This window comes from Typopeltis vanoorti, chromosome 21, assembly GCF_054136105.1.
Source record: "Typopeltis vanoorti isolate ZY-2024b chromosome 21, IOZ_Tvanoo_1.0, whole genome shotgun sequence".
NCBI lineage: Eukaryota > Metazoa > Arthropoda > Arachnida > Uropygi > Thelyphonidae > Typopeltis > Typopeltis vanoorti.
Window position 1 is genome coordinate 62,189,544 of NC_143569.1, and position 144,179 is coordinate 62,333,722.

Genomic DNA, 144,179 nt, shown 5'->3' on the forward strand with positions numbered 1-144,179 from the left:
CTACTACAGGGTGAAGGCCTCTCCCATTGCGGGAGGGTTGGGTCTACTTCTCCCATGTGACCCACTCCATCTTGGGAGAGTGTTTATTCACTTGTATGAATGAATGTATGAAGACAATCACAAACCTCCATGCCTAGGCGTGATTCGAGCCCTCAGCCTCTTAGCTGGAGAGCTAATACGCTAACCACTCGGTCAACCAGGATGGCATGTGGCGTACATGGAAAAAAAAAACAGTGGGAAAGTTAATAAGAATTGCCACCACTTTCCTTCAAAAACTCAAAAGTAAAGGTAAATTTTACTAGAAAACGGAGCTTTGTCAGAGTGATTAAAATTTGATGATTGTATCTATATATCGGTACTGTTTTGGTCATATGGTGATGTATAAATACTGCTTCACTGCACAAAGGGTTAATCAGCTACCTCTCAGAGGCCAGATTTTCCACTACGCAGATTCAATCATAGTAATCATTCATACTCTCCATGCAACACGACATAATTCTGGACACCAACTTGCTCACTGTAAATTTACCCACCTGAACTCTGACAAGACGTAATCAATGATTTACAGAAACTCACTGAGCCAGCCAATTGACAATAAGTACGTAATATTCAGCTATATAAAAAGACGCACCCACCAAGAAAACTATCACCATAACACAGGTAGAAACGATACTCGTGTTTTAACGCTGTTATGAACAAGAATAGCCACATAAAGAAAACTGGTTAATAGTAAGCAAGCTATTCAGGCCGAAAAACAACTCCTACACACATAAAAGCGCTTAGGCATTATGTGAAAACATCAAGATACGCTATAACAACTTATGCACTCGGTGCAGACTACAAACTAAATAGATTAATATCACTGTGATATAAAATGATAAAGCTGACCTTTTGGGAGCAAAGAAATAATGATATCAATACAGTTAGTTAACTGTATTACATATAAATACAACAATCATTACAAAAACTATATTCCAGGTATGTTAAACATACTACTAAAACTAACGCAGCACGAACAACTGATACATCATCATATTCCAAGGTTTCGTGTATGTGCTTCCCATGCACATACACGTATACAGTATATGAGTATACAGTGGTGTATACTCAACTGTTATGTTGCTATGCCATAGCAACAAACAGGATCAGCAACTGATAAACGTCTTCAAATGTTTAACGCAAGCTTCGAGGACGCATGCAGTTGTATTATAACTCATCGACAAGCGATATTATTAAAATGAACAATATTTTTTACCGTAAATATAACACTGTTAATACGTCTACTAAATGTAAAATACACCATTATTAAGCAATGTAATCCTCTCAGTCTCTATGCAGAAAAAAAAAAAGCTTTTCACATAAATAGTTTACTTGTATTAATCTGATGCATTCCCTCAACCAACTTGTCATCCCTTCTCTTCCTTCTCCTATTCTTTCAATCTGGTTTCATGCCAAACATTCCAGTAGCCTGACATTACTTTAGTCGCCCATCTCTGAACCCGTTTCAAGATCTTGTCATCTCGTAGAAAACTAGGGGACTCAACTGACTGACTGTGGTCCAATATAGCCTTTATTTTACTCTCATCCCTAATCTCTCATCTCTTCCATCTTTTATATATTTTCCCTTTTTTTTTAAGATAAATATTACCAGTGTTATCAGTTATGCATTCTGTGACTAATATAGCTTTCCCTCCTTAAACGTTTTGGCGCAAGTTATTATTTATTTCGTTAAATTTTTTCTTCAGATTTTCAATTCAGCTTTGAAACAGCGTATAATAATTGATTATGTTCATTTGTCCATCCGCTGGATCGTATATTAAGAGTTCCGCTATGGCTGAACGGAGTTGAATATAATTTATTTAAAATCTATTTTTTCCAAAAAAAAATAAAAAATCTATTTATTTAAAATTTATTTAAAATAATAATTTAAAATTTATTATATAAAATCTTCAGCACAATTGTCATCCCTATTTGTGTTTAAATAAACTACATTTACAGTGCATACACAGAGAACTCTATATTAATTGCTGTGATAAATCAGACCACCTATAAGGCTATTTTATTATTGAAAAATAACTGAAATGGCATTAGAGTTTCAAAATAATTGCATCGTGTCATAAATCGTCTGGCATTAACGAAAACACACCGATATATAGCCTTAGCGATAAAGATTGATTATATGCATACTGCACTGTGATTACAACATGGTCATTTATGGTATATACAGTATAAGAGCAGAGACTATGTTTGTGTAGGTTACTTTAGAATATATATATATATATATATATATATATATATATATATATATATTCTATATATATCTATATATATATATATATATATATATATATATATATATATATATATATATATATATCTATATATATATATATATATATATATATATATATATATATCTATATATATATATATATATATCTAACTTTATATATATATAAAGTTATATATATATATATATATATATATATATATATATATATATATATATATATATATATATATATATATATATATAAAATTGTACTAACAGAACAAGATCTTGTTCTGTTAGTACAATTTTAAGTCTCTGTAATTTTTTATATACTTCTTTGATTATGATACCTGAGGATGTTCATGTAAAGAAACTAGTAAACTAGTAGTATCTTGTTAAATATATCTTGTCATCTTTTCTCTCGGTAATAGTCATTAAACCTTTTTTTTTTATAATATTCCAACCGAGTAAAAATGAATTTTGAAAAAAAAAAATATATATATATATATATATTATTATTATTATTATTATTATTATTATTATAAAAACCTCCATGGAGTCAAAGACTTATCGTGGGAGGTCCACTGTTATACACACAGTTTATCATACTGTGCCTTAAATATATTCACTGTCTCTGCACACATCACACTCTCGGGCAAAGCATTCCAATCACTCACCACTCTCCATGCAAAAAACCTGCTCCTCACTCCCTTGCTCACACCCTCTTTATACAGCTTCCAGGAATGACCTCTTGTTCTCCTGCTATCCTCATCCATTCTTTGCAAAACCTCCCCGACGTTAATCTGGTACTAACCACTCAACAGCTTATATGTCTCAATCATATCCCCCCTCCTCCTTCTATCCACCAATTTCTGCAAATTGCATTTTGTCAATCTGTCTTCATACTCTACATTCCAGAAACCACCTTAGTCAATCGCCTCTGAACTTTTTCCAACGCAATTTCATCTTTTTGAAAACCAGGTGACCAGATCTGTGCACAGTAATCCATATGTGGCCTGATCAAAGTCTTATACAAAGGAACCATAACATCCTTACTTCTACAAGTCAATGTCCTCCGCATCATTCCCATTATCCGCTGTGTTGTCTTCACTATTTTAGTAACATATCCCCGAAATTTTAGGTCCTTGTTTACAATCACTCCCAGATCTCTAATTTCCTCTACCTCTTCCAAGATATTCGCACCGATTGTGTACTTTACATCCCATCTCTGCTTTCCAAATTTCAAAACCTTACACTTTGAGACATTGAATTGACATCCCCACTTATTTACCCATTCAGACAGTGTATTCAAGTCCTCTTGCAAAGCTACAGCATCCACACTACTCCTGATAGCTCTGCCCAACTTTGCATCATCCGCAAACAACTGCACATCACCATTCAGACCACTCCAGATATCATTTACATACAAATTAAACAGCAATTGACTCAAAACAGACCCTTGAGGTACACCACTAGTAACTTTCCTCTTCTGGGATATCGCTCCTCCATAGACAACTCGCTGATACCTATCAGACAACCAATCTCCAATCCAGTGAACCAATCTACTGTTCAGCCCCATCCGTTCCAATTTAATTACCAGCTTGTCATGTGGCAATTTATCAAACGCCTTTGCAAAATCTAAATATACCACTGTATATGCAATACCCTTATCCAACGCATTTGTCACTTTATTATAAAAAGTAAGCAGGTTGCTAAAGCATGATTTTCCTTTAGTAAATCCATGCTGGCCACCAAAGAGTATTTTTCTGTTGTCAACCCAATTCTGAACTTTATTCTTAACTAACTTCTCTAATACATTGACCACAACTCCAGACACACAGACTGGTCTATAATTCAAAGCCTTACTCTTATCACCTCCCTTATGAATTGGAACAATTTTACCTTCTTTCCACTCTTTTGGAACTTGACCCAGTGAGAGACTCATGTTGAAAAGATATACAAAAGCTGTTGTTAACTCTCTGGCACATTCCCTCAAGATACGTGGTGAAATAGCATCAAGTCCGACAGCCTTATTTACATCAAGTCTATTCAATTCCTCATATACCTCATATTCAATTCCTCATATATCCAGATATTTTATTCAATGCGTCTAAAGAAATAAACTGTGGAAAATAGTGCAGACCATAAGTATATTTAAGAATATTGAGAATGTTGTTATTTCTTTTTAAAATAGTTAAACTGATCCTATCCGGTTATTTAAATTATTGCAGGATATGCCAAACTATTATTGTAATGGATCTGATTGGCACACACACACACAAATAAGATTTGATAGTAAAGTAGGTTATTATTTTATTATTAATATTATTATTAATTATTATTGTGAATCACAGTTCTTGAACTTGATATTTCTCTTATTTTTTTGTAAATTTTTAACGGAACAGTAAAAAGTGCGCCACCTACCTCCGGTATATCCTAAACTGTTACGTAACTAGCTAGCGTGTGTTGTCTGTTTTCTTGTAAATTTTATTAAATGATAGTAATGTAGTGCAGTTAAGGACTGATTATAAAAATTCTACACCCATATATACTGAACCCTTTCTTAAACCAGTTCCTAACATATTGTTTACTTTGTCGCTTTTATTAAGAGGTATAGTAAAACAGTCGTAGTTTAATAGTAGTAGCCTATGTTTAACATGTGGTTAATTCTGAAATCGTGCTAATTATGTGCAAGCATCTTACATAAAAGGCTATCTTTTTTCTTTTTTTTTTGTCTCAATAAACGTCAAACAATAATTATTTTCTTTTTTTAGCTAACTGGCAATATTTGATAACACTTAAGAAAAAAAAAAGAAGAGATCATGCAGTTATTATTATTAGTTTCCATTTTATGTTTTTATTACTTTCTTTATGTTCAATGATGCTTTTTTTTTTCTAAGTGCCTGATGTGGGTTATGAAAACAAACTGTTTTGATAAGTTTCATGAAATAATGAAAGAAAAATGAAATATATTTGTAGTCTTTGTAATTGCTTTCAAGTAGTCACAGCATGAAAAAAAAAAGAAAAAAAGTAGGTGAGTCTGAAGGTCGCAAAAATGCTTACGTAATTTATTCCATCTCTCTCTCTCTCTCTCTCCTTCAGAATATCATCTAACGTAGTATAGGTAGAATAGAAATAGGTAGAAGCCAATACCAGTCGGTATTGGCATTAATCAACCATGCAATATCTGCATGTTTTGTTATTATTAATTTGGACTATTGTCAGGAAAATCTGTTGATTAGATTGATGTGAAAAGTACAAACATGACGAAAGCGAGTTCTGAACGGAGAGGAAATGTTGTAATTGTGCATAATGACATCGGTGAGATTTTTCAGTTATTATCTAGGTCTGTTTCAAACACCAGGTGGCCAGAATGAGCCTAGTCAATTTCAGACACCAGGTGGCTACAACGAATCAGTGAGAGGGAGAAAATAAATCTCTTGATATATGAAGATGTAACTAGACTTGCTATTCTCCACATAGGAAGAATTCTATCGACATTCAGCTTTACAAGAGGGGGGGAAAAGGCAAACCTAAGATGCTAAAAGTGCTATGGCTAATAGTTACAGTTATCTATTTGTATAATGCTCCAATAGCTGCACTCCCTCCACATATCATTTATATTTATGCAGATGATCTGGTAAGTATCTTTTTGGACTGTTTTTATTGTGTTGTGGCTTTGACCGCCGAGTGGATAAAGTCTTCATTTTGGCTCTGAGTTGTGAGTTCGAGTTTCAATGTGGGGTATGAATGTTTGTAAAAGTATTTTAGACGGTAAGGGATATTCATCGTTTAGTGTGCTCTGCCACGCTACACGGAATTCTCAAGCAGAATAAAAACATGTTCGGACCACAGGTCATAGTCGACAGCTTGCTTAATTAACCTGTAGCTCACTCATACTACTATACACACACAGTTCTTTTTTTTTACTGTGTGTGTATAAGAAAACAGTCTCTCTCTCTCTCAGAGAGAGAGAGAGAGAGAGAATTTGAACATCATTTAAACAATGAGCAAGGCTTCGGCGCTTTCTTTAAATAGACGTTCGAACTTATGGCGACATCGATGGAGTCAGAATCGAAACGACTGCCTCTTACTTTCAAAAATACAGGAAAGTCTTATTCTAATCACACATAATGCAAGTACTTTTTATTTTTTTAAATAATTAATAATAGAATTATGTAATAACTAATAATTTTTTTCCAGTTTTTGCTTTGCGTTGTTTTGTATAATATCACGCGGCTCTTACTCTTTTAATTTTGTCCATTGTTATAGTTCTATCTTATATTCTGTTTCTTAATACCACTGATGATGATTCTGTAATATTCAGATCGAAATATATGACTTTTTAATAAATTTTATTCATCTTGTGTTATCGTGTGAATTGTAAGAAAAGTTATGACACACATATCCTTAAAACAATAAATAAATAAATATATACGTACATATATAGATATATATATAGATGTACTATAAGTAGAATTTTCCCTTTAGAAATAACTTTAAAAATGGGATTTCTTATTGAATGTGTAAAGGATGATCCAAGCAGTCATTAAACATCATTATCCAGCACTTCATTCTTCTGATTCGCTGTTATGATATGTTGCAGCGGCACAATTTGGCCTGCTGCAAACAGCACTTTAAACTAACTTCTTACATTAATTATTATTATTATTATTATTATTATTATTATTATTATTATTATTATTATTATTATTATTATTATTATTATTATTATTATTATTATTAAGAGAGACCTTGAGGGTGTTAAGAATCGAGGGAGGCCATATATCATCCACACCAGATGCAATATCCTTTTATGAATTCATTCACACTACCTGCATCCACAACCTACAAAGGCAATCCATTCCAATTACGCGCCACTCTATGAGAGAAAAATCTACCCATCACCACTTTCTTGACAGCATTCATTCTCAAATTACAAGGATGTCCTTTCCCTGCCCTCCATAAAATGAAAAATTCCATCTCAGAATACCCTTTCAGAAGTTTGTAAATCTTAATCATATCAACCCACTTTTTCTTTTTTTGCTAGCGTATGCAGTCTATAAATTCTCAATCTATCTTCATAATCAGTATTCCGTAATCCTGATATCATTTTTAACACTCACCTTTGCACTCTCTCTCTCTCTCTCTCCAATATATCAGAATCACAACGAAAACCAGGAGACCAGACCTGCGCACAATAGTCAACGAGAGGTCCTATGAGTAAAGAGGCAAAATGACATCTTTATCTTTGAGCTGTATTTGCAATCTCTGCTACATGACCTTGAACTTAACTTCCTATATACTAAAACTCCAAAATCTCTAACCAGATCAATTTTATCTACCATAATCCTCAGTGGAAGTGACGCTTGCATCCTCTGCGCTTGGCCGAACGAAAATAGACTTATAAGTTCGAGTCTAGTCGCCGACTGGCGGAACGTTTTCTAAGCCTTTCTTCGACCGATTCCCGAGTTAGTTGATCTTCGGCACGAGCAAGCGTTTTTTTTTCTCCCGGAAACGCGGGTTTTGGTTTTTCATCTCGTAAATTTAAAAAAATCGACCGTAGAACCCACATTATTTCATACAGTAACATGTACTGTTAGGGTTAGGTACCAAGAGATGGTAGTGCCGCCAATAATTAGTGATAGACATGGGCCAGCTATATCTGTTTGGCTATTGATGGAGATTAAACTGCACACTCAACCTGCAAAAGCTAGATAGGTTTTAAATGCCTTATTTAAAAAAGGTGTTTTTAAATAAAAACACCTTTTATTCCTATAATGGAATAAAAGGTGTAGGCTGATTTCAATTTTTTTCCCTGTCTATTTTGCTAAAAGCTATCAACGTGATGTATGCAACATTATGCACAGTTCTACCTCTTCACTGGATGAAGAAACTCGTGTATGAGGAGAAAGTATTAGAGCTGTTGCACAAACTGAATAAGAATTCACTCTTTGACCTCGAGTTCCCTCTTTCATATGCTGCTGTAGGAAATTTCTCTACTTGGTGATGCATTTTTTCGTCACTAGCAATTGATTCACTAGGTCTGTAACAACACCCCACTGTCTTTGATCTTGGTAGACTGCACCTCACACAAGATGGCTTCAAATTCACTGCTACACGAAAAACTGTTGCTAGTATTGCAGTCATAGGTGAATCTAACTGGATTCAAGTCACCTAATATCATCAACTGAGAAACTCTTCCTCTGCTATCCTTTCTAAAAATACTGCACCCTTTACCCTCAATATGAGGTAGTGTTTGCTTCTGATAGTAGGTACACTAATATCTTCAATATGAGGTCCTAACTTATTAGTCAAGGCAACAAAGTCTACCACTTTTGTTCTAATACTCCTAGCATTCGTGTGCATACGTAATAAGCTACCTGCATGCTTTTTTTTTTTTTTTTTTTGTATGCGCTTGCAGTACAGTAACGAGGGTATGAAGCGCCTGTGGTAAGTGTCTAACTTGCGCTCCCTAACCCAAAAATGACAAAACGTTTGAAAAATTTAAATCTAACAAGTTAAATTTTATTAAATCCAACATGCTAAATACTTACTATTAACCCCATCAAAATTAGTTGCAGTGTGTTGTAGAATTTGTGTGTCTAAAGCGGTGTATTGCCGAAATTTAAAAATGCAATATAAAATAGCGGACTTTTATATCTATTTATTTATTTTTATTTTTTACATTTTTTACACTTTGCGCCCCAAATGTAGTTGCGCCCGTGGCGGGCTAATCTTTCGCCAAGCCCTCGTTACGGCACTGTACGCTTGTCTGTAGTCTGTGTGACACAGTTGAACAACTTGCAGATCTTATCCAATGCCTTACTTATGCAGACATTTTTGCATATGTTTGATAGTTTCGAACCGGAAGAACACAAATTCGTTTCCTCCTCATAATAATCATTTTCATTCTAATGCCCATTCCCACCATTAACACAGTTACATAATATTTTCGCTCTTACACCCAGCTTCTCACCATCTCTCCAATCCTAATTTAGTTTCTCTGACTCTGCGTTAGGTTTCATATCAATTAATCATTTTTCAAGACTCCTGATACCAAATGCATCGAAGTATAGGCCATCCGTCTTAAACAGATCTATTCTTCCCTCAAACGCGCTACACACACATCCAAAAACTCTCATCCATTCCTTCTACACATCCGATGCACCGAGCATGATGACAAACGACTATCGTTTGTCATTATAGCCTTTCTACTTAATTCGTTTATATCATATCTAGGTAATATACTTTGGATTTTTCACTTTCTCACTCTTCCCTCTCGCTTCATCCAAGAACCCTTTTATATCCTCTCTCATACTGAACTTATCCTGAATTATTTTCGGAAAGAAATAGCAGTCCTTTGTTTAACTATCTTTTTTGTAACTGTTTTTTTCCCCTCCCAGTAAATAAAATGCATCTATATGCTGAGATTAATTTCAGAGTGAGTCTTAGATTTTCAATTGTTATTGGATTTGAATTTCTCATTAGATTTTTCCAAAACATTTCTGTAGGTTTATGATGTATTTCCATTTCTGCTGTTTAGGTCTCCAATAGGAACCAGCCTTTGTTTATTCCAGCTTCCCTTAAAAAATTCTCTTAAACATTTCTCTTTTTTTGTTCACTACTGGTGTCTTCATCGAAAGCAAATATTTTGTCCAATTTTCCATTTCGAATTGCTTTCATTCAAAGAAGTTCTTCATTCAAGAATCTTCATTCTTATTATTGATCTTACCGCTACTCTTTTCTTTCTCTTATACCAGTTTTTATCTTCTTAATTTGAATAATACTAATTATATATATACTTTGCTAATTCGTCTATTATCTTCACTTTTTTTCCATCGATGCTTCTTCAAATGATGGTACCTAACTTTAATTATGCTAAGGTTGAAACCAATATTATTTTATCAAAATTGTAATATTAATTTAAACAAATTTTTTTTCCTTGAGTTTCCCCTGTCAAACCGTAATAAATTACGATAAATTTGTTAGTTAGACTCTAGCAAATTGTCGTCTATCCACCAAAATATTAGCCAATTCTTACTATTCATCCAATTCTGCCATATCTTTCAACTCACCTATTACTCAGATCATAACCTTGTCCAGGTTACCTTTTCTGTAGACCGTCCTTCCATTCAGCCATTCTTAGTCTGCTATCTTTTGGTGTCAGTGATGCAAAATGGAATGAGCTCTGTGATTCTTATTCCTCCTTTCCATAAAATATTAGGTATAATTTTTACCTTTCCATGGTTTTAATTTTCTCTCATCCAGATGGCATCATTACACCATCACCCAAAGGAAATAGGAACCTTCTGGCATCATTCTTTTCCTCCAGCTGTTGTGTCGACGACGAAGACAACATTGCATTTGCTTCATCGTATAGTTAATTCTCATGTATTATGGTTTTTCTATTTCTTACACGGCGGGCATCGATTCCTAGCACGAATCAAAGCCTCTGTTCAGCTCTTTCCAAAGAAGAGGGAAAGTAAGCCATGATGTATCGTTTCGTTTTCATTAACCGCGGTTCCCTCAGAAATGGAGGGGATCATCAACAGACAACTTCACTATCTGGAGGTTCGCTTAATTAATGAATGATCACTAATCCTCCACTTCTTTAAGCTTGTAAACATACCTGTGATTTCAAACTTACCGAACCAACTTTTCATCTTCCTCTTTCATTCTGTCCATTTGTATTCTTTGCAAGACCTTGTATTTTCTATTTCCCAAAGGATTACACCTTCTAGCTGTTCGAGAAACATAATCATTCACTGTATTTCTATTTGCGTGCTCTCTCTCTCTCTCTCTGTGTGTGTGTGTGTGTGTGTGTGTGTGTGTGTGTGTGTGTGTGTGTGTGTGTGTGTGTGTGTGTGTGTGTGTGTGTGTGTGTGTGTGTGTGTGTGTGTGTGTGTGTGGAGGAATGCAGTTATATAGAAAGTAAACTTCAATAATATGTAAGCGTTAGATGAATTGAAATACCTTTCAGAAACATAGACTAAACCTATTGTCGTCATGGTAACGAAACTCGTATCTCTTATTCTACAAGGAAATTATGATTCAATTATTTCACATATATATATATATATATTCAATTATTTTATATTATATATATATTCATGTATTTTATATGTAAAGAAACTAATTTTTTTAAAATATTATGGCAGGTATGTAGTAAGTTAACTATGCGATAACTCTTTGTATGTGTACAGTATATGTAATGTAATAACCATGAAAGGAATAATCCACACACACACGCACACGCACGCACGCGCGCACACACACACACATACTGGCAGTGTATGTGTTTCATACATGAACGGAAACATTTTCATTGATTTCGAAATAGTGGGCTCTGCAATATCCTCTAACCCAGTGCTTTTCCAAAGTGTGGTAAAGCGTACCCTTGGGGAATACGTGGCAATTTTCGGCTATGCATAATTAACGCAAGGAATCATTATTAAGAAAAAAAATTATTAAAAAAATTATAAATTATGTATAAATTATAAATTATCTATATAAATTGAATGGTTTGTAAATTCGCCGGCGATCACTCGTGAATCTTCGTTCAACTTCGTATATGAACGTACATTTTGAGTTACAACTACGGGAAGGGTGTACTATAGCGACTGATAAAAAAAAGTCATTATATGAATCATTAATAGATGTAATTAAGACAGTTAAGTAGATATTAATCAATGTGCTTCATTATTTGATCATATTACAAGTTTGTTGTTAGTTAAAATAATGATTAATAGGTTTGTACTACTTTTACAGTGATATAATTGCTTTAATAATTTACGGAAGTTATAATACCTATCATAAATATAATCTTTTTAGCTTTCAAATTCTTAAGTATGGATCACTGGTTAAAGACTGGATTTATATAAACGATTATTATCAAGAAACATATAGTTTCTTGTTTAATTTGCGTATGGAATCTTCGTATTTAATGAGGCAATGCAAAAAGGAGATGCTAATTATTGAAGTGTCACTGGTAAGTCTTTAACTTCTAAAGTTTGGATGAACCCGATGAGGTCTTCAATCTGTGAAGAAGCAATTGTGTAACCTGCTTCTTGTCAACTGTTTTCCAGTTTTTTACATTTGCTTCCCATTACTTCAATTTCATGGCTATCATTTTTGATTTGGAAGCTAGTTATTTTCTTTTCATGTAGATGAATAACTGTATTGAGAAAACTTTGAATCAGTAAACTTTATTATATTTTCTTTAATTCTATCTCTTGCTTTCTCTTTATTAGCATGAGTTGGTTCTTCATAATCCATAAACTCTTCTGAGCCTGAAGAGTTTTCATTCGATGATCCACAGCCTTCTCCATCTTTACATTTTTTATTACTTCTTTTTCTTTTGGTGGAAGTTCTTTTTTATTTTTTTATTTATCTTGATTTTTTTTATTAATCCGTCTTTTCTTTTTGATGATCTTGTCTGCATATTAAGTTCTTTCAGTTGTCTTACTTGCTTTTCTGTTTCTTCTCCAGTTTCTCCTTGTAGAACAGTTGAATTTTTTTGCATTGCATTATGTACGTGCTCAGTTGTTATTTTAGGTTCGTTATTGGTAATTTCAACTGAAGTTTCATCAGTATTTGACTGGAAAAGTTGCTCATGCTGATCTAGAATTTTGGGGCTAATTTCTAACTGATTTGGTCGCGCACATTCTGTGATTTTACGAAGTGTAGTTTGCTTAAAAGCACCGTCTTTACTAGACTGAATTGGAAGATCCGGGAACTCTTCATTATGCCTTTCTGATATATAGGGTGTTCTAATTGGCTCTACAGGAGCTCCCACTCTTTCCGCAAAAGTTCTAAAAGGACAGGTGTTAACACGGTGTTCAGAACTTTTGCATTTCTGACAGGGTTGGAGGCACTGATTAGCGATATGTCCGATCTCCATGAAACATTTAGATTTGGGACAGTTACCACCTAAGGGATCGTATGAATCGCAAAGCAGGCATTGACGTTGTACTCCGGGATAGTTTACCATAACTCGGGTTGTACCGATGTTGACAAAATTTGGTACGGACGTCTTCATATCCATTGTGAAGATGACATCACCAGAAAACTAATTTGGATCTTCACTTGACAAACCCTTTCGTATATTACCAATTTTACCCCATTTCGAAACTGTCTGTATAAGTAACTGTTTTTACGTGGCTCCCGACCATTACAGGAATAACTGTTATGGTCGGACAAACTATTACAGGAATAAACCCTGTAATAGTTTGTCCCTTGTTTCCACATCTTTAACTACAATACAATTAAATATTTCCCTCCGCCTTAAGGGGAGAAAGAATAAATCTTGTTTGCGCCGATTATCTCTTGAAAAACCTTAATTACCCGTTTCGCTTCTTCACATCCGGGAATTTCAATTTCTAGAGTTCGCACCCTTGGAGGAATTGGCACCATTATCTCAAGTGGGAAAAGACTATAACCTCTGAGTTTAATTGGAAGAAAAAAAACTTCCAGTCGTAAGACTGAGAATAAAATAATCCCGTGATATAGAAATAATTCTACACCACCAGCAAATGTTTGTCTGAGCTACTATAAATGGCGCCCGTGATGTGGCTAAAAGTAATCCCGTAATGTAGATACTAACTGCACTACCAGTAATCCTAATATTTATTAAAAGAAACCAGTGCTAGTGGGGACGAAACCACCACTAGCACCAATAAAATAAATTCAAGTGAAAAAAAAACGAAAGAAAACCAAAGTGCTTATCTTGCCGAAAACCGAGATCTCGTCAGTGAGAGCCAGACCCAGAGGTGACCAAGGTTGACTTTTATACTTTTATTGAGGTCTCTTCAGTGGGAGCCAGATCCTGAGATGGATACCAAAGTTGAAGTAATGCAGAACTTATATTTACCTATACGAGTTGTCACAAGGTGCTTTGACCTTATTAAATAAAAATCTCAGGATGAGAGAAAGATGTAGAAAGTTTTCTACCTTGGGTATACTATACGTTAAAGATACCAAGAAATTTTATAAACTTGGCTTAAATCCTATTTTCCCAAGTAAGCAAAGTTTGCACCTGAAGTATTTTCAGGGTTGAGGCAACTCGTGGTAATGGTGGACTAAGCTCTGATCACTTGCCTTAGTATCTCCCATAATGCAAAGCACATCGCCTTGCAGACATGTATGATGCTATGCATTAAGGGAAGGGCCACAACCTAGACCGGTTTCGACCTTTATTGAGGTCTCTTCAGTGGGAGCCAGACCCTGAGATGGATACCAAGGTTGAAGTAATGCAGAACTTATATTTACCTATACGAGTTGCCACAAGGTGCTTTGACCTTATTAAATAAAAATCTCAGGATTTAAAAGCTTTCTACATCTTTCTCTCATCCTGAGATTTTTATTTAATAAGGTCAAAGCATCTTGTGGCAACTCGTATATATATATATATATATATTTATATATATATATGTGTGTGTGTGTGTGTGTGTGTGTGTGTGGGAGAGAGAGAGAGAGAGAGAGTGATTTACCTTTCATTAGAAATTATTGAAAGACTTGGCAAGGGACATGATCTGACGGACTACGAAAAGAGTATGATTGTAGGGTATGGTTGAAAGATCGCAGTATCTAGGAAACTGCCAATATTATAGGCTTTTCGCAGAGCGCTGTAGTTATGGTGTTCCGAGAGTAAAATATACCGGAAAGAACAGCAATCACCTGGTCAATGGTGCCGCCAATTCCTCATTGATGCTCGTGGTAAACGCAGTTGTCCACCTTGTGTAAGCCCCTAGACAAAAAAAACTGTGGAATATAACTAGTGGGGACGACCAATGGTGTTTCTCAGACCACACAATCTTAAATATCGGTAACTTGACTGGGGTCTGCTTCGGAGACCCATAGGGAAGACAGTGTGTAAGATTGTATCGTCTGAGAAACTCATCGATAATTAGACGACTACCTCGACGGCTTGCATCTGAGAGGGCCTAATGGGACCTCCGGAGACCGAAAGTTGCCTTTTCGAATGAATCTGTGCCGTCTGGAAGATAGGTGGATAGGAGGATAGCTAGGCCAGGGGATAGAGGAATCACCCGATATCATGATCCAGCAGAAGGGCAGCTGCATTATGGTGTGGATATGCTTTTCTATTAATCTCTTGAGCTCTGATGCTTATAGACTGTACTGTGAATGAAACGAAGTTCCTGCCTATTGCATCTGTTGTAACTGATCAGGTGCATCCCTTTATGGTGATTGGCTTTCCAGATGTGTTCCAACAGGATAATAACCGATGCCACGTTGCCGGTATCGTTCGTGACTGGTGTGCCGAACGCTACAGCGACTTCTAGAAGTTACCATGACTGCCGGATTTGAATCCGACATTTCTAGAATTACATGGATGGAGAGATCCAGCATTTGAATCTTCAACCCTGAACATTTGCAAATCTATAGAAAGCTGTCCTGACAACTTGGTACAGAATATCTTCTGTACTTTCAAAGATTCTGTAGAGTATGCCACACTATGTAGCAGAAGTTCTGGTAGCAAGAGAGAGCCTACGAATTACCAGAACAGTTATAATATTTAGATTGCGTATATCTCCTAACGTACTCAGTCGGCATAGACGAAATCGTTTTATTGGAAAGACCTGGGTTCGATTCCTGTTTATGATAAGGAACCTTTATCTGGTCTCTTTCGACTAAAAGTGAGTTAACCGGTCTCATACGGAAGTAGAGGATTTTTCCACCTGGAAACTCGGGTTTTTTGTCCCTCAGAACAGACAAACCGGCTCTGTGAAAACACACGGATCTACATGGAGGGAGAAGCAAGGGGGGGGGGAATCCCCATACGAATACTATTATGATCTCCTAACTTAACTAATATTGTTTTGGATATATTTTATGTTCCACAGTCGATCTTTCTGTATTTTCCGGAGTAAAAAACTGAAGTTGCTTTCGAAGAAAAGAAAAGAAAAGAAAAACATAAGACTTGACTTATTTGTACCAGGCATCGATTAACTCGAATACTAGATTTAACAACGCCCTTCTCTAATTTAGGATTAGTATCGAACCTCTTTCTTCTGCTGATTTAGATTCCCGAAGGTACCATGAGTCCAGATTGGTAGAAGAAAAACGTTTTTTCTTTAATCGGATGTATTCCGTCATCAATAGCGGTTATATAGTAGACGGTTACCTTTTTCAATCAAATACGGTTCGATGTATGTAATATTTTATTTATTTATTTTTAGTTTGAACAAAATCTTCAGACTACAAATTAACACGACACTAGAGCAACAGAAGAACTTTAAGGTTCGATTTTACTCACTGACTAGACTTTTTTTTTTTTTTTTTACTAGGTCTTTTATTAGCCTTACCTTATTCAACCTTTGGCTCAGAGAAGTGTTTTTCTCCATAAAAATAATTTAGGTTTTTAACTCATAACCGGGGAAATTGACTGTAAAATTAAGGAGGACAAACAAAAATAGAGGAGTAAGAAATCAAGATGGAAGCAGTCAACTGTATCCTCGTTATCTTCTTGCTGAACATGTTAATTCCCAACGATGGCGGAGGGTGGGAACTGATTGCCTAATTTCCAAAAAATAAAGATAAATAGTGGCGCTTTACCCATTGGGGAATAAAACAGTCATTAAAGGATTAAAAAAAAGTTGTAGATTAGTTTAAAATATGAATATAAAATATGTTTTATATTCCAGTAAGGTTGATATAAAATATACTACGATATTCACGTTTGGTATTGGCGTCTTTGTGAATCGGATGCCAACTTAGATTATTTTGTGCATCAGATGGTGTTACTAGAACAAATATTTCAAAGTAATTTTAATTCTAAATTGATATGAACACGAGGAGTGGTCAAGAAAATAAATTTTTTTTTTGAAATGCTGAGAAAATCTCAATTTATTTTACCCTAAATATAAGCTCTTTGGGTTGGATTGCTGCTATTGTTTCGGAGCACACTTAAATAACATATTTAAATAACTTAAATAATACGTTCGTTATGAGGCAAACGTATTATCAAGACAAAGGACCTTCCCATCATTCTTCAGATTGCGCGACAGGAATTATCTCTTTGGGTTGGGTTCCGTTTTTAGAGATTCTGACATGATTCTTCATACCATGCATTGTACAAACGATACGAACGAAAAAAGCAGATGTTTTCATCTGTCATTTCTTCAACTCTACACTCGCTGTAGTGGTAGCTCATACGAATTAATTTTCTTTGCATCTCTAAGAGAGCAAAAGTAACTTTTCGGGACAAAAAAAAACTTAACAGAAAGTCACTAAAAAACAGCAGATGAATATTATTTATCGAGCCACATTTTCATTTTTTTTATTAATTATTACTTAACAAGTAAGGAGAATATTTTAGTTATATTATCAATATTAATTATAATATACTGTCATCAAAAATATTTTTCGTTTTGTTTAAATATTTCATTAAAATATTTACATAAAAATATAAATCATAAATATTTTTAATTTCGGTATTTGTAACTCACAAATTCAGCTACAGATGTTTGTAAATAAAGTGTAAGAAGAAACATATCGTTCTAGTTCAACACATACGCTGTATGTTATGATGTGCTCTGTCATTAGTTGACTATGTCACTCTTGAAGAGTTGAAAGGAACGCGGAAGGGGCTATCAGATATGCTTATGGACGAGTTAACACAAGTAATTACAGGTATCATATAGAAAAAGCCATAAAGGATATGATGATTAAGACATAGTTAGCCAATCAATACTATTTAGCTCGATGAGCGCCCAGTTTGTTGCTATATCAAAAAGTTCGTAGACTGATATTCCTTCTTCCAATACAAATTTAGTTCCTTCTTCACTACCGATAGTGTAGAAGGGCTATATGTTTTCTTTCTTCTTTATAGCAAGTATACTATACATATTCTAATAGATTATATTGGGATGAAGAACTGAATGAACAATGCAAATCATTCTCTAAGGAGAATGATTTGCAGCTATTGGTTATATTGTTTTCATTTCAAGAGGGCTTATAATTACTAATCTCTTTATATTCTCTAAGGAAGATCATTTGCAACTAATGGTTATATTATTCTCATTTCAAGAGAGCTTAGAATTACTTATCGCTTTATATAAATAATACTTGCTTCATTTCTTTGAGACAGATATGACGTCATAGTGGCATGTTTCTATGCAGCATTAGGTTTTGATTACGTATATAACTCTGACACAAAATTAGTCCATATTGTTCTGCTGCCATAAAGTCATTACTGCTATTGCAAAAGCGTAAATCCTACAAAAACTGAAAAACTGCGTGTCATGCTGTTATTAGGTTTTAACTGCATTCGATTGCATATACTGGCATTACAGGTGCATGTCCATAAATATATACGAATCTTATCTTCAACTAAGGTACCTGTGAGAGGTGATTTTAAAATGAAAATATATTCTAAACGGACTGAGAAATCGCTCATATTAATGTGGTGTGAAGATGACTTGCTCAGTAAAATACATAACAAGGATATTGATATTCTTAACCAATTAGCGTCAAGAATGCAATTTTTTTTTTATTATTATTATTTTTTTTTTAAGAATAGTAAATTCGTGGACTGTTCTCAAGTAATTTTCCTTTGTTAGTTGCCAGTTCGCCTCTGCTGCTGGAACGTCTGGAATCAATTTGAATGAATCAGCAGGGCTTGCAGAGAATTAAATTAACCCACTTTTATCACGTTCAACAAATTGCTAAGATTGGGAATAGTTCCTTCTGATTTGAAGTTTGCAAATCAGGGTTATTCTAATTATAAGGGTGATTTACCAACAAAGCGAAGAATTATAGACCAGTGAGTCTTCTTAGTGTTACAAAGTAATATTGAAAAAATTAGTTAGGAATCGTATTCAGGATATTCAACAAGGATATGGATCCCTTGTTGAGCAAGGTAAACATAGTTTTGTTAAGGGGGAGATTGGCTATGACAATATTCGGCTATTGTCTTACTCCAAGACAGAAATCGTCGATCTCGGTCAGTGAGTGTCGATGGCATCCCAGGGCGTTTTCCTGCTATGGTAATACCATCAACTTTCCATCTACGAGTGACATAAGCAATTGTGGATTTCGGTATAATGAGAAGGGGATAGTAATGTAACAAACAGAAAGATCATTGATGTGACACCCAACTACCATCCCAAGTTGGAAGTCTGTCATTTCAGCTGAACGTGTCATCTTGATATTGAGTACAGTGCAAATCATGCAGTCTTCCCATTTATTACAGGAATTACACAGACACTTCCCAATATTTACATGTGGTAGGATCCGAAATTTGCATGGCACGTAAGATGTTCAAATACTTTTGTCAACATAGTGCATGTGGAATAGCTTTCATCAACGGGTTATAAAAATGATGGATTGCTAAAGGATAATTTAATTAAAATGTATATATAATGACTAATTTGGAAGTTTTGAACATGTTGGCATTGTTATGTATCTGCATATATGTATGAAAAAATTTTTAGAAAAATGAGAATGAAAGAGAAGGTATGCTAAGTAAACATTCACAGGCCCACTCTATGCACGGTTGGCCACAGTAGAGTAACCAGTGTATGATTCGCACCCTGTATGTGTTGTTTTTATTCCAGCATTGAACTAGTCGTGTCAGACTGACGTGTGGGGTTGAGTTTCTCTCGGGTGTTCTAGTTTTCCTCTCGCATACATTAAGATAACTCTAAACTAAACTGGTAGAAGAAGGATCAGAGGAGATATTTATAAAGATAAATATGAATTCGGGGAATTCGTGCAATTAATGTCATTGTCATCTAGGTTGACTTATATCTCCTGATGGAAGGCCGAAAATAATAATTAGTAATTAACATTGTGAGACATAACAAGCTTAAAGTTTTATTCATACCAAACATTTTAAAATCAATAGAAAACTCAAAACAAAACAAAAAAAAGTCATCATCCTCAAGATACATATTTTGAAACCAACCATAATTCCATCAAAAAATCTTCTAGTATCATATAACATAGACCAGCATTTTTGTTATAAATGTAATTATAAACATATCTATATTAATTAAAACATTAAAGAAATTTAAATATTAAAAAGTATGTTAATAAAACTAAAATTTTAATCATAAATTTAATTACAAGAATTCAGAGAACTTCTGTAGTAGATGCAGAGTGAAAAACTTTTCAAATCTATTCTTTAATTCTAATTAAAATAATTTTATCAGGATACTTTTTTTCGTGAAAAGTAGGCTGTTACATTTCTATTATAAATTTAATTATAATAAAAACTCTATATTTATCCTATCCTGTTCCCTCAGCCATACGGCTGATGGGATAGCTATATGCTACCATATAGTTACCCGATTGTAGCTATATGCTACCATACTAGGGAGGTGATTATGTTTCCTGTTGCCTTCCTTGCCATAAGTATTTATGACTGTAGGCGTGTGTGTGTGTGTGTTCACGGGACCGGTTTGCCTGTTTTCAGGGATGAAAAAACCCGAATTACCGATGGAGGGGAAAGTACTTCCTTATACTTCCGCATGAGACCAGTTAACTTGCCTTTAGTCGAAAGAGGCCACTTAAAGGTTCCTCACATCATGGGAATCGAACCCAGGTCTTTCCGACCATAGGCCTTCGTCCATACTGACTGAGCTACGGAGGTTTCTCTATATTTATGTTATGAATAAAATAAATCCCTTACTGCTTTTCATTTTCTGAAGGACTTCGATGAAATTCTTTAGCCTGAACGAACTTTTCTTTCAAGGCTTTTCAGGGGAGAGACGATACAGAAACAAGTGCCGCTATCTATTATTTGAAAGGTTAGCATTTACATTATTATTGTAATTATGAAATTTATATTTATGCTAATGAAACCTTGAAATTTTAATTATAAATATGATATATAAAAATTCGTAGAATTTGTGTATTTGATGGTGGTGTCACTTTGGATGAAAATGGTTTCTCCGATTCAAAAATGCCATTAAAAATTATATACAGTATATATATATAAATCTTTTAACTTTCTCTTATAGTATTATTTTATATAAAATTACACTGTTAAATTATACTATTTTTTATATAGACTAAATTAATCCATCTTCTTTTAATTATTTCTAGTATGTTTACTTGTTTTCTTCAAACACCTTCAATTAATTGTTATCGATTGCAATTATTTATTACTATATTCGTGATTTCCACATTAGATTACCAGGAGAGATCAATCGACCGTGAGATGCGGTGACTGATTCATTCAATCCAATACTCTTGGAGGGTAATGGAGGGCAATGCTGTAGCCAGTGAAGCTCTAACTGAGGCTCGGCTATTGCTGTTACCCTCCTGCCATGATCAGAGCTTTAATTTAATTGCTCAATAACACCTTATCCCTACACTGTCCTCTACAGATAACGGGGAAGATGAAAAGCATCCTTGCTTCGCCCCTTTAAGCCAGTCCTTATAAGGACTATAAGGACTTTCCACATTAGATTACCAGGAGAGATCAATCGACCGTGAGATGCGGTGATTGATTTTATATGAGATGCCCATGTAGGGTAACGGATGGCAATGCTGAACCAATGAAGTTTAACTGAGGTTCGGCTGTTGCTGTTATCCTGGGTAAATGAGTTCGCTCTCTTAGGTTTTGCCCTAAGGGAGCACTTTGAGTTACCGGGGAAAGTGTTCTCCGGCACGGCCCGCTGAGGGGTACTTGCCGGTGAATTATTTTCTTCGGAATGAGCGGTTCTACTCGGTACTCGAGTTTCACTGAGTAGAACCAACGCTGAGATTTGGACGGTCTTTCGGCCACGAATGAGTGGCCTAGAGATCGTCCGATATTTTTGAGATATCACCTTTACTTACACATACGGTGATTGATTCATTAATGCCCTTGGGGGTAACGGATGGCAACAATGCAATGTTGTACCAATGAAGTTTAACTGAGGTTCGGCTGTTGCTGTTACCTCCTTGGGCGATGAGTTTTTGAGTTCGCTCTCTTAAGGTTTTTGCCTTAAGGGAGCACTTTGAGTCTCCGGGGAAGGTGTTCTCCGGCACGGCCCGCTGAGGGGCTTTGTCGGTGAATTATTTTCCTCGGAATTTGAGCGGTTCTGCTCAGTGGTCGGGGAGCCCGTCACTGAGTGGAACCAACGCTGAGATTAGGACGGTCTTTCGCCCACTATGGAGTGGCCTAGAGATCGTCCGTATTTTTGAGATTTCACCTTTACTTACATAGTCGGTGATTGATTCATTCAATCCAATACCCTTGGAGGTTAATGGATGGCAATGCTGTAGCCAATGAAGTTCTAACTGAGGCTCGGTTATTGCTGTTACCCTCCTGCCATGATCAGAGCTTTAATTGCTCAATAACACCTTATCCATACACTGTCCACTACAGATAACGGGGAAGATGAAAAGCATTCTTGCTTCGCCCCTTTAAGCCAGTCCTTATAAGGACTATATTTCCACATTATTATCGTCGTTAGAGGGCATTGTGCACTGTGAATATCTTTCAATTGAAAGAATGCGCAATCAGTAATCGTATTAAGATGTTTTGGAATGTTTAAAGGATAAAATTCTCTTGTAAAGAAATGCTGCATCACAAAAAAGAATTTTTTTTTTTTAATTGTTACAACGTTCCTCTCATTCAGCACAATCAGTGAAGCCTTTTTGGGCCCAGAGCAAATCACATGTGGAAATTGTGATTTCCATCATAACAGAATACTCGGATACACTTCCCAAGATGCAAGGCAAGGATTACCAGACTACGACATTTTAATGCTATTCAATTTTCATGTTTCAAACTGCATACTATTATGTTTTTTATTCTTTGATTCATGTAATTTCACTTTATAAGAGCATGCTGATATGCCATTTCTGTGTAAAAGTTTGTAGTTTCTCCGTTGAGCATGCGGGATTCGAACCTGCGACCAGTTGGGAGAGAGCGGATACACTAACCACTCGGCCAACCAGATCGACATCGAGAAAGTTGCATGGAACATAGTTTCTCCTGGAAATTAATAACCAGTGGAATCTGAGAAATGTAGAAATATTTTTATAAGCAACCAATTACTAATATATTGATATTTTTCTTCTCCTTTTTGTGATTAGGGTTGGAATGATATCAGCTTTCATGGGGAAACAGAGATGCCTACGCCAAATATTGATGCTCTGGCATGTGATGGAATAATGTTGAATAATTTTTATGTAATGCACGTGTGTTCCCCTTCTCGAGGAGCCCTTTTGACTGGAAAATATCCAATTAAGATAGGTAAGTTACCAACCAACAGATTTCGCTAAAGTTTTTTGCTACATAGAGAAGAAAAACATCTTCCTATTTATTAAATAAGATACCAGCTTTTGAGTTGTTTTTTTTTTTTTTAAATTTGATCTGGATCTTAAAAATAATTATCTCAGAATCTTACCATATTCATCATAGTCTGGAAGAGATTTCGTAGCTCAATCGGTAATGACCATGTTCTTGGGATGGAATAAACTTAGTTTCGAGTTCCTTCCACGACGCAAAGTTTATAAAGACTTTTCAACTGAAAGTGAGTTACTCGATCTCATAAAAATGGTTGCCCCTACAAGAAAGAACTGCGTTTTTTAATTACACAAAACAGGCATAACAACATTTTCTCCACAAACTTAACTAGCATACATTCTTAGGTCGTACAAATATCTCGACTCATCGCGTATTCTATTAAACTGGCCAGAATACACAAGCCAATTTACAGAAAAAACACGCACATTACAACCAAGAGCATTGTCATTAATAAGATGATGCCATACTTGATTGCATTGGCCTCATTGCCGTTGTATGTATATGTATATTATCATTATCATATGCTAAATAAATATATATAAATAAATAATTCCTCATTCATTAGGACCGACTATCCCACTTAAGGCACGAAATTAAAATTAATATAATTTCGTGCCTTAAGTGGGATAGTTCGGTCCCAATGAATGAGGAATTATTTATTTATATATAAATATATTATATATTTATATATATTTATATTTTAATTTTAATTTCGTGTCTTAAGGAGAGTCGGTCCTAATAAATGAGGAATTACTTATATATATATATATATATATATACAGGGTGTTCGGGATAAATTTGACAGTTTCGTAAGGAAAAAGAAAATCTTCTTTGTATCTATTAAATTTAATGAATTGACAAAAAAACATTACAGGCAGAGTTAATTACAATACTATCAACAAGATTTACTCAAAATAACCACCATTAGCATCGATCACAGCTTCAATTCTGCTTCGGAACCTCGAACAAGCTGATGCTACAGTCTCCCTGGGAAGGGCCGCAAAAACTGTTTTAATTTTATCCATTAACTGGGCTTTTGTATTACTGGAAGTGCGATTGGTGTCTTTTTCAACTGCGCCCCATACAAAATAATCCATGGGGTTAAGGTCTGGGGAGTTTGGAGGCCAAACATTTGGACTGGTGAAGTCGTAGAAATTTTCAGACAACCATTTTTGACTTTTCCCAGAGGTGTGGCAAGGGGCCGAATCCTGCTGCCATACATACGGCCTACCATTGCCTACCCTTGTTATCCAGGGCTTGACTACAGTTAGCAACTCCACGAACAAAGCCCGAATTCCAATGCCAGGGTTCTTCAACACCTGTTCCTGCAGATTTGCGAGGAATTCTGCTGTACGAACGCAATCAGATCGTCTGCTAGGGATCTTTCTTCTTGCTACATCCTCGTAGTCACCATTGCAAGTCTCTAGTTCATGCCTGATTGTTTTTACTGTACTCAGGGAGCATTGGGCAGCAGTCGTAATATCCTTATTTTGATGGCGGGCACGAATCATCATGATACAAGTTATTCTCTTCCATGATTCAGGTGGGTTCCAGCTATCCATCCTTTCTGACATCTTGTATATGAATGAAGAAGGGTCCAAACTTTTAAATGAAGAGAAGTGTGTGTTAATACATGTAACTTACGGAAAAATATAATTAATTATAAATATGTCAAATTTATCCCGAACACCCTGTATATATATATATATTTTTTTTTTTTAAAGAATTGATTGACTAGAACCGAGATTTAAGTAAAAAGGTTTTAATATTAAAACACTACTAGTTTCGGCTTGTAACAGCCTTCAGCAGCTGACATTATAAAAAAAAAAAATTAAAAAAACACTAAAATACTGAAGCTTAAATAAACTATGAACATCATAGAGAGTCTCTATACATAATTGGCATTAAAACGTTGTGGTTGTATTTAAAGCTGTTCTTTCGTTTGTTGTATTGTTGGGAAAGTACGTGCTAGTAGCATCTCGTGAACGCCAGTACATGATTACAGCTGAATGTCTATCTGGGAGGTTGTAGCTCAAGTTATTATTTAGATGAACAGGATTGAAGATGATTTCCATAGATTCCACGATTTTTCTCTCTAGTTCATTATTGCAACGGAAGATGTTAATAGATTTTCCCCAGCAGACTTTGTGACTTTGGCTTTCATCATTAGGATTAGCCGAGAAAAGGATATGACTTGAAAATTCACTGGCTCGCTGTCTTTTGTAAGTAATGTCCCTCATGTGTTCTTCCATACGCAATTCAACAGATTTGTCTGTCTGCCCAAAATAAGGAATATCACAATCACACAATATTTTATATACACCAGGGTATTTTAGATGATGATGACAAGGTTTTGGGTGGCTTATTAAGAAACGGATTTTAGGAAGTGGAGTGAACAAGGTTCTGATATTGTATTTTCTTAGAACTTTTGCTAATTTATGTGAAACTGTACTTATGTAAGGAATAGATATATTGCCTTTGAATCTATTTGTTCATATGCTAAATAAGTCTAAATAATGTCTAGGAGGATTAAGAAGGAATCTTTCAATGATTCTCTTGGAATATCCATTAACTTTGAAAGAAGTTTTGAGATGGTTTATTTCTGTAAGAATTTCATTTGGGTCATCCAGAAGAGAACGGGCTCTATGTCCCAAGGTGGAAATTATTCCAAGCTTATGAGGAGCTTATGAAAAATTATTCCAAGCTTATGAAAAAAAAAAAAAAAAAAAATATATATATATATATATTTTTTTTTTTTTAAGTTTAATTTCGTGCCTTAAGCCATAAGACCGACTAATGAATTCCTCATTCATTAGTCGGTCCTAATGAATGAGGAATTACTTATTTATATTAAATATATTATATATCTATTCTATATATTTAGCATATGATAATATATATATTATGTATTATATATATATATATATATATATATATATATATATATATATATATATATATATATATATATATATATATATATATATATATATATATATTATATAACAGCATAGATTTCCTAGGAAGTGTGTTTTTACATTATGGAAAATACCAAGGAATACCGATCAGAACTTTACTCACCTTTGCAACGAGTTGCCGGGTATTGTACTACGTACTAGGACTACTTGCATTAGCTCACGCTAGTATTCGCCAATATTTTTATAGTTTACTATATTCGGTATGAAACTCTCTGATTCCAATCTCTGAGTTTCTTATTCTTTTTTAAAACAATGTGATTTAATATCCCCTTAATTGAATTAGTATATATATTATTTTTTTATTCAAAATTAAGTGGATATTGAATACCACATTATTTCTTAGCCGAATAAGAAACTCAAAGATAGAAAATCTAATCTAAATGATGCCACACTTGATAATATACATATACACACCTCATTGCCATTGTGTGTATATGTATATTATCATAATGCTAAATAAATTTCAGTAATTATTTTATTTATTTTTTTATTAAGCATATGATAATATATATAAAAACATAATAAAAAATATTAAATTTTTTTTTTAATTTAGCATATGATAATGTAATATATATTTAATTAATTTAATTTTTTATTTAGCATATTATATATATACATATATATATAATATGTATATATATATATATATATATATATATATTAAGTTTGCGCCTGAAACAAAGTTCAAGTCTAAAGATGGTGCAACACCAGGGCAACTCATTGTAAAGGTGGGTAAAGATCTGATCACTATTCTTAATATTTTCTCATAATGTAAAGCACATCTCACTAGAAGATGCATACTACTGCAATGCATTATGGGTGGGGTCACTACCGAGACTGGTTTCAACCTTTTTTGAGGTCTCCTCAGTGAGTAGCTAGACCCTAAATACCAATACCAAGGTTCTTAAAGTTCTTAAAAGAACTGGGCAATGGACTGAGTCCTTGACTCTTTATCCCGTTATCTGAATGAAGTAAATCTGTGTGGATGGAGTTTATTGAGCTAAAAAGCTCTAGTCATGGCTGGATAATGGCAATAGCTGAGCCTTAGTTAAAACTTCATTGGCTACAGCATTGCCATTTGTTACCCTGGAAGTCCTAAAAAGGACTTTATGTTTCATTATCCCAATCCAATACCAAGGTTATAGTAATACGGAGCCTTATCAACTTTACCTATAGAAGTTGCAACAAGGTGTTTTTATTTTTAATAAAAAAATCTCTGGAGAAGATATAGATGTAATAAATTTTTTAACTTGGGGATATTGTATATTAGGATAACCAAGTTATTTTAGCAAAGTTATGGGTAGTGACCCCACCCATATTGCATTGCAGTATACATCTTCTAGTGAGATGTGCTTTACATTATGGAAAATACTAAGAATAGTGATTGGAGCTTTACCCACCTTTACATTGAGTTACCCTGGTGTTGCACCAGGGTAACTCAATCTTTAGGCTTTATAGACTTGAACGTTGTTTCAGGCACAAACTTAATTGTTTGCATACTTGGGATTAGGAGTTAAAATAACCAAGTTCATAAAATAACTTATTTTATATATATATTTATTATAATAAATATTTATATATATATTTATTTATTTATATATATACGGGGGATCCGCCCCCTGGCGCCTAAAACCCCGAGTTCTGGACTGGTAGGCAGGTTCTCCTTAAATTCTGATGACTCGAATTTGGAAATCTCGAAAGGGATTCCCCCCCCCCCCCCTGGCACCCAACTCCTTGAGTTCTGGACTGGTAGGCCGGTTCTCGTTGAATTCTGATGACTCGAATTTTGAAGACTCGAGTGACAGGGTAGCCCCTGAGTTTCAAAACGTTTTAAATAACTTGACAAAAAACGTGACACATAAACATGACATAAAAATGTTACATGAAAAGGCTTATTTTATATATATAGGGTAGATATTTATTTATTTATTTATATTTATATTTTTTAATTTATATATAAATTATTTTTTAATTTATAAAATATTTAGCTTAGCATATGATAGTGTATTTATTATATATATATATATATATACATTATTACAGAAGATAGTAGGAGAGGAAATAAAGATAGAGTGCATAGTGGTAGAGTAGGTAAAAGAGGCCTCAGCTGACCTGTTTTAGCTGTTTGCCCCCCAGGGGCGCTTCTAAAACGGCCGTTGATTTTTCACTGTAAAAAAAAGGAAAAATCCTAAAAAGGAAACATGTAACACAACAAAGAGAGAATAAATCTGGAGAAGGAATGGAAAGGTAAACTTAGAGGTGGAGGAAGGATCTGGCCCGAGTGATGCAGCTCACAAGGAACTGCACCGCCTCGCTGTAAGCCTTCGCCGCTCGGGTTCTCAGGTCCTCCCCCACCTGTGGGAGCTAAAAACCAGTCAAGCTGAGTACAGAAATCCACAAGGTGGTTACTGTTCCTTTCTTTTGTTGTGGGCTGTTATGATTCTTTTGGCCACCTCACTTCCCTTGGCCATGTCTAGTTTGCAGAGAGCTATGTAGAACGCCGAAGCTGCCTCCTCGTCTATATCCAGGGCTACCTCTATTTGCTCAGGGGTGATTTTGCTGATGTCATCAATGAAGAGGTCACCCGATTTTGCACTGACGATGTCGGGTCCATATTTCCCTGTGAGGAGGAGTTCAGGTTCTCCTACTTTATCTATTGCCTCTTTAAACTTTTCTGCCACCCCGGGCATACCTCTAAGGAGATGTTTTAGAGTCTCCCCTGCTTTTGCATGAGGGACTTCTGGGTGTTCGGTTTCAGATACTTTTGCTGTTTTGAGATTTGTGAGTTCTTCTTCCTGCGGACTTTATGGCCGTTTGGAAGTTTTGGTGTTCGTCTCCATCTCTACTGTATCTGAATTGGCGATGTCTATATTGGCAGTGGTAGCTTCGCTTTCGTCCGTGGAAGTTACCATGATGGTTTCTGCATTGTCAGTCTCTTCTGTTGGGATCGTGTTGCTGGTCTCTGCAATTCTGATAGGTTTCCCTCCCTTACGGGACCTTTTCGTTGTCTTAGACATGGCGGCATGATCAGGAGTGGCCTCAAGAGGCGGAAACTCTTCCTGTGTTGTGACCTTTTCATTACTTGGTTTTGTTGCTGATGATTGCACCACCCATCCTCTCTGCGAGGGTTCTGGATGGGCAGGTGTCGACTTTGTGGTCAGTGACCCCACATTTCAAACAAGCTGCCTCACATTTTTCTTGGTTGTGACCAATTTTTAGGCAGTTCTTGCATTTTATGCGAGGGCAGTCTGCCCCTAGATGATTGAAGGAACCACATCTAAAGCATTGCTTTTTGACGCCTGGGTAATTTACCATTACCTGGGCAGATCCTATGAGGACAAAGTTAGGAACTTCGGTCCCTATTTCAAGAGAGATGGTTACCTTCCCTGACTTCCACTCAGGATTGTCTGCATCATTGTGTACCTGGATTTCCCGTACAACTCACCACTTAAAGAATACGCTATGAATTATATCGTTGTTCTCTGCATATTCTAGGAGAAATCGTGGTATCTTAAGGGTTCTCAGGATGCTCCCAACTATGAAGGGAGATACTTTTACTTTAACACAGTCAAACCTTTGGAGAAGCTTTTCTCTGGTCTCCATATTTTTGGTCACTACCTGGTATCTTCCTCATGAGGAGTAAATCCAAAAATGTTCTCTGCGCCGACGCAGTTTATGATAGCTTTCGCCATCGCCCTTGCCGATATTGTGGCGTCAACCTCAATTCCGAGGGTACGCACACGCGGCAGAATGGAGGGCATGATCAGATGGGGGAGCCTAACTATTCCCACCACCAAGTGTTTGATGTTTCCCCAGTCCGGGGTTTAGGAAGCTCTGTAAATTTCCGGTTAAATATTGTGAAACCCGATGGGATTCACAATATTATCGGTACGATGGGACTCGTACCGATATTAACGGTTAAGAACAGAAACTACACACTTGATCTTAGCCAAAGGGCCGAGAAGCGATCACCAAGATAATCATCCAGAGGTCGATAAGCATTGGACGCTAAACCAATCTTTATATATTTTGTGAGTTCAACAAAAATTCATCATTGGCTTGTAGAGTAAGATAGGCTGAGAGTCAGCAGATAGTAGGAGAGGAAATAAAGCTAGAGTGCATAGTGGTAGAGTAGGTAAAAGAGGCCTCAGTTGACCTGTTTTAGCTGTTTTCCCCCCAGGGGCAATTCTAAAACGGTCGTTGATTTTTCACTTTTTAAGAAAAGGAAAAATCCTAAAAAGGAAACATGTAACAAAAACAAAAACATGAAGTACAGAGAAAACAAAAACTATACATAGGACTAGAAACTGAAAAAGAAAGGTGGAGGGAAGGGTCTGGCCTGAATGATGCAGCTCTCAAGGAGCTACACCGCCTCGTTGTAAACCTTCGCTGCTCAGGTTCTCAGGCCCTCCCCCCACCTGTGGGAATTAGGGAACATTATAGCTCTGGACAGGAAAACCAAGGGATGGTTATTGTGACTGTCGCTTTTTATGGGCAGTCATCATTCTTTTAGCCACTTCGCTTCCCTTGGCCATGTCTAATTTGGAGAGAGCTATGAAGAACGCCGATGTCGCCTCCTCGTCTATGTTCAGGCTACCTGTACTTGCTCATTGGTTATTTTGCTGATGCCTTCAACAAATAGTTCACCCCATTTTGCACTAACTACATTTGGACCATATTTCCCAGTGAGGAGGACTCAGGTTCCCCTATTCTCACTATTGCATTTTTAAATTTTTCTGCCACCCCAGGGATACCTTTAACTAGATGCTTTAGAGTCTCCCCTGCTTTTGCATGAGGAGTCTCTAATTCTTCTATTTCTGCTGGTTTTATTTTTTTCATCTCCTTTTCGTCTGGGCTGAGTGGTCGTTTGAAGGGGGTGCTGTTTGCCTCCATATTTTCTTCTTCTCCTGCGATTTCAGCATGTGTGACAGCTTGCTTTTTGGCTGGTTCTTCATGGATTTCTTGCTTCTTATCTTTCTCGGGTTTGGATTCTATGGCAGCATTTTTTTTTCTTATTGCTCTCCTTAGGTGGTGTGATGGTATGGCGTTCTGCTGCAGCCTTCAAGTTTGGAGAATCTTTCTTTTCTATATTGCTAGTATTGCCTGGCGGTATTGTTGTGATGGCACCTCCCATCCTTTCTGCCAGGGTTCTTAATGGGCAGGTGTCCACTTTGTGGTCTGTGGCACCACATTTTAGGCAGGCTGCCTCGCACTTATCCAGATTGTAGCCTGCCTTGAGGCAGTTTTTACACTTCGTTTTCAAGCAGTCGGCCCCAAGGTGGGTGAAGGCTCCACAACGGAAACATTGTTTCTTTACGCCAGGGTAATTAATCATTACTCTGGCAGATCCAATGACAATAAAGTTGGGAACTGGCGTTTTCATGTCTAGGGAGATGGTTACTTCGCCTGACTTCCATATGGGATTTTCTGCATCATTTAACACTTCCACATTGCGTACTACGCCCCATTTCCCGAATATGTCGTGGATAATCTTAAGATCAGTTTCAACATATTCCAAAGGGAATCTGGGGATTCTAAGTAACTTGGTGATACTTCCCACCAAAAATGGGACTATTTTTTCCCCATTACACTCAAAACCTCCGAGTAGTTTATCTCGGGTTTGTATACTTCTGACGACTACTTGGAAGCGGCCACTGCCGAAGTGAGTAAATCCGAAAATCTGGTCGGCACCGACTGTTTCGATGAGGGATTTGGCTAAACATCGGGGATGCAGGTCGGCATCCACTTCTATTCCGAGTGTCCGCGTACGCGGCAAAGCCATAGCTGGTTAGGGGGGGGGGGCTAAGCTATTCTCACCACTGCCAAGTGTTTAATATGTCCCCATTTGTTTAATATTTCCAAAGGACTAGACATACATCTTTGGGAAGATCTGTAAATTTCCGGTTAAATATCGTGAACCCCGATGGGACTCGTACCGATATTAACATTAAGAACAGATACTACGAAATGCTAGTAGCCTGTTAAGCTGATATGCACAGACACTATACACTTTATCTAAGCCAAACGGCCGAGAAGCGATCTTTTATAATAATAATTTGTGAGTTCAACGTATCTCATCATTGGCCTGTGGAGTAAGATAGGCTGAGATTCAGCAGATAGTAGGAGAGGAAATAAAGATAGAGTGCATAGTAGTAGAGTAGATGAAAGAGGCCTCAGCTAACCTGTTTTAGCTGTTGACCCCCCAGGGGGGTGCTTCTAAAACGGTCGTTGATTTTTCACTTTTAAAAGGAAAAATCCTGAAAAGGAAAAAAAAAAGGAGAGACTAAGCAAATTTAACAAGTGTAAATAAATCTAAAGACTATGTGGAAGACAATTCTATAGAGGAATGAGTTTGTCGAGCAAACCCAGAACAGTATAACCAGGAAAAGAAGGGAGATGACCTGGCCCGGAAGGCCCCGCCCTGAAAAGGGCTTGGGACCACCTCGATGTTGGCCTTCGCAGTCCGGGTTTCAGGTCAACCCCAACCTGGGGACAGAAAAACTTTCAACTGCGAAAGGACTAGACATACCTGTGGGTTAAACGCTGATTGGGAAGGAAGATCGAGATAGCGTCAACACCTACATCTTGAAGGTGTTATAGGTGTAGACACAACCGGATTCCCCCCCCCCCCCGTATGATCTGGCAGATGGTTGGTGGATCGCACCATCTCCTAAGGAACCGCTCTTCTCCCCGTAAGTACCTTTCCTGCTCCAGGAAGCGGCGGAGGTAGGCTGAGAGACAGTTCTTAACACAGAGATAGATGCGATCCTTCTCGTTAAGAAGGTGTTTTTTCCTGATTTTCCAAATGTGGTGTTTGATCACATTTATTAGGAAAATCAGGTGTTTCTTGTTTTTGGTTACTGGGGGAGGAAACTGTAGCAAAACTACTTCGGCGAATGCGAACGCTGGGATCGCAAGCACCTCAGCCAGTCTGTGCCAAACACGCTGTGCTGGCGGGCAGTGAAAGAAGAGATGCCCAACGGTTTCTATCACGCCGCAGAAGGGGGTTGCACCGTCGCGGGTTGTAGGCTGATTTTACTAGTTTCACGGGAGTCTGCCGTAGGCGATTCTCCAGGCTAAGTCCCTGTGAAATGGTTGTCCCCAGCTGTTTTTTATGTTGGTGAACAGCACCTCTTCGTTTGTGCCCAGATCGGGCTTTTCCCAGTCAAAGCTGTCAAAAATTTTCCAGTACAGCTTGTTTGGGCTGAGCTGAAGCACTCGAACTCCATCCGTGCCAATTGTTTGAAAAGTTTGCATATTGTGTAGTACCACTCGGGCACCCTCTCCGCACATGGTCCGGCGTGGCCAGTGATCCCGAAGTAGGGTAGGAAAAATCCTAAGAAGTATTTAATCAGATTGCCGGAAGGGTGATTTGATGCCAGTGCTTTCCGTATGGTCTGAGCAGTGTTGGTTAGGTGGCAGTATTTGAGGATTTGCAAGGCGAATCCCCCTTGTGTGTGTGTGTGTGGGGGGGAAGATGGAGAAAGGTCCTGCGCACCTCGTGTTTCCTGTTGTTCCAGAAAAAATTAGTGATATGTTTGTGAATGGCGTTGTCTTGTGTGTCTGTGAGGTTAATGGTGTGCAGTAACATCGGTTTTAGGACTGTTTTGATAACTGTTGCTCTACCTTCGAATGATAGGTAGTTGGGGTTAAAGGGTTTGAGTTTTTCGTCACAAATTTCTATTAAGTTTTTGTTTGCAACACTGCGGTCGCTAGGAAGGGAATTCCTAGTATTGTTAATGGGCCGGTTGTGGGTTTCAGACCATACGGAAGACTAGCAGAGTCGAATTTCTCATGAATTTTGATTCTTGTTTTTTCTGAGTTGATAATAATAATTTGTGAGTTCAACAAATCTTCATCATCAGCCTGTAGAGTAAGATAGGCTGAGAGTCACCAGATAGTAGGAGAGGAAATAAAGATAGAGTGCATAGTGGTAGGGTAGGCTAAAGAGGCCTCAGTTGACCGGTTTTAGCTATTTGCCTCCCCAGGGGCGTTTCTAAAACGGTCGTTGATTTTTCACTTTACAAAAAAGGAAAAATCCTAAAAAGGAAACATGTAACAAAACAAAAACAAAAAAGTACACAGAAAAGCAAAAATTGAAAGTTAAACTTAGAGGTGGAGGAAGGATCTGGCTCGAGTGATGCAGCTCACAAGGAACTGCACCGCCTCGCTGTAAGCCTTCGCCGCTCGGGTTCTCAGGTCCTCCCCCACCTGTGATAGCTGAAACCGGTGAAGCTGTGTACAGAAACCCCACAAGGTGGTTACTGTGTCTTTCTTTTGTTGTGGGCTGTTATTATTCTTTAGGCCACCTCACTTCCCTTGGCCATGTCTAGTTTGCAGAGAGCTATGAAGAACGCCGAGGCTGCCTCCTCGTCTAAATCCTGGGCTACCTCTACTTGCTCAGGGGTGATTTTGCTGATGTCATCAACGAAAATGTCACCCCATTTTGCACTGACGATGTCAGATCCATGTTCTCTTGTGAGGAGGAGTTCAGGTTCTTCTATTTTTTTTATCGCTTCTTTGAATTTTTCCGCCATCCCTGGGATACCTCTGATGAGATGGCTGAGAGTCTCCCCTGCTTTCGCGTGAGGGACTTCTGGGTGGGCGGTCTCAGATACTTTTGCTGTTTTGGGCGTTACCAACTCTTCTTCCTGTGGGCTTAATGGCCGTTTGGAGGTGTTGGTGTTCACCTCCATCTTTCCTTCTTCCCTATCTATATCATCTGTATGGTTTCAATAGCGACTGTTTCTTCTTGTTGGATTTTACTGCTTGTGGAAGTTTTTTTCCCCTTTCGGTTTATCTTAGACGTGGAGGTATGGATTTCTGTTATATCAGGAGCAGCCTCGAAAGGAAGAGAAGCTTCCTGTGGTGTGTCATTTCCATTGCTTGGTGGAGTTGCTGGCGTGATTGCACCACCCATCCTCTCAGCAAGGGTTCTGGATGGGCATGTGTCCACTTTGTGGTCAATTACCCCACATTTCAGGCATGCTGACTCAAAGTTTTCTTGGTTGTGGCCTGCTTTGAGGCAGTTTTTACATTTCACTCTAGGACAGTCCGCCCCAAGGTGAGTGAAAGCACCACATCTAAAACATTGTTTTTTTACACCAGGGTAATTTATCATTACTCTGGCGGATCCAATAATAATGAAGTTGGGAACGGGCGTTTTCATCTCGAGGGAGATGTGGACTTCACCCGACTTCCATTTGGGGTTTTCTGCGTCATTTAGGACTTCCACCTTGTGTATAACGCCCCATTTCCCGAATATTTCGTGGATGATCTTTACATCCGTTTCAACATATTCTAAAGGGAATCTGGGGATTCTAAGTAGTTTGGTAATGCTCCCTACCAAAAATGGAACTATTGTTTTTCTATTACACTCGAATCCTGCAAGTAGTTTGTCTCTTGTTTGCTCACTCCTTACTACTACTTGGAAGCGGCCACCAGCAAAGGGAGTAAACCCAAAAATCTGCTCAGCGCCGACGCTTTCGATGAGGGGTTTGGCTAAACATCGAGGTCGTAGATCAGCTTCCACTTCGATACCAAGGGTCCGCGTACGCGGCAAACCAGCGAGTGTGGTGTTCTTGCCCCAGTCTGGGGTTTATTCTGTATCTGCTGCTGTAGTTTATTATCAAGTGCCTCTATGAGACGCTTTGCCGATAATAACTGAGCTAACATATACTATACTACAATTTGCGCTTAGCTAAACAATTTGCTAATCACTTATGGGGAAAGTTCACAAAAATGAACTACACACTTGATCTAAGCCAAAAGGCCGAGAAGCGCGTTAATAATTTGTGAGTTCAACAAATCTTCATCATCGGCCTGTAGAGTAAGATAGGCTGAGAGTCAGCAGATAGTAGGAGAGGAAATAAAGATAGAGTGCATAGTGGTAGAGTAGGTTAAAGAGGCCTCCGTTGACCTGTTTTAGCTGTTTGCCCCCCAGGCGCGTTTCTAAAACGGTCGTTGATTTTTGACTTTACAAAAAGGAAAAATCCTAAAAGGAAACATGTAACAAAACAAACAAAAAAAAAGTACAGAGAAAAGCAAAAATTGAAAGTTAAACTTAGAGGTGGAGGAAGGATCTTGCCCGAGTGATGCAGCTGACAAGGAACTGCACTGCCTCGCTGTAAGCCTTCGGCGCTCGGGTTCTCAGGTCCTCCCCCACCTGTGGGAGCTAAAAACCAGTGAAGCTGAGTACAGAAATCCACAATGTGGTTAATGTTCCTTTCTTTTGTTATGGGCTGTTATGATTCTTTTGGCCACCTCACTTCCCTTGGCCATGTCTAGTTTGCAGAGAGCAATGTAGAACGCCGAAGCTGTCTCCTCATCTATATCCAGGGCTATCTCTACTTGCTCAGGGGTAATTTTGCTGATGTCATCAACGAAGAGGTCACCCCATTTTGCACTGACGATGTCGGGTCCATATTTCCCTGTGAGGAGGAGTTCAGGTTCTCCTACTTTATCTATTGCCTCTTTCAACTTTTCTGCCACCCCAGGCATACCTCTAAGGAGATGTTTTAGACTCTCCCCTGCTTTTGCATGAGGGACTTCTGGGTGTTCGGTTTCAGATACTTTTGCTGTTTTGAGATTTGTCCGCTCTTCTTCCTGCGGACTTAATGGCCGTTTGGAAGTTTTGGTGTTCGTCTCCATCTCTACTACAGCTTCTTCTACTGTATCTGAATTGGCAGTGGTAGCTTCGCTTTCGTCCGTGGGAGTTACCATGATGGTTTCTGCATTGTCAGTCTCTTCTGTTGGGATCGTATTGCTGGTCTCTGCAATTCTGGTAGGTTTCCCTCCCTTTCGGGACCTTTTCGTTGTCTTAGACATGGCGGCATGATCAGGAGTGGCCTCAAGAGGCGGAAACTCTTCCTGTGTTGTGACCTTTTCATTACTTGGTTTTGTTGCTGATGATTGCACCACCCATCCTCTCTGCGAGGGTTCTGGATGGGCAGGTGTCGACTTTGTGGGCAGTGACCCCACATTTCAAACAAGCTGCCTCACATTTTTCTTGGTTGTGGCCAATTTTTAGGCAGTTCTTGCATTTTATGCGAGGGCAGTCTGCCCCAAGATGATTGAAGGCACTACATCTAAAGCATTGCTTTTTGACGCCTGGGTAATTTACCGTTACCCAGGCAGATCCTATGAGGACAAAGTTAGGAACTTCGGTCCTCATTTCAAGAGAGATAGTTACCTCCCCTGACTTCCATTCAGGATTGTCTGAGTCATTGTGAACCTGGATTTCCCGTACAACTCCCCACTTAGAGAAGACGCTGTGAATTATATCGCTGTTCTCTGCGTATTCTAGGGGAAATCGTGGTATCTTAAGGGTTCTCAGGATGCTCCCAACCATGAAGGGAGATACTTTTACCTTGCCACAGTCAAACCCTTTGAGAAGCTTTTCTCTGGTCTCGATATTTTTGGTCACTACCTGGTATCTTCCTCCCCCATAAGGGGTAAATCCAAAAATGTTCTCTGCGCCGACGCAGTTTATGATAGCTTTCGCCATCGCCCTTGCCGGTATTTTGTGGCGTCAACCTCAATTCCGAGGGTACGCACACGCGGCAGAATGGAGGGCATGATCAGATGGGGGGAGCCTAACTATTCCCACCACCGAGTGTTTGATATTTCCCCAGTCTGGGGTTTAGGAAGTTCTGCAAATTTCCCGTTAAATATCGTGAATCGTGAAACCCGATGGGACTCGTACCGATATTAACGGTTAAGAACAGAAACTATACACTACACACTGATCTAAGCCAAATGGCCGAGAAGCGATCGCTACGAGCAATGACCACTACGAGAAAGAAAACCAGAACGTCATGTTACCCTCCAAGGGTATTGGATTCTTTATCAATCAGAAGCGAGTTGATGCATATGAGAACCTCTCCGGAACTTCTGAAGTCCACAATTGTAAAAAAATTCACTTTATATTTGATCTATTAATAAAACCGAAAGGTGTAGTTTGAAAACATTTAATCTTGTTCTAAATTTCATTATCAGCTAATATTATTGAAGATATAACATTTAATGTATTAATTAATTTTGTATTTTATATCCATAATTTAAATAACTCTAGAGTCCATCTATATTAGTGTCATTCTTCGAATATGTTAATATACGATTATGATCAAATATTTTCTTAATGAAAAGAAAATCCATCAATTAAAAAAGAAGGAAGAATTACCTGTTTATTAATGCATCATTTTCCAATGAAATATAACTATGTAGATGAAACATTCGAAAAAAATACTCGAAATGCTGTGTTGGGTACTTTGTAATAATAAATATTTCTCACTTGGGTGTAGCGAACAAGTTAGTAGCTTTAGTCACTACACTCTAATTGAGTAAAAAAAAAAAATTTATTTTTATTTTTTCATTTGTAAATTTCAAAGCGATTGATTACTTTATTAAGAACAAACATGGAACACTTTTAAATTAGGATATAAATATTATCATCAGAAGTAATATTTTGATTAATTACCTGCATTTATAGAATAGTATCTAGTATTAAGAAACGCTCACTTCCCTAGACTGAAAAGTTGACAACTTTTATACATCCTCAATGTTTTCTTTCCATTCTTGTCAGGTTTACAACATGGCGTGCTGTATGCGTCTCAGCCAACTGCTTTACCACTGAATTTCACGCTTCTTCCAGAGTACTTGAAACGATTGGGTTATGCGACATATGGTGTTGGCAAAGTAAGAAAATTTCTTTTTAGTCTTTTTATGCATTTATATAGAAACTATTGAAAATATTCTAAACCGTTAACTCTTGTTATTCATCATTATTAAAGAATTCCAGTCGTATGTTAATTTTGCAAAGCCACCTCACTTTCGTTAGTTGTAATTATTGTAATTATATAGCAGCACTCAAGGAATTCTTTGAAGCCGTAGAGCTATTTATTTCCACGTGATATAAATGAATTCTGATTTGGTTAAGTTGAATATGTTACCAGAAGAATGGAAAATGTCGATTCTTCTTACAAAAGTATTTTCACCAAGGTACTCCGCAGTTCAGCAACACAGAAATGAAGTTCTGCTTTTCTTGAACAATGTCAAGTAGTAGTTGAACAAAAGGTATGCCGTAAGCGATACGTATATTCAGTAAATTTTTAGCTTTTCTTCTTAAAGTCAAACTTTCTCCGTTTAACTCAATATCTTCAGCTGTCCAGCAATATGATGATTTTATTTGGCATTCAGGGAAGATTGCAAGGGGGCAAATGCTATCATCTCGTGCTCCCTAACATTATATTACCGTACAGCTCACACTATTTGAAACAGTGTGAGATGTACGGTCTATTTTCTGTATTTACGCGATTAGCAACCCAAGTTTCTGGGAGGAATATTTGCTTGTGCCAGAGATCAACTAATTCGGAAACTGGTCAAAGAAGGGCTTTGAAAAAGCTCCTTTAGTTGGCGACTAGAATCAAAATTACACTGGTTTTTCTTCCAACAGCCTAGTACTATGGATGCCATATGCCATTTCCATAGGGCTACACAGGCCGTTTTTATTTTAATTCTAATTCTATTTAATTTTAATTTTTAATTGTATTTAATTGTAATTTTAATTTTATTTTTTTAAATTAAATTAAATTATTAAGAGTTTTAGTAAACCGTGGTATTAAACATTTTAATGTTTCATATGAATAACTATTAAACCTTATTATTTTGCTTATCTTTCAGTGGCATCTCGGATTCTACAAGAAAGAATACACACCTACAGAAAGAGGGTTTGATTCGTTTTATGGTATTTGGGCAGGAGGAGGTGATTACTTCGACCACACGTACTACAGTACCATGGCAAATCCTGACTTCCCCGTGAGTATTCTATGTTTTGTTATTTTATAAGAAAATTACAGCATCACGTTTAGTACTTCTGTTGGATAGCAATACATTTAAACTATACCATACTTGCCTAACGATTTTAGCGTATATATACTACATAAATTAATCTGTTAATATGTTATACATATATTAGTCTGTTAAAGCCATTCATTGTAATCAACTATGGTGTCAGTTTAAACATTTCCTTTAGATTATGAATGTACGCAACTCGGATGTTCGTAATCAACCAGAAATATCTGGGAAAGAGAATATTATTTAAACAGAGAAAGGTATAATTCCATGAGATTCATATTACACCTGTTTTATGATATCCAACGATTTTGTCTGCTTGTTCCCACATGAGACTGGCTGACTTACGCAGCTGAAAAAGTCTTTCTAAACGTTTCTCTCTTTCTATATGGGATTCGGACCAAGGAAATGTCGTATTATTTTTGTAAATGAAATGAAGATGTATAGTTTTTTTTTGTTTGTATTATTTTATAATGAACGGCTAGGTTTGAGTGGATCGAACTCAGTTAGACTCTAGTTTTTGTTAAATAAAAATTAAATAATTCAAACTCAATCTGAACCTTATTGTGAACAATTTCAAAAGGCATATGGAGTTGGAACTCATTTCGACAAATACGCCAAAAACGTAGTACCTGTTCTACCTGCTGTCTGCAGTTAAAGTCGAAGTATCAGTGCCCTGTCTGTCAACTATGTGTCTCTTTTTTTATGAAAGGAAAAAAATCCACACCGATTAAGTTTATTTTTATTTTTATTTATTTATTTATTTTTGCACTTGGTCCAAAATTGTCAGCATATTCCTCGTTCGTTTGAAATTTTATCTTTCAGATCATATATGGACGAGACCTTCATGATGGATTGGAACACGTGATGGATCAAGCAGGACATTATAGTACTCATATATATACAGAAAAAACTATTCAGATAATTGAAAAACACAATAAATCCCAGGCAAGTAAAATTACCCAAATAAATATTTGTTTGTTTGCATAATTTGGATTTTGCCACATTATAATTTATTCAACTGCCTCATTCCTACTTGATGCAACTAAATTACACACTTCAAAATACTATCGTGAATCAGTCGACACTGAATAATGGCAATATAGAACTTATGCTTCCCAAATTAAAAAAAAAATTAACTAATATCAGATGGTTTCGTGCATAGGGAGTTAACACATTCTTGAAACATGTCACAAGTTGCATAGTAATATTATTTCCATATCCATAGTATTATTAATTGGAGTAATATCCCCGATAGAGGGCATTATTTAATATGAAAATTACGACAAAATGCTAACTACTCGTATTTATGTAAAAAAAAAAAAACTGATATCACATTTAAATCCACCTATATGACATGAAGAGAAGAATTTTTAATCTTAAGTTTTGTTTATAACCGCTTGAGTTGCTCAATAGCTGAAATATCTCATTGTTTATAAACGGATATTATATTATTAATCAGTTATTAATAAGGACTTTTTTGGATTAAAAAAGATCCCAAAAAGCTCTTCTATTACGTAAATTTTAAGTTATCTATACTGAGACAAGACCGTAAGCTGTTGCTTGTCTGGCTTATCCAATCTGCTTTGAGACCAAGTACTTTTTGTTTGTCGCTATGGCAGCCACTTGGTTGTTTCGATTTTCCTGATATTTTGTACTCATAAAGATGTTTTTTTGTATGAGTATGTTGGGCTTTTCTCTAACATACTCAACAACAAAAACTATCGTCAACACTTCAGAAATGGGTTGTAAAAGCAAGTGAATTTAAGTATCTCTAAAATAGGTTAATTAAAATTTATTTATAATGACTATATTATTTTCATAAAATATCTAATTTAAAATTAGCAAACAAGTAGGCATTTGTAGCTAAATATACACATAAAAATAAATAAATCAACTAAAATAATAAAAGGATATTTGAAAATGAAGGAGAGGTCAAAATAAGTTTAGCGTGCGAATATACACTCATGTATGTAGGATGAATGTCGTGTTCAGCACACCGATTTGAGATAGTGAAGAAAAAAAAAATATATATATATATATAACATCAGGTGAGTCGTATGACAAGCGATATGGCTCACAGGTGTATTGTTCATGTATTCATTTTCCTCCAGATGCATCGGTTTCCTCTTCGAACCACAAATCTGTCTCGAACACATTTAGTAGTTTCACACATGGAGGAGTTTGGATAATTCGTTAAATTCATGCAGTTGTTATTCTACATTTACTTAAACTTCGTCTTGTAACGCTCACGGATTAATAATAAGAGAACAAAAATAATGTTCTGTAATATATTACAATAAATCTTTAGAATTTTTAATATTATCAAACATTAATTAGAATGCAATATTATACCATTTAAATTTTTATATAAAAATCAATAAATATTTTTAAAAATGTTTATTTATATTTCAAGAATATTTCAAGAACGGCAGGGGGAGTGTCCTTTCTAGGACTTCCAGGGTAACGAATGGCAATGCTGTAGCCAATGAAGTTTTAACTGAGGCTCGGCTATTGCAGTTACCCAGCCATGACATGACTAGAGCTTTTTAGTTCAATGACACTCCATCCACACAGATTTTCTTCATTCAGATGACGGGATAAAGAGTCCATCGCCCAGTTCTTATAAGAACTATTTATATATTTCAAGAGATGTTATGCTGTAGAGCTTTTGATGTGAATGGACGTTTTATTTTAGACTGAGCCTGATTAATTTGTTTACAAGATTTTTCACGAAACGCGCATTGCACTGGCGCAGACACAGTTTGTTTCCTACTGTCTTCCCCTCTGCATGAAACATGCAAGAGGTCTAATGGCCGGCAGACCCCACCCGCAATGAAGACCAGTGGTGGATTTATGGTTTTATTGAGGGAGGTAGGATTTCAATCTGTGGCCAAGTGAATTCATGACACTCCTTTTCCCTATCATAGGACAGCTAGTTGTATTTCATTGCTGGTAGACACCTAAGAGTGGCTACAAGATTTGCTAGTGGACACTCAAAAGTCCACGGGATTACCTTGCAAGTTGCTCGGGACACCTGAGCAACCCCCTATTCTCTCTTCTAGTCACAAACTAATCCAAATAACGGACACTCCATATGATGAGCTACACTTCAAACAGCTGTTGGCAGTATTCAAGCATGTAGGTGGCCTGTTACAAAGAAAATGGCCAGGAAAGGTAGCAATACACCAAATAACAGAGGTTGAAACAGAGGACTATCAATCCCCTGACCCTCTCCCCAGCACTTCTCAAGGTAACACCAGAGAGATTATGTCGCCAGTTAACGACCAGCCCCTAGTGGACTGAGATAACTCTACAGACTATCACGTTGTCAGCAGAAAGGAGTGCAAGGAGTCGCTAGCTGTAGAACCTGAAATAATACCTCAACCCTTGGAAAGAACAGCTCCAATAGACAGCACAACCTGATGAAAGAATAGAGACCGATTTCAGGCCACAACCCAAAGAGAGGATTCCACCAGTAATTTTAAGAACAAAAGAAAAATGGTCTTTAATTACAGAGACGATGAAGAATGCAAACATCAAATTTACATCAGCCAAGAGTACAGATAAAGGAATCCGGATTCAACCAGAAGGAACTTCGGACTACCGCCAGCTCACCAGACTTATGGATGAACTGAAAGTCCCATATCACAAGTTTCACCTTAAGAGTGAAAAAAATCTAAAAGTGGTCATCAGAGGTCTGGCTGAAATCATATCAGCTGAAGAAATAGCTACTGACCTCAGATCACAAGGCCTAGAGCCAATTAAGATATCGCGCATGTACCGAGCAGACAAGCGTCCCATGCCTCTGATCTTAGTCGAGATCAGTAAAGACCATAGAGAAATTTACGACCTTAAAATAGTCTGCAGCTTAGTCATCAAGACCGAATCTCTCAGCAGAAAGGCTTCAGCTGGTCAATGTCATCGCTGCCAAAAATATGGGCATGCACAAAAACTATGTAAAGCGGATTACAAGTGCGGTGACAACCATCCCTCGCACACTTGCGTCAAACCGCGAACCACGCCCGCTAAGTGTGCAAACTGTGGCGGCCCACACCCAGCCAACTACAAGGGATGTTCATTCCATCCATCTAACCTGCAGAAGGCTGGAGAAGCACTACCCTCGTCCATTCAGAAGCGAACTACACCAGAAATCAGAATGCGGGCTGTTACTCCCGAGGAATCATAAGCACCTGCGGTCTCTACAAGTAACAAACATCCTGCAACCAAAGCCCCGCAGCAATCCTAGCTGCTACTCTAGGAGAGATGTTAACGGCCTTTAGCAAAACAAATCCCAATCAGGCCGACACCAGCAAATTCCTCAAAAACACACAAGTCATCTTCTCCATGATTAATGGATAACACGGTTACCATAGCTAACTCAATACAGATTGCATATTGGAATGCTAACGGACTAAACAACAACCTCCTAGAACTAAAAGAATTTGCTGAAAGATATAAGATAGACATCCTTTTAGTCAACGAGACGCACCTTCGTCCTTGCGACAACCCCAAAATTAGGTACTACACACTAGTTAGGGCAAACAGGCTCAATGCCAGAGGGGGCGGAACGGCTATATTTGTTAAAAAAAGCATAAGATACAATGAGATCAAGAAACCAACAACTACAAACCTGGAAGAAACTGGAATTGAAATACACACCAACAACACAGGTAGTCTAAAACTCTATTCAGTCTACAACCCTCCAGGCAAACCACTCCTAGCCTCAGACCTCTCCCAGCTCCTTGACACAAACGAAGCAACAATAGTGGCGGGAGACCTAACGCAAAACATCCCGCATGGAACAGTAGAAACACCAATAATAATGGGAAGAGCCTACACAAATTCGCTATGACAAGAAACATCACCATAGCAGGTCCTGTTAAACCAACACACTACAGACCACTGGGCAAACCTGACGTGCTGAATATAGCCATTTTCAGGAACACTCCACACCAGTTCCAGTTACAAGTTATTAATGAGCTTAGCTCCGACCACAATCCAGTTCAGCCTAGGTGGGGAAGCAGAAACCATCCCCGGACAATCCTATACAAATCTCAAGAAGCTCAACGCAACTCTCTGCAACATCACAGGCCCTGTCCCAACCATCTCATCACCCAAAGAAGTAGACATAGCGATCAATAAACTTGAAAGCACAATACAAACTGGCCTTGCAACAGCCTCCACCGTTACCGCTCCAGCTCAAACTAACCTGCTCCCAGAAGAGATTCTAAAGCTTATCCGCAACAAAAACAGGATCAGACGTCGATACCATGCAACACTATCACCCCAGGATAAACAAGAGCTTAACAGGTCAACAAACCTACTCCGATTTGCAATCAAAGACCACAAGAATCAACTATGGGAGAGGAAACTAAGCTTCTTAAACACTGTAGATAACTCATTATGGAAAATGACTAAAGCCTTTCGCAGTGATCACCCCAACATACAACCAATCCATGGAGAAAGTGGTATAGTCTACCGAGATGATGAAAAAGCAGAAGCTTTTGCAGACACCTTGGAGCTGCAATTTCAACCAAACTACACTCATGCGGACTTGGGCTTCATTGAAAAAATCCACAGGCAAGTACGCTATGCACTTCATCATACCACCAGCCGTGACAACACAAGCTATACTACGCCAAAGGAAACATACCAAATCAAGAACTTCAACTACAGAAAAGCACCAGGTCCTGATCAGATTTCAAACAAAATTATAAAAGCACTCCCTCACAAAACAATAATGCATCTAGTGGCTATTATCAATGCGATGCTAAGACTCAACTACTTCCCCACTCGCTGGAAGCAGGCAGATATAATCCTCGTCCACAAACCGGGGAAAGCACCTCAGTTCCCCCAGAATTACAGACCTATCACCCTCTTGTTAGGCCTTGGAAAAATCGCTTAAAAAGTAATACTAAAACATCTACAAAACGAAACGGATAATCTAGACCTAATCCCGAAAGAACAATTTGGTTTTCGAACTTGTCACTGCACAACTCTACAAATCCACAGACTTATAGAATACATAACTATAGTATTTAATTGGAAACAACATACAGGTGCAATCTTCCTAGATGTGGCGAAAGCCTTCGATAAAGTGTGGCACAAAGGCCTCATCCACAAACATATAACTGCAAAATACTCACTAAACCTCATCCAAATCATAGATTCTTACCTGAAAGACCGAAAATTTCAAGTGAAACTCCGCTCAGATCCACTACAAGAAGTATCACAGCAGGTATCCCGCAAGGCTCCCTATTATCGCCGCTGCACTTCAACATTTTTATCTCAGACGTCCCAAGCACAGCATCAACCACCATGGCTTTCTATGCAGACGACATGGCGATACTGACCAGATCGCTCAGACCATACCTAGCCACACAATGACTACAACACGCAGCAACGAATCTTGAAAAATGGTTTCGGAAATGGAGAATTGACGTCAATGTAGACAAAAGCCATACTATTTACAAGGAAGAAAGCAAACCATCACGGAGAAGTCGCGATGTTCAATACTGATATGCCATGGCAAAAAGAGGTAAAATACCTGGGAATCAAACTAGATAACCATCTCAGCTTCAATTCTCACATCTCTCATGCCTGCAACAAAGCTAACCCAGCAATAGCTCAACTCTACCCTCTACTCAACCATAGAAGCAAAGTCAGTCCAGAAAACAAACTAAGAATATACAAAGCAATCATCAGACCCATACTAACTTACGGTTCACCAGCGTGGAGCCACACTTCACCTAGCAACATCAAAACATTACAAATAATTCAAACCAAATGCCTTTGAATGGTCTTCGATGCCGCATGGTTTGTAAGGAACACTCTCCTCCACTAAAACGGAAACCTGCCAAACATACCTACGTTTCTCCTCCAGATAGCAACCAAGTACTTTGCTCAGGCATCACTCCATCCCAACCTACTCATTCGTGAGCCACAAGATTACGATGAAAAAGACAGATGGAAACATAAACGCCCAAAGGCGGCCCTGATCGCAGATTGAAATATTTCTACACAGCCCTAATTAGGGAGAGCCAAGTGCTCAAAACTTTCTTTCTTTAAACAATTAAAAAATACCGATTACGGGATAAAAATCCAAGGGGTTGATGTCCATCCAGCCATAGAAGTTAACGGTAATTTTATTTCAGGAATAATAATTTATTTCAGTCATTAAAACCGTTTCTTTTTCACATTAAATGTCTTGAAAGCTGTCGTACATCTTTCGTATTTCTAATATGGATGACGAAGCAATTTAAATTAATCAATTGCTAGACCGACGTCAGTATCCATGACAGTTAACTGTACTTATTAATGCAGAAAATTGCGCGAATTAATTAGCTTACTACTGCTGATTCTGTCTTTAACTCTTTAAATATGTGCATGCTCACCAGTGTCATTCCTATTATTTACTGAAAAAAATTAATAAGTTTCTATGTGATTTATTTTGAACAGCCGATGTTCCTGTATGTCTCTCACCAAGCTGTACACGTAGGAAATGCATACATGAGGCTGCAAGCTCCTCCAGAGTATTTAGGAAAATTCTGTAACATTTCAAATCCAAATAGAACGATCTTTGCAGGTGAGTGTCAAATACTTAGCGCATGGTATTATAATTATTAGACAAAGTCCATAATAGTATTTCTCGAATGTTATCTATTTTTTTTTTTGGATATATATATTTAAAATATTTTTATTTGTCATGTCGTACCATCATTTTTTATTTTATATGATGATGATGATGATGATGAAAAAGTTCTAATCGGAGATTAGAATGTAATCTCTCATTGGTGTACTGAGATGGAGTTTAGAAAATGAAAAAAGTCGAGTTTCCTAAAGACTAACTCAAATTTGTGTGTGTGTGTGTGTGTGTGTGTGTGTGTGTGTGTGTGTGTGTGTGTGTGTGTGTGTGTGTGTGTGTGTGTGTGTGTGTGTGTGTGTGTGTGTGTGTGTGTGTGTCCCCTAAATATTATATTGAAAATGAAAACATATGCAATGATATGTAGTAGTATATAATTCCAATTAATTCTTTCTGTTGCTCGTAAACGAATGTAAATCCTGAGATACTGTTTACACTGTGCACTGCTACATATTGACTATTTGTAGACACGCGCTGTCATTCCGCACTATAGTTTACTAGCCCTATTAAGAGTCAGTCATGAATAGTGGAAGAGCATTGTTATTATTCAGAGACACTGTATGAACATGATAATCTGTGCAAGATGCTATATTTTCAATTCTGTTCTTTTTTAGGTGTAGTTACTGCCTTGGATGATTCTGTAGGAGCAATATTTAAAAGTCTGGACGATAATGGCTATTTAAACAATTCAGTCATTATCTTTACAACAGACAATGGAGCACCAATCTACGGTTTTTGGGATTCTGCTGGTTCAAATTGGCCACTAAGAGGCGGAAAAATAACATATTGGCAAGGAGGTGTCAGAGGAGCTAGTTTTGTTTGGAGTCCGTTGTTGAACAATGCCGAAGGTCGAATATCCCACCAGATGATGCATATTACGGATTGGATGCCAACTATCTTCTCACTTGCTGGTAAATTACATCTAGAAGCAAGCAGTTAAATATAATCTAATTCCATATTTTCATTTTTATTTCAGATTTTGCATTGAGATTTTTATATTAGATTTTCTTTGATAATTTTTTTTTACATATCGAATGAAGAATAACCACACCGTGTATCTCATAATTAAAATAGGCAGTTCACTAGAACAATACATTTCTAATAATTACTTTTAAGAAAGATTTATAATAATAATGATCATTTAAAAAGTTACATCAGGTATAATATGTTGAAACTAAATATTACAAATCACTTTGATAAGCTCTTATCGAGTGGTTAATAACGATGATCTTAAAATTAATACCGATACTTCATCTTAACAGATAATATAGAACAATCTGACTATAAAATAGCATGAAACGAATTACAGGGATATCCAAAACTGTAGCTGTAGTTTAGCCAAAAAATGTTGCAGTAACAAATTTTTTATACAATATATTATTTTGGTTACGAACTTTAATAAACTTATTTTTTTAAAAAAATGCAGCATTTTTATTATACGTTTGGATAAATTATTGATGGAGTACGGTAGCACTTGATGCGGTTGGAGATGAATCTGCTGCTTCTCTTGAAAAGAATTAAAAACAGAATAATTAGAGCTATAGCCATTACTGATTTTTTTTCGGATATTCAACTAGTTTAAAATTCTTTATATTTTGCTAATACAAAAAAAAAAAAAAAAATCTTTGTATAGTTCTGTACTACTTGCGCGCGAAATACCATTGTAAATTTTTCTGTTATGCAATGCATATTTGGGCTGTGGTGAGCGCAAAAACTTTCTGGCTAGCGTCAAAGGCAAACAAATCTTTCATAATTCATTTGGTTGCTTAGCAACAAGCAGTTACAGAAAAAAAATTTTCTGTAACTGCTTGTTGAACAATCGTTTTTTTTTTTTTAGAAAAAAAAAGATTGTTCTGCTATTTTGTGCTCTCACATGAAACGATCATTGATACGGTCATGGTCATTTCATAATAGTATAATGATGCCTACATTTATACTTCTATGACCCTTGTTTGCACAAATTGTATAGTTCATTCACTAGTCTATTCATTTTTGCTATTTTTCGTGGTACATATTTTTTTTTATCGAAACCTATTGGTCTTTATATTAGCACATATATTATTATTATTATTATTATTATTATTATTATTACGCACAGTTCATCATACCATGCCTTAAATATATTCACCATTACTAAAAATCGATGGTATTCGTTTATGCATGCTTAGATAAATAACAAAAATGGAAAATTAAATATAATTTCGTGTCAAGTATAATTTACTTTCTTTTAAATTAAAGAAAATACTAAAAGTCTTCGAAATATTTAAGAATAAAGCTAAATGCTATAGACACCATAAATGCACTAACTTCCCTAGTTATCAAATTCGACTATTCGATTGATTTTTTTTTTTTTTTTTTTTTTTAATAAATGAATCCAGGCAAACTTAATTCACTAACTGTAACTTCATTAATACCATCTGAATAGTTAACATGATTTTTCGAACAGATCTGGTAGCTCTTAGAAATTTTTTTTTTCAGGTAGCCTTGCATTATGCATATAATACAATAATATTTATTTATTATTATAAATATTTGTATACAGTTTTAAATATTAAGAATAACCGGTTGAACAATTTTACAATTTTTGTAGAGAAAAATACTATACTATTTTTAACGTCAGAATCCAAAATATAGATCACTTGCATATAAACACAAAATTTTAATTCCCTATGAGTTCTCTTTAGCAGCCACAGATAATGAAGCTAGGGTATTGTATCATGCGCTCAATAAATATTTTTAATGAATTAAATGGTACTTGATTTAACAGGTACCTGTTCCTGTTACTAAAACAGGTATTAAATTAAACAGGTACTTGCACCAATTCCAAGTTCACGACACAGAGCAATAATGCTGCAAATTTTCCCACCAGTCTTACCTAAGGAGATCCCACTTTAAAGCTTTAATTTTTTATTTTTTTTTTTAAAGCTAACTGGAAACAGTTCTCAAGAGAATATGTTAGACGGCTGCTACCAGACACATCTCAAGGTTTTATAGAACAGAACGTGGAAATATATGAAAGATATTGTGACCTATATGATAAAAATCCGTTTTCATAAACAATTGAAGCAGGAGAGGAACTTATAGCAGCATTGTCTATAATGGGCAGAGAAAAGTAAAAATACCTAAAGATTACATTGAAAAAGTTAGGGATTCAGAAAACAAGCTTCGAAGTACCATTTACTAAAGAGAACCTAGAAAATGTTCTAAACTCCTTAAAGTCAGGAAAATCCACCGGTACAGATCATATTGGAAACTATACCCTAAGGAATCTGAGAGAAAACGCAATAGAGTAGTTGTTAGAATTTTTCAGCCTTTGTTGAAAATTTGCCCAGCATATGGTGGCAAACAAAAGTAATGTCCTGAAACCGGGTAAACCTGCTGACGATTCAAAGAACTCAACGCTGAAGCTGTATGAGAGGTTAATTTTGAATGGATTAAGTCCAGACACGGAGAAAATGCTGATAAAAGAACAGACAAGATTCAGACCAGGAAGATCATGTACCGGACAAGAATTAAACTTAACACAGTTTATTAGTTTATTGAGGACGGTTTTGAAAGGGGGGGGGGGGTTAGCAATAGGAGCCGTATTTATAGATTTGACAAGTACATGATATGTGCTTGTATGCTACACTAAATCTCGGAAGGTTTATAACCAAAATTTATAGCATTTATATCGGTTAGTGGAGGCGTTTAGGTTGCTGCTGTTTCAAGAAAAAAGGAGAAGATGGAGTATCTAGAAAAATGATCTACCCCCCAAGGGAGTGTGCTCTATCCCCTGCTCTTCAATATATATATACTAACAACTAACCCATAAACCCACAGTCAAGAATCTTCTTATATGCATATGACTGGGCTATAGCTTATCAAGCAAAATCCTTTGATAACATTGAGTAGCAGCTCGCACAAGAATAAGAAGCCCTTACAGTTTATTATAAGGAAAATGAACTGAAACGAAATCCTAGTAAAACCCAAATGTGTCTTTTCCATCTGAATACTAGGGAGGCGAGGAGAGAGTTGAATATAGAATAGAATGGTGTGAAATTGGTCAATTATATAACTTGCCTAGGTGTTACACTAGATAGGACCTTAAATTATAAGTGACATATAGAGAAGACAGTAGCTAAAACTCAAACATGCAGTGGCGTAGCTAGAGGGGGGGGGGGAGGAGGTCCTCCCCGGGCGACACTTTGAACCTTTTTGAAATTTTAAAGTTAATTCTAAAATACAGTTTCGAGAACTCAGTTCCAAATATTGTAAGCGTTGCTAGTTGTGAGAGGAGTTTTTCTAAATAAAATTGATTAAGAATTACCTAGGTTACTATGAAATAGACTTCGCCAATGTCATCGATGATTTTGCTGACAGAAAAGCAAGAAATATAACATTTTAGAATGTTGAAATTAACGTTTTACTTCAACAATAAACATAGTGTTTTAATTTATTTCCCTCTAGGTCGTTTTGACTTTTTGTAGTATTTTTGGTGTGTATTGAGAGGGGCGGCAAACTCAAGGACCGGCCCGGGTGGCAATAGCTCTAGCTACACCACTGCAAAACATGTTATAATATTCTGCGCCGATTAACATAATCTCGGCAGGGTGCAAGTCCACAAGTACTGCCATCTTCTGCACTGTCACTTTGCTTTTCGACAGCCGAGTATGCTAGCCCTATTTGGGAAAAGTCATCACGTCAAAATTATTGACAAGGTTATTAGTGAAACATGTCGGCACATTACCGACTGCCTTAAGCCTTCAAAAATTGACCATCTATGCTCACTGTCTGGTATTGCACCTCCTCATATCGGAAGGACAATACAGAGTAGATAGGAGCGGAAACAACAACTATATGTAGTTGTTGTTTCCGATAATTTCGATAATATATGTACCTGAGAAGATTTAATGCTGTATAATGAAACAACTTTAAAGTATATTAATCACTGGATGAGTGAAATTTGATATTTTATGTTTTACGAAATATTTTATGCAACTACAATATCTCTTATGTTACTCTTGTTTTTTCAAATGTCTATTCTTTTAAATGCATGCTTTTAATCATATATATATATATATATATATATATATATATATATATATATATATATATATATATTTTTTTTTTTTTTATGAAAAAAAAAAATGTTTAGTGTTTTTTCTTTTATAATGTCACCTGAAGAAGGCTGTTACAGGCCGAAACTAGTAGTGTGTTTATATTAAAACCTTTTTAATTAAATCTCGGTTCTAGTCATTCAATTTTTTTCATAAAACTATGTATGTTAACCGAGTCAATGATCATTCTGTCATATATATATATATATATATATATATATATATATATATATATATATATATATATATATATATACTCTTACGTTTTCTGTAGTTCGCCCAAGAACTATAAATAAAAATGAATTAAATCTTTGCATTTTTTAGAGACAATTTATTTAAACATTTTATCGTTACCTCTTTTAAATTACTCTCCTTTTCTGTATGCACATACTGATAGTTTTTTCCCCATCTTACAGGAGGTAATGTGAATGATCTTGGTGATATTGACGGAATAGATATGTGGGAGACGCTACGAGATAATCTACCTTCTAAACGAAAAGAGGTCCTTATCAATGTTGATCCAGTTTCTGGGACATCAGCTTTGATCGATGGGGACTTTAAATACATCAATGGAACGGCTAATAATGGGCGATTTGACAGCTGGTACGGACCAACAGGTCGTACGAAAATCACCTGTGAAAATGGAGAATTAGAGAAATGGATTTGGAGTCAAGGCTCGGTTGTGGGAGAAATACTTTCCAAGAGGGGAAGACAATTTCCCCCCAAGAAATGTCATTGTCAAAAAGGAGCACAAGTAGAATGTGGGAAAATACCTAAAGCTGCTCTAAGCAACTGCATGCCTCACAAAGCTCCTTGTTTATATAATATCACCGCAGATCCATGCGAATATTACAACATAGCAAAGCACCATCCGAAGGTAAGTGTCTCTTCCTTTTGCCAGCATAAAAGGTCTGTTTAAAATACCTGGATTGATGCGATTACAACGAATAAGATACAGGATTAGGAGTTTAGGCTTCTTCTTCAGCGATATACTTTGTCCATCATTTTTGCTATTTCGTTAACAAGAATTTTGTCGTTATTTTTGAACAAAACTGGGTGTTTCCCCCTCATGCTTTCATTAAATTGTATGTTCAGTACTTTCAGATATCGTAAAAATTGCTACTAAACAAAACGGCAACATTAACCCACCACACGGCATGGAATTTCAAGAGAGTCCTATGGCTTACCTTGGTCTGGACAGTTTTCTTCATTATAATGATTGTGTCGTTTACATAGAAAAATGCACCCAATCTGGATATTTTTAAACAGAGCTCGTATCTGAGTATACAAGTGGACTTCACGAATTTACAGTTGTCATGGTTATAATAATAATAATTAATAAATTCAGTATAATAATAGCTCACTTCATTTTGAAATTGAATACAAGAAAGAGATCATCCAGATTGGATTGATCCTCACAATAAACAATCATTGTGATGACAAAAAGATCATTCAGTACGAATTCGCTATGAAACAGAATATGTAAAAAGAAAAAGAAAATACTATTACAAACAGACTTAATTGATGAGTGGATGATAACAAGAACGATAGGACATTTCTTTTTTTGAACGAGAAAGAAAAAAGATCTAATCCAAAAATTTACCGCTCACTAATTTGCCTGCCAATAGTATTAAAATCATACTTGGACTTCTAGCAAGTTCATTTGGTCAGCATTTACTTGATAAATCATTCAGAGAAGTTGAGTCGCTGCTTAATAGTCCGATGTCAGGAATGGCTTACGTACAGACGATATGATACTTACTGCTCAAGAACAATCATTACAAACGAATATAGTGAAGGGATAGATTGAAAAAAAAATCAGTCATGGTGCTGAGTTAAAGAAGAAACAGTGGGTCATCTGATTCGTTCTTATAGCAAGATTGCTGAGATTATAAACAAAGGTATGATCGGGTTAGAGAAGCTGGAGCCGATATAGAAAATATGGTTTTCCCAACTTGTAAAATTCCTTGGAAACATCCAATTGAAAAAAAAAGTTAGTGAAAAATGAATATGTAAAGGTATAATGGGATTTTAAAATTCAGACCGATTGACATCCCGAACACAATCTGCCTGATATCATTGTAGTCATACAAAAGGGTTTATTGACTATCCATTACCAGGAGAAAGAAGATCAGAAAAGTCCATGAAAAATTAACCATGTATAGAGACCTGGAGATTAAAATTAAAGAAATTTGGAACAAAAAAGGCAGCAACAGTTCCAGTTGTCATAGAAACGCTAGGAGCAACACCAATATGATTTATAAAACAACTGGAAATTCAGTGTTTGTATTTATTGGGCGGAGTGTTTCCATGTGTATAATGAATAATTTGATAAATTCGAATAATTTGTATTGCAGACTTAGCAATAAATTGTACTTCTACAATGATTAAGATTTTATATAAAATGTTTTTAATTTAAATTATCTATTTTAATTAATTAGTTTTTAATGTGGAAACGTTAGTCAAAATTTACCTACCAGATAATTTTCATTTAATAAAATAGACTTTGTTGTAAGTTTCATTTTCTTCTTCAAAGAAGAAGAAAATGAAAAAACAAAGAAAGAAAAAAAACAAAGGACAAAAGAAAAGATGTATAACTTAAGTAAATGAGAGGGCATCGAAGTGTTTCCCATAGCCTTTTAGTAGCTTTATGTATGAGAATTATTTAAAACGATGATTCTCTGTAAAGCAGTAATGCATCCCAGGAAGCTATTGCAAGGGTGTGTCATCCAGGGAAGTTACAAGAGACTCTGAAAAGATTTTTCAACTAATAGTCGACTCATTTACCATTCAACTAATAGTCGACTCTACTATATTGACTTTTGCTACAGAAACCACTATACTAGATTCAGATTTTTCGTATTTTTAAAAAATCGTGTATGGATGTTCTGATCACTGATCCTTTTTATATTTATTATTAGTTTTAATGAGTTTTTTAAAATTAAATACGTATTTCTGTATTTTAAACAGATCATGAAATCCATGAAGATGAAGATCAAAAACTACACAAGTTTATCAATGGCTCCGCAATTAGCAGCTGACGATATACAATCCGACCCAATGAGACACAATTTTACCTTAACGACTTGGATGGATGAGCCACCTGTCAAAGCGTGTCCGAAGTGAAAGTTTGCATGCAGAAAAGATGTCCAAACGGATCTTCACTGCACAAAGATGAATAATATAAAAACCGTTGCACAGATCAATTACTTTCGATAAATATTGTTTTAAAATTAGCTTAACAAAACAAACAACAGCAGCGCCACCTATAAGAATGTTATTGAACTCTGATTTATTTTCTAACGTCAGACATGTCAGGCTAGTAGAATAAATTCACCTAAAAATCGATGTTTTTTCCTTTATTCTTTGAGTTTTCATTAATCACTCTAGCAAGACACACAAACACTTTGAAATACAGACGTTGAATATCCCAATTAATATCTAAAGCGTATTATAATCATTTAGGCAAGTTTTGATCCTTATTTTAACCTTATCTTAAGAAAAAAAAGAAATTAAAAATAGATCATCTTATATATAATAATATGTTCTTAGAAAACACAAAAAAGAAATGAATTATTTTTGAAAAAACCTAAAGTTTTATTTGAATATATTAATACTACGTTTTCGTAACTTGCTAACAATAGAATAATATTTCTTACGCAGACGTAGGGCTAATGTACGAATTGTTGTATGTGGTGTAATTTGTTCCCCATTAAACCCCTTGGAAAAAAGCACTAAGAAATATAACAATCGAGAATATATCCTCTAAAGAAACATATATAGCAAAAATAACAAGAAATGAAAAAATAGACCTTAAACGTCTCTGAAACTTGGGAAGCTTTTCCTTTGCAGTCAGAATAATTCTATTTTGAAAAAACAATCATTGTCCTCTCCAATAATGCGCATAGTCACCACACTACCAGATGCTTCAATAAGCAAATGCTCTACAGTGGAAAGCAAAATTTTCCGTATTACTGAAATTAACAGAAGGAAGAAATATCGGAATATTTATTAAGCAAAACTAAAGCCGACATACGAACAGAATATTGTCCACATCGAAACTATAGGTGCCGAAATATTCATCAAAGAAATGAATTCAGACAATACATGTAACAATAGGAAGAAAGATCTAAGTATTGCAACATGATGAAAAACCTAGATTTAAAGTCTTTAAATAATGCAGCTACTTTACAGCAAAATAATACACTGAATGGGCAAAACATACTAGTCAGTACAATGGATGTAATCACATGGGCGTTCTGTGTTGGAATTTTTACACAGGATGAAGAAATGAAACATTCAGAAATAGTATTAATCAACGCGTAAACGGCTTACATATAAGGAGGAAGAATCTCCCATAACATCCAAGCAAATCATGAAATGCTCATTTAACCCACGTCTCTATTAATAACATATCAAACATGCTACTCCACCAAACACTAACTGAGATATGATGTAATGAGTGTATGCTAGCCTAGTTGGGCATAGATTCGAATCCTGTTATAACATTGTGTTTATGACACTCTTTCACGCTCAACAGTGATTTAATTAGTCATATGTAGTCGTTTTAAATTGCTAAATATTTATTTACAAATATTGGGAATTTTTAAAAACTGAATCGAACAATTCTGTCTCAAATAAGAAAGGAATTGTTGCTCTCATAAAACAAACTGGCCGAAAATGAACACCAGTTTGTCAGACCACAAATAGTTTGTTACACTATTCAAACACTAACAGTTTGTTATTAGAGGAGAACAGTTTTAAAACTGTGACAGGCAGCAAAATAAAAAGAATCTGAAGTCATAATTTGACGCCATCTAGTGAGTGAAAAAATATTTGTGCTCTGAAAAATCCTGGTATAAAATCAGCGAACTATCAGCAGCTAAATAAATATTATATTTATTTTGTTTCTTTGGCACTGTGAATTAAATCGCAAAATTACTGATATACAACTATGAAACAGCTAAGCTCATTTAGACGACTAAATATTTGTCAAATAAAGCTAAATAAACAGTCAGATATTTTATGGCTGTTACACAGACGGAAAGGTTGTTTTTCCTGTAAAACATTAAAGCCAGGCAGTGAAAATATACAATTCAGACAATACACAAGTGTAATAAAATTGGTCGATGCTGCGCCCTTGTAACAAAGGTTATCTTCTCTGTTTAATAAACACCTTTTATTTATTTATATATCATTTAAACATATATATATATATATATCTTTATCTCTTATCATATATATATATATATATATATATATATATATATATATATATATATATATATATATATATATATATTTCTTTAACTTAATATTCTTTTTGTATTTTCTTTTCTTATTGTTCTACCTTAAGTATATTTTTTCTCGCCTGGGATCTGCAGATATTTATTTAATTAAAGACTGTGCCTGTGAAATTCCCCTATAGGCAAAAGAAAGTTTTTATACTCTAGTAGGTCAAATTATTACTAATATCCTATTTTAGCCAAGGTTTTGCAGTCATGGCAAAATTTACTCTTAAATCACTACTAATCATTTGGATGTTTCTGCTATCAGGTCCGAAATAATATTTTTTTTTGAATCAGTGCATTGCAAAAGATTGAATCGGACAACTATTTTTATCAACAATAACAATAAGTTTAATTTCTGGTTTAATTCATCATCATCATCATCAAATTCCTGCCATGTACCCTCAAGGGGTGTACAGGATATAACAGTACTACATGAAAAAATTACATCATTACTAACTTCCTATCTACAATTTTCCTCCAAATCAGTCTGTTACTTGTCAAGACTCCAACATTATGAGATCTTATATTTCTATCGTCTAAGGCACTTTGTACCGTATCAATACACCTATATCTTGGTCTTCCTCTGGGTCGTTTTCCTGCCAACCTGGCAGAGAACACTTGTTTTGCTAATCTTTCCTCTCCCATTCTATTTAAGTGACCATACCATCTGAGATTAGCTCTGCTAACACATTCCTGGATGCTTACAATGTCAAGTTCTTTCCTAATATCCTCATTTTTAATATGATATTGCCATTGATGCCATCTGTTCACGCCTCTAATCTTTCTCAGGACTCTCATATCTGCGGTCTCTAGTCTTTGGTCAAGTGTTTTACTTCTGACCCAGCTCTCAGATCCATAAGTTAAAACTGGTTTGAACACTGTCTTTTATACAGCTAATTTAGTTTTCCGACTAATTTCTTTTTTATTCCATATGAATTTATTCAATTGACTTCAAACCATACCAGCTTTGCTGATTCTGTTGTCTATTTCTATATTTAATTTACCATCTTCAGTAAAAATCGTGCCTAAGTAGCTGAAATGTTTTACTTGTTCCACAGGTTCTCCATTCACAACACAGTTGACATTTTCAATGATTCTGCCTATTTTCATTGTTTTTGTCTTTTTATTGCTGACCTTCATACCATATCTATTACAACAGCTATTCAATTTAGTCAGAGAATCTTGCAGACTTGTAGCGGATTTATTTAGAAGTATAACATCATCCGCATAAAGCAAAGAGCTGACATTAACATCTCCAATTTTGAAATCAGGTTTAATACCACATTCCTTCATAATGTGATCCATATAGATAATGAATAACAGAGGGGATAATGTACATCCTTGTCTCACACCACATTTAACATTAAACCATCTTCCTGTACTTCCTTCAATTCTAACTGCTGACTTACAACTCAAATAAAGACTAAGTATTGCTTGATATAATGCCCCACTGACACCATATAACTGCAGCGCATTGAATAGCTTCTCTCTTGGCACCTTGTCATATGCCTTTTCCAGATCAACAAAACTTAAATGCAGATCTTTGTTATATTCCCATGCTTTCTCGACTATTTGTCGTAAAGTGAAGATCTGATCCTGACAGCCTCTATTTGGCCTGAATCCAGCTTGTTCTTCACCAAGCTTTTCTTCCACAATTCTTCTCAACCGTTTCTCAAGTATACTTGCATAGATCTTGCCAGGAACACTCAGTAGGGAAATACCTCTGTAATTCTCACATTCAGTTTTATTTCCCTTTTTATATATGGGTACTATGAGAGCTCTACTCCCAATCATCGGGAATTCGTCCCTCTGTCCAGGCTTTCTGAACTATGCAGTGCAGCCACTTTAAGACTCTTATACCACCATACTTCAGCATTTCTATTCGAATGTCATCTACTCCTGCTGCCTTTCCACATTTCAAGCCTTTGATGGCTTTTTCTACTTCAAGTATGGATATGTATTCCTGACTGCATGCCTGGTCAGTGTTTTTTATCACTGTGCTGTCATCACTGCTTGTTTCATTTAGCAGTTTTTCAAAGTAATTACTCCATACTTCAAGGATATCTTTTTCTCCTGTTTTCATGTCACCTTTATCATCTCTAATTCCATTTACAGCACTCTTTCCTCCATTCCTTTAATTTCTGGTTTAATTACACATATCAAATGAAATCACAAGATTCATTTTATGAGCAGTAATTCTTAGTCTTTCTCAATCACTCAACTTGGTTTCTATTAAATTCTCCCGCACTTACTTACTTAGACTTTCAACAAGCATAATTTATTACACAACTATCAGGAAGTTATACACATAACATTTATTCGTTAGGTGCGCTTGACATTCCTAATTTGGCATCAATCAAAATACAACATACGTGTATAAAATATTATCTCTCAGAAACCCATTCCTTTCAAACACTTAATCATAATCTAGGCAATTATTTTTTATACAATCCACCTCATTGAGTTTTAAACATTCCAATGATATGATAGCAGGAACATACTCTATCATAAAATTAAATCATCAGTACACATATAATCAATAAAAGAAATTTCAATAGCTCAATATTTTCTCCAAGGAAAATTAACTGCGCTCATGCTTCACTCATTTGCGATTACACACATTTATTCTAAATACTATCTCCTTAAAGCAGGCAATTTAGCAGTTTGATAGGGAATTCTTTCTTAATTCACAAACAATAAATGAATGTATAGACTCACATGGGTCTATTCCTATCTCGCATGTGTCTTCCGTCCTTCTTTTCTTATTCCGGCGCTTGAGTGGGATTTCTGTCCTCCGTTCCGTGTTTTGGGATTCTCCTCGAAGCGACACAGGGCACCTATGAATAGTCGCGGCAGCCGGCGGGATACAGGGTAGGCGTTCCGGCGTCATGAACTGCCCGGCGAAAAATTTTCTGCGTAGGTCAGATCGCACTTAATCGACTTCAGGACCTTTACGGCAAGATTTCTCCTTAACTATCGCCTCCAGATATCTTAGGCTGTGACTGGAACGACATCGGTGGACGGCTCTCTCCGTCTACCTCACCAGAGCTTACGGCACATCGGGTCCTCGATCTCTCATGGATGGATCACTCAGGATGAAGAAAAGGAAGCCCTTCTCATTTCCGAACCAAACCTTTTAAACACCAGAGTCCCTGCACCTTTGCTTAAGTTTTTTGGAACCCTAGCATCCCCGTGCGAGTCTTGCTAGTAGTTTGGAGAACCCTGTATAATGTTTCTCGAAAATTCGCTGACAATCTTACTTTCCTCCTTTACCGCCTTAATCTTGCTTACGAGCTCTTCTTTTTGATTCGCGCAGCGCCCTTTCAATATTGACCTTGAAGGTCACTTGCGACGGGACTTGCAAACAACTTTCAAAAGACATGCCGAATTTCAGGCGATGCTCTTGGTTTCAATACTTCTACAACCCTTCTTAAACAATGAGCGAGTTAATTCCCTTTGGGCTCATTTTGCTCATTATACAGATGGATTTACATGGAAAAACAAAATATACATTTAAATAAGAAAATTTAGGTGAATTCCTGCTGTAAAACGTCGATGTTTTAGATAATTTATTTTGGCAACATCGACGTTTTACACAGGTCAAGCTAATTTACTTGCTTCATTTAAAAGGATTAAGTACAACTGCTTAATCATTCTTTACAATATACGAAATAATCAGTAAGTACGTTCGCGTTTTTCTAAAATGTCGGTATCTATTTAGAGTTTAGATAAATGCAACAAATCACAGAAAATAAATAGATTAAATTCTCTAAATCTTCTAGAATGCTAAAAACGTGGTCACCATAAATAATAAAAGTCGATTAAGTCTATAATTACTGTCTATTTAGTAAAGAATCTGCATATATATATACCAAATATTAAAAAAAAGATGGTTTCATCATCTGGTCGTGAGATGGCGTAAGCGTCACATGGCATCACTCAGTTGCAAGGTCGAAGGATGACTCGCATTGTTCCACAATGGAATCGAATTTATGAATAAAGAATACTATACCAGCAGAAATTCATCGCTAAAATTTATCAGAGAAAAAATCATCTGCTTATGCAATGTGCTTTTTTGGTGCATGGTACACAAGAGAGGGAGGGTTCCAATCTTTGGAGTATTTGACCCTAGACCAAGTCTCAAATCTATTAGATGAAATCAAATATTGCAACCAACACTGCCTAATGGGTAAAATGATTTTCAGTTTGCTATTAGAAAGTTTCATTCATTTAGAGCAAATGTTCTCCTAAATAGTGCTATTACATAGGTGTAGTAGCATCTCATGATTCAATTCTGATGTATATTTTTCCTAACTCAGGGGATTGCACTACATCTCACATATGATCTAATAATCTCATTCCACTTGCAGAAATAAAGAAACTGTTGGGATGTTCAGATATAATTGCCATTAAGTCTATCTATCAACATTATCTATAAGTTAGAATTAATATTCATAAATACATTGGCTTCACAGCGCTGCCTTCTTGGCCGTTAAGCATTAGGATCTCTAGAGGTCTTTATTTAGTTAGGAACCAGCTTAATATCCTGGCTTCGTTGATCGAGTGGTTAACGGCTACTTTCTAACCAATACACCGTGGTTGGAATCCCGCCATGGGCATCAATGTTTGTAATTATCTTAAGGCGCGAGATGAATTTCATCACCATATGTGAAGCCATAACTTAATATAATGGAGACCTGAAGTAGATTGCAAAACATTCATGTTTGTATAGAGTGGACTTTCTGGATTATGCAAAAAAAATCAAATAAATTTAAAAAATAAAATAAAAATAGCGAAAAATTCTTATATTGATACATTACTATTATATACTAATATACTGCCACAGATTTTTTTTCCTGGGTGGGAGTCACCTCAAAAATTGCAATAATTTATTCACTCTTAAAATAGTCTATTATACGCCAAGTAAGAGAAGCGAGTACGACATTCTCTGACAAATTTCTGAAACTGTACGTTAGCGCATGCGTCACTAGAAAACACAGTACCTCCACTCGTGCTGGTTAACAGCTGACACGCCATCTGCTAGCTTTGCTTTGTTCGAGCGAGTAGAGATGAAACATTCATCGAACAACAAGGTTTTGTGAGGCAGATTAAAAGTGTAAATCACAATTATTAAAATTTTCAATAAATAGTTTTTCTATTGATCCCATCACTGGAAAATTAGCAAAAATATATAGGAAAACAAAATTTACTTTGAAATTACTAATAAAGTTCAAAGACTTTCCAAATATATTTTTGTCTGCTTGAGTAACAGTATTTATTTGCAATAAGTACGCGAATTGAATGAATTATGTGAGAAGTGACATTGCTAAACACAATCATTAAAATCGTGCAGCAACCCCACAACATAAGTTAGCATGATATTAGTAACCAGACAGGCGGAAGAATAGACATCACCAGCAAATGAACTTTCATCATGAAACTCCCCTGACACCATCAGCTATTAATATAAGTCCGCGAATTGAATGAATTATGTGATAAATGGCATTGCTAAACACTATCATTAAAATCTTGCAGCAACTTCACAATATAAATTAACAGGTAATAATTAGTGATCACACAGTTCATTTACTGGTGACATCACCAGTATTTTCATCATGAAATTGGCAATGAAACTCTCCTGACGCCATCAGCTATTAATAACAACAAATGGGAGATACTGGAACTACTCAGCTAGACTGAAGAGGTTTTCATCACACTTATTTTATGAATGTTATTTTTCCAGGTGATTACCACCACCTCATCTTGACATTAAGAAGATATGAAGTTTGGCGATTGTAAATTTGCACCTCCTTCCACGATTCTATTTATACAAAATTAGTTGCATTTAGATAAAGGTGTATTGTATATTTTTCAATAATTTCAAATATACTCAAAATTTAAAACGAATTTATAAACTATTTTAAATTATAATAATACTTACAAAATAATACTATTAATTAATTTTGAGTATGTCTTTAATATCAACATAAGAAATGTATTATTTAACGTCTAGTTTTTTATATATATACCTCTTCAGTCAAGTGCCAAAAATAGGCTGCGATCACGTCATCAACTACAGAAAGTAGTTTGTTACTTTTCATTAAACATGCTCTGTTAAATAGCTTCATTACTTCACTGGATTGAGTTGGATATATTATTTAAATTAACTAGAAAAAAAGATTAAGAAAAGTATTGCAAGAGAAATTGACAAGCATTTTGCACTTTTCTTTCTTTCTTATTATTATTTTTAAAAATAAGTTAAACGATTTTCAAAACTATTGGAGTTGTTATCTTATCATCATCATCATTATTATACATATATCTCCATGGAGCCTGAAGACTCATCGCGGGATACCACGCTAACTAATTCATAACTATCATCCCATGTTTATCATCTCTCTCTCTTTCTCTTTTTTCTTCTTCTTTAAACTCATTCACTAATTTTTTCCGCTCATCCAACTCATTCGCTACTATTCAAGCAAATAAAAAAATAAACTCGTAATTTATTCTTCACGCCCTTAGTAAGTTTCTCCCCTTTCAATCTGCAGCACCCTCTCATAATTTCCCAAGAGAAAAGATCGAGAACAACAACTCAGGTGCAACTGTATGGATAAGTTATTTTCTTCTCTCTTTTTCCTTCCTGTCTTACCGTTATTTGTATGAAATGCTTTCACCTTTTATCATCTTTCCAATGTCCGTGTTTATGATATGATATCATATTTATAAATATTTAATAACTCAATAAATATAAGCTATTATAGAATGATTTGTATCTGTAATTACAGATTATTATTATTATTATTTTAAATTAACAGAATGAAAGATTTATAAGTCATCACAATCATTTTATTATTTTTTTACGTTATTCTGAAACCCTGCTCTGGATATCAAACATGGAACTTTTCCAAGCGACTTTAGAACTTCGATGATGGAAGAATGGGGGGAGGGAGATGAACTGACACAGACGATGAAATTCATCTCCCATGTTAAAAGACAATCACAAATATCGATGCCTGGGGGGGATTCGAACCTTAGCCTGTGGTTTGGAGAATGAGTACCTGACCATTCAGCCAAACCTGACCTGCTTAAGTAAGTTGTGATCTAATGAATTTCTCTAACAGAGAAGGATTCAGTTTGTGTTTCAAAATACTGATTCAGTTAAGCGGAATACTTAAAGGTGGCAATAATTTGGTTTAGTTTCATTCCACTCGTAAAATCGTAAAACCTTTCTCATATGAAAATGTAAGGGGAAACCTTACATTTTCGTATGAGAGCTTCTAACTCACTTTAGATTTAAAAAAAAAAAAACATATTTCCATCGGAAGGCCAATGTCGAGCATCTGTGCAACAGTATCTTAACACTAGGAGGCGCAATCAGTCCAAGATGGCATAAACTCCACTGATTATCCAGGTTGTACCTTTACATTATATCTAACACTACCATTGCCAAATGGTTGCGCACGCACCCACCCACCCACACGCAACATGCTACTACACAAACTGGTTCCATACAAAACGCTACTACACTGTCCCTTTACATTATATCTAACACTACTATTGCGAAATGGTTGCGCACGCACCCACACCCACCCACCCACACACACACACAAATGATACTACACAAGCTCGTTCCATGCAAAATGCTCAAATCTTTGTACTCATTGACTTTCCTATGGCCTGTCCGTTTAAGTTATAACTAAATACTACTTTTTTTTTTTTTTTTTACTGAACGCGTATACTCACGAGTAATGAACTATCTTTATTAAAGAATTTTAGAAGTGTTCCTAATTAATTTTCATTATCTTGACTATAGCACTAATAAGTCATACCAGTTCAAAATTCTGTATTATGCAATGAACTATCATTATAAATTAGAATATTTCCTGCAAAATTTTATTCTGCTTATCCGAGTCGCAGAGAATCCTTGGGAATGATCGATACCTTATTTGTTGCCAAATGATTTAAGATATCAACCGTTTCCTTCTACTATATTACGACATTAATTTAATCTTGTCTCTGAAAAAGTATATCCTGTTCAAAATAATTCCCATTATTCCACAAGAGATGAATTATACGTAATTCGTTTATTTAATTTTTTAAATAATCTGAGCCATCATCACCAACTGTAGTTGAAATGTCACTTTATAATCTTTGATTAATTATTCAGTTAATGTTCTTAATGCTTTTTCTTATTTTTCTTATACTTTATAGCCGATTAATAGACTAATTTCTTTTTAGAGCTCTTTTTTCCAGAGTATTTCTTTGAGAATTTAATTATTCAACAGAGAAAAAGCTGAACCCAAAAATTTCAGTTTAAACAATCCTAAAATATACAGGTAACCCTCGTATAACGCGGTACTTATACAACACGGTTCCGATAAAAACATGATTTACAAATTGAAGTAACCCTTTATCTTTTCATATATTTTTCACTGCGCGACTTAAAAAATCAAATTTTATCTTCGTTAAATTTGCGTCTACCCGTATTGCGCATGAAGTTATAAGTAGCGAATTTATATTAGGGAAAATACCCTTCAGCACTCATGTACTTCAATTATTTACAGTAAACGAAGACAATTGAAATTGTCTTCGTTTTCAGCCAGGAAAGCGCATTAAAAATCATAAGTGTGTTAATCTCAAGCTGAGCACTTTATTTTCTGATGCGTTACATACAATATGTAATGCTTTTTTAAGTAAAAAAATGTACTTTTATAGTAATGGCTACTTAGAGGGATTTTGCGATATGGTTGAAAACGAAATTAGTAAATTAATTGATGGGAAAATAGATTTAAATGAGTAGGAACTGGTACAATTAATAGATGACTTCGAAATGAGAAAAGTTCTGCGGAAGATTCTGATTGTGATGAATCCGTTAAAGAATTCAGTTTAAAGAAGTTAGCAGAAGCTATTTTACGAATAATGATCACTCAATGGAGCGCTCCGGAAAATTCAGACGATAATTGGATATTTGTTTAGCTCCATATCACGAACTTAATAAAAAAATTGCAGCATAGTGGTGTAAGTAAGATCTTATTGCTGACTTCTTGATAACTAAACCACCCAAAGTATGCAATGAGAATTATATAAATGACGAGTCTTTGACTCCATGAGGTCTTGGGTAATAATAATAATAATAATAATAATAATAATAATAATAATAATAATAATAATATCCAAGACATTTCAAGTGATGACAACGTCTGGTCATTTGAAATAAAGAACATCTACGAAATGTTAGTTTTGAAGACAGTGATGACGATTAAAATATGCACTTTATATTATTTTGCCTAAAACATTTGTGCATTATGTGCAATGCAATTTTTAATTTTATAAGTTCATACTATGTATTTGTTCCATAGTTTATATGTTTTCTTAACTTACATGAATTACCTGATTAAATAAAAATATATTTTTGTTGGGTATGTCATTGTTTATATATATATATATATATATATATATATATATATATATATATATATATATATATATATATATATATATTAAAAAAAAGAAAGAAAGAAAAAGAAAACTATGTATATTATTTCTGGGAAAACTCCCATGTTACTCCTCTTTATAAACTATTATGATTACAGCTATTTTGCCTGCTTCAGTTTAGGAGTACCCCTGTTTAAATGTCATTAGCTTCCACTTTCCCACTGTGTTCAGATGACGACCACGAATAGTCGAAACGGTCCACACCCCGTCAACCACCTTTCCCCTTCCCCCTCCTTATTTTTTTAAAAAAATTAACCCATTCATTTTTCCCCACCCTATATAAAAGTATATGTTTCTATATGTTACGAAAAAAACCCGGGTTTTTCTAACTTATTCTACCAAACTGCCTACCCCCCCCCCCCCCCCCCACACACACACTCTGCAGTTTTCGACATCGCAGACTGAGGAAAAGCCACAACAGCCAGAAAAAGGTATGTGCAATTTTCTATTCCTTAGGCTACATATACTTTTTAGTACATCTACACTCATAATGCCCTAAGAATCCATGAGTAAATAGCCAATGACATTTAAACAGGGGTACTCCTAAACTGAAGCAGGCAAAATAGCTGTAATCATAATAGAAAAAGAAAACGATTTCGGAAACTAACCCTACTTTTTCTATGTGATCTGAGTCTCGCATAACACGATTTATACAATGCGGCATTTCTATGAAACCTAACATCTGCGTTATACGAGGGTTATCTGTACTCGAAAAGTCATGGCTTTACTCACGGTAAATAGTAAGTAGTCATTCGACTACCAGAAACTGCATAAAGTAGATTACTGCGCATGTCTAAAAACACGCATCAAGAAGCTGTACCAAGGATAAAGCAGACTAGTGTATGAGTCAACATAAAAAAACAAGAACAATTATCTCTCATCTTGCTTATATATCTTCTTTTTTAAAAACACATGAATTTTTCAATTTCGTTAGTGAATAGAGGAATCATATTTGCACAATGGAATTTGAACGTAAATATTATGGGGTTCAAAATCCCAGTGTAATGTAGGAGTTTGTGCTAGTGTTTTAGGAAATTCACGTAAAAAAAAAGTCTGCAAATGTTTCCACCGGAAACGTAGCTGACTTGCTTTATTGAATAGCAAAAAAAAAAGTGTGTGTTTGTGTGTGTGTGTGTGTGTGTGTGTGTGTGTGTGGAAGAACAAAGGTGTTTGTTTTTCCATATGCAGTCCGTATATTTACATTCATTTATAATATAAATACCAGTAACACAGGGATGAACAGCATAAGTTATTCATGTTTCGTATACAGGCCAGACAGGTGATCCGTCATAGAAAGTATATGGTTGATGACGTAGAAATGTAGAGGAGAAATAAAACAAAATGACAGAGCATGTATCTATATCAAGTCATGAACTCAACAACATTAAACGAACCACTCAGATGGTATTCTCAAAATACCATCTGAGCTTGTAAAATTACATTTCGTTTAAATAGCAACCAAGGAATAACATTTGATGCAGTCTGAACATTTTAAATCATGACCTGTAAAACGTTTAAAGGTAAACAAGTGTCATCACTTGTCGACAATCAACAGCATGCTGTATTGGAAATGCTTTTTTATGAAACCACATTTATAATAACAGCATGACAACCGAATGACTAGTTGAAAACTTCCATTCTTTTTTTTTTTTTTGATATCTGTACATTTTAAAAAAATAACAAACGACATTTTCTGCGAGAAAATGAATAAATTAAAAATAGAAAAATAGAAAAGCAGGAAACTAGCAGCTGTATCCTCCTCCAAAAACTATTTCTAGTTAGTCAACATTGAGTTGTTGAGTTGACAATTATTCCACATACATTATTCAGTAATCGTTAAATTCAGTATGTTGTATGAATATCAGTTTATTTTCCATCCCACACTTATGTGAAACGTTATAATAGAATTGTAGTAAGTATGGAAGCAATGAAAACATAATTTAACACTAGATAAATAAACATACTAAGGAATACTGGAATGAAAGACTAATAGTTTCCATTCAAAAATTATAAAGTAAAGGTTCTGTGTAGTTTTGTATTGAATAACACAACGTTAGAAGAAACAGCATGTAAGTTCTATTTAGTCACTGATTTAAGCAGCTTTTTTTTTTTTTTTTTTTTTCATACGGCTTTTATCATCCAAGTCAATCGATCTTTGCAGAAGGCATTTCCAGTTAAAGAGCGGGTACGTTAACTACTCAGCCAACGAACAAATGCTTACATTATTACTTATATTAATAAAATAATAACGAAGAAATCATCTAGAATACCGTCAATATTCCATTGCTCCGTTGTTAAAGGCGATTATCGGTACTGCAATGGCCCAAACGTTAGACAATTATTATCTGGCCATTAGTTCGCTCCCACTGCTAAGGTTTCAGAGGGCTACAACCCTTTCATTTTCTTAATTTATAAAAGTATTATAAAATATATATGCAAATATAATTAGAATATATATCTGAATAAATTTTTATAAAATTTCTTATAATTAAAAATTAATATCAATGTATATTAATCAAGTAATTTAATGTTTTGATAATATTAGTATAACTGACTAACAATGGTAGGTGCGATATTTTAACTAACTAACAATAATATTTTAATAGACAGTGATAATGGAATGCAAATAGTGGCTCGCATATTAGTGACGCGTTTTGATAAGTGCGATAGTTTTGAATGAAATGATATTTTTAGAGGTAAGCGTTCTTCATTTTCTGAAATTTCATTTCATATGCTATTGATTTGCGCATTTAGCTAATCGCTCGATGTTGCTGGCAATCCTTTTAATCTGCAATATCCGCTACAAAATTTCTGCTGGCAGGTCTCAAGACCTGCGGGATTTCTAATTGCGATCATAAGCAATTCCCCAATCACCACCTGCTAAATATAACAACGAATAAAACAGACATGGATAATATTACTGATCTTCTTGAGCATCTAAACAAAGAGCAAGCACTAAAACTGTTTAAATTATTGCTTAAAAAATTTGATACGGAATGGCCAGGTTTCCTAAACCTGTACACACAACCAGAAGAATCCGAAGATATAGAGGACGAAGTAGAAGAGATCAACGACACGACCATCTCCCTACCCGAGAGCCACAATCAGACAGTCTTCACAGAAGAACAAACGAATAAAAGAAGAAGAATCAAGGATGATCATATAGAAAACGAAACACCCTCACAAACAGTGCCGGAGAAAAGGGAAAAGGTCCCCCCGGTAATTCTCCGTGAAAAGGAAAAATGGACCACAGTTGCAAGAAACCTGAGAGAACATCAAATTGGATACTCCTGGGCCAGAAACACCGACGAAGGAGTAAAAATTCAACCAACAACAGTCACAGACTACAGAGGGATAACAAAAATGATGGACGACAACAAACTGCAGTACCACACCTTCGCACTAAGCAACGAAAGAAATCTGAAGGTTGTACTGCGAGGTGTCACCGAAGGCATTACCTCTGAGGAGATCGCGGCAGACCTTACCCTGCAGGGCCTAACACCAATCAAAGTCAGCCGGATGTACAGATCCGATAAACAACCGATGCCATTAGTATTGGTCGAGATCCAGAACACTCAAAGACGAATTTATGACATAACTGCGGTCTGTGGACTTAAGATAACAACAGAACCACTCAGGAAAAGGACATCAGCAGGGCAATGCCATCGTTGCCAAAAGTTTGGCCATGCCCAAAGACTGTGTAAAGCCGAGTTCAGATGCCTGAAGTGTGGCGAGAAACATCAAACCATTACATGCACAAAACCAAGAACCACACCAGCCAAATGTGCCAACTGTGGAGGTCCCCACCCAGCAAACTACAAAGGATGCAACCACCACCTCAGAAATTACGGAACTACAAGACCCGCCCAACCTCCCCCAATTTGGACCACTCAAAGCATCTCTGCTGCACAGTCATCAAACCAACAAAACCCTATCCATAAAAGTCAGAAAAGGGCTCAACCTTCCACCAAGACCTATGCAGAAGCAGTCTGCCCAAAGGACACAATACAAAGCAACCAAATAGGCTCCAATATTACAGCAATACTGACTGCCTCGCTAGCCACTATGCTGCAGGAATTCAGCAGAACAAACCCAACTGCATCCTCCACAAAGAGATTCCTGCAAGGAACCCATTCCATACACACAGCACTGAATTATGAATAAAACAAAGATAAAACCCAACTCGCTTCTAATTGCAGCCTGGAATGCCAATGGCCTCACCAACAAGACACTAGAACTACAGGAATTCGCACAAAGACACAACCCAGACATAATACTGATCAACGAGACCCACCTAAGACCTGCCAACAACCCAAAAGTGAGAGGATACACAATATACCGTACGGATAGACTCAGCACCAGAGGGGGAGGCACTGCCATCTACATCAAACCGTACCTCCACCACAATGTCATATCCAATCCACAGGAATACAAGTCCACACAAACAATGCTGGAAGCCTCAAGATATTTGCTGCCTACAACTCACCAAGCAACCCTCTACTGACAACAGACCTGAATGCAGTCCTTGGCACCACAGACTCCACCATCATAGCAGGAGACTTGAACGCCAAACACACAGCATGGTTTAGCACCACCAACAACAGAAGTGGACGCATACTACACAGCTATTCAACACTTAACTCAGTTGTGGTAGCAGGACCCACTGAGCACACCCATTACAGCCCTCATGGCAGATCAGATGTACTTGACATAGCTATCCTTAGAAACATCAGTTATCAATACAAACTAGAGACGATCAGTGAACTCTCATCTGACCACAACCCAATCCTGATCAAACTTGGCACGCAAGACCAACTGGCCCACCAGAACACCTTCATATCATGGGATAGGCTAGCTAAAATCCTACCAGAATACATTGGTCCTGTACCCATCATTCACAAAAAAGAAGAAATAGATGAAGCAGTAAGCAATCTAACAAGCCAAATTAAAAAAGCACTAGAAGCAGTCACCAAAACCACAACCAACCGCCCAACCAGTCGGCTCCCAGAAAACATTATGGATCTCATCAGAACAAAAAACAAAGCCAGGAAAAAATACCACAACACAAGAGCCCCACAGGACAAGAAAACACTAAACAACTTGAACAACCAAGTCAGAAAAGCACTTCAAATCCACAGGAATCAGGATTGGGACAATAAACTATCATCACTCAACCCAGAAGATCACACAATATGGAAATTTCTGAAGATCCTGCGCACCAAACACGACCCCCTACCCCCCATGCAAACTGCTCATGGAATGGCGCACACTGATAAAGAAAAAGCTGAAGCAATAGCAGAAAACCTAAAAAAACAATGCAGCCCATCATATGACAATATAAACATCACCCACATATATAAAGTCCACCAGAAGGTCAAGCGTACCTTAAGACAGTCCAAAGACAAACCAGCCAGCATCACCCCACTACTCCAGTTGAAATAACCAACACCATAAAACATCTAAACAACAAAAAAGCTCCAGGTCCAGATGGAATTACTAGCAGAATCATAAAATTACTTCATAGAAAGGCTATTATACACTTGGTTAACATAACCAATGCAATAATGAGGATACAACACTGCATGGAAAACAGCCGACATCATACCAATAAAAAAGCCAGGAAACAATCCACAACTCCCGCAGAGCTAACGTCCAATAAGCCTGCTTTCCAACCTAGGAAAGATTGCTGAAAAAATTATCCTTTCAAGACTACAAGAAAAATCAGACCAATTAGGAATAATTCCAAACGAACAATTTGAACTCCGCCGTATGCACAGCACAGTGCAACAAATACACCTACTAGTGGAGCATATCACTCAAGGATACAACTGGAACCTTCACACAGCTGCAGTTGTAGATACCCTTGGAGAGTAATGGATGGCAATGCTGTAGCCAATGAAGTTCTAACTGAGGCTCGGCTATTGCTGTTACCCTCCTGCCATGATCAGAGCTTTAATAGCTCAATAACACCTTATCCCTACACTGTCCTCTACAGATAACGGGGAAGATGAAAAGCATTCTTGCTTCGCCCCTTTAAGCCAGTCCTTATAAGGAAGCTGCAGTTGTAGGAGAGTAAGATGGAATCAATCGACCGTGAGATGTGGTGATTGATTTTATATGAGATGCCCATATAGGGTAACGGATGGCAATGCTGAACCAATGAAGTTTAACTGAGGTTCGGCTGTTGCTGTTATCCTGGGTTAATGAGTTCGCTCTCTTAGGTTTTGCCCTAAGGGAGCACTTTGAGTCTCCGGGGAAAGTGTTCTTCGGCACGGCCCGCTGAGGGGTACTTGCCGGTGAATTATTTTCCTCGGAATATGAGCGGTTCTGCTCAGTGGTCGGGGAGCCCGTCACTAAGTGGAACCAACGCTGAGATTAGGACGGTCTTTCGCCCACTATGGAGTGGCCTAGAGATCGTCCATATTTTTGAGATTTCACCTTTACTTACATTGTCGGTGATTGATTCATCAATCCAATACCCTTGGAGGGTAATGGATGGCAGTGCTGTAGCTAATGAAGTTCTAACTGAGGCTCGGCTATTGCTTTTACCCTCCTGCCATGATCAGAGCTTTAATTGCTCAATAACACTTTATCCCTACACTGTCCTCTACAGATAACGGGGAAGATGAAAAGCATTCTTGCTTCGCCCCTTTAAGCCAGTCCTTATAAGGATAAGCTGCAGTTTTTCTGGATATTGCCAAGGCCTTTGATAAGGTATGGCATCAAGGATTACTCTACAAACTCATTCAGGCCAACATTCCAACAAACTTTACCCGTCTAATAAAATCATACCTCACTGACAGATCCATGCAGATAAAAATAAATGGCACCATCTCAACTAGGCGCCAAATCCTGGCAGGAGTACCACAGGGATCTCTATTGGCTCCTTTACTTTTCACAATCTACGTGGCTGACATTCCACAGAACCTGAGGTCTACCATCACAGCCCTATATGCTGGCGACACAGGCATAATGACAAGATCTCTCCGCCCACACCTGGCGATCAGTCGTCTCCAGGATACCATCACAAAGCTAGAGAAATGGTTCTCCGACTGGAGGATACAAGTAAACCCCGTCAAAAGCTCAGCTATACTATTCACCAGACGCAAAGCCTTCATCCAAGATGATATTCAACTCCTTTGAAAAAAGATACCATGGCAGACAGAAACCAAATACCTTGGAGTACAGCTAGACAAAAAGCTAAATTTCAACAGCCATATCAAGCTCATAGGCACAAAGACATCCAGAACCATAGCCCAACTCTATCCCCTGATCAATCGCATCAGCAAATTGGATATACGCAACAAGCTGCTACTATATCAGGTGATAATACGACCAGTAATCACATATGCATCCCCGGCGTGGAGTCACACATCCAAATCTAACATCCGGAAACTACAGGGGATACAAAACAAATGCCTGCGGATGATCTTGGACGCCCCATGGTTCGTCAGAAACACGCAGATCCACAGAGAAACCGGAACCTCTGACATCCATTCTCTCCTTCATGACCATGCGGAAAAGTTCTTCAGCAAGGCACACTCTCATCCCAACCCACTAATCAGACAAGCTTCCAGTTATAGTGAACATGACTATCACAAACATAAAAGACCCAAGGCAATCCTGCTCTCAGCAGAACAGAACTAACTCCATAGTTCACAAAGTGCGAGCATAAGTCTCACAACCTCCCCCATCAAGCTTCTCCACACAGATAAAGGGGAAAATAAAAAGCATTTTATGCTTCACCCAGCAAGTCAGTAACGTTGTTGTTGTTATTGCGATTTTAATATTGTTAGTTAGTTGTTATACTAATGTTATGTGCGATTTTAATGGGGTGGAATGATTAATACCGTTGCAGGATAATGGATGGCAATGCTGCAGCCAATGAAGTTCTATCTGAAGCTCAGCTATTGCTGTTACCCTCTTGCCATGATCAGAGCTTTAATTTAATGTAATAGCTTATCCCTACACTGTCCTCTACAGATAACGGGGAAGATGAAAAGCATTCTTGCTTCGTCCCTTAAAGCCAGTCCTTATAAGGACTATAAGGTGCAATTTTAATATTAACAATGTTAATATTAAATTAATAATAATCGGATAGTATACTGTCATCAAAGAGTGGTTTCACTGGCCTTAGTGAACGTGAAGATTTAAAATTTAATCTTTTGAGATATTCTAGACATTTTACGTAAGGCTAGGTAGCCGTAGTCTGTGTTAGAGGAAGTTTGGCAATCGTATTTTTCTACTATATAACATAATATTAATATTAATATACAACATAATATTAATATTAATATTAATAGTTAATTAATATTAATATTAATTAACTTGTCAAAAAATAGGGTTCGGGGATGTCCGTTAAATTGAAAGTCCGTTAGTTAAATTGCAAATTTTTAAAATTAAAAATATCTGTAACATTATACTGCAATTTTAACAATATTAGACCTGTAATAATAATTGTTTTATACACAATTTTCACACTTTTAGATAAGTTAATGTTCGATGTTGAGGCGCTTGGTTTAGGTAATCCTGCTTTGAAAAAACTATCAAGTTTTTTTTTTTTTTTTTTGAACTTTTGAATTCTGCTGTTTTTTTTTTTTTTTGTAATTAACTCCCTAAAATTACAAAAATGTGTAATAAAATTGCCGCAGAAAGTCACGTCACGCGACAAAAGAACCAATTACAGTGCGATCGGTGTGTGATCACGTCTTAATCATTCGCCGAACATGTTTTATGAGCGGTGACTCATTTATGTCGGCTAAATTACTACAGTGTTTTTTCAACATATGATGGCCTATTCGCCAAAATTTGTTAAAAAATAACAGGAAATTAATAACCTGTTAATTTAATTATAAGCAAATCTTGGTAAAAAGTATTTTTAAATGAACAGAGTGTTAATTTTCACATGTGACATACGGATCGCAAATTTTGTCCGTTAAATCCGAAAATCGTTAAATCGAGGGTTTACTGTATTCCAGAAAGGTTTGATTAGTATTTTTAATGCAAACAAACTTAAGTAATATAAGGGAGAGACAAACAAGATTTTTGTATACACTTCAACCAAAGATAAATTTAATGAATAACTTTTCTTCCAGAGTTATATATATATATATTTAACTTATTAACTTTATTTAATTAGATTTAAATTTAGCTTATTAATATAAATATTATAATAATAAGATAAAGCCGTTTTAAAAATATGTGATTTTGAATGGCAAGATCATAAAACCCAGGATAACGGATGGGAATGCTGTAGCCAATGAAGTTTTAACTGACCAGAGCTTATAGCTAAATGACACCCATCCACAAATTTTCTTCAATCAGATGAAGGGGTAAAGAGTCAAGGACTCAGTCCATCTCCGGAAAAAAAAAAAAAAAAAAGTGTTTCAGAACTTTCTAGAAAAAAAAAATTTAGCATAAAATTGTGAAAAAATTATATTTGTTTCATAACTATGTCTAGAAATTATAAACAATAGCTGTAAAAATTAATATACATTTTTTTCTCTTTTGAGCGATTTCAATTAACGATTATAGTTTAAACGAAATGCGAAAGATATAAAAATTTAAATAAAAATATATAATTTATTTATATAAATATATAAAGAATTAAGTAGAAAATTAATACATTTTGGAAATCTTTAGAAAAGACATTTATTATGTCTTTTCTAAAAAAAATTGAACAATGTTAGTTGGAGTGGTTAAGTGTTTTGAGACACAATTTCCATATTTGCATACAATTTTTATAAGTAATATAGGTATCTACGTACAATTCGGTAATTTAAGCTATTTCAGTGTATAAATATAAATACGTAGGTGAAGAATACTTGAGAATTTGCTCTTTCTATAGAGATTTTATGCTGTTAATCAGTACTGCAGTTAAGAAAGGAGGAAAATATGGAAAACGAAAAGTCATCACGATATATCGTGATGACTTTTCGTTTTCCATATTTTCGTGATGTATATATATATATACATAGTATTATTATAATTTTATTCTTTTTTTTTTTCCAGCAACATTTGCGAAATATGATATTATCATTTCCTGTTCACGTGTTTCTAGCTGGGGGGGGGATGAATTATGAATGTAGGTTATTTTAAAGCCGTTGTTATATGTATATAACAACGGCTAATTAAACCATTCTGCTAAAGCTTTGGAAGAAGTATTTACACGTTAGACTCTGGAAGAAGCAGTCCACAAATGATTCAAATTGCTTGGTTGATCTCAGCGCTTTATTTAATACTGTGCAATGCTGAGAGAAATTCTGGACGACCTCCACACATCATCTTTATTTATGTCGACGACTTGGTAAGCGTTGTAATTAACCTACTGTTCAATATATAATTTCTCTTCGGATAAAGGATCACGATTTCTGTTATAGATATTAAGAAGTGCATATATTTGCTGTCATCAAAGAGTGGTTTCACTGGCTACGGCTACATAGCCTTAAATTTAATATAAGGATATGTAGCCGAAGTCTGTGTTAGAGGAAGTTTGACAATCGGATTTTTCTACTAAACAGAACAGCGGAAAAGACTACATTTCAAAAATGGCTTAGAACATGCTGTAGTGTTCCTTAACTTATATTCCATAAACCATTTACAGGTGAATGAAAACTTTGGCTGTCGTCTGCAGACTCTGTTCTCCAGTACATAGTTAACAATAACTTAAACATGGCTCACATTTTTATTAAAAAATAAATAAAACAAATCCTCTAACGCCAGAAATGTAACGACTATTGGCACACGCAAGTAGGTTTTTTTTATACTATTATTTTTTCTTCTCATTCCATAGAAAGAGGTCTATCAATGGAACAATGCATCGACGATTTGAGCAGTTTTTGATTTTAAGGAATGTGAATTTTGATAGATCTTAATATAAAATATTTTGTTCTTCATTACAAATTGCACATACTAATGCATAATTTCAGTTATGTTTAGTATACACGATTTCATTTGTACTATAATTAAAAAAACTTATATACTTCATTTTTATGATTTTTTTTATTTCACTGAAAATTTAGAATATCTTTATTTCGTTCTTCGGTGGGTATTTTTCATATAGTTCATCTTCTCAATCGTCTATTATGTCATGATGTTTCTCCTTAAGATAACTCACCTTTCTGAGTTCGTTTATTAGTTTTATTCAGTTACATTGTTAGATAGGTTTATGTATCTTTGTTTTTATCTTTGTTTTTTTTCTTTGTTTTCATCCGATATTTGCTCTTAAAACATGCACAACAAAACTGCAAGTCAATTTCATAATTACCGTGATTACTTTTATGGTGCACGAATCTTATAGAATTGACATTTTTTTCTAAAAGAGAAGGGAAAGAATGAGACAAACTATTTCTGGATTTATTTTACTTATTTTATTTATTGATTTATTTTGATTTGTAGTATTTGTATATTGTAATATATATATATATATATTAATGTTTATAGTTTTTAATTTTTTCTATTACTGGTTCTTGGTTTAATTCTTTCATAATATCTTCGTTTTTTTGTGATCAAATAGGGTATACTTTGCAGTTTTTCTCATAAACTTCATTTCTGCTGTTGTTAATCTTTGTTTGTCTTTTTGTTTTATTGTCCAGATTTCGCTTCCATACATTAAGACCGGTAAGGCTAACGTGCTGTATACTTTTAGCCTCGTTTGTTTTTGAACTAGGTTTGGTTTAAATATAGAGTTAATTACACCTGTTATTTTTAAATATTTTGAAATTTTTACGTTTATATCTTTTTCATTTTCATATGTGATCATACATCCTAGGTAGTTAAATGAATTCACCTGTTCTAAGATCTTGTTATCTATTACTATTTTAGTTCTTGCTGGATCTTGTCATTTAAAGGCCATCGTGTTTGATTTTTCTGTTGATATTATCATACCATAATCTTTGGATATCTCATTTAGATTTAAAATAGCTTTCTGCAAGTTATCTTCAGAATTTGTAATTATTATTTGGTCGTGGACAAAAAGGAGAGTGTTTAAGTTAACTGTAGGTGAAAGTTTAATTCCTTGGTGCAAATTTTTATTCCGTTTTATTATCATTTCATTTAAGTAAATTTTAAAACGAGTTGCTGAGAGGGGACCTCCCTGTCGGACCCTTTGGTTTATCTCTCTCGTATATGATAGCTTGTGATTTAATCTTATTTGTATTTGATTATTTTCATATATACTTGTGATAGCTTTTAGGATATTATTTGGTATTTGTCTTTCTTTTAATATGTTAAATAATATGTTTCTTTTAACTTTGTCAAATGCTTTTTCAAAGTAAATAAATGCAATATGTGTTTCTAAATTGTATTTCTCTTCTTTTCTCTACTATTAATTTTAAGCAAATAGCTCGGTCTATACATGATCGTCCTTTTCTAAATTCATTTTGTACCTCTAGAATAAAGTTTTCGGAATATTTCATTAATTTGTTATTTAAGATTCTGCTGTATATTTTGTAACATGAATTTAGTATACTGATACCTCTATAGTTTTTAGGGTCATCTCTATTACCTTTCTTAAAGATAGGGATCACAATTGCTTTTTTCCATTCTATTGGGGGATACCAGTTGAGTAAATTTTATTTAAAAATAGTAAGAGTCTTTTTTTGAATCTTGTTCCTGCATATTTATATAGTTCTGAACCTAGCTTATCTTCTCCAGGTGATTTTCCGTTTCTTGTTTCTTTCAGGCTGATTTCTAATTCTTCTTCAGTTATTTCCTTTTCATTTTCGTTAATTGTTTGCCAGTTGTCTTTTTTAAAATATTTGTCTGTCCACAGTTCTGTGTAGTAATTTAGAAATTCTTCTAATTTTAATACAGTGTTTAATTTTATGTTTTCTTTGGTATCTGCATTTAGGTGTTTCAAAATCTTATATACATTGGGTCTTATTTTATATAAATCATGTTCTAAATTAAAAACAAATTTATTCCATGATTCTCTATGTCTTTTTCTGACTTCTCTTTTAGCTATGGCTCTTATTCTTTTATATTATATTTCATCTTCTAATCTTTTACTGCTTAACTATTTGTGATAGGCTTCTTTTTTCTTTTTATTTCTTTGATTGTATCATCCCAGATCTTCAGTTTTTTTCTTTTATTGAATTTTTTGGTCTTTCCTAAGCTTTCATTTGCTGCTGCATTTAGTATCGTTTTTATATTAAGCCATTCTATTTCTATTTCTTCATTTTGTTTTATTTTATCTAGATATTGGTTAATTCTTTGTTCATATAGCCATTGTACATTTGTGTCATTCAATAGTCTAGTTTTATAAACAAATGTTTCAATTTTTCTTTCTGTTCTTGTTACTTGTAGCCATTTAGGTGGTAGTCTTAATTTTATTTTAACAAGGAAGTGGTCACTGCTTATTTCATATCCTCTGTGAACTCTAACATCTAGTGAAAATTTTGATGTCTTTTCATTTAATATGAAGTAATCTAATATTGATTTCCATCCTCTTGCTGCCCAAGTATATTTATGTATGTCTTTATGCTTATAGAAGGAATTCATTATTTTTAGGTTATTTTAAACTACAAGGTCAATCAATTTTTTACCATTTCTGTTTAGAGTGTGTTCTCCATGTATTCCTATATTATTATTAATTTTCGTGTTTCCAATTCTTGCATTTAAGTCTCCTGCTAAAATTATGTAGTCATTTTTATTTATTTTATTATATATGTTTTGTAGATGATTATAAAAATCAATATTATTCTGTTCTCTTCCTTCTTCGCATATAAACCAATTATTGTTAAATAGCCTGTATCTATTCTTATTCTAGCTTCTATTATTCTTTCATTCCATAATTTATAATGTTTTAACTGTTTTGAAAGGGAGTTATGTATCCAAATCATGAATCCTGCTTGTGCTCTTTGGTCTCTGTCGACTCCACTGTATATCACATTAAAATTTTCAGTTCTCATAGTTCCTTTTAATTTCTTTTTTTGTTTCAGTGATTACTGCTATTTTAAAATTTCTTTCATTTAGTAATTGGTCTAATTCTATTTCTTTATATACTATTCCTCTTACATTCCAGTTTGCTATGCGTATTATATTTTGTCGTTTCCATTTTCGTTTTCCCTTTTCCATTCCAGGGTCGTTTCCCATTGATTCAATCCGATTATCTTTTTCTGTCAGCTTACAAGTAGGATTATGTTCTCCATGTCAGGGGACTAGCCTGACGATGGAATAGTTCAGTGGTAGGGTTGCTACCTTAAGGCTTCTGAACTAGCCTTCTTCCGAATTTAAACCCATAGGAGGAATAGGGTATAATGAAGTGTAAAGAGTAGATTATAGAAGAAATATAGTAAGGTTTATAGAGGGGATTATTTGTCGATTATAGATTATAGATTATAGATTATTTGTCGTGACGACTCTTTTCTGTCGTGTTCTAATTCACCATCTTCAAAAACACATGTCTTCTTAACTCAAGTTAATATAACAAACTTCACATTTATTCAGTCTCTACAAATCTGTCAGCTCAATGTTTATATTCACAGCAGGCACTCATCTAGGTAGACAATGTTCCAAGCAAACTTATTCCGGACTTTGAGCTTCGAAGTTATATTACAGTTAATGTTAGCACAAACAAACAACTATGACTAATCTTACCAGTTACAATCTTCAATACATCAACTCACTGTGAGTACACTTATGAATTAACTTATTTACGTTAGCGGAACACACACAATAAAAATTCTCCACCGTTTAAACTGTACTACTGTTATCGCACTTCACTATTCTAAACAACAGCTATAAGGCACTGATATCCTTTCTTGTTTATTTTTCTCCAACTAATCAATATAGCCTTTTTCCCAGGGCAACATATAATTAAGTCGTAATCTTAGATTAACTGGAATTAATCAGAATTTCCCATTGAATGTCCAGTTCTTTGTTATCTGATTACGGCATCAACTCTTCCTCACAACAACAGCTGATTTCACTTATAATATTAAACTTTATGATTCACTACGTTTTGGTTCACTTCCGAACACTATTCTCATGAATTTCTGCCCTAAAGAATTTATAATTTACTTCCACTTCTTTGCTTGTATGCTACCTTCCTACTGGTTCCGCAAAACTCTCTCCTCTCTCTCTTACTCTGTCTTATCTATATATGACCTTCCTTCTCCTTTACTGTTCTACCTATGACCTTCACTCCCACCTTTACGTTCGAACGCCACGCTCTCTTCACTCGTGGTTGTTTACGCGTGCGTCTCCATGACAATAGACTAAGCGTAAACATTTCGCTAATGTAATGTATGTTCTGTTACTACTACATTTGTGATTACATAACATTAAATATTTTACAAATAAGAACAACATAATATTTAAGCTACTTCATCAACCTTTCGATTACGTATACAGTTAAATATAAAATAACACTTTACGTTACATCATATATATTTGGTTATACAGAATTCTATACATTTTATTATTTCATAAATTAATAGTAGATCAGGTTTTAATTAAATATTTAATTAGTAATTCTCAATTAAGGACTAATAAATAATTTTATATAAGTCATGATTAATATTTAATAAGCAATGTTAAATGTGAATAAAAAATAATAAATTACATAACATAGCTTCATTCACAATTTAACATAGGCTCACCCTTTCTTTAAAAAATTTTTATTATAAGAAAAATTTTTCTTTTGACACTAGGCTCCTTTTTTTAAAAAATCTGGATTACATATTTCCTTTTCTATTTCTCAAGTAATACCTAGTTTGAATAAAATTTGGTTCCTTATCATGATTTGTGCATTTATTCATAATCTGTTGCTCATTAAGTTTCTTATTACTGTCATTAACAATTTCCGCGTGTCTTTTATGTCTGTAGTATGGGATCGTCTCTTCCAAATTCAATTCATGCTCTGTATTAGCATCACTGTGTTTTGGCTGTTTTGTAATATTTGTGTTCCGTCTGTGATTAGTTCTTCTATGGTAATTCCTTTCCCTTCCCAATATTGCTTCTAGAGAATCTCCTAGGCAGACTAATTTGTCAGGTCTCTTCTTGTACAATTTCAGTCGGTCTGAGTGGACAACTAAAGTTCTTTTCATTCCTGTAGATTCTCTTATTCGAAAGTTAACAGGAGATGTCTTTTCAACAACTTCATAAGGTCCTATTGCACATTTTCCAAACTTTCCTGTTCTCTTGTTACTATGATCTTGTCGCAAAAGTACTAAGCTTCCAGGTTTTAATTCCTTATAGGTTCTTAGTCTATTAACATACGCTCTAGCCTTTTGTGAGCTGTTTTGACTGGCTTCTGCTACTAGATCATATGCAATTTTGTTTTCAGAGATCATATTGTTAAGATACTGATCAATGTCTGGGAATCCTGAGTTTGCATGCGTGTTCTTGAAGTCACTGGGAAACAGTGGTTCAAAACCATATAAAACTACAGCAGGGGTTTCTTTTATGGCAGCATGCAGGGCTGTCCTACAGGCAAAAAGGGTGTGTGGAAGGAACTTATCCCAATTATACAAGTGATTATTAGCAAGTTTGGATAGGGTTTGTTTCAGCGTACGATTCATCCTTTCACACATTCCATTTCCTTGGGGGTGATAAGGAGTAGTGAAAAGCTTTTTTATCTTCAGTAACTTGCATAATTGAAGCATAACTTCAGCTGTAAAGTTTGAACCTTGATCAGTGAGAAGTGTTTGGGGGGTTCCATATCTTGAAATAATCATCTTAAACAACTTGTCAGCTACGGTTTGCGCAGTTTGATTCTTCATTGCTGTGGCTTCAGGAAACCTAGAGAACATATCTATTACAACAAGTATATACTTGTTTCCTTTAGAGGTAGTAGGGAGTGGACCTATAATGTCCATGGCCAAAGCTTGAAAAGGGCGAGTAGGAATAGGGAAAGGTTGAAGAGGAGCCTTTCCTCCATAATTTGATTTCCTTTGACATAGATGACATGAAAACACATAACTTTCAACATCTCGTCTCATTCCCTTCCACACATATCTATTTCTAATTCTCCCCCATGTCCGGAAAAACCCTTGGTGTCCTGCTAGATCAGCATCATGAAAGGTATATAACACCCACGGTACCATGACAGTAGGAACTACTATTTTGTTTTTCCAATTTCCGGTGACATCATGTTTTGCCATCAGGAGGCCATCTTCATCCAAATATAAGGACTGCAAAAACGTGTGTTCCTCCAAGACTCCTTCCCCATTTTTGATTCGTCGATATATTTCTCCCCATGTAGGATCCAACTTTTGTGCTTCTATAATGGAGAATTTGGTCCAATTCTGAAGGTGTGGGGGTTTCCTTATGTTTTCTTGTCCCTCATTTTCTTCAGCTATCAAGTTCACTATCTTTTCTTCTGCACTGATATCCTCATCTACTTTATCATCTAGGGCTCTGGATAAGTAGTCAGCAACTACATTGAGTTTTCCAGGAATATAACATATCTGTATTTGGAATTCTTGTAATTTTAATGCCCATCGAATAATCCTTTGGTTTTTATCTTTCATCGTGGATAAAAAGGTTAGGGGTTTATGGTCTGATCTTAGAAAAATTTCTTGTCCTAGTAACATGTATCTGAATTTTCTTAAGGCATGTACAATAGCTAGTGCTTCCTTTTCAATAACTGAGTAATTTTTTTCTGATGCAGATAGTTTTCTACTTAGAAAAGCAATGGGTCTAATTTCTTCCCTCTTTTTCTGTTCTATCACAGCTGCAATAGTATCATTCGAGGCATCTGCTGCAAGATAGAAGGGTTCTCCAAGAGTGGGATGAGTGAGAACAGGAGATCTAGTTAATGCTAAATTTAAAGATTTATGGGCAGACTCTTGTTCCTTTCCCCATACGAACTTTTCTCCCTTTTTAGTCAACTTAATTATGGGCTCCATTATTTGAGAACAATTTGGAATAAATTTTCTAAAGAAGTTTACCATTCCTAAGTACCTTCGTACTTGTCTCACGGAGGTGGGTATTTTAGCTCTTAGAATGGCAGAGATGTTTTCTTGAGTAGGGATTATTCCAGCCTCACTGACAACATATCCTAGGTATTCAACCTTTCTCATGAAGAATTTACATTTTGAGCACTTCAATGATAGACGTGACAAATTTAATCTATTTAACACATTATCTAAAATTTCTTCATGTGATGTTAAATCTGGGGTGTAAATTAATAGGTCATCTTGGAAACATATGACTCCCTTTCCTAACATGTCTGAGAGTACAGTGTTCATCAGACATTGGAAACTCATAGCTGAATTTCTGGCCCCCTGAGGAAGTCGACAGAGTTGGTATTTTTGCCATCGAGTGGTAAAGGCAAAAAACTGTCTGTCCTGTTTTCTAAGAGGTATCTGGAAATAGCCAGAGTTTAAGTCTAGTTTTGAGAAATATTTTGCTCCTTCTAGACTAGCCAGGAGCTCTTCTATGTTACATAGAGGAAAGTCAATGGGCTTAGTGACCTTATTAATCTCACGCAGATCTAATATAAATCTGAGACTTCCATCAGGCTTTTCTACTAATAAAAAGGGACTATTCCATCTGGAATTAGATTTTTCTATGATCCCAGCCTTCTCATAATCATTCAGAAGGATCTGAAGTCTATCTAGATATTTAAGAGGGGTTTTGTACTGCTTAGTATAGATAGGCGTGTCTGAAGTGATCTCAATGGAATGCTCTACCTTGTTTGTACAAGTCAATGAGCTAATATCTTCAGTGAACGTTTGAGGGTATTTTTGAAAGATTAATAGAATGAAATTCTTTATTTCTGCTCTATCAGTTTTTGATTCTGTTAAATTAAGAGCTTCGTGCAATAATTTTCTTTTCTTATCACTCAATCCGTCTTCAAGGTTTAAGGTCTCAATCTCCATCTTGTCACATAGTTTCCTTTCATTGTCTTCATTGTATATTGACTTATGACTCACGCCACACAAGGAGATGGTTTCAGAGGCAAAGTCACACATGAATTTATTTTTCTCTAGGAAATCTAGTCCTAGTATGATTTGGTCATTTGTGTCAGCAACTTCAGGAAGGATAATGAGATCATGTGAAAACTTTACTGGAAAACAAGGTATGGAAATTTCAGCATTTAATTTTCTTGTAGCAATCAGTTCAATTTTAGCAACTCCTGTGATTTTTACTGGTCTCTGAATCAGGGTGATGTTATCAGAAAAGTCATCAACAAGTTTATTCACCATAGAGTTAGAAATAACTGATATATGGGCTCCAGTATCTAACAGAATATTGCACGGAATTTTTCCAATCAGACCTTGTACAAGGGTTAAAGGCAATTTGCCATTCTCCTTGGCCATCGTTACACTTTGCATTCTATGGAAATCGTAGTCTAGTGAATCTGGTTTGTTAGTTAAGGTGATAGAGTTATCTTCATTGACTTCCTCATTCTTAATTTCTTTCCCTTTTTTACAGTTTGAAAGACATTCAAGAATTGGTGAAGGTGTAACTTGATCATTACAATCTTGAGTGAGTGATTGTCTTATGGAGCATATTTGTTGCATTTCTTCCAATATTTTCTCTCTTTGCTTGGCCAGACTGTAACATGCTTCTAAATTGACAGCCCTTTTTTTGTAAATAACCTCTCTTAATTTTTTATGCAGTCCCAGTCGAAATTGTTGAAAGACAATCCAATTTAAGTGAGGCCTTTCTGTAGGGGACACCCTCGTAGATCTAGCAATGTTCATCAATCTGTTATAGTAATTAGTCACATCTTCCTTGTCATCTTGCATGCACTTGTGGAGTTCTGTAAGGGTTTTAACGTAGCACCTAGTATGGGAAAACTTAGTAATTAGTTCATCCTTAAACTTCTTGTATTCTAAGGTTTCTCGAAGTATTGGAGATGAATGCAAAAATGTCTTTGCTTTACCTACCAATTTACTTCTAATCAGAACTAGCAGTTGAAAATCAGTCCAACCTGCAATTTCTCTAAGTTTTTCAACATAGGTAAAGAAAAATAGTACATCATCTGATTCTTCACCTGAAAATTGGGGAAAAACCTGTTGCGGGTTTACTGTACGAAAGAATTCACTGTCATTCATTTCAGAGGTTGATGCGACAGCCATAGTGATTAATAAATTACTATCTCAATTAATTCAATCTTTTTACTTTAAAATTAACTTTTATCTTTGCCTGAGTCCAAATTATAACCGGTTCACCGTGATTTAATTATTTCACTTTCTAAAATTTCAGGGAGCATTTCTATGATTATTATCACTAAAACTAAATTCAATTTCTTAACTTATAGTTGTAAAATTTAATTACTATCAATTAAATCACATCCTGTCGACTGCGCCATTTGTCGTGACGACTCTTTTCTGTCGTGTTCTAATTCACCATCTTCAAAAACACATGTCTTCTTAACTCAAGTTAATATAACAAACTTCACATTTATTCAGTCTCTACAAATCTGTCAGCTCAATGTTTATATTCACAGCAGGCACTCATCTAGGTAGACAATGTTCCAAGCAAACTCATTCCGGACTTTGAGCTTCGAAGTTATATTACAGTTAATGTTAGCACAAACAAACAACTATGACTAATCTTACCAGTTACAATCTTCAATACATCAACTCACTGTGAGTACACTTATGAATTAACTTATTTACGTTAGCGGAACACACACAATAAAAATTCTCCACCGTTTAAACTGTACTACTGTTATCGCACTTCACTATTCTAAACAACAGCTATAAGGCACTGATATCCTTTCTTGTTTATTTTTCTCCAACTAATCAATATAGCCTTTTTCCCAGGGCAACATATAATTAAGTCGTAATCTTAGATTAACTGGAATTAATCAGAATTTCCCATTGAATGTCCAGTTCTTTGTTATCTGATTACGGCATCAACTCTTCCTCACAACAACAGCTGATTTCACTTATAATATTAAACTTTATGATTCACTACGTTTTGGTTCACTTCCGAACACTATTCTCATGAATTTCTGCCCTAAAGAATTTATAATTTACTTCCACTTCTTTGCTTGTATGCTACCTTCCTACTGGTTCCGCAAAACTCTCTCCTCTCTCTCTTACTCTGTCTTATCTATATATGACCTTCCTTCTCCTTTACTGTTCTACCTATGACCTTCACTCCCACCTTTACGTTCGAACGCCACGCTCTCTTCACTCGTGGTTGTTTACGCGTGCGTCTCCATGACAATAGACTAAGCGTAAACATTTCGCTAATGTAATGTATGTTCTGTTACTACTACATTTGTGATTACATAACATTAAATATTTTACAAATAAGAACAACATAATATTTAAGCTACTTCATCAACCTTTCGATTACGTATACAGTTAAATATAAAATAACACTTTACGTTACATCATATATATTTGGTTATACAGAATTCTATACATTTTATTATTTCATAAATTAATAGTAGATCAGGTTTTAATTAAATATTTAATTAGTAATTCTCAATTAAGGACTAATAAATAATTTTATATAAGTCATGATTAATATTTAATAAGTAATGTTAAATGTGAATAAAAAATAATAAATTACATAACATAGCTTCATTCACAATTTAACAGTAGGGTTGTTACCTTAAGGCTTCTGAACTAGCCTTCTTCCGAATTTAAACCCATAGGAGGAATAGGGTATAATGAAGTGTAAAGAGTAGATTATAGAAGAAATATAGTAAGGTTTATAGAGGGGGTATTGGTGTAAGGCCAGAAATGAAAAGATCCCATGGCCCTCGAGTACTCTAATAGCATAAGGGTCATAAAGTAAGAATAGTTGGCTGATAAGGCCTTATAGGAAAGATTAAAGTAAGTGGATCTTCCTCAAAGTAGAAGAAGGAGAGGATAGATCCAGCTAGGAGTCCATGGGAGTGCCGCTTCCCTTACAATCAAGATGATTGCCCCTTATGGCCCTGTTGGTCCACGAGTCCTTATTCAGTATATTCGGACCACCCCACCATATATATATATATATATATATATGGTGGGCTCCCCTATCCGCCACCCAGAGGACGCGCTCTCTAGGGGTTACAGGGTCCCCTGAGAGCGAATATATATATATATATATATATATATATATATATATATATATATATATATATATATATATATATATATATATATATATATATATATATATATTATATATAAACATAATATAATAATAATTTATTTGTACATTATTTAGGCAGAATTCATGGACATCCCCATAATATTATATATTATTAATATATTATGTCCGCGGGGTTAGCCTGGTATGCGCTTCGCAACTATGCCTGGGAAAGGTTCGATTCCTGTCGCCGACGTCAGGAGCTTAAGGATCTTTTCAGACATAGCCAAGTTAGCTGGTCTTGGGCGTGGGCATCAGGGTTTTTTCTACCCAGATTATCTGGGGTTTTTTCTCCCGCAAGCAGGCAAGTTATAGAATATACCAGAAGGCATATGGCTAGTCACTCTCGGGACGGGTACCACGTAGAAGGGCTTAAGATAGTTCTGTAACAGACCAGTAGGCCTAACAGGGAGAAGAAAAAGCTAATATATTATATAATAATATACACTATACATATTAATCAATATATAAAATATAATATATATCTATTATAATAATTAATTATTATTAACCCTTTCTGACCTGAATTTTTTTTTTTTTTCAAGAGAAAAAAATTTTTCTTTCTATTTATTTTGTCTGTAGGTCTAAAAAAGCAAGAGTATCAAGTATTTTTCTGAAAAATACATTTCAGAATAGGAATTCTAAAATGATTCATTTTCAGTTAATCATTTCAGAATTTGAATCATTCGCCACGTAATATGGGCTATGAAAGTTAATGATTCCAATTGGAATCACTAGGGCAGAAAGGGTTTTAGTTAATATTATTAATTATATTAACTCATTAAATATTTAAACTATTGTACTTTCATTCTTTGATAAAGGATAAACAAATGAAATTGCATTCATTTACTTAAATAGGGTTGGAACGATGTTAGTTTCCATGGCGAATCAGAAATCCCCACCCCAAACATTGATGCATTAGCTTGCGATGGTATAAGGTTGAACAGATATTACGTGCTACATCTGTGCTCGCCTTCCCGTGGAGCTTTAATGACAGGAAAATATCCCATAAGATTGGGTAAGTATTTAATGATGAGGCTTTTATTTCTCATATATCTCTCAAGAACGTGTTTTTAAATAATAACACAATTTATTGATGCAATCTGTACATCATCCTTGTAGACTGAATATTATTCTTGTTTTTAGAAGTTAAGGACACTTTCACAGCCCATTACAAAAGTGATTTTGACATGCATCACTTACTTTGGAAATAAAATATCAAGATTTAAATCTCAGCAGTGAAGTAAGCAATTCGAATCTTAGTCGTTGCACTGGGATTTTTCTAGAGTATCCAGTGACCTCATGAACATATAAAATTTTGGTGTCTTTTGCCTTTTTTATGTCAAAAATTCATTTTGAATTTTGACCGTTATCATGAAGAACGGTATTATCAGATCAATCTAGTTAAAAGAATTGAGAATATACTATGTTTTAATAAGATTTCAAACTCATTGTGAATATTACTTCGAATTAACGTTGACTGCGCTAACAATAACCAAGAATTCCAATTAAATTCTACAATAAAAAAGTTTTATAATCACTCTGTATTATTAGTAATTTATACCGCTACGCTTCAGTTCAGGGGGTGTCCATGAATTCTGCCAAAGGCATATAATATTTGCTTTTCTTTTTCTTCTAAGGCTTGCAGCATCATGTTTTACTTGCTGGGCAGGCAACTGGATTACCGCTTAATGTCACCCTTCTTCCAGAGTACCTGAGACGTCTCGGTTATGCAACACATGCAATTGGGAAAGTAAGTATTATATTTTTTTGTGCGTCAGATTTTGTAGTTTGAAGTGAGGAAAACCTTAACAGGAAATTGCTTTGAAAAAGGCTGTGTTACGTTACTATGAAAATAATCAGGTTAGTCAAACTACACCAGAGAAACACACACACACACATATATGTGTGTGTGTTCTCTGGCCTACTTCCGGTTTTGTAAAGCATAAAATTGAAATTTCAGTAAGGGAAATCTCTGCTTTCATCGTATCAAATCAATCACTTCAAATGCAATTGAAAAAGTTGTATAACGATCTCTTGCGACATGCTGAAAATCGAAAACATTTTTTTTAACTCGAAAAGTGCCTGTTTCGTCATTCTTCCTGCTATGCTTATCTAAACAGCTGTTTTTAACAACTAACAGATTTTTACTTCCGAACCAATTCCAATGCTTTTGGCTTTTGAATAATAATATCTTTATTTATTTGAGGTAGGTACGTTCGCTTTCAATGTTCACAATTGTCAATAACATTTTTTTTTTTTACGTTGTTCCCCCGCAAAAGGTCATTTGTTAACTTTTAGTAGATTTTCTACTGTGGGTGAGCTAAGGATTTTTTCCATATATATATATATATATATATATATATATATACTGTGAACTGTGAAATTTATCTCCCACACAATAGTTGAACCATGACCTCAACTGTTGTTACCGGTAGTTGGATTTAGGACTACCGATAATTTTGAATACTTTGGGAAGAGAGAGTTCGCAGATAACTGCCGTCATTTTCGTGTTCCTAAATCTGAACTGAATTGTCTTGAAATAATGTGAATTCTGTGGTTGATTTTTCTAGTTGTGTACCAAAAATCCAATTTTCCTGAAGAAAAAAAATAAATAAAAAATAAAACAGCATAGAAACATCGAATTATTCGGTTAACGGTTGGAAAAAATGTCTAGGAAGCGTTCCTGTTTCGGCGATTAGAATCAAATGTATATCTATAATTACAGAAATTTTGACGATTTTAAAATTGTTTCATATTTTATTTTATTTTTTAAATTTGGCTACCCTTTTTTTCCAGCATGAATTCTGTTAGGGAAAATAATAATTGAAAATGCATTTTAGAATTATTTTCTTTTTCAAACGAACACGATAATTTTAGTAATGCTGCATGATGGACATTATGTGTCGAAGTATGCCTGAATGTATTCTATGAAAGTTCGCAGTGAATATTACGTTATATCATAACAATAAATTAGCCACGATTATGATTATATTATATTATTAAAGAAAGACAAGGTGGTGTTTTTTTTTTTTTTTTTTTGAATAGATGACGAAAGGGACAGGCTATGCATTAACCGGGGAAAATATAACATAACATCTAACATAACACCCAGTAGAAAAATGACACAAAATTTCAAAAACCAGAACAGTTGTCGTTGTTCTTAAAAGAACTGGGAGATGGACTGAGTCCTTGACTCTTTATCCCGTCATCTGAATGAAGAAAATCTGTGTGGATGGGGTGTCATTGAGCTAAAAGCTCTAGTAATGACTGGGTAACGGCAATAGCCGAGCCTCAGTTAAAACTTCATTGGCTGCAGCATTGCCATTCATTACCCTGCAAGACCTAAAAAGGACATTTTCTGAATCATAAACCAAGAATGTCGTCGTCCTTATAAGGACTGGCTTAAAGGAGCGAAGCAAGAATGCTTTTTATCTTCCCCGTTATCTGTAGAGGACAGTGTAGGGATAAGGTGTTTTTGAGCTATTAAAGCTCTCATCATGGCAGGAGGGTAACAGCAATAGCCGAGCCTCAGTTAGAACCTCATTGGCTACAGCATTGCCATCCATTATCTTCCAAGGGTATTAATCACCGTATGTTTAAGTAAAGGTGATATCTCAAAAATATCGGACGATCTCTAGGCCACTCATTCGTGAGCGAAAGACCGTCCAAATCTCCGCGTTGGTTCTACTCAGTGAAACTCGACCACCGAGCAGAACCGCTCATTCCGAAGAAAATAATTCACCGGCAAGTACCCCTCAGCGGGCCGTGCCGGAGAACACTTTCCCCGGTGACTCAATTGCTCCCTTAGGGCAAGACCTAAGAGAGCGAACTCATTAACCCAGGATAACAGCAACAGCCGAACCTCAGTAAACTTCATTGGTTCAGCATTGTCATCCGTTACCCTATATTGGCATCTCATATAAAATCAATCACCCTATGTTTAAGTAAAGGTGATATCTCAAAAATATCGGACGATCTCTAGACCACTCATTCGTGGGCGAAAGACTGTCCAAATCTCCGCGTTAGTTCTACTCAGTGAAACTCGACCACCGAGCAAAGCCGCTCGGTCCGAAGAAAATAATTCACCGGCAAGTACCCCTCAGCGGGCCGTGCCAGAGGACACTTTCCCCGAAGACTCAATTGCTCCCTTAGGGCAAAACCTAAGAGAGCGAACTCATTAACCCAGGATAACAGCAACAGCCGAACCTCAGTTAAACTTCATTGGTTCATGAAAATCTAAAAATAATCAGTAATATATATTGGTTAACATAAAATTATTTAATTTAATATCAATTAAGAGCAAAAATATAAATTTTTTACTATAAATGTTTTACTCTAATTGCAATTTTCTGAATCTTTGGGATTCCTAAATTGAGTGCGTTTCAGGTAACGAAAAGAAAACCAGAACAAACAATAGTAAATTATTGAGTAAACTATTAATTTTCCTTCTAAACTGCTGTCAATGTGATGGACGAATTCAGAAATATTAATCCTTAATGATGGATGCTTTTAACCAATCTATTTGTAAAATCTCTAAAAATCCTTACTTGATAGTTATGTGCGGCTTCTCTTAAAGTAATTCTATTTTTTTTTTTAATTCCTACTTTTCAGTGGCATCTCGGAGAGCACAAGAAAGAGTTTACACCAACAGAGAGAGGATTTCAATCCTTTTATGGCTTTTGGCATGGAGGAATGGACTTTTATGATCATACACATTATTTTGTAACAACCAATAAAGAGTTTCCGGTAAGTATCAGAAGTTTCTTTATTTATTAATTTTAGAAAAATTGAAGAAGGGGGATAGAAATCATCATTTAACTTACATCTGCACTTTCCTGTTTCGTTCGCTTCTGTTATTGATTCAACCATCACTCGATGAAATAAGGGTGAGACTTCATACGTTTCCTTGTCCAATTGCTTTGGTTATTTTAATTTCTTTAATCTGTCCTTTTTTTCTGTATTTCTTATAAAACTGTTATTTCCCTCTCTCTCTTAGTTTTTTAATTAATCAATTTATTTTTTTAATTAGTTCTGATATTTGTTTTGGTATTTAAAAAAATATTAATGTCGTTTTCACTGTATTCTATCAAAAACTTTTGCCGAAAACTGAACAATGTATATGAAAAAAATGTATTATATTTTAATGATTCCTGGATTATTTGATGTAATATAAACATTGTATCTATTGGTGATCTATTTTCTCTAAATCCTTGTTGCTCATCGGATAATTGAATTAAATGAGTTAATATTTCCAATTACCTTTGTGTATGATTTTAATGTGCCAAACAAATATATATTTTCCGTTCTCTGGATTTAGATCGAAATTTAGATTTGGATCTAAATACTGTATTTAGAATATCATATAATGTTTTTGTAATTGTAATAGTCTTTTTTTTTAGTTCTTTATGGGTTTGTTCGATATCTTTTTCTGTAATTTCAAAAGCTGCGTTATTCTCTTCATTATAGTTCACCCACAGGTGAAAGAACACTAGGTGGCAGAGTGCCAAGAGGAGTCAAGTCAAGTTGACGGGTGGAAAAGAATAAGGGATGTAGGAATTCGTCACCAACACGTGCAATCACCTGCTTAACACTTAAAATTTTTCAACTGTTATACTGGCAAAATAGGTACCACTTTAAAAATTGTAATGTTCATAAAAGAAAAAAATAATTTTCCAACGTGTAATAATAAACATTCACCCCACGAAATGGATTGATTACACTATTATCGGAAAGCATTTGCCTTCTTCTTCCATGAGCAGAAGTATCAGGGGTTCTCTCACCTGTGGTCGAAGTATAACTTTGATTATATTATCTATATTCTTTTCTGTGTATAGATTTTGAAATTCTTTCCATTCACCCAATTCCTTTAGTTCTCTCTTTTTTGCGTTTGAATCACTCTCCCGATTCTTCTTTGAGTACAATAAAATCATAATCTTATATTCTTCATACACGGAAGTATTTGATTTGTCATTTAGATATCTCTGAAATGCATTTTTTCCCCATTAAGCTTTTTTACTTCTATAGATATGAATCTTTGATTAGTTCTATTAACCGTGTTTATTACCTAATTCTTCTCTTGCTACTTCATCTGTAATACCTATAAACGCTGTACGTTTTCCTTTCTTTCTTTCTTTCTTTTATTTTATTATTTTTATTTTATTTATTGGTCTTTTATCGTTTTCAGCTTATCTGTCCATTTACCTGCATAGATGTTTTATACTTACCATTACACCATGATGAGGTACAGGGGATTAGTGGAGAATATATGTAATTAAAAAAGTAATAAAATACTCAGCAAATTCGTCGTGTAATGTTAAAACAGGACTTATCAATATTATTAGTATTCAATGATGCAAAGATATATGCAGCAAGTCATGTCAAAAGCAGTAATTCAAGTTCCACCAGGTGGAACGTGACTATTTATCTCTAAATGACAATGCTAAGTCCCTAATAATAGTCTAGTAGGAAAAGGTGGTTTCTTGTGTAAGATATCGGGGCTCATTTCCTATATTAACACATAGTGGTCTAGTGGGGAAAATGCGGTTTCCTACTATAGATATTTACATACGTGCAAACGAATCTCTTTTATTTACATATGTTTAAAAATATCTATATCTATCTATATATATATATATATATATATAAATAAGTTTTTTTTTTACCTTGGGAATAATGTATATTAGGGTTACCAAGTAATTTTATAAACTTGGTTATTTTACTCCTAATCCCAAGTAAGCAAACAGCTAAGTTTGCGCCTGAACGTAGTTCAAGTCTAAAGGTACACCAGGGAAACTCATTGTAAAGTTAAGAATAGTGATCAGAGCTTTACTCACCTTTACAATGTTTTTGTGTTATCGCCTATTGGTCGGGGTTGTGAAGTTTCCAAACCTCGGTAGGGCCTATGTACGTTGATAGAGTTCGCGTCACACTTTATGGCTATTGTTTCCGATATTCTAAGCATTGTTTCATTGTGTTGTCTGTCTACTATGATGGCCTTGTCGATCTGCGGGGTATGTTTTTGTTCAAGGGCGTGAACAGCTATTTCCGTTTTGCCTGTGCTTTGTATTCGATTTTTCTTCTTGATGTTGCGTTTTTTAGTATTTAAATGTTCTGGAATAGGGATCAGTAGGCGATAACACAAACACTTCAAAAGCAGAAGCACCTACCCGACCTAACATAGCATCCACTTCATCCATGTGTTCAGACGACGACCAAGAATAGTCGAAACGGACCGCACCCCGTCAACCCCCCCTCTAAAAATCAGTTGCTGTTTTCAACCCCTTACACCCTTTCCCACCCTATATAAATATAAAAAAAATGCTCCGTCCATCCCTTATAATATATATGTATATATATATTCATAAAAAAAAACCGAGTTTTTTCCATTTCTATTTTAATTCTCCCACATTGCCTACCCCCCCCCCCCCCCACAGTAGTTTGGACATCGCTGAAACAAGAAAAGCCACAGCATGCAAATTTCTTTCCCTTATGCTTCCCAGAAATAATATCCATAATGAAAATGCATAAAATCTTGCATGAAAAGAATAAACACAATAAATAGATAAAATAAAAACTAAAATTTAACTTCACTTTAACTATACATAAGGGAGGAGAGTTGATGGCATAAGTGGAAGGACGGGAGTCCCCTTCCATAAAAACATTATTTATTTATTTATTTTTGAGTATTGTATATATAGTTGACATATAAAGATTCGAAACACGAACGCCATTTTCATGTTTGGATATGATTTCTTTTTTCATCTCTATCGTGGTTCTAACAACTTTTCTTTTCGCTTTGCTGCTATTACTATTCTTCTGAGGTCCCATGGTGGCTTAATTAATAATTTATGAAAAACAAAATCAAGAAAATTCACTGCAAATTCCAGCATGTGTCTGCACTGAACGAAGGCTGCAGAGTAACTGACGCTTTCCCGCGTTACAGTCAGCACGTAGTTACCGTTTGCATGTTCGGGAACCGAAATTCTGTTCTGAAACCGGGACGTTTTTTGTTCGGAAAAGATGTTCGGGAACCGACTTGTTCGAGAACACAGGCGTTCGACAACCGAGGTTTCACTGTATATATATAAAATTATATTATACACGTTGTCATATCGGAGTTTGAATTAAAAATAGTTAGATCACAAAAGCAGCAATTTGGTGAGTCAAGTTTACAACGACAACATTACTAGTTAGATGGGCGAAGCAAACTTGCATTTCATATTCTTCTTTTTCTGTGCGAGGAAACCTGTAAGGTGGGGTTGTAAAATTTACGCTCGCCCTTCGGGGACTGTTGGGGGGGGGGGTTTAGCTGTGTTCATTTGGGAGTAGGACTGTCTTGGGTCTTTTGTGTTTACAGTGGTCGGTTTCATTGTAGTTGGCTGCTTGTTTGATTAGTGGGATTGGATGCGTGCTTGCACTTCCTACGGACGCCCCATGGTTTATTAGAAACACCCAGATCTACCGATAGACCAGAAGCGGAAAGATGTATGGGATTCTGGTCTCTCGGTAGATCTGAGTGTTTCAAATAACCCATGGGGGCGTCCGTAGGCACTTATTCTGTATTCATTGCAATTTTAGAATGTTTGATTTCGAGTTATGGCTCCATGACTAGGAGGCATATGTAATTACAGGGCGTATCACCATCTGGTATACTAGTAGCTTGTTTCGTGTATCTAGTTTGCAGAGATTTCGTGTAACTAGTTTGCGTAGTCTGCCATGGGATGTTTTCTCCGAAGAGCTGGATGTCTTCATTGATGGTTACTAGCTTTCTGGAGAATAGTATGGGTGTGCTTTTGTAAGGGTTTACCCGGATCCTCCAGTTCGAGAACCATTTCTCCAGTGTGGTGATACTGTCCTGGACTCATCGGGTTTTCAGGCTGGGGCAGAGAGATATTGCTAGTATTGCCGTGTCGTCCGCGAATAGGGCTGTGATGGTTATCCTCGGGTTTTGTGGGATATCCGCGATCGAATAATAGAGGGACCAGCAAGGAGCCCTGTGGAATTCCTGCTAGGATTTTGCGCCTGGTTGAGACCATCCGGTTGATTTTTAATTTGCATGGTTCTTTCGCTGAGGTATGATTTTATTAACCTTATTTGATTGGTTGGCATATTTGTTTTTATGAGTTTATAGAGAAGGCCTTGGCGCCAGATATTGTCAAAGACATTAGCTACGTCTGGGAATACCGCGCCGGTGTGCTGTTTCCAGTTGTATACTGTTGTGATGTATTCTACTAATCAGTGGATTTGTTGAAGTGTGCTGTGCTCTCGTTGGAGGCTAAAATGTTCATTTGCTATGCTTCCTGGTTTATCTGTTGTTTCTTGCAATCTTGCGAGGATGACTTTTTCTGTGACTTTTCCTAGATTGGATAGTAGACTGATGGGGCGGTAACTTTTTTTTTTTGGGGGGGGGGGCTTGGGGTCATTGCCTGGCTTCTTTATGGTATGATGTCAGCTATTTTCCATGTTGTGGAAAAGTACTCTATTCCTAAGATTGTGTTTGTTATGTTGACAAGGTTATTTATTTATTTATTTAGCGTTTGGCTAAGAAGAATACATGCATATGCTACCACACACACACACACACACACACATACAAACATACAAGACAACAAAATGTATAAAAGAATACAATAATGTGAAGTGACACTGTAGTCATATATACATATAAAAATATACAAATAAGCATAAAATCAAAATTGAATGTCCAAGTTCAATAACCAGTCAACGGCATCAGTGGAAACTGCTATAAAGTCAGATACTGGTCCCATGAAGGCTCTGTGAGGACAGTCAAATGTGATATGTTGTATAGTTTGGTTATCCTCACCACAGTCACAAGATGAGTTTGGTCTTATTTCCCAAGAAAATAAGGAAGCTCCGCACCTACCATGGTTGGTGCGAACCCTATTTAGGGAGGTCCATATTTTTCGAGGTAAGTTGAACCCTGATGGAGGGCTGTTTGGGTTAAAGAGAGTCTGCCAGATTACCGGGACATTGGCAGTCCATTGCGTCTGCCATGCTCTTGTTGTATCATAGCCCTCAGTGACAAGTCGCTGTGCCGTTATAATAGGCGGGTGTCTTGACTTAAGCCTCTGCGATGCAAAGCTGTCAATATCAGAGTGCATAGGAAGCAGTGGGTTCTGGCAAATTTTGTTATATTCACGAATCAGGTTGTCTTGGCGTCGTAGTTGTGGCGGTTGTATGTGGCTCAGAACTGGTAGCCAATATGATGGAGTAGTCTTCATTGTTCCAGAAATGATACGCATTGTCTGATTCAACACAGTATCAATTGATTTAACGTGTGCACTGTTCAGCCAGACAGATGAGCAGTATTCAGCAGTTGAGTAGACGAGGCCCAGAGCATGTCCTTAATGTGGGGGCACAAGCTCCCCAGTTGTTCCAGCAAGTTTATGCAGCATGTTGTTTCTAGCACTGAGTTTGGCAGCAATATTGGAGAGATGTCTATTAAAGGAGAGTGTTCTGTCCAGGGTTATACCCAGATACTTTGGATTAAAATTGTGCGGTAGTATGTTCCCATTTAGTGGCATTCTTAAGATGTCTCGTGCCAAGCTATTGTTCAAATGGAAATAGTAAGTTTCAGTCTTGGTAGTGCTTCGAATAAGACGCCACTTCTCAAAGAAGTAGTTTAGCTCCTCTAAGTCACTAGTTAGTACGTGCTCCATAGTACAGAAGTTCTGGTGTTGGAATGTGATGCAGAAATCATCCGCATATATGAATTTTCTATATTGTCTTCGGAAGCTGTCAGAAATATACAAATTGAAAAGAAGAGGGGCCAGAACTGACCCTTGTGGGAGTCCATTGTTAAATGTTCTTGGCTTGCTCATATCATCATCTAGAACTACTTGTATTGTTCTATTACATAGAATAGTGTTGATCGGATGGGTCATTTTTTTACATTTCAGTATTATAAGGGGCTTGTAGATCATGCCGTTCCTCCATACGGTGTCATGCCGTCAAGTCTATAAAGACTGCACCAGTCTTAAGGCATTTTTAAGGCACCAGTTTTGATATTCCGCACTTTTTTTTTTGCTGTCAGTTTGATTTAACACATGTTATGTAAAGGTTTATGGACAGTAAATGTTACCTGAGAGATACCGCGACCTCCGATTTCAGTATAGTACGGTTTAGTTTTTTTTTTTTTTTTTTATTCTTTGTTCAATAGTTTCTAGATTATAACTGAAAATAAATCAACCATCATGTATTACTGAAATAGAGAGCCAAAGGCTTATTTTTATCATACATATCCTCTAGGAGATGTGCTTTACATTTATGGAAAATAATGAGGACACCGCTCTTGAGCTTGCTCCACCTTTACTATGAGTTGCTCATAAGGTACTAATGCTTGCATCAGCCGAAATGTTTAGTTTCTATATATTCGGCACGAAACTCTTGTAGTTTCTATATTCGGCTATGAAATAATGTTGGATTCAATATTCACTTAAATTGTACCATCATGAATTATATTTGCCTTGTTTGTTCTTTATGTTTTATTGCATTTTAGCACATACTAGTAATGAATGTATCTCTCAGATATACCGCGTCGTACGTGTGCAAAATTACCGCTGCGACCTCCCGAGTGATATACCGGTACCGGTATATATATATATATATATATATATATATATATACAGGGTGTTCGGGATAAATTTGACAGTTTCGTAAGGAAAAAGAAAATCTTCTTTGTATCTATTAAATTTAATGAATTGACAAAAAAACATTACAGGCAGAGTTAATTACAATACTATCAACAAGATTTACTCAAAATAACCACCATTAGCATCGATCACAGCTTCAATTCTGCTTCGGAACCTCGAACAAGCTGATGCTACAGTCTCCCTGGGAAGGGCCGCAAAAACTGTTTTAATTTTATCCATTAACTGGGCTTTTGTATTACTGGAAGTGCGATTGGTGTCTTTTTCAACTGCGTCCCATACAAAATAATCCATGGGGTTAAGGTCTGGGGAGTTTGGAGGCCAAACATTTGGACTGGTGAAGTCGTAGAAATTTTCAGACAACCATTTTTGACTTTTCCCAGAGGTGTGGCAAGGGGCCGAATCCTGCTGCCATACATACGGCCTACCATTGGCTACCCTTGTTATCCAGGGCTTGACTACAGTTAGCAACTCCACGAACAAAGCCCGAATTCCAATGCCAGGGTTCTTCAACACCTGTTCCTGCAGATTTGCGAGGAATTCTGCTGTACGAACGCAATCAGATCGTCTGCTAGGGATCTTTCTTCTTGCTACATCCTCGTAGTCACCATTGCAAGTCTCTAGTTCATGCCTGATTGTTTTTACTGTATTCAGGGAGCATTGGGCAGCAGTCGTAATATCCTTATTTTGATGGCGGGCACGAATAATCATGATACAAGTGATTCTCTTCCATGATTCAGGTGGGTTCCAGCTATCCATCCTTTCTGACATCTTGTATATGAATGAAGAAGGGTCCAAACTTTTAAATGAAGAGAAGTGTGTGTTAATACATGTAACTTACGGAAAAATATAATTAATTATAAATATGTCAAATTTATCCCGAACACCCTGTATATTCTTTTGAGCATGGCCAAATTTTTAGCATTATGATATTGTCCTGCGAAGCTCTTTTTCTGAGTGGTTGTGTGGTGATCCTGAGACCGCAGACTGCAGTTAGCTGGTAAATCTGTTTTTGGATGTTTTTGATTTCGACCAGTACTAGCGGCATCGGTTTTTTGTCTGTTCTGTACATTCTGTTCATCTTGATTGGGGTCAGGCCCTGGTTGATAAGGTCTACTGTGATTTCTTCCGAGGTGACCTACTCGGTGACTCCCCCGAGTACTACCTTCAGGTTTTTTTCTCTATTTAGAGCGAAGGTGTGGTATTGCAGTCTTTGTCTCGTAGTACTACGGCGGGGAGGGGGAGGACTTGCGTTTTCTCCTTCTGTATCCGCCTCTTCGCCATCAGGATCGTTTGTTAGTTAGTATAGGTTTAGGAAACCAGACCACTAGGCCTCGAACTTCTTTAACGGTTTTTTTAAACAGGTCAAGTGCTTGATTTCTGTCTACGTGTTGGATTAAATCGTCTGGGTTTATGTTTTCCATATTAAGTATGTATATAAAATCTTACCTGCAATTCATCTGTTGAAATTCACAATCGTCTGTTGCTGGTTGGTTGGGGTTATTACAAGCCGTGGAAACACTTGTAGTTACTCTGATTCTCAAATGTTATCCACATCTTTTAAAATAACAAAATTAGTATTTAATAATTTTAAATACATCAACTGTGCACAAACGGAGCGCCTGTATTCACAATTATAATTACTCACACTTCTTAATATAATTATTTATAAATCACTACTAAAATAGACCATTGACTCAATGCGAAATTCTCAATCGCACAATTTTGGGAACTATCAACTATAATATATCGACTATGTCAAGTTTTTATTAATAATATTATTATTATTTTGTTTTTCAACGATTAACATTTCTGACATAAAAGGTGAGCAAAATGCTTTTCATACTCCCGGCTATCTGATAGGGAAATAGTGAGTGGAAAAATTTATGAGCCAATTGCTCACCTTGAGCGGGCTTGGAGATTAAACATCAGAATTGGAGTTTAAGATGGCTTTTGGTCTTTTATGTTTGAAGCAATCCGTTGTTTCAAACTGAATTTTCAATATGAGTTTGTTGGGGTGTACAGATGCTTTTGAAGAGAACTTGCTATAGTTTGCAGGAAAGTGTAAATATAGGGGACATCTGTGTTCCGATGGAGTTGCACGAACTTTCTGATAAACCATGGAGCGTTTAGGATCATATGTAGACATTTATTTTGCACTAGTTGTAATTTGAGAATATTAGTATCAGCGGTATGGCTCCAAGCCGGAGAAGCGTAAGCGAATACAGGACGAACCATCAGTTTGTAGATAAGTAATGTGATTCTGGTGTTTAGTTTACTGTTTCTGTTGATTAGAGGATAGAGTTGAGCAATGGCTTTTGATGCCTTTGCACAGAGAGCTTGGTATGGCAGTTGAAAGGTAGTCTTCTTTCCAATACCAAGGTATTTGATTTCTGGTGAATAGCATGGCTATGCTCTTCTGTGGATTCACTTGCAGTCTCTATTTGAAGAACCATTTTTCAATCTGTAGTAGGTTTTCTTGACGTTTTTTGATGGCAAGTTGTGTTTTTAGAGATCTGGCTAATATTGCTGTAACCTCCGCGTAGAGGGCCATGATAGATGACAATGGATTGTGCGGGATATCAGATATGTATACGGAAAACAGAATCGGTCCTAGTAAGGATCCTTGTGGGACTCCAGCCAAGATACGTTTCTGTGGTAATACTGTACCGTTGATCTTGATTTGCATACCCATGTCAAAAAGGTACGATTTAATTAGGTGATCCATTTCCAATGGTATTGCAGTTGAGATCAGTTTATGCAATAATCCGAAATGCCAAATTTTATCAAATGCACTGGCTATGTCAAGGAAAACAGCTCCATTGCATTGATGCCAATTGAATCCCGTGGAGATGTATTCGACTGGTCTAAGAATCTGTTGGGTGGTACCATGGAATTGACGAAATCCAAACTGCTCTTTAGAAGAATGTTTAACTTGTGTACGGAGGCTTGGAGTCTGGTAAGAATAACGTTTTCTGCGATTTTACCCATTTGAGATGAGGTTGATTGGCGAATAATTTTGAGGCAGGTGCGGGTCTTTTCCAGTCTTATGGATTGGAATTATATCCGCCACCTTCCAACAGGAAAGGAAATGTTTGAAACGGAGGATGGAATTAATTATGTTGGTCAGATGTACAATAGCTATTCGAGGCAGCAGCTTAATCATCTTGTTGGTGTTGCCACCAGGTCCAGGAGCCTTTTTCTTTTTTAATTTCTTGATTATATCATATATTTTTGATGGTATTGTGGGTGCAATTTGATTGGAGAAGGTAACAGAAGATTTTAATTAACATTTGACGTGTCGATGGATCTTGTAGATGTGATTGAACTCTAGATGTTCATATGAGGATTTACATTGCTTGTCTAAGTTTTCTGCTATTGCTTCGGCTTTATCTGCATCGGTGTGGATGAGGCCCAGATCTGTTTGGAGAGGGGGAAGAGATTTTTTTTTTTTTTTTGATCTTTCTGATTAGATTCCAAATAGAGTGATTGTGAGGAGAGATAGAAGTCAATCTTTCTTCCCAAAAAGTTGACTGCTATGTGCTTTACGAACATCCCCACCGCAGAATTTTGCCTATTCAGGATTCGTTTGTCTTGTGGTGCACGGGTATTATGAAACTTTTTTCTAGTCTTATTTTTCTCCTTGATAAGGTTCATGATATCTTCTGGCAAGTGATTGGGCCTGAAGGAAGTTGTGGAAGTAGTGACTGTTGTAAAAGCTGTGTTAATTTGTTCTGTCAGGTCTTTAACAGCTATTTCAATTTCTTCTTTGAATTTTATAAGCGGAACAGGACCAATATATTTCGGGAGTACTTTGGACAACTTTTCCCATGATATGAATGAGTGTGTGTGTGGGGGGGGGGGAACAGTTTTTCTTGGTTTCCCAACTGCAGTATTACTATGCCCATCATAATACGTATAGCACAAGTCTTGGTTCAGTGGGACTTGCCACAACCTCATTGTTGGATCCTGTATAGTTAGCAAGGATGTGGTCATTCCTGTCGGTAGTTCGACTGTTCCAAGTGGGATACTTGGCGTTTAAGTAATCGGCAATGATCACAGGCTCTCTGATGCCCAAGATGGCCTCCAAATAAGAGGACAGTAATGATTTTAATAGAGGATTGTATGCTGTATAGAGTTTTAGTCTACCAGCCGAGCTCGTGAGAACTTCTACACCTGTAACCTCAAGATTAATGGTAGGTGGGATATTTACAGAGTGATGATTAATGTAATTCTTGATGAAAATGGGAGTGACGCCGCCTCTGTGGGTCAGCCTGTCAGTTCTGTAGAGATGATATCCTCTGACTTTAGGGTTGTCCGATGATCTCATATGCGCTTCACTTATCAAAACGACATCTGGCTGATGTCTTTGGGTGAACTCTTGGAGCTCTAAGACCTTATTTCTAAGGCCGTTCGCGTTCCACGAGATAATCAGCAGTGAGTCTGGATTTAGTTTATTCCTGTTCATGAATGAGCGCTGGGTTGTGTATCCTTTAGGAATCTTTTAGTAGGGGATGGTGTAGGGTTGGATCTGCTGAAGTCTGGTAGCATATTTGTCAGAGAGGAGGTGATGATAGCTGTCAGGTTTGTATGTGGTATCTGATCCTGTTCATGAGTTATCTGTTTAGAACGGATTACATCCACATATATCCTTGTGTTTCATTGTTGAGTTGTTCTTTTAAAGGCCCCTGACTGTAGCAGATGGGCTTCTGACAATTGTTGCATGTCATTGAGAGGCTGTGGAGATGAGACCTCTGGTGTGGATCTACTGGGGGAGGAAGAGTGTCTGTCTGTCTCCGATCTTCCATTTTTTGGGTTTTGAATGCATCCTCTGTCATTGGTTGTGTGTGTGTGGGCCACCACATTTGGCACATTTAGCCAGGGCGGTTTTCGGCTTTGTACAGATATTGGTTGGGTGGCTGTCCCTGCATTTTAGACATTTTAAACTCGGCCTTACACATTTTCTGGCGTGGCCAAATTTTTGACATCTGTGGCACTGACCTGTTGAAGCCCTTTTCCTTAAAGGTTCTGGGCTGATTTTAAGTCCACAGATTTAGGTCATAAATCTGTTTGTATGATTGATGGATCTCAAGTAATACTAGTCGCATCGGAGTCTTATCTTTTTTAGTCATTTTTCTGACCTTGATGGGTGGCAGGTCCTGATGGTGTATATCAGCAGCCACTTCTTCTGTGGATACGTCTTCAGACACTCCTCTGAGAACCGCCTTCAGATTTTTCTCTGAGTCCAGCGAGAAGGTGTGATTCATTTCTCCTGTCAGTTTTCGGTAGTCCATCACTGTGGTGGGCTGTATCTTGATGCCGTCGGTGACATTTTTGGCGGTGATATAAGAGATCTTTAGATTGGACATGGTGGCCTTAAGAGACATTCCATCTTTGTTTTTCGCGGAGTATGATCGGTGGTACCTTTTCTCTAGTGCAGGCAGAGGGGGTCTGAAACTGGACCATTTCTTCCATTCCATCCTCATTTGGTGGTTCAGAGGTTGTGGTTTTTAGCTTCTTGCGTGCTCGGACCTCTGAGAAGTGTGATGGGATAGAGATCACCAAGTTCAGCTTCTCTTCTGTAGAACCATTGTCGTCACCCGACATAGAGTAAAAATTGATTTCGATTTTTTTAAGGATCATTTTAAGTATGTTTATGGCTAGCCCTCTGTTAAGTGACTCTACCAGAGCAACAGCGTCAACATCTCTCGTTTTGAGAAAATGAGTAAAAGCACTGTTTAAGAGCGCGGGTCCTTAAGTCCGCGTAAAAGTCCCATATACCGAATCAATGGTCTACCCGCAGAGAGAATCCCGCAGCCGCAAAGGACTGCCAGCAAAAGCGAGCGTTGGCAAAATGCTCGAAGTAGCAGCAATGATTTAAATTAAATCATTAAATCAAACCGTGATTAAATGGGGGGGGGGACTGTGCGATTCAGGACCGGCTTTATCCCTTCTTTCCACCAAGTGTAGACCGACAGTTGAAATATCCCACTAGACGCGAAAGACTACTGACGGGCACAAAGCAGGGAACAGGAGAGGGCCTGGGAAAGTTGCAGAACCTTATCTTGCGCTGAACGAATCCAATCGGGAAAATCCTTCCAGTCAAATACGTCGCATAACCATCGTGAAAACTAGGTGAAAACTTAATCGCATTCAAAAATTCAGAATAATTCTCACAATTCCCAAACTTAATTCAATTTATGTCGTTTAAAAAAAAAAAGAGTTGTTTTTGACAATTGACATTTATGTCTTTAGGGGTGAAGCATGATGCTTTTCATATTCCCCGCTACCTGTTGTGGTTACAGTGAAGGTAAAATTTATGAGCAGATTGCTCGCCCTGAATGGGCATGGAGATTATGCATCACTAAAGGAGGCTAATATCGCTTTTGGTCTTCTATATTTGAATTCGTCCGTTGGATCGTATGCTGCAGCTTGCTGAACCAAATCGTTGGGATGTGTGGACGTCTTTAGGAAAAACTTGGTTGCTAAGGATTGTAGAAAAGAGAAAATATAGGGAATATTTGTGTCTCTGTTGAGTTGGTTGTTTTCAACATACCACGGGCGTTCAGAATCATTCTCAAGCACTTGTTCTGCACTCGCTGTATTTTGATAATGTTAGTATTAGAGGTGTGGCTCCAGGCCGGAGAGGCATAGGTGGTAATAGGACGAATCGCCATCTGGTATAGCTGCAATTTGATTCTGTTGCTGAGCTTGCTATTTCTATTAATTAGCGGATAGATCTGAGCTATGGTGGCTTTAGATGCCTTTGTGCACGCAGATTTGATGTGTTGGTTGAAAGATAGCTTTTTGTCGAGAATTACACCTAGGTAATTTGTTTCTGTCTGCCAGGGAATTTTAGTATTGAATAGTAACACATCTCCTGCAGGAGACATTGGCCTTTTTGAGAAAGGCCAATGTCTTTGGGGGTTGACTTCCAATCTCCACTTGGAGAACCAACCCTCCAGCTTTAAAAGGTTTTCTTGAAGATTTCTGGTAATGAAATGGGGTCGGATAGATCTGGTTAGTATTGCTGTATCGTCCGTATACAGGGCCAAAATGGAAGATATCGGATTGTGCGGGATGTCTGACATGTATATAGAGAACAGCAACGGAGCCAGTAGAGATCCCTGCGGCATTCCAGCAAAGATGTGGCGCTGGGAGGATGTAGAACCGTTGATTTTTACTTGCGTTGATCTATTCTGAAGATATGAATGGATTAAGTGAACCATTTTTAGTGAGGTACCGGCTGAGATAAGTTTGTGCAGGAGTCCAAAATGCCAGATTTTGTCAAATGCTTTGGATAAGTCTAGGAAAACAGCGCCTGTGCACTGGTGCCAGTTGTAGCTGGTGGTGATGTGTTCCACTATTCTGTGGATTTGCTGGGTAGTACTATGGTGTTACCTGAAACCAAACTGTTCTTTAGGGAGGATGTTTAGGTCATTTACTGAGGTTTGGAGTCGTGAGAGGATGACCTTCTCTGCAACCTTACCCAGATTTGAGATAAGACTGATTGGACGATAATTTTGCGGTAGGTGTGGGTCTTTGCCTGGCTTATGTATAGGAATTACGTCAGCCAGTTTCCAGGTGGAAGGAAAATAGTGAAATCTTAAAATTGCATTTATTATACTGGTCAGGTACACTACTGCTTTTCGGGGCAGAAGTTTAATCACCCGATTAGTAATGCCGTCTGGCCCAGGAGCTTTTTTGTTCTTTAATTTTTTAATAATGTCATATAACTCAGCAGGTGATGTTGGTGCAATATGGTCAGTGCTAGAGATAGGAAGATTGAGAGAGTGTCTGACCTTGCTGTGAATCTTATATATGTGGTCAAAGTCAAAGTTTCCATACGAAGGCCTGCATTGCTCCTCTAAGTTGTGTGCTATAACTTCTGCTTTGTCTACATCTGTGTGAGCAAGGCCCTGGTTAGAGAATATTGGGGGAAGGGATCTGTCTTTGTTTTTGATATTTTTCAGTAGTCTCCAGATGGAGTGATCAGTAGGAGAAATGGAGGATAACTTTTCATCCCACACTTGGTCTCTATGGGCTCTGAGTGCATCTCTTACTGCCCCATTTAATCTGTTTAGATTTATTTTATCTTGTGGTGCACACGTGTTACGGTATCTTTTCCTAGCTCTGTTTTTGTCTCTGATCAAGTTCATGATGTCTTCAGGCAAACGATCTGGCTTTCGGGCAGATTTGTAGGAGGAAGCTACCTTTATAGCAGAATTAATTTGTTGTGTGAGATTTGTAACTGCAGTTTCTACTTCTTCCTTTGTGCGTATGTGAAGAACAGGTCCAATATAATTCTTCAGTGCTGCTGACAGTCTTTCCCATGCAATGTAGGAGTGAGAAGGAGGACATAGGTATTCTTGATATCCTAGCTGTAGTAGAATTGGATTGTGATCGGATGATAGTTCATCCATAGATATGATGCTGAATTGAAGTTTAATATCCTGAAGGATAGCTATATCCAGGATGTCAGCAGTGCCAAACGTACTGAGATGAGTTGGTTCGGTGGGGCCTGCCACAACAGCGTTGCTGGATCCTAAGTAATTGTAAAGGATGCAACCATTCTTGTTTGAGGTGGTACAATTCCACGCAGGATGCTTGGAATTCAGATCCCCGGCAATAATGGTGGGCTCTCTGGTGCATAAGATGGCATTTAGATCAGAGTGAAGTAGAGATTTTTGGGGAGGGTTGTAAGCTGAGTAGATTTTCAGTTTGCCAGTGGAGCTGGTGACTACTTCCACTCCTGTGATCTCAAAGTTAGTGGTTGAAGGAATGCTCACAGAGTGGTGCTTAATGTAGTTTTTTATAGAGATGGCAGTGCCGCCGCCTCTGTAGTCTGTCATTTCTATATAGGTGGTAGCCCCTTATTATAGGATTGTCTGAGGGTTTTAAATTAGTTTCACTGATTAAAATAACATCTGGTTGATACCTAGATGTGAAGTGTCGGAGTTCCAGAATTTTGTTTTTAAGCCAATTTGCGTTCCACGCAACTATCTGAGGAGATGCTGGAATGAGTTGTTACTATTCATTTATGAGAGCTGTGAGGATGACCTGCGTTTCACGAAGAAATCTTTTAATGGAGATTTCAGTAGGGTTTGATAGGCTGAAATTTTGTGGCATGTTTGCTAATGAGGCCGTAGTAACAGCTGTTAGGTTTTTAGGTGCTGTTGGTTGATTTTGTTCTGGATTTCGTCTAGTTGTACGGGTCACATCAGCATAGCTTCTTGTTTGCTTTCGGGTGTCTCTATTATTGGAGGTTTCCGACTGTGGCCGCTGAGTCTCCGGGGTTTTGATGTCTTGGCCTCTGGTGTTCTTGTGGTGAAGGAGGAGGGCTGATTGATTGCCTCCATCCATCTGTTCTTTGGGTGCTGAGTACATCCTTTGTAGTTCGCGGGATGAGGGCCACTGCAGTTGGCACATTTGGCCGAGGTGGTCCTCGGCTTTGTGCAGGGATTGGTTGGGTGGCTGTCTCCACATTTTAAGCATCTATATTCCGCTCTGCATAGATTCTGGGCATGGCCAAACTTCTGGCACCTGTGGCACTGCCCAGAAGATGATCTTTTACGGAGTGGTTCCGGTCTGACGATGAGACCACAGACTGTTTTTAAGTTGTAAATATCCTTGTATATTTTATGAATCTCAACAAGGACCAATGGCAATGGAGTCTTGTCAGCTTTGTACATTCTGCTCACTTTGACTGGGAGCAGATCCTTAGAATTTAGGTCACCAGCTATTTTTGCTGTGTCAATGTCTCCACAGACACCACGAAGGACTAATTTTAAGTTTTTTTCGGAGCTGAGCGCAAAGGTATGATACTGGATGCCTCTGTCGTCCAGTTCTTTGGACAACCTTCTATAGTCTGTCACTGTTGCTGGCTGGATCTTTATGCCTTCATCCATGTTTTTGGCCTTAATGAAGCCAATATGCAAATTGGACATTGTGGATCTTAGATCTGAGATTGCCCACTTATGCTTTTCTCTAAGGATGATCGGAGGCACCTTTTCTTTGGGAGAAATAGCGGCGTCCGAACGTTTAGAATCCTGTTTCATTTGACTATTGTCATTGTGCGGTTCATCTGTTGTTCTTCGCTTTTTGCGTGCACGTACTTCTACGAAGTCTGAAGGAGTAGAAGGCACCGATTCTAAATGATCTTTCAGCGACAACGTCTGAGACACATTCGGACGGAAACGTGTCATACAGTTTCACTTTTCCCGGCCAATTATCACTCAGCAGCTTTCTCAGTCTGAGGAATTCCTTATATACATCCTCGAACCTGGTTTCATTCACAAGTTTTGCCATTTCAAGACAGATGGAGAAAGAGTAGAGATTTCTTAGGTGTCCCGAGCAGGTAAAGATAATCCTGTGGACTTTTGAGGGTCCACTAGCAAATTCCGTAGACACTCTTAGCTGTCCAGCAGCAATAAAACGTCACTATAAGAAACAAACAAAGGCGATACTAGCGGCTGTAGGCCTAGCGTATTGCCCTTGTAATTACAAATGACTTACCTGATAAACACTATGGAAAATAAAGTGACTGTTTATGGTAGCAAGCAATTATCTACTATTACTAATGAAATAAACATAAATATAAATCGCTAAAAACATATCAAACCAATTCATAATTCATCATCAATAATACACGACACTAAACACTAACACACGAGCCGCCATCTTTTCTAGTTTCTCCAAGAGTTGTTTTCATTGAACTACAGCATGGCCATCCAAGGGTACTGAATCTTAAAGTTCTTAAAAGAACTGGGTGATGGACTGAGTCCTTGACTCTTTATCCCGTCATCTGAATGAAGAAAATCTGTGTGGATGGAGTGTTATTGAGCTAAAAAGCTGTTGTCATGGCTGGGTAACGGCAATAGCCGAGCCTCAGTTAAAACTTCATTGGCTACAACATTGCCATATTTAAAGGTAAAGCCGTCTCTAAAAATTCGGACGATCCCTAGGCCACTCATTCCTGGGCGAAAGACCGTCCATCTGAGTGTTGGCTCCACTCAGTGATGGCCTTCCACCCACACGCCACCACCGAGCAGAACCGCTCAAATTCCGAAGAAAATCATTCACCGAAAAGCCCCTCAGCGGGCCGTGCCGGAGAACACTTTCCCCGGAGATTCAAATTGCTCCCTTAAGGCAAAAACCTTAAGAGAGCGTACTCATAACTCTCGAATCTCAGCGCCTCTGGGGGATAACAGCAACAGCCGAACCTCAGTTAAACTTCATTGGTACAGCCATTGCCATCCAACAAATCATCATCGGCCTGTAGAGTAAGACAGACTGAGAGTCAGCAGATAGTAGGAGAGGAAATAAAGATAGAGTGCATAGTAGTAGGGTAGGTAAAAGAGGCCTCAGTTGACCTGTTTTAGCTATTTGCCCTCCAGGGGCGATTCTAAAACGGTCGTTGATTTTTCACTTTAGAAGAAAAGGAAAAATCCTAAAAAGGAAACATGGAACAAAAACAAAAACATGAAGTACAGAGAAAATAAAACTATATAGAAAGAACTGGAAACCAAAAAAAAAAGAAAGGTGGGGGGAAAAGGGTCTGGCCTAAGTGATGCAGCTCTCAAGAAGCTGCACCGTCTCGCTGTAGGCCTTCGACGTTCAGGTTCTCAGGCCCTCCCCCCCCCACCTGTTGGAACTAGAGAACTATTGCTGTGGACAGGAAACCATGGGATGGTTATTGTGACTGTCGCTTTTTGTGGGCAGTCATTATTCTTTTATCCACCTCACTTCCCTTGGCCATGTCTAATTTGGAGAGCTATGAAGAACGCCGATGCCGCCTCCTCGTCTATGTCCATGGCTAGCGGTACTTGCTGAGGGGTGATTTGGCTGATGTCTTCAACAAATAAGTCACCCTATTTTGCACTAACTACATTTGAACCATATTTCCCAGTGAGGAGGAGCCCAGGTTCCCCTATTCTCACTATTGCATCTTGAAATTTTCCTGCCACCCCAGGGATACCTTTAACTAGATGCTTTAGAGTCTCCCCTGCTTTTGCATGAGGAGTCTCCAATTCTTCTGTTTCTGCTGGTTTTATTTTTTTCATCTCTTTTTCCTCTGGACTCAGAGGTCTTTTGAAGGGGGCGCGCTTGCCTCCATGTTTTCTGTTTTATTTACTTTTCCTTCTGCAGTGATTTCATCACGTGACACAGCTTGTTTATCGGCTGTTTCTCTTTCTTGGGTGTGCAGGCTATGGTTTCTGTGGAGGCTGCCTTTTCTTCTGTAGCCGTTATTTTGCCGTATGCCTCGTTTATAGTTGGAAAATCCGTGTTTCCCGACTCTTGTTCTGTAGTAGATGTAGGCTTCTCTACTGAGGAGACTGTGACTGGTATAATAGCACCTCCAATTTGTTACCCTGGAAGTCCTAAAAAGGACATCACTCATTGGATTGAATTTAAAAGTTCTTAAAAGAACTGGGAGATGGACTGAGTCCTTGACTCTTTATCCCGTCATCTGAATGAAGAAAATCTGTGTGGATGGAGTGTTATTGAGCTAAAAAGCTCTAGTCGTGGCTGGGTAACGGCAATAGCCGAGACTCAGTTAAAACTTCATTGGCTACAGCATTGCCGTTTGTTACCCTGGAAGTCCTAAAAAGGACACCACTCATTGGATTGAATCTAATAGTTCTAATAAGAACTGGGCGATGGACTGAGTCGTTGAGGATGGAATAGAAAGCCAAAAGTCCTTTTAGGACTTCCAGGGTAACAAATGGCAATGCTATAGCCAATGAAGTTTTTACTGAGGCTCGGCTATTGCCGTTACCCAGCCATGACTAGAGCTTTTTAGCTCAACAACACTCCACCCACACAGATTATCTTCATTCAGATGACGGAATAAAGAGTCAAGGACTCAGTCCATCGCCCAGTTCTTTTAAGAACTTTAAGAACTGAGTCGTTGACTCTTTATCCCGTCATCTGAATAAAGAAAATCTGTGTGGATGGGGTGTTATGAGCTAAAAGCTCTAGTCATGGCTGGGTAACGGCAATAGCCAAGCCTCAGTTAAAGCTTCATTGGCTACAGCATTGCTATCCGCTACCCTGGAAGCCCTAAAATGGACTCATAAGTCTCACTCTTGAAATCCGCCTCCTCTCATTGGATTGAATCCTTATAGTCCTTATAAGGACTGGCTTATAGGGGCGAAGCAAGAATGCTTTTCATCTTCCCCGTTATCTGTAGAGGACAGTGTAAGTATAAGGTGTTATTGAGCTATTAAAGCTCTGATCATGGCAAGAGGGTAACAGCAATAGCCGAGCCTCAGTTAGAACTTCATTGGCTACAGCATTGCCATCCATTACGCTCCAAGAGTATTATTAATCACCGCATCTCACAGTCGATTAACTCATTGGATTGAATCATATGAGGACTGGTTTAAAGGGGCGAAGCAAGAATGCTTTTCATCTTCCCCGTTATCTGTAGAGGACAGTGTATTGATAAGGTGTTATCGAGCAATTAAAGCTCTGATCGTGGCAGGAGGGTAACAGCAATAGCCGAGCCTCAGTTAGAACTTCATTGGCTACAGCATTGCCATCCATTACCCTCCAAGGATATTGGACTGAATGAATCAATCACCGCATCTCACGGTCGATTGAACCCATTCCACCCATTGGATTGAATCCTTATAAGGACTGGCTTAAAAGGGCGAAGCAAGAATGCTTTTCATATTCCCCGTTATCTGTAGTGGACAGTGCAGGGATAAGGTTATTGAGCTATTATTAAAGCTCTGATCATGGCAGGAGGGTAACAGCAATAGCCGAGCCTCAGTTAGAGCTTCATTAGCTACAGCATTGCTATCCATTACCCTCCAAGGGTATTGGATTGAATGAATCAATCACCGCATCTCACGGTCGATTGTAGGGATTAGTTGTTATTGAGCTATTAAAGCTCTGATCATGGCAGGAGGGTAACAGCAATGATCATGGCAGGAGGGTAACAGCAATAGCCGAACCTCAGCTAGAACTTCATTAGCTAAGCATTGCCATCCATTACCCTCCAAGGGTATTGGAATATTTAATACCCTCAGGATCGTGCCGATGAATGCTTGTTGTGGAAGAGGTAATACTTTGAGCATATGCATAAGAAAGTGCTTTTCATCTTCCCCGTTATCTATAGAGGACAGTGTAGGGATAAGTTGTTATTGAGCTATTAAAGCTCTGATCATGGCAGGAGGGTAACAGCAATAGCCGAGCCTCAGTTAGAACTTCATTAGGTACAGCATTGCCATCCATTACCCTTCAAGGGTATTGGAATATACAATACCCTCAGGATCGTGCCGATGAATCTTCAAAAAGCTGTCCACCCCCCCCCCCCCCCACCCCCCCCCCCCCCCACCCCCCCCCCCCCCCACCCCCCCCCCCCCCCACCCCCCCCCCCCCCCACCCCCCCCCCCCCCCACCCCCCCCCCCCCCCACCCCCCCCCCCCCCCACCCCCCCCCCCCCCCACCCCCCCCCCCCCCCACCCCCCCCCCCCCCCACCCCCCCCCCCCCCCACCCCCCCCCCCCCCCACCCCCCCCCCCCCCCACCCCCCCCCCCCCCCACCCCCCCCCCCCCCCACCCCCCCCCCCCCCCACCCCCCCCCCCCCCCACCCCCCCCCCCCCCCACCCCCCCCCCCCCCCACCCCCCCCCCCCCCCACCCCCCCCCCCCCCCACCCCCCCCCCCCCCCACCCCCCCCCCCCCCCACCCCCCCCCCCCCCCACCCCCCCCCCCCCCCACCCCCCCCCCCCCCCACCCCCCCCCCCCCCCACCCCCCCCCCCCCCCACCCCCCCCCCCCCCCACCCCCCCCCCCCCCCAACCCCGACTCCTGAGCAGAACCGCTCAAATTCCGAGGAAAATAATTCACCGACAAGAACCCCTCAGCGGGCCCTGCCGGAGAACACCCTCCCCGGAGACTCAAGGTGCTCCCTTAAGGCAAAAACCCTAAGGGAGCGAACTCAAAAACTCACACCCAGGATAACATAACAACAACAGCCGAACCTCAGTTTACTTCCTCGGTTCAGCATTGCCATTTGTTACCCGGGAAGTCCTAAAAAGGACTTTTTCAGTCTTCCGAGCCGATGAATGCTTGTTGTGGAAGAGGTAATACTTTGAGCATATGCATAAGAAAGTGCTGTTTATCGGTTTATCATAAATAAGAAGCTAAATTTCTTTATTTTGGAAATTAAAATTAACAGATATAAGAAATATTATAAATACATCTTTATTTCATAACTAAATATTTTGAAACTTTGGAAATTTCGAAACGGGCCATGAGAATGTGAGAATACAACATTTGACATCGGTGTTTGCCTTGGTTGCGATATTCAAAACACTTAATAAGTGCCGGTTATTTTCTCTGCCCAGAAAAAATTGCTTGAAATTTTTCTACTGGAGAGAACTTTCAGATTGCAGAAATTCAGTGAGCAAACTTGGATTTCATATTTTACAATGGCCTGTTTACATTCCCTGAATTTAAACAGTCTTCTTTATTAGATTCGTATGTCGCACCTTCTGAAACTTATAAGGTCTATAAAAATTAATTTGTAAAAATGAGTCACAAAAGCTCCCAGTCGTTTCTTCCCTAAATTGATTATATTGCCTCTTGACACATTTATTATCCGATGGATAATAAATTATCATATAGCATAAAATATTATGTGACAAACAACTTTCCGTTGAACTATTCCCAATCATGACAGCTACTGATGAGAATGAAAGAGGCGCGCATGCGTACAAAACTTAAGTTGGTGAACAACAATCGATTTCAATTCTATAACTATCACCTATTTCGTTTAAAAGATATGCGCTCAAAATACTGGCGTTCTTTCTTGGGAGCGCTGGGTATACTTTTAAACACATTTCTACTTTGTGTTCAGATAAGCCTATAAAAAGAAAATTGCCATTTTATTTCCCAAATGAAAAGGCTATTTAGCCTCAGACCGAGTTCCTAATTACAATACTAACCTGATGATCTACTGAATAGTGGATATTTGTTGGAAGTCTGAAGTGACTTCAAAATTGTATGGAAAATAACGTGTATTTAAATTATTTTACATCTCTGTAGTTGTATGTACCAAAGGAATATGTTAAAAAGTAAGATAAAATTAAAGCATATAAATTTACATGAATATCAATATTTTTGCACTTATTTATCTTTAGTTCAATGCGGTCTCATCATTTATCCATTTAGATCTACTGGGGTATAGACTTCCATGATGGACTGGAACCCGTTACTGACAAACGAGGCCAGTACAGTACACACTTGTTTACTGAAAGGGCTATTAAGATTATTGAAAACCATAACACTTCGCAGGTAAGTTTACGCAAATATTGTAGAGTCTTTAATTTATCAACTATTTCAGTGTCTTTCGTCTGTGAACTTGTACAAAAGTATAAAAAAAAAAACGAACAATATTATCATCATTTTTTCAAGTAGGATTTTACAAAGTGTGGGATGCGCCACCTAGTGAGGCCTAACTCTCAAAGTTTAGGAATGTGAAAAGCAGTCCAAGTAATGGCTTTGATCACGAAGCCATTAATTGGTAAATGTCTGTACAAATCTGCTAGTTAAAAACACGGCAATATGGAAAATTATAACGCATTTAGAATGAATCTCTCAATTCAAATATACATATATTTTAAAGCTATAAATTAAAATTATGATTCCTCTTAAATCTGTTGTGTTATTATTATGCGGTTTAATGCTTTACTAATGATAAAATGTATTTATTTATTAAATTTCGATAAATACAATCGCCATTAATTTTTTTATTTGTGAAATTATAAATTTCACATTTGTAATTTGTAAAAATGAATGAATTTTGCATTCATTCACAGACTCTTTCATAACTTCAAGCAATATAAGGACTGGTTAAGCTGTCGGCCCTTGCATAACTAAATTAGGTAATACTTGGGAATACTCGACAGCTATCTGTTTAGGTTCAAGCCTGTGCAACTCTACGTACAATCCCTGCAGCTTCAGCTAGGAGGACAGTCGAATATATATATATTAATTTCTTCTGTTCTCCTAGACACGTTGCCTTTTTTGGCAGGAAAAAAAAAACCTGATTTCCGGAAGTAAAGCCGTTCTACTTCTGTAGACATCAGTAGCACGGGTGCCACTTTAAACCAGATCAAGATCAAGATAAGATAAGGAATCCTAACGTGTTGTGTTGTTTGTTCAGACGATGACGTCATTGTGTGTGACGTCACGTTGTTTGTTTTGTTCGCGTATGGAATTATGGGTGATGATTAGAGATAAGGATTCGTGTCGTGATTGGTGGGGCAGTTTAAACCAAATAGGGGTAGGGTGAATGGGGGAAGCGACGTTAGTGTCGTGGATGTATGTTGTTATCAGATGAAGATAAGTGATTATATAAGTGATTTGTTAGTTGTCAATAAGTGACGTTATTGTTTTAAATGGAAAAGGAAGATTATTAGTGGATAAGGATTCGTGGCGTGATTGGTGGGACACTATGTACAAAATAGGGGTAGGGTGAATGGGGAAAGTGTGTGTTGTGGATATAAAATTCAAGTTTTTTGGAATATTGGCATTTAGAAGAGCCATTCTGGAAAGACTCTAAGTAATTTAAATTATCATTAGAATTTCTAGACTACATACAAAAGGTGTTGTAATCCTTTAACTGTCCGTTTATTTTAATTTATTTTTTAAATGCCATTTAGTTTTTCTCTTGACTGTAAAGTAAAATATACCAATAGCCATACATTTTGTAAAAAAGATAACGTTAATTAGAAAAATAATTAAGTTTATGATCTTAAATGTAGATCAAAATATTCGGATGAGTTACGTATATGAGAAAAAAAAGTGTGTGTGTGAGGAGACACTAGCATATAATTAAATTATTCTGAAAAACTCGAAACGCTGCCACCAGTTAGACTCTACCGTACTCAAAGAATTCCCAGAGCCTTTAACAGGAAAGAAATACCTCAAACTATATTGGAAAATTAGAACTGCCATCTATAGACATCCAAAGACAAAACTTGATGATAATGATGGATGTTTGTCACCCTGTGAAAATTCCAAGATATCTTATCTCAAAAACATCGCCCACAATTCCATAGGCAAACCAAAACACCATGTGATATCACAGAGAGAGACATATGTTCCTCCGAAATTTCCAAACACATGACGTCACGATTCCTTATCTCTAAAAGTACCCACAATCTTTACGCGAACCAAACACACCACGTGACGTCCCTGACAGAAGGGTGGGGGACCCAGCGAAATTCCAAACATTCCAACTTTATCTTATCGCTATCCATCATCCATAATGCCATACGCAAATCATTTACTTATCTACAGCTCATAACTACACATATTCACGACACGGACGTCACTTCCCCCATTCACCCTACCCCTATTCGGTTTAAACTGCCCCACCAATCACGACACGAATCCTTATCTCTAACCTTTTCCATTCAAAACAATAACGTCACTTATTTACAACTATCAAATAAATTACGTCACTTATCTTCATCTGATAACATCACACATCCACGACACGATTCCTTATCTTATCTTGATCTTGTTCAAAGTGCCCCACCAATCACGACACGAATCCTTATCTCTAATCATCACCCATAATTCCATACGCGAACAAAACAAACAACGTGACGTCACACGCACAATGACGTCATCATCTGAACAAACAACACGTCACGATTCCTTATCTTATCTTGATCTTGATCTGGTTTAAAGTTGCATCCGTACTACTGATCTCTACAGAAGTAGAACGGTTTTACTTCCGGAAATCAGTTTTTTTTTTCCTGCCAAAAAAGGCAAAGTGTCTAGAAGAACAGAAGAAATTAATAGATGTATTCAACTGTCCTCCTAGCTGAAGCTGCAGGGATTGTACTTAGAGTTGCACAGGCTTGAACTCAAATAGATAGCTGTTGACTCAAGGTATTCCCTAATTTAGTTATGCAAGGGCCGACAGCTTAACCAGTCCTTATGTTGCTTGAAGTTATGAAAGAGTCTGTGAATGAATGCAAAATTCGTTCATTTTTACAAATTACAAATTTGTGAAATTACAAATGTGAAATTTATAATTTCACAAATAAAAAAATTAATGGCAATTGTATTTTGCTACCATTAACCTGAGAATCGTGCCTAGTGGAAGACAGAGTAAAGGTGTGTGTGTTTGTTGGTGAGGCAGAGTAAGCAACTGAGGTCAAGGATTCTATTACTGTACTTATTCGTAATCAGAATGTTTGTTGTTTCTAAAAATTGCATCATTACTTTTTTGAAATCGATTCCTGATTATTTTGGGTAATGACCATTATTTTTACGTTTGCAGTTAATTTTCTTATGTCTAGCACGACAATTTTTTTTTGAAAGAATTGAGAATTTGCAGCATAAAATATTCCTCACCCATAATTCCAATGATGAATTATGGGTAATGAATCTTATCTAATGATCCGTTTTAAGAAATGTATTCTTTAACTTTAATTTTAATATAAAGCCATTTATATTAGACTTACTAAAACTCCCATAAAGAATATTTGAGTTGTTCTGCTGTCCCATTCAAAAAGAAACTTCATTTTTGGAGTAGAAGCAACTTCATCTCCACCTCACGCAATCTATGTGCTCTTAACTACTGCGGTTCACCCTTTGTAAGTTGGTATCGATAAAAATAATTGTCTTAATGGTGGCGAAAGTATAGATAGATTTGATCTGATGGCTTAGGCCTCACTGCAAAATATCAATCTGCTTCATGGGTTTTTGGTAAATATTAAATAAAAATGTTAAAATATTAAAAGAAAGAACGACCTATCGTTACCTTGAGTCCATTTCTACAATCGTTCCCCATATGAAACTGGCCATTTTAAACAAAAACTTTCACTGAAACTGATGATGGCGGCACTCTAATGATACATCCCAGAAATGTTTGATAACTTATATACTTTGTTCACCTATCGTTTTTAGTTCTGATGAAATCTAGAAGATTCTTCTATCGCGAACATGCTAGATAGTTCCATAACGCATCGTTTTCAACATTATCACTATAAAAATATTGACTTATTTTATTTCAATATATAAAAGAAGTCTACGAAATTTTGGAATTATTACATGACTACTAACGTTTGTAATGAAACTATGTTAAAAATCAAGGCAATGATATATATATAGCGAGATCGCAAACATTTATGAGAGATATAACTTAACTTGTTTCAATGATGAGACCTATGTATTCCCAACAGCCACTGTTCCTGTATTTACCTCACCAAGCCGTACACGTAGGAAATGATTATTTTCGGTTGCAGGTACCACCAGAATATGAGGAGAAATTCTGTCACATTAGCGATCTGAACAGAAGACAGTTTGCAGGTAGTTCAACAATTTTTTTTTTCTAAAAAAGTTTTATTAAAATCAAAAATGCAAACCATTATAATGCATCTTTTAAATTAATCTAAAATATTGCAGAATAGTTTGGCTAAATATTGTAATCATTATAATAGCGTAACCAGGAGTAAGCCAGGCCATTAATTCTAGCTAAAGTATGATGATTATACCACAGCTAGTATGCAGCATTAGCCAATCACAGAACAGCTGGGCCAAGACTATCAGTGATTTTAATTGATACACACGAGGAAAGTGCGGCAGGAAAGTGCTGCCATCTCGTGGTACCTAAACTTAACCCTATCGGTTTTTGCTCTCCGTTAAATCCGTTTTTTTTTTTTTTTTAAATCCGTAAACCAAAAATTCAGGGGCTAAAAATAAGAATTGATTATATGATTATTATTACATCCTTTTTGTTGTGAATTAGTCATGAATGACTAAAATATTTAATTAATCTCATCCTTCAGTATGGACGTTGAAATTAGCATGTGGGACAGTAACAATCACTGCTAAATTTCCTAGTTACGCCACCTGATAATCAGACAGTGATTCAACTTTGCATTATTTGTAATTGTTTGTTAAATTATTCAATTCTCACGTGTTCGTTTATCTAAAAATCATTTAGCGATGACATCAACGTTGGATGAGGCTGTTGGGTTAGTCGTGAAAGCTCTGGACAAAAAGGATCTGTTAGACAATAGCGTTATCATCTTTTCTACGGATAATGGAGGACCGGCCTATGGATTCTGGAATTCATCGGGGTCCAACTGGCCATTAAGGGGCGCTAAGAATACGTTATGGGAAGGAGGAGTGAGAGGAACTGGTTTTATCTGGAGTCCCTTACTGAACAACTCAGTAGGCAGAATAGCTAACCAACTGATGCATATCACTGATTGGCTACCAACTATTTATACTGTTGCAGGTAAGTGTACTACAATATCTTTCTCCAAGAGGGTGTCTATTAATGAACATATCTGTTTACCAATTGAGGCAATGCAGTCATTCTCATCTGTATATCACTACACATGGTAATAGTCACTCCCAGAGCGATGATATTTGGTAATCTACTGCATTCTTATGTGTCAACTTCTATAGATCATATAACATACTGCTAAAGATGCATGTCTCAAGAACGCTTAGTTTGGTTTTTAAGCTGATATTCCTGCTCTTCCAAATTTTGTCCATGGATTTAGCGCTGTTAAAGCCTTTGCAGTCCTAATTTTAAATTCTTTTTTTTCAGTTTAGATCATGTGTTATACAACTTCCAAGATAGGTAAACTGTTTTACATTCTCAAGTTCCTTTCCCTCTACAATAATCTTTTTTCAATCTACCTTTCACAAAAAAACCATTGTTTTTGTCTTTTCTATGTTTATTCTCAATCTATCTTCTCCCTTCTCTATTTAGATTACGTATCATTTGCTGAAGTTTCATTTCGTCTTCTTCAAGTAAAACAATCCCATCTGCAAAGCACAGGTGGTTGAGTCTTATTCCACCAATGGAAATTCCTGTGTCCTCATTTCTGATTCTATCCATCAATCTCTCCAAGTAGAAATCTATACAAGCAGTCAGTTTTGTACAAATCTCCATATGACGTCACAACATTATGATTTTTTATAGCAATCTTGATTATTTAACAAGCTATCGTATTTCCATTTAATACAGATGTTTTCAAAGTATAATTTTCGTTCAATGTGAATTGAATAATGATCGTGTTTAGTTGCAAAATCAGTTGATGATGATGTAACTATAACAAAATAAAACTAAAGTGTTTTTATCTACAGATTGAATGACTATGTAGATAAATAGTACAAAAATAAACGAGTCGAACTATTGCAATGACTTTTATTTTTGAATAAACTGAGTTCTTATTCATTATTATTTAATTTGTCAAGTGTTTACTCAAATCATCGACAGCAATCGAAAGAATATGTTCTGTTATGAATGTATTACCATTGGATAGAGCGTGGAAAGAAATTTGACTTCCTGGTCTGTAGCTAGTTCAAAGTCAACAAGAACATTTTTAATTTCTACGAAAAATTTATAAATGACTGAAGTTGAATATTTCCCTCTTTAGAGGCATCTGTAGTTAAAATCACTAAACCGAATGAGACCAAATTTCATATTGAGACTCTTGAAGGCATGGGGAGATGACTTCCGCGCAAAAAAAAAAAAAAGTACCAAAAGTCGCCGATAGGGGAAATTTTGGCACTGGCGGAGCCGAAAGCAGTCAAATTGCAGTAAATGCAGATAAAAATTATTATGCAAATTTTACTGTGCGTACCTGACAGAAGTGCCACCAATTCCGCTTAAAAAGGGATTGGGAACGTTCAGGCAGTCATTCGAATGACTGACGAATTGTGCTCAATGTGCGTCCAACTTTGCCTCAATGAGCTTTACTTGTTAAGTTTTTACACATCACTCCATGTGACTTTTGACTGTGAGGGTATTTGAAATCCGTTGTGTATGTTGGTGGCATTCCCAACTTGCATGTCTTCAAAGAGAACATAAAACGGGCTGTTATGAACATCCAGTCCGACTCCTTACGCTCAACTGTAGAGCAAGTCGCACAGCGGATGCAATTTGTTATACACAAGAAAGATCAGCACATTGAAAGTCGTGTATGTGGTCCAGGGGACCCTGATTCTGATGAATAAAACATTATTTCCTGTGAGTTCGATCATTACATTAATTTTTGTGTCTCTCGCAAGTTATCGTTTTAGTTTAATTATTATTATTATTATTATTATTATTGTAACGCGCCGCATCCAGCTGGAACGAGAGACGCGGCTCGCTTACACCGACGAAATGTTATTTTTCCATTTTATCTGCCATTAATGTAATTATCCTCTTGTTTTCAGCTCCATTAGCGCCAAAATTTCCCCTATAGCCGACTTTTGGTACTAATTTTTTTTTTCGCAGAAATCATCTCATGTCTTCAAAAATCTCAACATAAAATTTGGTCTCATTCCGTTTATTGGTTTTAGCTACAGATGCCTCCAAAGAGGGAAAGTTATTTTATGGCCACCCTATATATATATATAGAGTATAAAGTATATATATATATATATATATATATATATATACTAGGCGGGCTCCCCCCCCCCCCCTGGCACCTACGGCGCCCAATCCCCGAGTTCCAGGTTGGTAAGACAAAAAACGTGACATAAAAACGTTTCAAATTTCGGCTTATCTTTTTATATATATAGAGTAGATATATATATATAAAGACCCTGTGTAGCTCGGTGGATGTGGCGTTTGCACACCCCGCCGCTTGACCGCACGAAAGAAGACTTCATTTCGAGTCTAGTCGTCGACTACAGGAAATTCTTCTAAACCTTTTTTAGAAGCGATTCCCGAGTTAATCGATCTCTGGCACGGGCAAGAGGGGTTTTTTCTCCCGGAAACTCGGGTTTTTCGTCCTGTATACTCAAGAAAATCGACTGTAGAACCCATATTATTTCAGAGATTAAATATATTGTGTTAAGGTTAGGGACCACGACATGGCGGCACTTGTTGAGCCGTCTCTGTTTACTGCGTGCCACCTAATTAGTGATAGCCTTGGGCCAGCTATCTCTGATTGGCTACCAGTGGAGACTGAACTGCCCACTCAGTCTACAGAAGTTAGATAGGGCTAAACGGCCTCGCCAACTCCCTATATAGGTATTAAAAGGCGTTAGCTAAGGTATATATATATATATATATATATATATATATATATATATATATATATATATATATATGACAGAATGATCATTGACTCGGTTAACATACATAGTTTTATGAAAAAAATTGAATGACTAGAACCGAGATTTAATTAAAAAGGTTTTAATATAAACACACTACTAGTTTCGGCCTGTAACAGCCTTCTTCAGGTGACATTATAAAAGAAAAAACACTAAACATTGAGGGTTAAAAGACTATGAACATCATAGACAGTCTTTATACATAATTAGCATTAAAACGTTGTAGTTGTATTTGAAGCTGTTCTTTCATTTGTTGCATTGTTGGGAGAGTGCGTGCTTGCTGCATCACGTGAACGCCAGTACATGATTACAGCTGAATGACTATCAGGGAGGTTGTAGCTTAAGTTGTTATTTAGATGAACAGGATTGAAGATGATTTCTCTCGATTCCACAATTTTTCTCTCTATTTCGTCACTGCAACGGAAGATGTTTGTAGATTTTTCCCAGCAGACTTTGTGACTTTGGTTATCATCATTAGGATTAGCCGAGAAGAGGATATGACTTGATAATGCACTTGCTCGCTGTCTCTTGTAAGTAATGTCTCTCATGTGTTCTTCCATACGCATTTCGACAGATTTGTCTATCTGCCCGAAATAAGGAATATCGCAGTCACATAATATTTTATATACGCCAGGGTATTTGAGTTGATGATGACAAGGTTTTGGATGGCTAATTAAGGAACGGATCTTTGGAAGTGGAGTGAACAAGGTTCTGATATTGTATTTTTTTAGAACTTTTGCTAATTTATGTGAAACAGTACTTATGTAAGGAATAGATATATTGCCTTTGAATCTATTTGTTTCTTCTGAGTGATGTCTGGGAGGATTAAGGAGGAATTTGTTAATGCTTTTCTTGGAATATCCATTAACTTCGAAAGAAGTTTTCAGATGGTTTATTTCTGTAAGCAATTCATTTGGATCATCAAGAAGAGAACGGGCTCTATGTCCCAAGGTGGAAATTATTCCAAGCTTATGAGGAGGGAAATGATGGGATTGACTGTGCAGATATCTGTTGGTATGTGTGGGTTTTCTATATATCGATATTTTTAGTTTATCAGCAGAAGAGCGAGTCAGTTTGACATCAAGAAAAGGCAAGGAATTATCCGTTTTTAACACCTAAAGTTTGGAAACGTTATGTGGATGATGTCTTCATTGTTTGGAGCCATGGACATGAATCCCTTATGGTTTTCCTCGAACATCTCAATAGCCGACATCAAAGTATTAAGTTTACTGCTGAGCTTGAAACGGATAATTCCTTGCCTTTTCTTGATGTCAAACTGACTCGCTCTTCTGCTGATAAACTAAAAATATCGATATATAGAAAACCCACACATACCAACAGATATCTGCACAGTCAATCCCATCATTTCCCTCCTCATAAGCTTGGAATAATTTCCACCTTGGGACATAGAGCCCGTTCTCTTCTTGATGATCCAAATGAATTGCTTACAGAAATAAACCATCTGAAAACTTCTTTCGAAGTTAATGGATATTCCAAGAAAAGCATTAACAAATTCCTCCTTAATCCTCCCAGACATCACTCAGAAGAAACAAATAGATTCAAAGGCAATATATCTATTCCTTACATAAGTACTGTTTCACATAAATTAGCAAAAGTTCTAAAAAAATACAATATCAGAACCTTGTTCACTCCACTTCCAAAGATCCGTTCCTTAATTAGCCATCCAAAACCTTGTCATCATCAACTCAAATACCCTGGCGTATATAAAATATTATGTGACTGCGATATTCCTTATTTCGGGCAGATAGACAAATCTGTCGAAATGCGTATGGAAGAACACATGAGAGACATTACTTACAAGAGACAGCGAGCAAGTGCATTATCAAGTCATATCCTCTTCTCGGCTAATCCTAATGATGATAACCAAAGTCACAAAGTCTGCTGGGAAAAATCTACAAACATCTTCCGTTGCAGTGACAAAATAGAGAGAAAAATTGTGGAATCGAGAGAAATCATCTTCAATCCTGTTCATCTAAATAACAACTTAAGCTACAACCTCCCTGATAGTCATTCAGCTGTAATCATGTACTGGCGTTCACGTGATGCAGCAAGCACGCACTCTCCCAACAATGCAACAAATGAAAGAACAGCTTCAAATACAACTACAACGTTTTAATGCTAATTATGTATAAAGACTGTCTATGATGTTCATAGTCTTTTAACCCTCAATGTTTAGTGTTTTTTCTTTTATAATGTCACCTGAAGAAGGCTGTTACAGGCCGAAACTAGTAGTGTGTTTATATTAAAACCTTTTTAATTAAATCTCGGTTCTAGTCATTCAATTTTTTTCATAAATATATATATATATATATATATATATATATTTGAATATATATATATATATATATATATTCAAATTAAGTGGATATTGAATCCAACATTATTTCAAAGCCGAATAGAAAACAGAAACATTTCATGAAGACTGTTCCCAACCGATATCTAACCCAAATAGGAAGGATATCGTAGGAAATTGAAGGGGGTCAATATTGGCAGTCGCATGTCTATACGGAAACTACTGATTTCGGCGAAGAACAGGAAAGTTTCGGATTCGGTGGGTATGTGTACATTGAACCAAAATGACTGTATTATCTTAACTAAAATTTGGAAACTTCCAATTTTTATTAATTGTAAACAATAATTTTTATCCTCCCCTGTATTATACGCCGTGGCTTGAAATCGTAGGGGTGCTGCAATGTAAGTACATGCACACTGTAACACTTACAGTGTGCATGTAAATTTCGAAATTTACATGCACACTGGAAGTACAGTGTATACGTGTTTGGATAAAATATCAAAATTATGGTAAAATTAAAAAAAAAAATAAACATGAAAAAATATTGTTTATTATCGATAAAATTATACAGTTTGGTATAATTCAAAATTACTTAAAAATAAAATCCATTATCATAACCGTAATCATGTTCTAACATAAAAAACTATAACAAATGTTATATCTTAATTGTAATGTCCAAATATTTAAAGAGACGGAGTAAATACGAACACTACGAACACTCCACTACTGGCGCAAACTGCATATAAACAAGAGTGGAACTGCGCGACGGACAGTGCCGCATTACGCTAACAGCTCGCATCTCACTATGACGTGCATATGCTTGCTCGCGTAGCAATGACACTGTGGAAAACACAGTGTCACTAGCGTCCTTCACCCTCCTAAGCGCTAAAAGATGGATTTTTATTATTTTTTTAAAAAAATAAGAGAATTGTATAGGATTGTCGATGATAAAATTAAATATTACAAGCAAATATAAATAAATTAATAAATATATTTGTATCGAGAAAAATTGGGGGGTGCTGCAGTTTTGCAGTGCCTATGCACGAGCTCCCCCTGATTATACCTATAATCTTATATCTACTATACTCTACCACTATAGCATTCGACTCTCATCTTGTTTGAAATCCATTGTTGTTGTTATTTAGCTTTTTGATTTGTCAATTACACTGAAGAGGATTCGTATGTTTCGGATCGAAATATTCGACTATATACTTAAGTAACTAATCTTTTTGTGTTTAGATGTACTGGAGAAACATAGGCATGCCTTTATTTTCTAACGTAATATTTTTTCTTTTATCCGAAGAAAATTTTGTCTCAAAGAGCCTGAAAAAAAAAACAAACTAACAAATTAATTTTTATAAAATTGTCATCGAGATACAAGAGTGAAGAGTTTTGTCTATTAATGCATTAAAAAAAATTAATAGACTTGATGACAGATGGCGCTGTGTACAACCGCTTCCAGTGCAGTATGTTTGATCTGATCCTGTGGTTTCCTCTCTTTGAGAGGGTTGCAGCTGATTACTAGGGAGTTAGTGACGCAAGGTGGTTTCCTGTTGCCTTCCTTGCCGTATTGCTATGACTATAGCGTGTGTGTTCACAGGTCCGGTTTGCCTGCTTGCGGGATGAAAAACCCCAGATAAACTGGCGGAAAAAATCCTACTGTCCACGCCCAAGACAGGCTATGGCTGAATAAGATCCTTAAGTTCCTAATGTCGTCGACGAGAATCGAACCTAGGCCACTCCTTCCTGCGGAAGGAGTGGCCTAGGTTCTAAGCGCAAAGCCACTAGGCTAACCGCGCGGATCGCAGTATATCTATAACCAAAGAAATTGTAAGAATTGTTTTCTAAATTCAAGGATATAAAATATGATACCATTTCATTATTTTTTAAAATATGTGACACCTGTATGACCGGAAAAATAAGCATTTTATGATAGATGATTTTTATTTCTACATTAATATACACTGGTTGTCTGGTTTTTTTTAAAAAAAATAATATTACAAATATATTTACGGTTTCATTAAATTATCGAAAATATAGAAATCGAACATTTTCTTGATTTGTTCAAGCTCAGTTCATAAAGATCCAAAATTTAAATTAAAAAAATAAAGTAACTAAATTTAGAAAAACTGCAAAAAATAAATAAAATAAACAATACCCCCCCCCCCCGCCCAAATAAAAATTGTAATAGAAATTCTAATTCTAAATTAGAGATCGGGTTTGTCCTATATTCTATATATACTGTATATGTAATTTTCTTTCTTATTTACTTAAACTGTTTGCATATTTTTATCTCCTAATTAGACTATAAAGCAAGTCTGCAGTAAGTGAAATTACTTCATAAATATATTCAGATATATGAAAACATATTTAAATATATGTAAGAGTTTTTATATTTAGTAAAATATATTTATTTCGCGTAAAACATTAATAATATAATAAAATATCTATTTCATCATTTCGTCTGCTTTCTTACATGGCAGACGAAAACTAATTTGTCTAATTAGATGGCTAAATACTTTTATTTATTTATTTATTTTTTGCTTGTTTATTTGTTCTTCATAGGCGGTAATGTAAAAGATTTAGGAGAGATTGATGGAATTAATATGTGGGAAACGCTACAGTACGGTCGAGTATCTGAAAGAAAGGAAATTCTTCTTAACATCGACCCAATTGCTGGAGTATCTGCTTTAATCTCTGGCAACTACAAATACATCAACGGAACAAGTGAAAACGGACAATTCGATAGCTGGTATGGACCAACAGGGCGTACTGAACACACCTGCGAGAATGGACAACTGGATGCTTGGATATGGAATAAAGGTTCGATTGTGGGAGAAATACTTGCCAACAGAGGACGGCAGTTCCCTCCGAAGAGCTGCCGATGTCAACAAGGAGCGCAAATAAAATGCGGAGGAATACCAAAGAGTGCTTTAGAAAATTGTTCGCCTGATAAAGCTCCTTGTCTTTATGACATTGAAAAAGATCCTTGTGAATATCACAACATAGCAGACAATAATCCACAGGTGTGTAATTATTTTACTTTAATAATAATAAAAATAATAATAATTTATTTTTATTTTTTATTTTTTTAAAATTTATTATTTCTCAGATAAATTACATACATTATATGAACACAATTATGCATAACAAATACTTTCGCGTACATAAAGTGTTTTTTAAAATAATAATAATAACAATAGCTGTTTACAACATACTGTATATTATTATAATATTCATAATGATGATTATTAAAGATGTTTCTTTGCAATTTTACACTCTATATATACAATATCAATGGATATAATCACTCTATATTGCATACTTTTGTTACAGTTATTGCATACATTTTTTGATTACATATGATACATTACTTACATTGGTTTACATGTGATACGTACATTACGTACATTGGTTTACATGTGATACGTACATTACATGCACTTGGTTACACATGATACATCTTGGATGAAAACTAATTTCTCTGCTTTCATCCACGAAGCTTATATGTAAGCTTATCTGAGGATGACACCAGTTGGTTATTATTTATTTATCTTTTGCTGTGTCGGGAAGCTACGAAATCTATGATTGTGAAATTCGCGCGCGCGCACTCACACACACATACACACACGCACGCACACACACACGCACGCACATAATAATAATATTATTAATAGGTCATGAGCCGTTATTTTACTTTTATTAGGCTTATGAACTGAACTTAATTATTCTACATTCGGGAAAATTTATTTAAACAACTAAATTTAACGTAACCAAGTTAAATATATTGTGTCTTTTCGTAAAAACTGAACCACAATAAATTATAAAAATAATTATTTTTAATTCTAAATTAGTGCCATCTGTTGAGAAAAATCGGTATGATCAACTATTTATAAACACTCGTTTGTTAATAAATACTTCTTAATGGTTATTTTTGTTTTTACTTATACAAGTACTGTTTGGATATCTAATGTATTGGTTTAACCATTTTTATAGTTCACAAGACAATTTTTAGATTCTAGAGTCAAGGAATAAGTAATCGTTGACTTGAAAACGTTGAGCACGTGCTTTTATTTTATGTGACTGGCTTACCTGATTTTCTTTTGTTTCAATAATTAGAACACAGCGGATTAGGAAAATTAATTAGCTGTACAAACTAAGAAAAAAAAAAACTGTTCAGATAGTTTCATTTATATCACTGGGCTTAATTTTGGAGAGAGGTTAGTTATTTAGAATTATCTCAGAGCACTGTGCTCGTGAACACAGTTCATAGACCGTATATAATATCAGTTAACTGTTTTCTACTGCTTTGCTTATTTTTGTTAGCAGACGTTTAATAGAGACAGTCGTGTTAGACGTAGTATAATGTTTTAAGTAGCAGCATTAAATGCAAGAGAACACTAAATAGAATTTATGACTCCTATAGATTTTGCTCAATGTCTTGAGCTTCAGTCAGGGAAGGAGGGGGGGAGGAACAGAAGAATTGGTTATATTTAAATTATAAACACAAGAATGAGTCATACAGCATGCGTATACTCTCATGTGTCTTTACCGCAGCTGTACAAGTAGGAGGAAGCACTATTAGCGTTGCATAGAAGTAGGTAGAGTTGTATAATTCTTCTTCTTCTTTTATCCCTTCTAGTGTTAGGCCTACTGGCCTGTTACAGAACTATCTTAAGCCCTTCTAAGCCTTATACGTCCCGTGGATAAGGTGACGAGCCGTATACGTCCCGTGGATAAGGTGACGAGCCGTATGCCTCCCGGTATATGCTGTGACTGTAACTCGTGTTCACGGGACCGGCTTGCCTGCTTGTGGGAGGAAAAACCTCAGATTGTATGATTAATTATATTAATTATAATTCAACGCATAACTCGTTCTTGAGATGGGGTCAGAGGCAGAAGTTTCAGAAGTTCAAAAAAAAAAGAGAGAGAGAGAGAACAGTCTACTTTGACTAATATTATCCAGCCTACCGCTGTTCAACCCGATCCAACTCAGAACTAACTACGTTCTTTTTTTTTTAATATTAAATCACTGGTTATTCCAAAATCAATCAGAAATGACTATGCATATGTGCGTGTGTGTGTGTGTGAGAGAGAGAGAGAGAGAGAGAGAGCTCTAATTAAATAAAATAAACTTAAATCAGACAGCACAGATATGATCAAGAATGCTGACACTGTTGCACATATTCTAATTATTAACCTTCAATAAAAAAAAGTAAACAATCAACCTATGAGTATCAGGATGAGCTGTTACAGAATCTAGAAGGGAATAAAAAACTGAACTTTTAAACACATCAGTTACATTCCCATCCCCCACACTAATAAACATTAATAATCGTTGCTGTTTGAGATTCGATATGGAAATATCGAAAATAAACTATTCTCTATTCGAACACAAGGCTTCGTACGATGCTTGTCAGCCAATGGTTGTCTAATAAGATATTTTTTACCCTAAAATTTTTTGAGCTCCCTCTAAAATTTTGAGCCATGCGAAATGTTAGTTGTGCTACCCTTACATTGGAAGAATGTCACTCCGTTTTATGCATTTTTATTTAAAAGTTATTTGTTAAAAATTAAAACATTAGTAAACATAAAGTTGTAAAAAAAAAACAAGAAATTTTTTTTTTTTTTTTTTTTTTTTTTTTTGTAAAAATTGCTATGCTCCTGACTTCACTGTACTTGGGTGTGTGCGAGATGATCCCGCTTTGTTTTCTCTCTTCTTCCCTAGCTGCTGTCAAATATATATCAAAATCAAAATGGACCACCTAGAGTAAATTGAGCAAGATAAGTGAACTAGTACATTATTATTATGACGGCTAAACATACAACATACGCAACAGAAAATTTATGCGGGATCAAGTTTGACATGTAGAAATCAAAGGGATAGAGAATGATTTCGTTTTATGAATAAAGTCGATTTGATAGGTGCACGTGTACGTGCTGTCTACGATTATATAAATGTCGCTTGAATTTCATAACACCATGACCTCTTGCTGACAGCACAAGATCAATGTCAACTCCACTATTGTGTTTTAGAACTACTCGTGTAAAGAATGGAGGAGGGCTCTTTTTGTATATGTATATGAGTTTTGAATTGCTAATTATTTAAAAAATCTTAACTATTAATCAAAGGCTGAAAATGTGCTATCTATCCTCCCCGATTTTTCCTGCATTATATTTTTTTATTATATTTTATTATTAGGTTTTGGAAGCGATGAAGGAAAGAGTGGAAGAATTTGCAAAGCAGGCAGTTCCCCCAGTAACAGGACCTTTTGATAAACGTTCAGATCCCCGTAGGTATAATTTTACTGTTACACCTTGGATGGACGATTTACCCTCCATTACAGAATGCCCAGAATGACGAACATCTGTGCTGTGCAGTATATACAGTATATGTATTTAGACAAATCAATATATTTAAACATCTGCTATGCCGGTTTCTATGTATAACTGGAGAATAGTTGTTTTAATATTAGACGTGTCTATTCTTGGTTTGCCTTCTTATTTTGGTTGAAGTCGAAAGAAGGAAAGTCAACAATAAAAGCAGCAGCCTCAAATGAATACATCATAATCCTTTTGTAATTAATTACATTTGCGGAAGAGGCTGAGAATGGAAAGCACGTTTATGTAGCTGTAAGATACAAAACCAAAATGTTAGTTTATAAACTAGTTGATGCATTTTATCGAATTACAAGAAAATGTTTGAAAATTTCAGAATTTCAATATTAAGCATTTCAAATTAAAAATGCTCCCTTGAACATATTTTTAAATAATTTAAAAATTTGACAAATTCTTCATTGTAAACAGAATCGGACTATTGATTTGTCTTATGATTTCAAAATATGGTAATGTAGATATTATTATACAGTTATTAAAATTGCTAGAGAAGACCAGCTTATCTGGAGATTTTACAGTTGCTTCATGTATTTAAATAAAAACTTCGAATAAATACGAATTTGCATTTGTCATAACCGTAGTCTCATTTTTCTTTCACAGTATGATCCTACGGTACATCGTTATTATTATTTTCTTCCAGTTCATAATATCCTCCGCATCCTTTTCCATAGCTCCCAGTGTTTCTTCATACCTTCTTAGTCTTCATACTCTTATCTTTCTTTCTTGGCCTTCCTCTTGAACTCGTCCCAACCATCATCAAACCAAATGCTTTCTTAGCTGCTCCTCCCTATCTACATATCTGTCCAACCCTTGTAAGATGACTTGCTACTTATATATCTCCATTTTCCATATGATTGATAAGATATCAATCATCTTTTAGTTACACACCATCCTAAACATTACTTTCCATTCTATCCTCACCTGCCTTCGTTCTTTTTTAAACCGCCTTTGCTCTCCCACCACCTTTAGATCATAGCTCATTATTTAAATTAATTCTACACAGTTTACTGTTATTATCTCAATATGGTACATGACTTCTTCCTACTCTGCTAATTGTATCGTCACTGTGTCAGTGTGTTCTTCACATTATTTTCCCATTTGTACATTTTCTTGTAATTCCAAAAAATCTTCTTTGTAGATATTGTTTTGAACTAAATCATCTGATACAGCACATTCCAATTTTTTGCATAGAGACCACTTTTTTATTATTTTATTTATGCGACTTCAGAATTATAATAAACAGGGATCAGTTCTGACTTCATATCTTTCTCCAACGAGTACTATCTTCCCCCCATTTCTTTCTTACGCTCCAGAATATGATATCTCTTGTCATGTCAAATAATGCTTCTCTGAGTGTATGCAAATACGCGGTATAACCAGCGGTGAGCTATGGAAATTTTAACAAAGGGCTCGCAAAAAAAAAAAAAAAAAAAAAAAAACAGCCGTATTTCACACAAGGCTATCATTTTTAAAAAAATATTTCATGATCTAAACTTGGATAGTGTTTCCCAAATTTCCAACATACGCGTATCCTTTTTTAAAAGTTTAATAACACTGGCGTGCCCTCACCTCTTAGGCAAAAGCAATTTGGAAAACGTCATAATAATATTTCATTCAAACACCAATAATTACGGAAGTGTTTATTTATTGACGTTATAATAAATGATAAACATGGGAAACAATTAAAATATATATATTAAATACATTTTTAGTTATACGAATCTAATATACTTTCAGTAAAATAAAAATTACGAAATGAAAATTTACAATAATGAAAAAACCTTGTACTGTGTAGGGCGGACGTCCCTTGACCTCACCCGACTCTCTAGTTCATCGCACAGATGTTTAATAGGGTTGAGATCATTGCTTCTCTGTGGAGGCCAGTGAAGTGTGGTTGACGTTCATGTCCACAAATCATGCAGTTACAGCAGCAGTCTTATGATGTGGCGCATTATTTTGCTAAAAGAGACAATGGTCAGTACTGAAGAAACGCCAAAGAAAAAAAAAAAAAAAAAGGAAGCATTGAGCCACTGAAGACGACTGTGCATATTTGTTCGGGTAATGTGGAACTTGCATATTGCGGGTCCTACTACACAAATCCATGTTGTGAGCTTCAGTTCTGAATGTCTTTGTGCAGATTCTTGTTCCAGTCGATGCCTAGAACTCCGAATTCAACGTATCGGCCGACGAATGGTGGTTTTTACATATTAGTAGCACCATACGGTCACTGATTGTTGAAGTGAGATTGCGTAATTTGTCAACAATTTGCCGAATAGACAGGTCTGTAAAACTGCATCCTATTACAACCTCCACTTCTAAATTTCGTCAGTTTCTTTCTCGCAGTCATTTCACTTGGACACAGATTCATTGAATTGGGAGCATCTTATTCTTCCAATTTATACCGGCTACCAAGACGTGACGCGTTACATGGAACGGTGCGCCTTGCCCATGGAGTGTCAATTAACTTCTTTCCAACAGTGTGTGTGTGTGTGTGTGTGTGTGTGCGTGTGTGCGCGTGCTATTTTTATTATATAAAAATAGCACGCACATTATATAAAAATAGCAATAATCATAGTTTTTGCTAACTGTAAACTATGATTATTCCTATAAGATATAAAAATAGGATTTTATTTTTATATCAAATGCAATCATTATGCAAATGATATTAATCATATATTGTATTTTATTATATTATAATAATACGGTATGTCCTATCCTAATTTACGCTCACGCGTAGACCTACACATTTTACAGTATACGCATTCGGAACCGACATCCTACGCTGCAGTGGTGTCGAACATTTTTATGTGCTCGTGCCAAAAAATTTACCAATCAAGTTGCTGATGTGCCGGACAGTCTTTAATAGGGAAAAAAGTAATAGAAAGTTAATCTAACTCAATTAATTAATTTATTTATTTATAATATTTTATAAATAATTATTTATAATTTTATAAATAATATTTTATTTTATTTATAATATTTATTTATATATAAATTTATAATATTATTCAGTGTAAAATCGATTATTGTATTATTAAATTGATTTTAATGATGTTGGATTAAAAAAAAAACGGTAGTGAGAAAAATATTTATGCGTTGTAACTCACCATCGAAGTTAGCTGAGCAAGGAAAGCAGAAGGATGTCAACTTGTCAGCGAAACACTTACCATATTTACTCCAAAATAAATCGCCCTCGCGTGTAGCCGGCAGCCCTGATTTTACTTGACGAAAAAAAGACATTAAAAAGTGTTGCATATGCCTCGCACACGAAAAATGTTGACCTCTCGGGAGCTCGTAGTGGTAAAATTTACAGCGTAGCATCTTATCGGAGAGATACATTCATTACTAGTATGTGCTAAAATGCAATAAAACATAAAGAAAAAATATTGGAAATATAATTAATGATGGTACAAATTAAGTGAATATTGAATTCAACATTATTTCATAGCCGAATATAGAAACTACAAAAGTTTCGGCGGATGCAAGCATAAGCAACCTTATGGGCAACTCGTAGTAAAGGTGGAGTAAGCTCCAGATCATTTTCTTTAGTATTTTCCATAATATAAAGCACATCCCCTAGAGGACATGTATGATAAATAAGCCTTTGGCTCTCTATTTCAGTAATACATGATGGTTTATTTATTTTCAGTTACAATCTAAAAATTATTAAACAAAGAATTAAAAAAAAAAACTAAACCATACTATACTGACATTGGAGGTCGCAGTATCTCTCAGATACAATTTACTATTAAATATCTCGAACCTTTACTTAACATGTGTTAAACCAAATTGACAGCAAAAAGAGTGCGAAATATCACTCGTAACATATGAATGCACAACTACGCATGACTTCTAAGCTATACACTGGATTGTGTAAGAATATTTCTATTAGCCATTTTGGATCTATCTGTCAGATCAGCTGTGAGTTCCCGAGGTTCACGTCGAGGAGATAGTAACTCACTCCCCGCGGTTAACAACATGCCCTCCCTATCTGTAATATATATCTAAACAAATAGTGCAATTAGAGACAGCTGGAATAAAAACGGCATTAACTGATGAATCACATGTCCCCCTTTCACAGAAACTATGCTGTATAGACTTAAGCAAAACCATATATTGCACCGGAAACACAGTATCTAACTAAAAACAAATTTTTCAATCACATGAAATAAGTGTTTGTTTTATTGCGTTTGAAATTCTCTATATCGTTATGACAGATCACAAAGGCTAACTACTACGAATTGAAATATGCCATATAATGCATGTGTGAGTTCCCCTGCCAGCTCAAACGCAAACAAGCAGCAATAAAATTCAATCAAGGGTTGAAACTTTGTGTGAGTTGAGCCAGTCAGTAATGAGAAGTTCCATCGGAACGATAAATGACACCCTGTTATGAATGTGTTAAAAATAATAGTGAATGTTGTTATGACAGTTTCAGATGTTATGGCAATCGGTTGAAGAGAATTAGCATTTCAACTCATCAATTGTAGGTTGCCTTTGTCTTTGGGTCGCGCGATCTTCTGTTAATACTGCACCAATCATATGCACTTCTTCATAGCTGCTCTCTGGTGTGAAACAAAATTTAACTTGTACGTATTGTAATAATTAAAAAAAAAAGGTTGAATAATTTATAAGCGTATAAAAGGATATCACCTGTAAATCGTTGACGTGCCAGCAAAATTCTCGGACGAGCCACCTCTGGCACGCATGCCATAGGTTCGCCATCTATGTCCTACGAAATAGGTTGGTTACGCCCTATTCCTGGAGGTGTCCTATGTCTGTAGACGCGTGTGTTCACTGGGCCAGTTTGCCTGTTCTGGGTGACGAAAAACCATACTTTCCGAGCGAAAAACCCCCTACATCCGTATGAGACTTGCTAACTCACCTTTAGTCCAAAGAAACCAGATAAAGGTTCCTCACGTCACTGACGGGAATCGAACCCAGGTCTTTTCGCCCAAAGGGCTTCGTCTATATCGACTGAACTACGGAGGCGCAATAATATGTACTAAATTATATTATATATTATTATAATATGTACCACTTGTAAGAAAATGGAGTACTGTTACGAAAATCTACAATATACAGTATTTATGTAATTTATTTGAGAAAAAATAAACTAAAAAAAAATAATTTTTTTTATTATTAATCTTTGTGTAGACTGAGTTGATTCTCAACGAGTCGGAATTGTTATTTTATTTTTTAGCAAAGATTCTTTTTAATTTGTAGAAATGTTTTCTTGAATGTCGACGTGATATTTTCCCCATCATATTTTGAAATAATACAGATATTTGCATAAAATATGAAAATACTATAGAAATTAAGATATAAGAAGATGCCTGTAACAGTTAAGTCAATCTCATAACCACACTATATTCATAGTTGTGTATTAGTTGTCATCATGAGGGGTTGAGGTATAAAATGCTTAAAGTCTACATACATCTTTCGAAAATTCACTCCCAAAATAAAGCACCACCCACGTATTACTGTAAGAAGTTGTAAAGTCAGGATACTAATTATTGGTTGTGATAGAAATCATATAGAATGGTGTCAGACTAACTTGGGACTAATTTATATAATGAAACCTGATAATTCTGTTAGCCTCAAAATAAGGCTTAATAAACTAGACATATTAAAATAGAGATTACTTACTTATTAGCATATGTTACATGTTAAACAACATTCATATTTTAAATTATTATTGTGCTTTATTTAATAATATTTTATATTTATTATAAATTATATATTATATTATTACATATTATATATTTTTAGATTTTTTTATTTTATAATAAAGAAACCCCTAGAGAACAGATCAAAATATCCGTTCAAATATTAAAATTTGAGTCAAAATATAATATCTAGCATCAAAAAGCGTACTTCCCTAGAATAGTTTTCAAACTTTTCTCCCTGCGACCCGCAATGAAAAATGCCTTTGAAATCGTGACCCGGTATACACACATCAGTAAATAAACAGATTTTCTCTCAATATACGTAATCTTTCGGAAGACTGCAATGCGATAAATACCTCCCCCCCCCTACAGGCAACATACTGCAAATACAAGACAAAGAAATTATTTTAGTGTACATCACTGAATATAGTAAGGCAACAATTAAGGTACTATATATAGCGACAATTGGTGTAAACCAAATTAATCACATTTAATTTCGCCTTATCCTTATAAGGACTGGCTTAAAGGGGCGAAGCAAGAATGCTTTTCATCTTCCTCGTTATCTGTAGAGGACAGTGTAGGGATAAAGTATTGAGCTATTAAAGTTCTGATCATGGCAAGAGGGTAACAGCAATAGCCGAGCCTCAGTTAGAACTTCATTGGTTACAGCATTGCCATCCATTACTCTCCAAGGGTATGGTATCCAAAAAAAAAAAAAAAACACAACCTAATTTCTCCTTATCCTTATAAGGACTGGCTTAAAGGGGCGAAGCAAGAATGCTTTTCATCTTCCCCGTTATCTGTAGAAGACAGTGTAGGGATAAGGTGTTATTGAGCTATTAAAGCTCTGATCATGACAGGAGGTAACAGCAATAGCCGAGCCTCAGTTAGAACTTCATTGGCTACAGCATTGCCATATTTATTTAAAGGTAAAGCCGTCTCTAAAAATTCGGACGATCCCTAGGCCACTCAATCGTGGGCGAAAGACCGTCATCTCAGCGTTGGCTCCACTCAGTGATGGCCTTCCACCCACACGCCACCACCGAGCAGAACCGCTCAAATTCCGAAGAAAAGCATTCAACGACAAAGCCCCTCAGCGGGCCGTGCCGGAGAACACCTTTCCAGGAGACTCAAATTTCTCCCTTAAGGCAAAAACCTTAAGAGAGCGTACTCATAACTCTCGAATCTCAGAGCCCCTGGGGGATAACAGCAACAGCCGGTCATTGGCTACAGCATTGCCATATTTAAAGGTAAAGCCGTCTCTAAAAATTCGGACGATCCCTAGGCCACTCTATCGTGGGCGAAAGACCGTCCATCTCAGCGTTGGCTCCACTCAGTGATGGCCTTCCACTCACACGGCACCACCGAGCAGAACCGCTCTAATTCCGAAGAAAAGCATTCACCGACAAAGCCCCTCAGCGGGCCGTGCAGGAGAACACTTTCTCCGGAGACTCAAATTACTCTCTTAAGGCAAAAACCTTAATAGAGCATACTCATAACTCTCGAATCTCAGCACCCCTGGGGGGTAACAGCAACAGCCGAACCTCAGTTAAACTTCATTGGCGATGTGTAAGTAAAGCCAACTCTAAAAATTCGGACGATCCCTAGGCCACTCAATCGTGGGCGAAAGACAGTCATCTCAGCGGTGGCTCCACTCAGTGATGGCCTTCCACCCACACACCACCACCACCGAGCAGAACCGCTCATATTCAGATTCCGAAGGAAATCATTCACTGACAAAGCCTCTCAGCAGGCCGTGCCGGAGAACACTTTCCCCGGAGACTCAAATTGCTTCCTTAAGGCAAAAACCTTAATATAGAATGGGAGTTCATATCTTTCATCATTGACCTCTTTAGAGAAAACAAAGTTGTGCTGAGAGTCAGCTTGATAGTCAGAGAGGAGGAGGAAAGGTAGAGATGACAGTAGTAGGTAGATAAAGGGGCCTCAGTCGATCTACTTGGCCATACTCAATAGTACGAAACCAAGCAGATCTCTGACATTTCCTCCCTCCATCCGTTCTTTTTCAGCTTGCCCCGGTCAGTCACCTCTTCAGGTGTCTGTCCGCGGAAAGTGGGGAAAAAAACAAATGGGAGAAGACTCATACACACATATACACTTATACACATACATATACATGTTTACACTTTCATACATTTACACGTTAAAGCTAGGTAATACAAATTTGGAGTTTGGAACGGGAGGGCGAGCCTGGCCCGAGTGATGCAGCCCACAAGGAGCTGCACCGCCTCGATGTAAGCCTTCGCAGCTCGGGTTCACAGGCCCGCCATCCTTTACTACTAAAGATTCTAAATTTTTTTTTTTTTTTTTTTTTTTTTTTTTTTCCCTCAAGATTGTAGTGCATCTAAGTTAGTGGTGGCAGTCTTTCTTTGACATTTTCCTGGCATATTCCATTAGAAGTTTTGGGTGTTGGGTCTTTATCTCAGTGCGTGAGAGTGACTTGAACAGTTCGCAGAACGCGATACTCTGTACTTCGTTCATTCCTAGATCGTATCTTACTAGATCTACGTCCATCTTAGTTTTGTCTGCACCGTAGAGATTACCCCATTTGAATCCCGTGCTGTTCTTGTAGAATATAAACGTTGGTTCCCCACATGCTGACATCATTTTGAACAGTCTGTCCTTTATATACTGGGGTTGCTTGCTGTGTTTCAAGATTACAGAGCCGTTCGTGACCGACTCTTCGGTAGGTTCTGTTTCCTGAACGTTGTTTGCTTCTTCTTCTGCTGCGGACTCCTCTTGTGATGAGGATTCCTCTTCTGATGTGGTTACTTCTATAATCGCGTTAGGAGTATCTGTTGTTGTCTGAGATTGTGGCGCCTCTAAGTTAGCGGTGGCAACTTCTTTTTCTGTTGTTGAGGTTTGCTGGATGGGTTTTGCGACTTTGATTGTCTTGTTTATCGTTTCTTCCTGTGGGCTCAGGGGCCGTTTGGTGGAGTCGGAGTTCGCCTCCATCTCCTATACTTCGTTACCTCTGGATTCAGGGCGTGGGGAGGTAGGTTCAACTTCTGTTGTCATCGTGGTGACCGTTTCCTGTGGAGTTGGGAGCGGTTCTTGTATGCTATTTTCAGGTGGTGGCTGCGTCACTGGTGTGATGGTGCCTCCCATCTTTTCTGCGTAGGTTGTCGAAGGGCAGGCGTTGATCTTGTGCTCTTTAGTGCCGCATTTTAAACAGGCTGCTTGGCACTGTTCCAGGGTGTGGCCTGTTGATAAACAATTCCTACATTTTGATCTGGGGCAATTTGCTCCGAGGTGATCAAAAGCACCGCATCTAAGGCATTGCTTTTTCACCCCGGGATAGTTGATCATGATCCGGGCGGATCCAATGAATATAAAATTGGGGACCTCAGATTTCATCTCGAGAGAGATGGTCACCTCTCCCGACTTCCATCCTGGGTTGTCGGCGTCATCGTGTACTTGGATCTCTCTAACTGTTCCCCACTTGGAGAAGATACTGCGGATGATTTCCTCATTTTCGGCGTACTCTAATGGGAATCTCTGGATCTTGATCGTCTTTATGATGCTCCCAACAAGGAAGGGAGATATTTTTGTTCCTCCGCAGTAAAAAGCCTAGGAGTAACTTATCTTTGGACTCCATATTTCTCACTACCACTTGGTATCTTCCGCCGCCATAAGGTGTAAACCCAAAGACGTTTTCTGCGCCGACGCTATTTGCGATGGCTGTAGCTATCGCCCTTGCCGATATTGTGATTACCCTCCAAGGGTCGTCTCTCCTAATTTCGCTTTACATTAACATTAACATTTCTGGCTAGATGGGTGAAGCAAAATTGCTTTTCATATTCCCCTTTGTCTTTTAATGGTAGGACTTTAAATGGAATGTTTGTGAGCTTTATGCTCGCCCATTGAGGGCAGTGAAGTTAGTTGTGTTCAGCTGAACTTAAGATAGACTTTGGTCTTTTATATTTGTTGATTTCTTCTTCATTATATTCCGAGGCTTCCTTGATTAAAGGGTTTGGGTGGTTACTTGTCTTGGTAAAGAACTTCTCAGCTAGATTTTTGAGAAGGGAAGAGATATAAGGGATATTAACTTCTCTATGGATCTGG

At 36.6% G+C, this 144,179-nt stretch overlaps 2 protein-coding genes and 3 pseudogenes across 2 annotated transcripts; 2 read left to right on the top strand and 3 right to left on the bottom strand.

The window, feature by feature from the left end:
• The first annotated feature begins 5,766 nt into the window (after nucleotides 1-5,766).
• LOC150094907 (arylsulfatase B-like) lies at nucleotides 5,767-56,475 on the top strand. The gene is made up of 9 exons (XM_090411393.1): nucleotides 5,767-5,912; nucleotides 23,327-23,486; nucleotides 39,102-39,214; nucleotides 40,199-40,333; nucleotides 41,195-41,317; nucleotides 47,831-47,957; nucleotides 48,629-48,925; nucleotides 53,530-53,990; nucleotides 56,084-56,475. The coding sequence occupies exons 1-9, from the start codon at nucleotides 5,811-5,813 to the stop codon at nucleotides 56,237-56,239; spliced, it is 1,674 nt and encodes a 557-aa protein (XP_090267519.1). The 5' UTR covers nucleotides 5,767-5,810; the 3' UTR covers nucleotides 56,240-56,475.
• On the bottom strand, nucleotides 30,346-30,487 carry LOC150094908 (U2 spliceosomal RNA; annotated as a pseudogene).
• LOC150094909 (U2 spliceosomal RNA) lies at nucleotides 32,402-32,558 on the bottom strand (annotated as a pseudogene).
• Nucleotides 38,163-38,291, bottom strand: LOC150094910 (U2 spliceosomal RNA; annotated as a pseudogene).
• Nucleotides 56,476-87,597: 31,122 nt separating the features above from the next.
• Nucleotides 87,598-134,392, top strand: LOC150094911 (arylsulfatase B-like). Its single transcript, XM_090411148.1, has 9 exons — nucleotides 87,598-87,615; nucleotides 90,808-90,967; nucleotides 91,590-91,702; nucleotides 94,564-94,698; nucleotides 117,804-117,926; nucleotides 121,835-121,961; nucleotides 122,599-122,895; nucleotides 130,597-131,057; nucleotides 134,234-134,392. The coding sequence occupies exons 1-9, from the start codon at nucleotides 87,598-87,600 to the stop codon at nucleotides 134,390-134,392; spliced, it is 1,593 nt and encodes a 530-aa protein (XP_090267274.1).
• The last annotated feature ends 9,787 nt before the right edge of the window (nucleotides 134,393-144,179 follow it).

Coding starts and splice junctions, on each gene's coding strand:
- LOC150094907 (XM_090411393.1), top strand. CDS start 5,811: ATGCTAAAAGTGCTATGGCTAATAGTTACAGTTATCTATTTGTATAAT. Junction 5,913..23,326: donor ATATTTATGCAGATGATCTG/GTAAGTATCTTT, acceptor TTTTGTGATTAG/GGTTGGAATGATATCAGCTT. Junction 40,334..41,194: donor TGGCAAATCCTGACTTCCCC/GTGAGTATTCTA, acceptor TTTATCTTTCAG/ATCATATATGGACGAGACCT.
- LOC150094911 (XM_090411148.1), top strand. Junction 91,703..94,563: donor CAACACATGCAATTGGGAAA/GTAAGTATTATA, acceptor CCTACTTTTCAG/TGGCATCTCGGAGAGCACAA. Junction 131,058..134,233: donor TAGCAGACAATAATCCACAG/GTGTGTAATTAT, acceptor TTTTATTATTAG/GTTTTGGAAGCGATGAAGGA.